Raw genomic sequence first — 144,179 nt, forward strand, 5'->3', positions numbered from 1 at the left:
ACGATTTGTCCATTTTCTGTGTCGATTTCGCTCTGATACCACTTGTTGGGAACTCGACGTTCCTTATGTCCGACGCTTGGCCACAACCGAGATTCTTTTCATACACAGAAAAACAGGTAATGAAAACACAACACAAAAGAGGGGAAATGGTACACAGGAGGTATACGTGGAAAACCCCAAAATAGGGGAAAAACCACGGCAGCCCACAAGCTGCAAACTGTCACTATGCAGAAATATACAACAGTGAGATCACTGAGGCAACGACCTCGTGTTCTCAGATCTTCGCCACAGGCGGCAGTTACAACAGAGGCAACGACCTCGTCTCTCTCTCTCTCTCTCTCTCTCTCTCTCTCTCTCTCTCTCTCTCTGTACAGTTGCGCGCTCTCTATACTTCTTGCACCAACAAGAAAGAATAACAACAAGAATGACAACAACTACTTACACCCTAAAAGTTTGCCCTAAGTCATATTTATACTAATATGAATTTTCGGCTATTTACAAAGGTAGCCTCGATGGGCTCCATCCGGCTCTCCGCAGTCGGGTACTCTTCATCCGGCTCTCCTCATCCGGTTCATACCGGGCCTACACCATCCGACTCTCCGCAGTCGGGTACTCCTCATCCGGTTCATACCGGGCCTACACCATCCGACTCTCCGAAGTCGGGTTCTCCCCATCTGGTTCATACCGTTTCTCCCTCGGCCTGTCGGCCTCGGCCGAGTTTGTTCGTCGGCACTGTTCTTCTCCCTTCCCAGCCGGAGGGACCTGTCTACCAACATACTCTTTGTGGCTCGTCATGTGATTCGACGCACCGGAATGAACGTACCACACTTCCTCCGATTTGGAAGTGGTCTTCTTCATCGAGTTAGCCTCATGTTTAATCACCAAGGCTGGCCCTTTACCGGCTTTTCCGGTTTTGGATCCTTCCGATCCTTCTGCGTAGTGCGAGTATTGTCCGTTCTCTCTGCTGGCCTTACCAGATCCGGATCTGTTTGAATCAACGCGCTTCTTCCAGCACTTGCTTTCTCTGTGGCCCTTTTTACCACAATACCAGCATTCCGTGTCGGCCTTTGCTTGCCGGCCTTCGGCCCCACCTTGACGCAAAGCAGTACATCACTCTATTTGCCGCTTGTTCCCACACTGGGAAGTCCTTGTGTGCCACATCAAGTGCTGTGTCGTTAGCTCCGTCGACATAGCTCCAGTAACCATGCCCAAGCAGGTACTGGTGCATCTTGTATGACCAAGATGCGTAGTTAGATCTGTCGAGCTTCTCCACCGAGACCAAGATGCCAATCCGGCACAGGCTTATTCAGCCGATCCGGATCCAGTTGAGTTTGCCGCTGAACATTACAAGTATATGTTACTGAGATGGGTAGTAAATGATTAAATCAACATGATGTTCAAATGAATTTTGTGAGGATGGTTGAACTCCCTTTGAGAAATAGAGTCTTTGAACTCGCAACAAGTTCTAGTGATTGGGTTGCATTTGTCCAAGCTTTATTAAATGAATACATGCTTGGTGATAAAATCCGAACATCAAGGAGGAGTTTCTTGAATTGGGTGGACAAAGAGGACAAGAAGATTTTGGTGATGGAGTTGTTGAAAGAGTTTGAAGCTCATTATAATCAATTAACGACGACCGAAAGGACTCTTTTGGAACAAGAGAAGGTTATATTATTCTTGAAGGCATCAGATTGATCCTATTGAGAAAAAATAGTTGCATTCGTTGAAGACTGGACTACACCCACTGGACTAATGTCTGATTGGAATCGAGTACATGAAGGTTGCAACAGAATCGGCAAAAGAGCGCAATGGTGTGAGGATCTTTCAATTGTCGGAGGTATGAAAGATGAAGTGGAGACAACCATCAAGGAGGATACTGGGAGTCCGTCAACTATATCCAAGGTACCCGAAATAGTGATGGACGATCTTATCAAAGGTATAAAAGATCTTTCATTACATGTTGCAAAGCTACAAGAAGAAAACTCCTCACAACCCCAAAAAGATTATGAAAGAAGATGCATATGGTGTGATAGCGTCGACCATTCAAGAGGGTGTGATAACTATCAAGAATCGATAGAAAGAGGGGTGATATTCTTCAAAGATGGTAAGATTCATTCTTCTGAAACTCGTTTACCTCTCCGAACTAACTTTAGAAGAGGTGGTATGAGAAGGATCATCCAAGACGCGGGAATAACTAGGACACTAGTTGTCTATCAACCAACAACTATAGTCATCCATGTTGGTGAAGGAGGATCTCAATCTGAATTTTGGCCGTGTATTTTGAAAGCTGCAAGAAAGGGTAAAATCAAGTTTGAAAAGTTGAAGTCTGGAGGTGATGTTGTCCGAAGCAAAACTGGTTGGGAAGACCTAGTGGGTGGCCTCTCAGCTTTCGCGAAGGTTGCAACAACCCAAGCCCATGAAGTGATCATCGAAGAGAAACGGAAATGGGCGGAAAATGAAGATAACAAGAAGAGGGAGCTAAGAAGTGCTAAAAAGAGGGAGACAGAAAGTCCAAAAATGGTAAGCCCTGACATTGAAAAAGGTAAGGATAAGAAGAGTCCCTCGTTCAAATTATTATCTGATATTAAAGCTTCAATTGATTTAAAAAAAGTATTGGAAGAAAGAATTTTAGGTAGCAAAGTGGAACTTTCCTTGAGGGAACTTTTGGGGATAGCTTGAAAAGAATTTCATGATGCAATAATAGATGGAATTAAAAGAGAACGACAAAGTATTGAAGCTGCCGAAAACCCAAGAAGTGAAGTAAAGAAAGCAACGATGGAAGTCCTCAAAGGTGAACCAAGCTCTTCTATTGTTGGTACACAAGTTATTGCGACGACAACTTTTAAAGAGAAGCCGAAAGAGCTAAAAAGCTACTATGCTAAGAAACATTGGGCAAGAGCAACAACAAAGACACCCGTGAAGATTGAAAACCTTGAAGATCTGGTTGTGGCCTTAATTGACCACGGCTCAGAAATTAATCATAGGAAAGACGAATGGCCAATGGAAACGAATCATGGGTGGAGGGTAAAATCGGCTAATTCAACGCCCGAGCAACTTCATGGAGCTTGCCCAAACATCAAAGTCACCATTGGAGATGTGCCAATGGAGCAACATTTCTTTATCCAAAAGAGCTCATCATACCTAGTGATTCTTCGTCAACCATATATCACATCTTCTAGGATGGAGACGAAGGTGCTTGAAGTTGGTTCGGCATATGCGAGAATTCGGAGTACTGATGGTAAAAGGAGTGTTCAATTTCTTACTGTTAGGCAGGAGCATGATAGAAATAAAGAAGAATTACAAATTAACTCATATGAGCATGATATGTTATCTTATGAGTCGGATTTTTAAATAGGATCATTGATGGGCAGGGACACAATGGTCCCAAAGATTTTCTTTCCTTGCAAAAATGTTTTCCAATTAATAAAACAATCAATACTTTGTCTAATACAATGGATGGATTTACCTGTTAATTTGGTGTGGAAAATCAGGGATGATTGAAAGGGATGACATAATTTCTGGTATGTTTCTTGAATATTCAAATGTGGATACAATCAAAATATTAGAAAATTGCTTGAATGAGAAAGAATGCGACAAGAGATTTGTTCATGTAAATTCTATTGATATATACCTTCACATTACTGATTTTATTGAAAAAAATGGTTGTATAGCTAGTAGTGAAATAGTTGGCAATAGCTATCATGAAATGGCTACAAAAGCCCGTGGCCATAACTATCATGCAATAAAAGTTAACACTAAATATAAAACAATAGACAAAAAGGTCAAGCCCGTGGCCATGCATCTACCTATGGATAGTACTGAAATGAAAAGGAATGTCATGTTTGAGCCAACATTGCGGGATTCTAAGGATATTGATCATAAGTTTACAAATGCTACTCTAGATCAACTAACAATTGGTGAGAATGATTTTCTTTTGCCTGTTGAGATACAATGTTTTCGAGATATGATTGCTAGTCATGGGAAAGCTTTTGCATTTGAGCCAAGTGAAATTGGTTTTGTAGATCCAACAGTTGTGGAACCAATGATTATATTTATAGTTCCGCATATTCCTTGGAATTTAAGGCCTATCCTCGGGCCCAAATACCGCAAGTAATAGCTTTGCTTAAGGAAAAAATAGAAATGGGTATCGTGGAGCCATCAGATGCCCCCTACTCGAATAAGTGGTTTACTGTACCTAAAAAGAACGGTTCATTAAGTTTCATTCAAGATTTACAGCCTGTCAATAGAGTTACTATTCGAAATGTCGGTGTTCGACCGATTGTAGATGGCTTTGCAGAAGCTTTCGCAGGAAGAGCTATATATTCTATGTGTGATTTGTATTCAGGATATGATCAATTTCAGCTTGCTATTGATAGTCATGATATAACTACTATAAGAACACCAATTGGATTGATGTGAATGTGTACATTGCCTCAAGGTGCTACAAATTCCGTAGCACATATGGTGAATGCTATGAATAAAATTTTAAGAGATTTTGTGCCAAAAATAACTATCTTTCCTAGATGATGTTCCAATTAAAGGATGCTCGATGAATAAGAAGGATGAAAAAGTCATGCCGAACAGATGTAGAAAGTTTGTTGCTGACCACATTGATGCTTTTGAAAGAATCCTTTCAAGGTTAGAAGAGGTTCATCTTACATTTTCAGGTCAAAAATCTATGTTTGGGGTTCCCGAAGTTCTGATTGTAGGGCACATGTGTGGACCCTATGGAAGAAAGCCATCCCCAATTAAGGTAAATGCAATTCAAAATTTAAAGGATGATTGTAAATCTCTAACAGAAGTGCGTAGGTTTTTGGGTGCTTCTGTGTTTTACCGAATTTGGATTCCACATTTCGCACATGTGGCTGATCCGCTTTATGGGTTGCTTAAGAAGAATTCAAGTTTCCTTTGGACTAATGTACATACAAATTCAATTTGCCAACTAAAGGAAATGTTGTTGAATGCCCCTGTTTTACGGAAGGCTGTTACGGTATGGTAGTGAACACCCCATCATTGTTAATGTGGATACAAGTTCAATCGGGATTGGTTGGGCTGTTACCCAAGAAGAGAAGGATGGGTTGAGATATGCCGTTCGATTTGGTGCAAAAATCTTAACAGAACGCCAAAGGGCTTACCCACAGATTAAAAGAGAGTTATGGGATATGTTAACAACTATTACAACAGATCGTGAATACTTCATTGGTGCTAAAGTTGTGGTTGAAACAGATTGTCGTCCATTGCTAGGAATGATTTCAAGTTGTGAAACATCTGATATAGCTATGCTTAGATGGATAGCTTACATAAAATCACTATGTCTTGAAATCAATCACATTGTAGGAATGGATAACCCAGTTGCCGATATGCTCTCAAGAGTGAGGTTTAAAGGTAAAAATACTATGGTAATGACTGATGAAGAAAATGAGAGTTTTGATTTCTTTTCCATAAATTGTAACTTGAAGGGGTCATGTGATTTGGGTGTTCATGTTATTCTTCGTGAATCTGAGTACGAGGGGGAGATGTTACAAATTGGAAAATACTTGAGTACCCATGAGAAAGATGGAACATGGTCAAGGGAGCTATTTCATAAAATAAGAAAGAAAGCTTATAAATTTTTTCTTCATGAGGGATATCTTTGGAGACATCCAAAAGTTGTGAAAGGGATTCTGCAAAGAGTGGTTGGAAGAAGGGAAGAGCAACAGAAGCTAATATTTGAATTTCATGATACTTTATGGGCAGGTCATCATGGAGTTTGGGCCACCTATTCGAAATTAAAAGAGAAGTTTTGGTGGTCTGGAATGTACAATGATGTTGCAGATTATGTACAATCATGTGAGAACTACCAAATGTATTCGAATATTTGGCATCGTGATGGTTTGCAACCTACTTATTCTTTATCTCTACATTATAAATGGGTTGTGGATATTGTAATGATGCCTATAGGGGTTTGGCAAATGAGATATCTTGTATTGGCAAGAGAAGATTTGACAAATAAAGTGGAAGGCCGAGCCCTACGCAAAAAAACCACTTCAGTTGTTTGTAAGTTCCTTCTTGAAGATGTGATATGTAGGTACGGGTGCATTAGGAAGATTGTTGCTGACAGAGGAGAACTAGATTCTAACAAAGCTAAACAAATTTTTTCAAGAATGGGAATTCGACTGTCCTTAACTACGGCATATAACCCTGAAGCTAATGGGAAGGCTGAGTGTGGACATAGCCCTATAGTAAAAGATTTGGTGAAAGCTTGTGATGGCAAGATAGCTAACTGGGGCTATGGGCTAACCACACTACTCAGAATTTATACTTGGTCTATAACTGGCTTTATGCCATCAGAATTGATACTTGGTCAAAAGCCAATTATGCTAGTAGAACAATCGGTATTTTCCTGGGTTGCCTTGCCATGGGCAAATGAAATGAGTCGAGAAGATTTGCTTGCTCTTAAAATAAGACAACTAGAAAGAAGGGATGAAGATGTTCAAATAGCTATGGAAGGGATGAAATGATGTTGACTACGGAACAAAGAAAGATTTGATAAAACTCATCGCCTTCGACCAAGAAGGCTCCAAGAAGGTGATTGGGTCATAGTTTATGATAGCAACTTGGATAACCAACATAGTGCTTCTCGCAAATTTGCCAAAAGATGGTTCGGGCCATATATCATTAGACAAGTGAATAAAAATGCAACATATTTCCTAACTGAAATGGATGGAGTTGCTTTAAAGTTACCAATTGCAGGAAAGCGAATTAAGCTATTCAAGAGAAGGGAAGATACAAGCACTAACTTCCTCAAAGAAGATGACATCCATGAAGCTGAAGAAGGAGACATTCGTTGGCACATGCCAGAGGATGCACAAGTCTAAAGGGGGGAGGATGTCGTGACGTTTCCATGCCACGATGAGAAAATAACCTCTACCAATTTGTATGAGCTTATTCAAATCTTTGTAAAAGGTTATATAGAGTGCGATGCCTCGATGAGTAGGAGTGTGTGGGGGTTTAGGTGTTGTGAAGAATTTGCTTCATGATAGAAAAATAAACTAAAATATTGTATTGAATAACATTTGAGACACTTGGACCCACAACCTCACATACCAAACACAAGGCACATACTATTAGGCTAGGTCATTTGTTCTTTTAAAGCTATCTTTTAATGTTTGTACTTATGCCATGTATATTTTCATACATGAAAGCTCAAATGCGTGGGATGTCTATCATGCATCACATGTAATGCATGAACGCCAAATGGCAATCATGCATCACATGCATTTCATGCACTACATGCATGTCTTGTGCCCTCACATGCATCATATGCATGGGGGCACCTATTTAAAGAGGAAAAGGGAAAAGAGTGAGATAATAGGAGAAGAGACGAGGAATATTATTCTAATAAGAGGGACAAGCTATATTATTGTACAAGAAATATTTTGTAATCATCTTCAAATATCAATACAAGTTGTTTCCGTTTCTCCTCTTTCTTTGACAAGAAGCCTGGTGCTTACTTCCTGGATTCACGATTTTCTTTTCGTTTGCTCTCGTATGCCGAGATCGACACGACAACGTGGATAAGTATGAGGGTTAAATGAGAGTGTAAAGAAGGGGAGGATTACTTTTAGTCCTCAGGATTGAGACAACCCGTTAGGCCAAGTGTGAACTTGCGTGGAGGCCTTGGGTATCGCACTAAAAATGAGGCCTAGCTACCCTCATTTCATCATATCTTGACTACGTCGAGACTCTGTTCCGTGGTGGGTCAACTCTTGTAGCGAGTGCGCCAGCACCAGGTACGACTCGACGCCATGACGGTGGTATGGGAAGCCGATCGAGGCTCGAGTCTATCTCGATCCCTTCGCTCGGGGGTGGCCGGGTGGATCGACACCCTTCTTTCTCTCTCTCCTTTCTATCTATCTTTTATTCTTATCATATGCTTACTTTAGATCATAATTCTAATAAATGAGGTCTTTGCATGCAATAAAAAATTGCCTTTTCTTTTAGCATGCAATCAACCTTATCCTTCCTTGCTTGATTTGACCAAAATATTCCCTAACATATTTGTATTTACCCCTCATTTAATTGTTATCACTTATGCATTGTCCTTCAATCTATCGCCTCTAGTAAGGTTAGAACCTTACGATTGAAATGCTAAGGTCTTACCATTTGAGCTGGCGAAATTGTCAATGTTGGCCTAAGGAATGTATAACACTCGATGAGCTGGCTTGATGGACGATTTGATGCATCTAGCCAAAAATGTCTCATTGAACATGGGCAAGGAGAAAACGTCTTTCAAGCTATGGAGAAGCTACAATTGATCTACGAGAAGAAGTTGAGTTTGTAAAAAGCGTCCTCATTAGATAGTGGTTCAATATGAAGATGAAGGAATCCGAACCAATAACATCACACTCAACAACTTCAATCGAGTGTTGATGGAGCTCTCCTCACAATGCGTGAACTTTGAAGAAGAAATGAATGCACTTGCTTTCTTGTCGAGCTTTCCACCGAGTTCGGAGGTCTTCTATATGAACATTGACCATGATGAACAACATAAACAACCTAACGCTTGATGAGATTGTCAAACACATCCTATTGGAAGATTTTTGAAGGAAGTCAATGGGACTTATCGTTGATGAAAATGTTGAGGCACACTTCTATCGAGAATCAACATTAAGAATCAATCAAGATTGAGGCAAATCGAAAGGACGAAGAGACCAACAACGATCGATGTCACGAGGTGTGAATCCAAATGCGTTTTGCATATATTCCAAAAATGTCAAGCTCCCAACTTTTAGATTGTTGGTCATGAGCCAAGAAAAACAAAGGGAAGAAGGATAGTAAAAAAGTAAACTCTTTTGAACTAGTGTCGTGTAAAAGTGTGTGTGCCCGTCAAAACATTATGTGTGTGTGTTCTCTCTGTTAGTTGTTACTTTCTCATCTGTCCATTTTTCTTTGCACCCACAAACAATAGCTTGGTCGCTTCTCCCTCTCCCTCCAACAATGGTAACAGACTAATGATCTTGGTGAAAGACCAAAAGGAGCTGACTAAAATGTTTGTTCATCAAAGTGGTGGGAATTGTTTGCTTTTGCCTCTCTTTATGTATGTTGTTGCAAGAATTCGCCAAGAGAGGCAATCTCCACTACATTCTTGTCGTTGCAAAAACTTGTTTTTCTCTTTTTTGAGCCACACTTTCAAGATGTATTTTCCCTCTCTTAATACACAAATCGTAAATACATATCTACTTGTTTTTGGTTTTCAAAAGAGAGGAGTATTTGCCCATCTAGTTGCATTAGGCTATGACATAGAAACTGCATGCTAAATGCTTGCTCACTAGATGTGAGATTGTGAAATGGAAGTTCCATGTTAGTCAAATTCAATTGAATGTTGACTAACATATGAGTGAGGGGTTGTTTTTAGGGGAACATACATCGTTCTCTTTTTTGTCCTACGGTAGTTACGTTGTTGCTAAGTTACGCGTGTATGTGTCGCGAAGGTCACTAGACTTCAAAGGCTTGTTAGAGTTAGATGCTCTTCAGATCCGAAAAATCGTCAGAATCAAAATCTCTTGCGATCCTCATGATGAAGACTTCGTATAACATGACAAGTTTCCCAATGAGACGATTTGGTGACTTTTTTTATGTTGTTTCCACCCAAATCCACGTAACTCTCTTCCAAGCTCGAAATTCCAAGTCACAAAATTCTGATGCGATCCATATAGCAAAGGCTTCATACGAGATATCCAAACAAGGATTTGTACAAAATGATGAAATAAATATTATATTGAGATTTCGTGTGCAATAGCAAGTTTAAGAGGGTGAAACTACAATGAGAAAATTCTCAGCTCCGTTACATGGAGTGACCAAGAGATAAAAGAAGAATAGCAAGAAGAGGGAAGATAAGTTCATGAATAGAGCTTCAAGGGAATATCCTTGTGTTTTAATACGAAGTCTCAATGAATGACGAACATGTCGTCTTTTGTCTTCGTTGATCTCACACGCCCTCTTGATTCACAAACCTAGCTCTTTATGTTAGGAATTTGTCCCTCCTATGGGAAAAGTTGATAGTCGAAGTCAAGGGAAGAAGTCGGCAGTCGAATCGACAAGCCGAATACAAGATGGTCGGTCAGATCGATCAACGAGTCGACAGGGTGGTCGACTGGTTTGAAGGAGATGGAGAGTTGACTACATTGGATGGATGCGACAAGTCGGGCCAACTGGATGGTCGAAGACAAGGCCGACAAGTCGGGCCGATTAATTATTATATACACCCTTTCCTATCTGTCCATTCACACTCGTACTCGTATACATTTCACATACACAACAACAAGATTATAGTCTTTCACCCTCACTCATAACACTCAACTCTCCGTACATCTCGTATGGTAACACATTATGGCACACGCTTTCGTGAAGATTTTCGGCAACGGTATGAAAATTGTGTGCAACGAACGAAATCGAGAAGGTGCAATGTGCACATGTGAAAGGGGTGAAGGCCACACACATATGCTAGCATGTTGTAAATAGGATTGAAATGAGAATCGTAAAAGAAAAGCTAGATCTAAAGTTAAACATGTGCACATGTGATGTGCGCTCAATTGTAACTATAAAAATAAGACTAAAGCCTAGTAACATCTAAGTGCATACATTAGGGGTGGAAGCAAGGCTTGAACCTTGCACCTCCAAGATAGGAGACAAATTAACTTACCACTAAAGCCACTACTAAGTGCTTTAAAATTTGTATATTTTCTTTTTCATATTCAATATTTTGTAGGAGCAAACATATAGAAACCGTGGGCACAAAACCATGGTTTTAGCCCGTGGTTTTAGCCCATGGTTTAAATCCGTGGGTTTAACCCATGGTTTTTGCATGGAGAGACCTATAAAAGCCTATAGTTGGGCTTGTGTAAGGGAGGCAAGTGATGTAAGTAAAAAAAAGAAACTTTTAATCAAAGATTGGAGTTATCTTAATGGTGATGTATCTTGTCTCTTAAAACTAAAGTCAAGGGTTCAATCTCTATCTCAATCTCTCTCTCTTCATCCATCTATCTATCTTCAATACTTTCTCGCTTACGTTGCTTAAAACATCGAATCCTTCTGGTCCAGGACCCCAGTGGTCCCGCTTCATTTCGTGAACATGCGAGGATTTCCTCGACAACACCTGTGGGCAGTGCATTGCATGTCGATCCCACATGCCTTGATCATTATCTTTATTCGACCGGAACTTCATCAGTCTTCTCTACGATCGGAACAATTGACCCACACATCTCTTTCGATCAGCAAATCTTCATCAACACGAACATTCCCATTCTGTCGGCACACGAACTTCATCATGGGTCCAAAATCATGTTGTGGGTATGTGTGTTCTTCCGTTATTTTGTGAGTTGTTGTGAGTCGATCTCGTCCATTTCCTCCACATTGATAACTTTTTTAAAATTTTAGGTATTGTACCCTCAAGTTTTTAAAATTTTGTCTGGTACCTCCCCAAGTTTTGAAATTCCTTCGATGCCCTCGTATTTATGAAATTTTCTCAAATGCCTTATGAAATGTGCTTAAATGCCCTCATGTTTCTGAAATTCTTGAAATGCCCTTCTCGTTTTCGTCTTTGTCTTTTTCATCACCTCTCGATCTCTTTTCACATCATAATCCTTGTCACCGTCTTGATCTCAATCTTTTTCTCTCGTTTTTTCCTTCTCTTTTCCCTCTCTCTTTTTCTTTTGTCCTTCTTGTCCTCTTGTTCGATTATTTTCTACTTCATTTTCTATCTCTCTTTTTCTATTCACCTTCTAGGGTTTATTTCTTCTTTCGTCTTATGCGTCTCCTTCTTCTCCTCCTCCTCGACCTGTCTTAGTTCTTATTTTTTGTGTCTTTATTTTATTCTTCATCTTCCGTTAATCCTCATTGGGCGTTAGAAATGGGCCCGGTTCGGTTTCTTGGCCTTGAAACCAAACCAAACCATTTATTCATAATAAAAACCGAACTAAACTGTTTAAAATTTATGAAGCCATTTATGAACCGTTTAGAGCTGAACCTTTAAACCAAACCATTTACAAAATAAGAGAAACCAAACTGTTTATGGAAAATTTAGAACCAAACCAAACCGGTTTATCATCAATCAAAACCAAACCAAACCAAACCATTTTTTATTGATATTGATCATCATACTTATTATAAATTTGTGTGAGAAAATCATCATAAATTTGTTCATCATACTTATCATAAATTTTGTATCATACTTATTATAAATTTGGACATCATTCTTATCATAAATTTGGTCAATATACTTAATATATTTGATCATCATAAATGAAAAAGGAGACTCTACATATAATGCATATAAAATTTAATAAGTTAAAACTAGGATTTAAAATTAAAAGTTCAAAGTTAGAGCCTATAGGAAAATTTTAGGAGTATTTTTTAACCTATAAACCTTTAAACTGAACCACATAAACCGAAACCGATAAGCCAAAACACCACTAAACCATAAAATCTGAAACCGAACCGAACTCGAATCCGAACCGCTTAGTACCATTTGAAACCAAACCAAACTGTTTATTTATCTTTGAACCTATAAACCGTTAAGTCACGGTTTTACGGTTTGGTTCAGTTTGAGTTGAAACCGGGCCCATTGCTACCGGGCTTGCCAAAATAGTGTTATTAGTTTAGGGTTGATAGATTGATAAGCATTGCGGGGTAATAGCATCCCATCAAGGTAATATCATTCTGGGGTGGGGGGTGGTGCCTAGAATGGCTCCACAGGGGATCCAACGTGAGAGAGAGAGAGAGAGAGAGAGAGAGAGAGAGAGAGGTGTCAAAGAGAGAGAGAACTTATTCCTTCTCCACCCCCTCCCAAGGGTGTTCAACATGAGAGAGAGAGAGAGAGAGAGAGAGGTGTCAAAGAGAGAGGGATTGAGAGAGAACTTATTCCTTTTTCATTCATTACCTATAAGGGGGTTAAATCGTTACAATGAGGTTAGATACATAGAGGTGGAAGCCCCCTTAGCCATTCACACTAATCACTCACTCACATCTCTTCTTATCTGTCCACATGCACACACATGTGTTGGGAAAACCAGTTCCTCGGATGGGAAGAGCATGAGCTGGATTAGTTGACCTTGACTCGATCGAGGCCGAAAATCGAGTAACCAAATAATCGACTAATCGAACAATTGATTTGGCTAATAACCAAATCGGCCGAATCCAACTGGGCAATAATTGTAAATAGTCACAATGTGCCCTTCGTGGGCTATATTTGTAAATGGCTCATATTTTGTATATGAGTATAAATATAGTTAAGGCAAGTAGTTAGCAAATGAGATGAATCATTATTGTGAAAAGTTGTAGTTGGTTGTTGCTACTATAACTAAGTGAGAGAGAGAGAGAGAGAGAGAGGGAGTAAGAGTTGTAACTCTGTCGTCGTCTATTAGACGAAGACGAGCTCGAGGTTGTTGCCTCTAAGTCTCCTTGTATTCCTCTCCATATATGGGCTCGTGTGGTTTTTCCCGATTCTAGTTTTCCACGTAAGCATCTGGTCTTTGTTTTTTTGTACTTTTGTTCTGTGGTTGTCTGGGCACTATCATTCACGATCTTTGCACCTCCATACAAATACGTGATAATCGGTTTTGGCCGGTCGATTCTCAACAAGTGTGCATGTGTTCACATACGTATCTACTCACACTCACAATTACACTTGTGCACATTTACACATATACATCAACACTTTACTCTTTCACCCTCACTTGTCATTCTAAAATCTCCGTACATCTCATACGATAACAATATCCGATTCGACTCTCTGCCCTCTAGAGAACATAGCGGTCCCAACGTCATTTGTTTCGAGGATAAACATCCTCCCTTCTCAGCGCCCTTGCACAATAATCCGGCCTTCTTTCTCTATGAAACACCCGAGGTGAGTAAATCGAACTTGCATGCCCTAGTCGACAATTTGCTCGACCGACACCAAGTTCTTGGTGATTGTCGACACATGCAAGGCATTTCTCATGATTTCCCTCTGACCGACATGGCTTAGAGGGACATCTCTGATATGTTCGATGGGGTGAAGGGTATCATCGTCGGTTTTGACGACCCTTAGTTGTTCTGACTTCTCTAGTGTCAAGAACCACTCCTTGTGATTCGTCATATGGTTTGATGCTCCGGAATCCACGCACCACACCTCATTCGACTTCGAGGTGCTCACCGCCATTGAGTTCGATCTTTAACACTTATCTGCGTCCCCTCGGCTCGATCTGGCTCAATCCGAATCGGCTCGCTTCTTCCAGCACACACTCTCTCTGTGTCCCTTTCGGCCATAGTACCGGCAGTCCGTTGCGGTCTTACTTTGCCAGCTTCTGGCGCCGCCTTGACTCCCCCTACTCGTGGAGGGTCCGGAGCTATGTGGGCATTTCGATTATTCGTCGTGTTCTGCTCCTGTATAATATCCCATGACCATATAATATCCCATGGTGAGAATTTACCGTAGTATTCTATACACGTGGATAAAGTGTGAGGGTTAAACGAGAGTGTAAAGAAGAGGAGGATTACTTTTAAGCCTCGGGATTGACACAACCCATTAGGCCAAGTGTGAACTTGCCTGGGGGCCTTAGGTCTGGCTATAAATATGAGGCTTACCTACCCTGATTTGACACATTATCGACTACATCGAGACTCTGGTGGTGTGGTGGGTCAACTCTTGTAGCAAGCGTGCCAGCCCCAGGTACGACTCGACGCCATGGTGGTGGTATGGGACGTCGATCGAGGCTCCAGTCCGTTGTCGTGATGTGGCGTGCCCAAGTGTGGGAAAAACCGGCGAAAGGGGGTTAAAATGTGTATGTGCAATGTGTGCACACAAAGGCATTTAATTGTGCACATGCAAAAGAAAAAGGGAAAAGGAAGGGTGCAAAGGAGGTATAGAAACTCGTGTAAAAGAGAGAGGAGAGATGAAAAGTAGAGAAGAGACAAGTTGTGGTTTCTAGACATAGGATTATATTACATATAATAGAGAGTTAATGGGCTACTGGATAGACATATTGATTCTTAGCTAAAGGTGCACGGTTCAAATCTAGCTTGATAATGTAACGAGGTTTAAGGAATTTTATTCCTTTTACATTGAAGATGATGTGGCAAACCCCCTTTATTTTTTCCATAAAAGGAGGTCGAGGGGGGGCTCATGGGTAGGCAATTTTTGGGTTCTGGAGGTAGACCTTTAGGGTTTTGAGGTTCTTCTTCTTCTCTTTGATTTCTAGGGTTTTGATTTTAGGGTTTTCTTGTTTTTTTTCTTTTCTTCTACTTTCTATTGGGTTTAGAGCTAATGAGTTCTTTCTCATCTTCTTCTAGCTAGAGTTGAGGGTTTTGATACTTCTTCCTCTTCTTAGTCATTCGGAGGTTCTTATGGGTTTTTGATCTCTCTCACACACTCTCATCTTTGAGGTGTGTCAGTGGCCTTGTGTTGGTGTTGGCGCTCGAGGTGCTCAGGTCGTTTGTGGAGCCCGTGAGCCCGAGTCTCGTTGGTTCGGTGTTGTTGAGCCCCTGTTCGTCGTTGCAAGTCCGTGAGCTCACCGTTCGCATGGTCCAAGGTTTACGGTGTTGGTGTGGTCGGTTCTCGTGGTACATGGTTCTCGGTTCGTGTGGTGTCCGGTGGTGTGCTCGTGCCCCCATTGTATTCAAGGTTATGCTTGGTGTGCTCGTGTTTGGTGGTCATCGTCGTCACGAATTCCCATCTCCGTCCCTCTCTATTGTACCACTTTTGTTTATCTAGCATAGTCAAGACTCGCCTAAGCGCCATCGTTGTAAATCTATTGAGGCTTTGAGCCTTATATAAAGAAATTGTTTTGGTATAGACTATGGTGCCTAGATCTCAACTCCTTTTGTTCTCGTTGTGTCAAATGTCAAGTCATCCATTTTTGTGTTCGGAAGTATTCTCATCGAAGTCCTAGAGTCGCCAAGCCATCAATGTTTTGTGTTTGTATGGGAATTGTCGGTCGTGAACCCACACAGTAAAGGGGTTGAAACCGAACTCGACGGTGTAAGCTCCTTCTTTTTCCCTTCTTTTACTCCCTAGTTCAAGACCCCGGTGGTCCCACCCGGATCCTACACGCACGCGCAGATTTCCGCGACACCGTCTGGATCCCTTCGCTCGGGGGTGGTCGGGTGGATCGGCACCCTTCTTTCTCTCTTTCCTTTCTTATTGTCTATCTTTTATCCTTATCATATGCTTACATTAGTAGATAAGCTCTAACGGTTGGTATCAATTTTTGTGAGAATGGCGTAGTCACCATCCCTTTTTCAGCAATCTCTTTTGTTGACATCCCCATTGGTCACTTCGATTTCATTACGAAACGAAACGATCATAGCCAAAATGATGTTGAAAACGTAGGGCTTGACACACTTTATGTGAGGTCGCTCCTATGACACACATATCCAACATCCCTCCCTTATTACATGGATACGATGCCACCATGAGATCATTCTTACGAAAGGCATTCGTAATGACGTAACCATGTGATGGGCCACGTGGGCCTAGTACGAAACGATGGCTCATTTAGCTTGACTATTAGGTTGCACTTTGGCGTATGCCATTGTAATTATGAGACTTGAGGTTAGGTAACGTACCAACATAGTTTGTGGTAAACGAGGGGGAAATAAGGACTTTTGACATATATAATTCTTTAAAAAAGCATATACGGGCAAATGCCTCGCATATCTCTTATACGTTGTCGTGAAGATTTTCAGCAATAGTGTGAAAATCCCATAAAACGTACGAAATCGAGTATGAATCACGTAGTACAATAATTGTGAAGATAACATTTTAAATAGATTTAATATCTAAGTACAAAATGATGGAGGTTTCGAATGCACTTTATTACACAAGAAACGGACAACTAAATGTCAAGATATGAGGGTATAAATTTTGTAAAAGGAAAGGAGAAAATTGTGAGATATCCCACATAGGCACGACAAATACAGCTCTCATCATATATAAGGTGGAGCAAAAGATATTATCTTTGTGTCTATGTGTGGAGCATAGAGAGTTCAAGGTAACGAATTGAAGAAACGGGGAGCCGAGCATACGAATTGAAGAAACGGTTCGGCCCATGAAGGTTGGTGTCGAAGACCCCGCTCGGAGGACAAGGACCATACCTACCTATAAGCTAAGGTCGGACATAGAGCAGACGACAGACCTAAAGAAGATTCTCGAAGAACGAGTTCTTGATAGCCACGTAACTTTGTCCTTGAGGGAATTGCTTGGCATTACCAAGAAGGAGTTCCATGACACGATCGTGGACCTTGTAAAGAGAAAGAGACAACAATCGGACGAGGAAGAAGAGAAGCCGCAAAAAGCAAAAACGAATGCCATAACGATGGCAAGAGACGAAATCGATGAAGATATGGTGGACCGCCACTACACTCGACCTCATTGGGCACGAGCGACAATGGAGACGCCGGTGAAGATTGGGCAGAAGAAAGAGACCGTCATAGCCTTGATCGACCACGGCTCGGAGATCAACCTCATGTCAACCGACTTCTACAGAAAGGGAAGATGGCCAATCAATACAAACCACGGATGGAAGATTCACGCGGCAACAAAGTCTACGGAGGACTTGTACGGAGCTTGTCCCAATGTCAAAGTCACGATCGGGGATGTGGAGATGGATCAACACTTCTTCGTACAAGAATCGGTGTCGCATCCTGTCATCCTAGGGCAACCTTATATCACATCATCTCGGATGGAGACCAGAGTGTTCGATAATGGAGCAGCCTTCGCACGAATAAAGAGTCTTGACAACCAAAGATCGGTCCAATTCCTAACAGTGCGAGCCAATCATGAAAGGAATCGAGATAGTCTCGGAGGCGAATCCTCGGATTTTTAGAGCGGAATATTGAAACATGGGGCACAAATAGTCCGAGCAATCACAAGACCCCACAAGAAAGAAGAGTGTGTGGATTGCAAGGAGAAGCAACATGTGTCACACCTAGTGGCGCATGTAAACTAGTACTAACCGACAAGAAGCACAAGCACCGGATACAAGAATTCGAGAAGATGCTGAAAGAAGAGAACATAATAGAAGAAGGGGAGTTCGTGACTCATATTATGGAAGAAGCCTCATTTAACGACACCATCGGCGAAATCGAGGACGTCGTGGACTTGAGCTATCTTCACAACCAATGCGTGATTTCGGTTAACTCCGTCAACATGTACGCTATCATCGATGAATACCGTCATGGCATCTCGATGAAGGAAGCTGACATCAACACGAAATATAAAACGGTGGATAAGAAGATCAAGCCAGTTGCGGTTCCGCTACCGGAAGATATGTGGCAAAAGATGAAGGAAGTCGCTAACGATCCAAGCTTAAGAGATCCGAAGAAGATAGGTCATGTCTTCACCAAAGAGACGAAGGGGAAGCTACGAGTTGGAAAGGAGAATTTCCTTCTCCCTGAAGAGGACCAAATGTTTCGCGATATGCTTGAGAGACATGGGAGGCTTTCGCATTCTTCCCACGAGAAATCGGATGCGCCGACCCAAAGGTTATAGAGCCGATGGTGATCTTCACGGTGCCTCATGTGCCTTGGAACTTGAAACCGATACCGGTTCCGAGAGCACACCTTCCGAAGCTGATCGAGCTCTTAAAGGAGAAGGTGAGTATGGGAATTCTAGAACCGTCGAATGCTCCTTATTCCAATAGGTGGTTCACGGTGCCGAAGAAGAATGGATCATTGCGATTCATCCAAGATCTTCAACCCGTCAACAAGGTGACAATTCGAAATGCCGGAATCGGTCCGAGCGTGGACGAATTTGCCGAAGCGTTTGCGAGCCGGTCCATCCACTCCATTGGCGATCTCTACTCCGGATATGACCAATTCCAATTGGCGATCGACAGTCGGGACATTACAACCATGAGGACTCCGATCGGGCTTGTGCGGATGTGTACCTTACCCCAAGGCGCAACAAACTCGGTGGCTCATATGGTGAATGCCATGAATAAAGTCTTGAAGGATTGCATTCCGGACATCACGATGCCATTCTTGGATGATATTCCGATAAAAGGATGTTTGGATGAGGAGAAAGATGAATCGAAAGATAAGGAAGGTTGTAGAAAGTTCGTTGCGGATCATATGAAAAATTGCGAGAAGGTGCTTCAAAGGCTCGAAGATGCGAATTTGACATTTTCGGGAGAAAAATCCGCATTCAGGCAACCGGAGATCTTGGTGGTAGGTCACTTGTGTGGAGCATACGGCCGGAAGCCCTCGCCATCCAAAGTGAACGCAATCCAAGACATGAAAGAAGAATGCAAAAACCAAACGGAGGTTCGAAGGTTCCTTGGAGCGTGCGCGTTTTATCATATATGGATTCCTCACTACGCTCATGTCGCCGAACCGTTATATGGACTACTAAAGAAAAGAATAAAGTTCGAATGGCGAGACGAGCACACAGAGGCGATGCGAACATTAAAGAAACTGCTTCTTGAAGCTCCGGCACTAAGGAAGGCCGACTATGCCGAAGGGAAACCAATTTACGTGACCGTAGATACGAGCCCAACCGGAATCAGGTGGGTCATCAATCAAGAAGGTGAAGATAATGCGCGATATGCCGTCCGGTTCGGAGCAAAGGTTCTCAGCGAACGGCAACAAAGATATGCCCAAGTCAAGCGGGAACTTTGGGGTATTGTGTCAGCAGTGAAGACGGACAAAGATTACCTGATCGGGTCAGAAGTGATAATAGAGACAAATTGTCTCCCAATTCTCGGAATGGTCTCGGGATGTGCGACCCCAGATCTTGCTATGCTAAGGTGGATCGCCTACATCAAGTCTTTAAACCCAGAGATCCGTCACATCGCAGGGAAGAAGAACGCCATGGCTGACATGCTGTCAAGGGCAAGATTTTCAAATGGAAGTAACATGGTTTCGGAAGATGAAGATGTCGCCCTCGACTTCTTCAAGATGGCTCGATTGTCGGCGGAAGACCATGACACGCAAACCCTCCACGCCTTCAACGAGAACGAGTACGAAGGAGAATGGTTACTCATCGGTAGATTCCTAAGAACATTGACGACAGATGCTTCGTTAACAAAGGAGGAGGCCCTACGAATCTGAAAGAAAGCTTACCGATACTTCTTGAAGGGAGGATTCCTTTGGCGACATCCAAAAAGAAGGACAGGAATACCACGTCAAGTGGTGGTAAAGAAAGAAGAGCAAGAGACGCTGATGACCGAATTCCACGAGAGTGCTTGGGCAGGTCATAGAGGAACATGGGCGACATTCGAAAAATTGAAGGAGAAGTACTGGTGGCCAAGCATGTACAAAGATGTACTCCATTTCGTGTCCACATGTGAAACTTGCCAAATATATTCAAATATATGTCATCGTGATGAGTTAAAGCCGACATACCCACTCACCATTCACTTCAAATGGATGGTGGATCTGGTCTCGATGCCAATGGGAGTGGGACAAATGAAGTACTTAGCGCTGGCAAGGGAAGACTTGACAAATCAAGTGGAAGGACGAGCCTTGACAAATAAGACGACTTCAGCCGTTTGTAAATTTTTACTTGAAGATGTTGTTTGCCGATATGGATGTGTATGGAAGATAGTGGCCGACCGAGGGGAGTTGGACACGCACGAAGCGACGGAGCTCTTCGAAAGACTAGGCGTGAAGCTCTCCCTCACGACTGCCTACAATCCGGAAGCAAATGGGAAGATCGAGCAAGGGCGTGGACCTATCGTTAAAGCCATCGTACAGGCATGCAAGGGTCGAGTCGGGAATTTGCCACGACTATTACCCTATGCCTTGTGGGCCGATAGAACAACACATAGCTCGGTGACAGGGTATATGCCAACGGAGCTTATGTATGGACAAAAGCCGATTATGCCCATCGAAAGGACGATCGCCTCATGGGTAGCGATACCGTGGGAGAACGAGATGAGCCGAGAAGAGTTATTAGCGGCGCGGATAAGGCAACTTGAAAGAAGACCTGAAGATTTAGAAAAAGCGCGAAAGATGATGAAGGCAGCCCGAGTAAAGAACAAAGTTCGGTTCGACAACACGCATCGACTTCGTCCCAAGAAGATTGAAGAAGGGGATTGGGTTTTGGTTTACGACAGCACCCTTGACAATCACCATAGTACAACAAGGAAGTTCGCAAGAAGATGGTTCAGGCCGTATGTGGTGACAAGTGCCAATGATAATGCCACATACCACCTTGCGGAACTAGACGGATCAAGGTTGGCCGTACCCATTGCGGGAAAAAGAGTAAAGATTTTCAAGAAAAGACAAGACAAGGATCCTGACCTCGATTACCTCGACGATGAACATAATAGGCCGGATGAAAATGAAGACATGGAGGAATCTAATTCATCATCGTAGCTGAAATCTCACTTCTTCTCTTCTTGGCACGTACCAGAGGACGTGCGGTTTGGTGGGGGTGGATGTGGTGAAGATTTTCGGCAATAGTGTGAAAATCCCATAAAACGTACGAAATCGAGTATGAATCACGTAGTACAATAATTGTGAAGATAACATTTTAAATAGATTTAATATCTAAGTACAAAATGATGGAGGTTTCGAATGCACTTTATTACACGAGAAACGGACAACTAAATGTCAAGATATGAGGGTATAAATTTTGTAAAAGGAAAGGAGAAAATTGTGAGATATCCCACATAGGCACGACAAATACAGCTCTCATCATATATAAGGTGGAGCAAAAGATATTATCTTTGTGTCTATGTGTGGAGCATAGAGAGTTCAAGGTAACTTAAATTAAGAGTGGAGGTGGGCTAGCTACTCGTAAAGGGGTTTTGGCCAACCAAAATCGGACCGGCGATGGAGCCGGTGATCCGGCGGCATCCGGCACCGGTATCCGGCGACATCCAGCACCGATAAAGGGGTTTTGGCCAACCAAAATCGGACCGGCGATGGAGCCGGTGATCCGGCGGCATCCGGCACCGGTATCCGGCGACGGCAACGGTAACCAACGGCATCCGGTGACGGTATCCGGCGACTAAATAAATAAATATATAAATAGATATACATATTTACATATACAAGGAGGGCAAGTAAGGATTCGAACCTTGCACCTCCAAGTTAGGAGTCAATTGGCTTACCATTAAGCCATGCTATTTACTTGAAATTATATTTCTATCATTGTACTTTTACATGTAAATTCTCATACATGAGAGCTAAAATGAGTGACATGGTTATCATGCACCACATGTAATACTTAAGTGCCAAATGGCAAACATGCAATTTATGCATGTCTTGTACCCTCACATGCATCATATGCATGAAAGCATCTATAAAAGAGGGAAGGGGGAGGAGAAAAAACACGGTTTTTTTTTATGAAAATTAAGAGGAAGAAATTCGTTATCAAATTGATCGTGTAACTTGTTTCTTAAATCTAAAGTTAAAAGTTCGATCAATCTCTCTCAATCGTGTAATCTCAACTTCTCTCTTTCCCAATCTATCTTAAGTACTATCTCGCCAAAGCTTGTATCGACTCTAAATCCTTCTGGTCCAGAACCCTGGCGATTCCGCCTCACGATCCGCGCGTAGTGACGGATCTTCACGACAACGCATAAAACATTAAACATTTAACACGGGCAACCTATTTGCTTAGCTCAACTATTTAATGTGTTTGTTCTCGGGGTCTCGAGTTCAAATATGACCAAGACCATACAACGTTGTTGATACATATGACTATAACACATGTTTAGACTTTAGGTCTAAATGCACTTTGAGGTTCTCCTAATAGGACTTAAACAGCCGAAACCACATTCGTGGGCACAGAAACATAGTTTACTGTTAGCATTTTTTCGTGTATAAACTATTCATGACATGAACATACATGGTTGAGCCTCGGGGAGCTGCAATGGAGGAAGAGATACGGGCAATTGATGCCAACGACACATGGGACTTGGTTCACCCTCCCCTACATTGCAAACCGATCGGTTGCAAGTGGGTGTGCAAGGTAAAGTATAATGCTAACAGTTTGGTCAACCGGTATACGGCCCGGTTAGTGGCCAAAGGATACGCGCAGACCCATAGAATCAACTACGACCAGACCTTCGCTCCGGTAGCGAAGATGACGACGGTTCGTGTGGTGCTAGCGGTTGCTGCAGCAAGGGGTTGTCATCTTCACCAAATGGATGTGAAGAATGCGTTTCTTCAAGGTGACCTTGAAGAACAGGTTTACATGAACCAACCCCCCGGATTTCAGTCAGAGATGAAAAGTCAAAAGTGTGCCGACTTTAGAAGTCGCTTTACGGCCTAAAGCAAGCCCCCCATGCTTGGAATTCGACGATCACACACCGGTTGCATAAGATGGGGATTGCGGCCTTGAAGTCGGACCCTTCATTGTTCATCCAAAATGGTCTAGACGGTCCAGTATGTATCTTGTTATATGTAGATGATTTAGTCATCACCGGACCCAGATTTGCTGAAATCGGCTGAGTGAAGTCCCAACTGTTAGACACATTTGAAATGAAGGACCTAGGGGACCTTCATTACTTCCTCAGGATCACTTCACCTGACGGCATATTGTTCTCTCAACGACATTATCTGTTGAATATGTTGTACATGTTCGACATGACGGACTGTCGACCAGTCGACTGGAACCTAAAGCTTCTTCCCAACTCCATATCGGCCTGCAATGAGAAATGGTTCCGACAAATTATCGGACACCTTATTTATTTGACAATCCTCCGACCCGACATTAGCTATCCAGTCGGGATGATAAGTCAAATTATGCAGGCACCAACCGCGGAGCACCTTTAGTGCGCGCACCGAATATTGAGGTATGTTAGCAGCACTAAGGACCAGGGATTGTTATACCAACACGTTATAACCGAAACGCTAGTCGGATATACGGATGTCGATTGGGCTGGTGATGCGTCGGATCGTCGGTCCACTTCAGGTTATATGTTTTCCCTAGGTAGCGTGGTTGTTGCGTGGAGCAAAAAGAAGCAGTCAACAATGTCTCTATCGAGCACTGAGGCTAAATATCGGGGCGCTACCATTGCCACCTGTGAAGCCATCTGGCTTCGCTGGCTATTGCAAGACCTCCAGATAGAAGTACCGACTCTAAACCCGATCTATTGCGACAACATAAGTAGCATGCAACTGACCGAGTCGACTAAAGAAGTCGGCACATCCGAACAAGTCGGAACAAGCGGTGATGGCGGTAGAGTAAAGAAGGACAGTGCCGACCGAAAGGCCAAGACCGTGGTCCAATGTGGTAAAGGGCCTGAAAATTGAGGACGAATTGGAGACAACCAATTCGGACAAGAGCTGTAACAAATTGGAGTCACCCGATTCGGAAGCGGTGCTTGATTCGGAGGAGCCGGATCAATTGAAGGCCAAACCGATAAGGAGGCAGCAGAAGTCAACACCGACACAGAGGAATTGACGGGTCGAGACGTGCCAGAGTCGCAATGGAAAAGGAGCTGAGATAGGCCTTATGAGCAGACAAGCCAACCGCGAAGGTCAAGGTGTGTGGGACTGGACGGGTTGAGACGTTGTCGCGTTGCTACGCGCGTGCGTGGAGAAGGGCGGGACCACGAGGGTCTTGGACTAAGGAGTAGAGGAGAAGGAATCGGACATGGAATGGAAGCTTTGCTCAAGAAGAAGAAGAATGAACAAGAGATTAGATCGAACAAGAGGAAGATGGAGACAAGATTATCAACAAGATATATTAAAACGAAATGAACGATTACAAACGGTGGCCGCGTAGGCCGCACCAAACGACTACTCGAAACCCTAACCGACGAAGATGAAGAAAAGACAAAGAAACCCTAATGCTAACCCTAACGCTCGACCTATGTGGTATACCTCGCACACTCAAAATAGGCAACCCTCACAATGGTGCCTTCCCTCTCCTTTTATAGCACAAGGAGGGAAGACCGTTTACAAAAACGAGACTAAAATATCCCCTTTCATTCAAAGGGGATATTTGCCTTGATTTGGGGGGGAGGGTAAGATTGATGGCCCCTTAACTCCCACCTCCTCACAAACAACTAGGTACCTATGTACCGCATAGTACCTCTCTCTCTCTCGCGCGTGGATGTGCGCACAAGACCACATCGCCTTTATACCTTAGGGATCTTATGGGGCATTTCTAGCACCATACCCTTTACCCCTATTATTATTACAAATACATTATATACGTGTGCAACGTTGCGCATTGCTCTTTTGCTCTCATTGCTCGGGTTTCCGCTTGTGGACGAAAATCTTCACGACATCCGCCCCCACCTAACCGCACATCCACCGGTATGTGCCAAAACATAGGGGAGAGAACACGAGATTCAGTGTCGGAGACCAGCTATTGAGCCATGTCTAAGATACCAAGACCCCAAAAGAAGCTTGGGGAAACCTGAAGCAGGCTTTCGCGGTAAGCACTACGGCCTGGAAGCTGCAACTCCGACAGGACTTGAGCAATGTCTGACAGAAGGACATGTCGGTAGCCGATTACACAACCCAAATCAAAGAGATCTGTGACTCACTAGCCTCTATCAACGTCACTGTAGACAAAGATGAGATGGAGCAGATATATCTTGGGGGCCTAGTGTCTAAGTTTAGAGCGTTCCGAACGGCGGTATGTACAAGCGAGAATACGCCGTCATTTTTTGACTTACAATCGATGCTCCTTGTAGAGGAGAACCACGCTGGTGCGTCAACAAGTGCACCCACCGACAGCCGGATGTTGTACACGGAGGCAGGTCAGCCCACAATGGTAGCGACCGGCCAGAGCAGGACCGAAAGCACAGAGAACGTGCCAACAACAGTTCCAGACCCTCCACAAGCAGGGGGAGTCAAGGTGGTGCCAGAGACCGACAAGCAAAGGCCAACACGAACGTGCCAAAAGCAATTCAGGACCCTCCACGAGCAGGGGAGTCAAGGCGGTGCCGGAGGCCGACAAGCAAAGGCCAACACGGAATGCTGGTATTGTGGTAAAAAGGGCCACAGAGAAAGCGAGTGTTGGAAGAAGCTCACCGATTCGAACAGATCCGGATCCGGCAAGACCGGCAAAGAGAACCGGCAATACTCGCACTACGCAGAAGGATCGGGAGGATCCAAAACCGGAAAAGCCGGTAAAGGGCCAGCCTTGGTGATCAAACACGAGGCTAATTCGATGAAGAAGACCACTTCCAAATCAGAGGAAGTGTGGTACGTTCATTCCGGTGCGTCGAATCACATGACGAGCCACAAAGAGTGGTTCTCTTTCTTCGAGAAACCGGAACAACCGGGAGTCGTCAAAACCGGAGACGACACTCCTCACCCAATCGTGCATGTCGGAGAAGTCCCTTTGAGCCACATCGAACAGAGGGGGAAGATGATGAACATATTACACGTTCCGACTATCACGAACAACCTGGTGTCAGTCGATCAGATCGTTGACCAAGGGATGCAGGTGCGGTTTACGCACCTTGGGTGCTTCATCGAGGAAGAGGGCCAGATTATTGCGCAAGGGCACAGAGATGGGAGGATGTTCATCCTCGACACCAATGACGTCGGCACCACTTTGTTCACCAAAGGATGGAAGATTGAATCGAATATTGATCTCTGGCACAAGCGGATCGGCCACGTCAATTATCGGAGGGTTCAAGACCTACAAACGAAACAAGTTGTTTTCGGTTTGCTCAAGTGCAGTGGCCGGAAGGTCCAAATTTGTGCATGTGCAATGTGTGTGCACACAAAGGCGATTAGTTGTGCATATGCAAAATAAAAGGGAAAAGAAATGGTGGAAAGGATGTATAGAAGCTCGTGCAAAAAGTAAGAGAGAGTAGAGATAAAAGGTAGAGGGGAGACAGGGTAAGAATTTATAGAGATAGAATTATATATTATATAAGAGAAAGTTAATGGGCTAGTGGATAGTCACATTGACTTCTAGCTAGAGGTGCACGGTTCAAATCTAGTCTTACAGTGCAACATGATTTAAGGAATCTGATTCCTTTTCTGCATTAAAGACAAAATTGGCGACCCCCCCCTTTCCTCTGTTTTTTCCTATAAAAGAAAGTCAAGGGGGGCTCATTCGGGGAGGACGTTTTGGGAGGAGGAGACTATCGTCAATTTTCCTTCGGAGCTCTTCATCTTCTTATTCACCACTTCTCTTCATCTCATACCACTTCATCCCCCCACCGCTACGTGCTCGTCTTCTTCACATCGGCAATCGAAGTGCTCGTGAGCCCAAGCTTCGTTGGTTCAACGTTGCTCCGCCCCCCCGTTCGTCGTTGCGAGCCCGTGTGCTCGCTGTTCGGGTGGTCGTGTGTTCATCTTTGCCGTGTTCGGATTTGCTCTTGTCTCTAAGGGCATTTAGTATTTATGTTTTGATTGAGCTTTTGGTTAACTATAAGTTGCCATTGTAATCAAACCCTATTTTATAAAGGGTCCTCTTGCGTTGGAATCAAACACGTATTTATTTCTTTGGCCGATATCATTCGTGTTTCTTTCTTTCCTTCTTTTTTTGTTCGTGTCTCCCATGCACCTCTCTTCCTCATAAAGGCATACGAGCATTTTGTGCGTGTGTTTGTGTCTTCCTTGTATGTTCGATCGTCGTGTGACGAGGGACCGTTTTGGGCTTGCCCATGCACTTCTCTTCCTCATAAAGGCGTACGAGCATTTGTGTGTGTGTTTGTGTCTTCCTTGTACGTTTGGCCATCTTGTGACGAGGGAGCATTTCGGGCGTGCCCATGCACCTCTCCTCCTCATAAAGACGTACGAGCATTTGTGCGTGTGTTTGTGTCTTCCTTGTACATTCGGCCGTCTTGTGACCAGGGACCGTTTCAGGCGTGCCCATGCACCTCTCCTCCTCATAAAGACGTACGAGCATTTGTGCGTGTGTTTGTGTCTTCCTTGTACATTCGGTCGTCTTGTGACCAGGGACCGTTTCAGGCTTGCCCATGCACCTCTCCTCCTCATAAAGGCGTACGAGCATTTCGTGCTTGTGTTTGTGTCTTCCTTGTACATTTGGTTGTCTCATGATGCGGGAGCGTTCAAGCTTGCCCATGCACCTCTCCTCCTCATAAAGGCGTACAAGCATTTTGTGTGTGTGTTTGTGTCTTCCTTGTGCGTTCGGCCGTCTTGTGACGAGGGAGCATTTCGGGCGTGCCCATGCACCCTCCTCCTCATAAAGGCGTACGAGCATTTGTGCGTGTGTTTTGTGTCTTCCTCGTACGTTCAACATCTTGTGACGAGGGAGCATTCTGGCGTGCCCATGCACCTTTCCTCCTCTTAAAGATGTATGGGCATTCGTGTTTGTGTTATCGTCCCCTTGTGCATTCATCTTGCGTGCTCGTCTTGCTTGTACCCGTTTGATCACTTGGCTCGTGCGGTGATCTCGAAAGGTCGACAAGTCATGATCAAAACAAAGGGCAATGAGACCTTCCTCGGGAAGGGGTCGGGAAATAGTATTGTCGTAAAGCAAACCTCGGGTCTTCTCTATCCCTTGAGTACTCCCTAGTCGAGGACACCCGTGGTCTCGCCCAAGTAACACGCGTGCGCAAAACTTCGCGACAACGGTTCACACGCAAGGAATAGGGGAAGAGGAAGATGCCGGAGCACGAGACCAGAAATGGTGAGTCAGATCGGAGCGGATCCGAGTCCGAAAAAGAAGAAGGCGGATCTTCGACAACGAAGACCGAACCGGCCAAGAAGGGCCTCAAACCGGGTAATGATAAGTTACGCCAGTCTTCCCATCAGAAGAACCCAGTGAAACGGTACGGGTACAATGAGTACAGTGCACATCACTATGCATACATGACCAAGGTGGCAGAAGTGCGTGAGCCGGATAGCTACGCAGAAGCGGCAATGGACGCAAATTGGCGTGCCGCTATGGAGGAAGAAATGCAGGCACTTGATGCCAATAACATATGGGACCTAGTTGACCCTCCCTGACACTATAAACCGATCGGATGTAAGTGGGTGTACAAGGTAAAGTGCAATGCCGACGGTTCGGTTAACCAGTACAAGGCATGGTTAGTGGCGAAGGGATACGCGTAGACCCACGGAATCGACTACGACGAGACCTTCTCTCCGGTAGCGAAGATGACAACGGTTCATGCGGTGATGGTGGTTGTTGCGGCAAGGGGGTGGCATCTTCACCAGATGGACGTGAAGAATGCATTTCTTCAAGGCGATCTTGAAGAAGAGGTCTTTATGACCCAACCCCCTGGTTTCCAGTCGGAGATGAACAAGTCGGCGATATGCCGGTTGAAGAAGTCACTTTATGGCCTGAAGCAAGCCCCCCGAGCTTTGAATGCGAAGATCGCGCACTAGTTGCGTAAAATGGGGTTTGCGGCCTCCAAGTCCGACTCTTCGTTGTTCATCCGGCAAGGTCCGGACGGTCCGGTTTGCATCTTGCTATATGTTGATGATCTAGTCATCACCGGACCCAGACTCGATGAAATCAGTCAAGTCAAGTCCCAGCTGTCGGACGCATTTGAGATGAAGGACCCGGGGGACCTTCACTATTTCCTTGGGATCGAGGTGATTTGAACCCCCGACGGCATATTGCTCTCACAAAGACACTATGTGTTGAATATGTTATACAAGTTCGGCATGACGGAATGCAGATCGATCTCCACACCCCTCGACCGGAACCAGAAGCTCCATCTCGACTCCGGACCGGCGTGTGATGAGAAGCGGTTTCGACAAATCGTTGGAAGCCTTATATATCTGACAATCACCCGACCCGACATCAGTTATCCGGTCGGCGTGATCAGCCAATATATGCAGAAGCCAACCGTGGAGCACCTTCTGTGCGCGCATCGAATTTTGCAATATGTGAGCAGCACGAAGGACCGGGGATTGTTATATCGGCATGGTATAACCGAAGAGCTAGTCGGCTACACCGATGCCGACTGGGCCGGCGATGCATCGGATCGCCGATCCACCTCCGACTATATGTTTTCCCTTGGTAGCGCGGTTGTTGCGTGGAGCAGCAAAAATCAGCCAACAGTGGCCCTTTCGAGCACTGAGGCTAAATACCGGGGCACTACCATTGCCACCTGTGAAGCCATTTGGCTTCGGCGACTACTACAAGACCGGTGGATTGAGGTGCCGACTCCAATCCTGATCTATTGCGACAACATAAGTAGCATGCAGCTCGCCAAGAACCCCATATTCCATGCTCGCACAAAGCACATAGAAGTACACTACCACTTCGTGCGTGAGCGTGTCGTGAGCGGTGAAGTCGAACTTCGGTATGTTCATACGGATCGGCAAGTTGTCGATATCTTCACCAAACCGCTCAGATCGGACAAGTTGCAGCACTTCACCAAAATGCTTGGTGTTCAGCATCTCGACGTACCACACTTGAGGGGGAGAATGGGCAAAGACACCGAAACGGGCAAAGGCAAAGAAACTGCCGATTGCGTCTATGAGGGAAGAACCGACAAAGGGAGAACAGGCAAAGACACTGGAATGGGCAAAGGCAAAGAAACTGCCGATTGCGCCGGTGAGGGAAGAATTGACAAAGGGAGAGACAAGAAGAAGAAAGGAGCCCAGTCGACAAAGGAAGTTGACACATCCGGACAAGTCGGAACAAGCGGCAGCGGCGGTAGAGTCAAGAAGGACAGAGCCGACCGGAAGAAGAAGGCCAAGACCTAGACATGGTCTGATGTGGTGAAGGGCTTGGAACCGGAAGATGAATCAGGAGCGATCAATTCGGACAAGAGCTGGAACGAATCGAAGACAGCCGATTCGGTTCAACAGACGGATTCAGAAGAACCAGATCAATTCAAGGCCAAGAGGACGAGAAGGCAGCGAAAGTCGACGCCAACACGAAGGAATCAGCGAATTGGCAAGCGCCAAGTCACAGCAATGAGGGAGTTGAATTGGGCCTGTTGAGCAGACAAGCTAACCGAGGAGGTCGAGGTGCGCAGAATCAGACGGGTCGCGGCAAATAGGACCGGACCAGACGAGGAGCGCGAGCGAGGCGGAGTGACCCCAGAAGTAGCCGGGTGGAAGTTCTGGCTGCCATGGAGACTAACACTACGATCCAACCTCAAGTTGAGCTTGAGGGGGAGTGTTGAGTGGCAAGTTCAACTAGATCCGGATCGGCTGAATAAGCCTGTGCCGGATCGGCATCCGGAAGGATGAGCCGGATCGATGAGCCGGTTAGCCGGATCAAGCAGTAACCGGAAGCTTGGTAACAGCCTAGACTACTAGGTAGTTAATGTCTCGTAGTTAGTGTCAAAGGCTCGTCTAAGCATTGAAGTACACTGTACTTCTGTCATTCCTCTTAGGACTAGTATAAATAGTATTGTTGAGCACGTTCTATGTATAGAGAATTTTACAGAGTTGTTGATAATAGATTTAAATTGTTCTGCTCTTTCTCTGTCTCTCCTGCGTACCTTCTGTCTGTTAATCTCTCTCTCTGTTGCTATCCGGCTAAGCCGGTTGTCTAACACTTCCGCACCTTCGTTTTTATAGGGTTGAATCAAAGACTCAACAAACAGTCGTACTCCAACTTCCCTGCCAACACCGAATCGGCAACAAGTCCTATCGTCAAACTCAAAGACAAAGTCATCAAAGACAGAGCCGAATCGACGAAGGTTGATCAAGGCAAAGTCAACAAGGAACAAGTCAGAAAAGAGTCGACAACAATCACAGGGGAGAACAACCAGTCACCACTGAAATCCCAAACCGGGGGCAGAATACCGAACAAGACTCCTGACTCAACTGGTTCAACAAATACCGATCGACAATCGGAACCAAATATTATGGCACCCAAGAGATCTGGACAAGCTCGAAGGCCAATAGAGTTTTATCAACCGGGCCTCGACTACATCAACTACACGGATGCCGGCAAACCAAACACATATGACGAAGCTATGGCCGCACCGGACACCGAAACATGGTTGCAAACCATGAAATCCGAAATGGACTTGATTCATCAGAATCAGACATGGGAGCTGGTCGAACTACCAGCAGGAAGAAAGCCGCTACCTTACAAATGGGTGTTCTGATACAAGTATGTATCCGACTCAGAGAAACACAAGTACGAAGCTCAGCTTGTCGCGAAAGGATTCAAACAGGACTACAGGGTCGACTACGATGAGATATTCTCACCAGTAGTCAAGATGACCACCCTCTGACTCCTACTAGGAGTCATGGTGACAGAAGATCTAGAGCTCGAGCATATGGACGTAAAGACAGCATTCCTACACGGAAATCTGGAAGAAGACATATACATGTCTCAACCAGCAAGCTTCACGGTGATGGGGGAGGATAGTCACCTCATATGCAGACTAAAGAAAAGTCTATATAGCCTCAAACAAGCGTCAAGAATGTGGTACCAGACGTTCGACTCCCACATAAGGCAACTTGGATACAACAGATCAGACTCCGGCCCATGCATGTATGTTCGGCAACTGGTCGACAAGTTCAAGATCTATCTGATCCTTTATGTCGACGACATGTTGATTGCAGGGAGCAATCAAGCAAAGATCGGAAAGCTCAACCAGATCATTCACACAAAATTCGCGATGAAGGAACTCAAACAAGCCTGACACATACTAGGCATGAGGATAGAGAGAAATCGGACGACCAGAACTCTCTGAGTCTCCCAGTCCGACTACATCCGCAAGGTGCTAAAGCGCTTCAACATGGAGAACGCGAAGCCAACACCAACACCGCTTTTGACGTCGATCAGACTATTGGACAGAGACTCTCCTGCAAACAACAAGGAGAGAGAGCTTAATGGAAAGATACCCTACGCATCGGCAGTAGGAAGAATCATGTACGCAATGGTGGCGACCCGACCTGACCTAGCCTACGTTGTAGGGGTGGTCAGCCAGTACATGTCAAACCCAGGAAATAAGCATTGGGAGGCTGTCAAGCACATCCTGAGGTATCTGAAAGGAACCACGGATGCACAGCTGACATTCGGTTCGATAACATCAACCGAAGTCTAAGGCTACACCGATTCCAACTATGCCGGAAACACGGACAATCGGAAATCGACATCAGGATACATATTCACCTATGGTGGTGGTGCAATATCATGGAGGTCGAAACTTCAGGACTGCACGGCTCTATCTACCATAGAAGCCGAGTACATAGCAGCATCGGAAGCAGCGAAAGAAGCGATCTGGTTGCACCAATTGATTGCCGACTTCGGAACTGCAAACCGAATAGACTGACTAGCGCCGACCATCTATTGCGACTCATAGAGCGCAATACACCTCATCAACAACCCCTTCTACCATGCGAAGATGAAGCACATTGAGGTGCGGTATCATCATATCCGGGAGCTCGTGACTGAGAAGAAACTCGAAGTCCGGAAGATCAACACCGAGGTGAACATCGTCGATTGCCTGACAAAACCACTCCCAGATCAACGCTTTGAAACGCTAAGGACAAAGATGGGGCTATGACAAGCGACCGAGCAAAAGAAAGAAGAATGAGGAGCAGAAGGTAAGAGCTAACCGACACTCACACTATACCTCTGCCGACTCGGCTACTTGCCGACAGACTTGTAACATAAGATCTAGTTAAATTTGTAATCTAGGTTTACGAGGGAGATAACCCCAAGCGCTTGTACATGCAAGAAAGAGTAGTCCTTTTACGGGGGAGTTTGTTGGCATAAAAGGCCGACTCCTTCCAAGTTGTATCCGTCCGAGTGTGAACTCGTTAATAAGTTAGGGCTTAGTATATAAGCGAATACCACATTGTAATGAGTGACGAGCAAAAGATTTTAATCTCTGAGAGAGAGAAACACGTTGTGCAGAAATAAGAAGCTTTCCATCAAAGCTTGCAACTGTGTAAGTCTAAATCTGCCTTCTCTATCTTCTGTGTGTATGTTGTTTGTTGTTGATAGCCATAAGATCCGAACACACACTTCCGCATAATTGTGACATTCTCTCATAGACTCTATCTTCTCTCAGCAGAACTAGCATAGAACAGTTGGTAAGAAGGTATCCTTCGAAGACGATAGAGTTGTCATAGAAGAACTGACCCATCAAGCCGAATCAGAGATTCGACAAACAGTCGAACTCGAACAAGCCGACAACATACCTACTGACTCTGAATCGATAGGAAGTCTACTAGTCGAACTCGAAGACGAAGCCATCAATGACAAAGCCGATTCGACAAGAATCAAAGCTGGCAAAGTCAACAAGATGTGAGTAGGAAACAGAACCTAGTCGACAAAGTCCATAGGGGAGAACAACGTGACACCACCGAAATCCCGACTTGGGGGAGGGTCACCTAACAAGACTCTTGACACAAATGGTTCAACAAATACCGATCACCCAAATGAGTCGATCGAAGAATCCGAACCACTTATCTCGGCACCCAGGAGATCTGGTCGAGCTCGAAGGCTAACAGAGTTTTTTCAACCAGTCCTCGACTATGTCAACTACATCGATGCAGGCGAAGCAAGCACTTATGAAGAAGTTATGGCCGCAATGGACTTCGACACATGTCTGCAAGCCATGAAATCCGAAATGGATTCGATTCACAAGAATCAGACATGGGAGTTGGTGGAACTACCAGTTGGAAGGAAACTGCTACATTGTAGATGGGTTTTCCGATACAAATATGTATCCAACTCAGAAAAACCCAAGTACAAAGCTTGGCTCTTCGCGAAGGGATTCAAACAAGAATATAGGGTCGACTACAACAAGATATTCTCACCAATAGTCAAGATGACCACCCTTCAATTCTTACAAGGAGTTGTAGCGACAGAAGACCTAGAGCTAGAGTAGTTGGATGTAAAGATGGCATTCTTACACGGAGATCTGGAAGAAGACATCTACAAGTCTCAACCGGCAGGCTTCACATCGACAAGGGAGGACAATCACCTCATATGTCGGTTAAAGAAAAGCCTATATGGCTTGAAACAAGCGTCGAGGATGTGGTACCAGAAGTTTGACTCCTACATCAGGAAACTTGGATACCACTGATCCGACTCCGACCCATGCATGTATATTCGGCAACTGGCCGACGAGTCTAGGATTTATCTGATCCTGTATGTTGACGACATGCTGATTGCAGGAAGCAATCAAGCAGAGCTTGGAAAGCTGAAGCGGAGCCTTCACGACAAGTTCGAGATGAAGGAACTCGAACAAGCCCGTCACATACTGGGCATGAGGATAGAGCGAAATCAGACGACAAAGACTCTCCGACTCTCCCAGTCCGACTATATCCGGAAGGTGCTGAAGCGCTTCAATATGGAGAATGTGAAGCCAGCACCAACACCGCTTCTGACGTCGATCAGACTATCAGAAAGAGACTCTCCTGCGATGGACAAGGCCCAGGGGCTTCATTGTCAAAACTTGTATGATAGCACGTGAGTTCATCAAAAGGGGTTTAAATTAATCAATGAGATACAGAATATATATATATAAGGGTATTAATAAAGATTTGAAAATATATTTACATAAGGGTATTATCAATTATGCTAGAATTTTTTTTACATAAGCCCATGAAATATTAGATATTTCAATGAGATAGTAAAGAACATATTATGCAAACAATACTCAAATTTGGAGTAGCATACATACATATACATGCATGCATCCATATATACCTACATTCAAACATTACATCCATAAATATGTATATATATACATTACACCCATTTATACATGCATTTTGATTAAACATAAATATAGTTACAAATATATATTACCATATATAAATATGTAGATACATACATACAATATATACTACATAGATATTAGAATCAGCCATATATATTGGCATACACATATACATAATACATACATAAAATTAATATTACATATTTACATACACATTCTTACAAACATATTTTATATATTACATACATAGATTGACATATTCGCATTCGTGGGGTTTCCCATTCGAATGCAAACGAATACGAATACGAATGGGTAGTCAAGTATTTGTTTAACCCCCCACCTCCCATTTATACATGCAAATTGACTAAATATATGTACAAATATATATTACTATATATAAATATGTACATACACATACATACATGCATTACATACTACATACATATTAGAATCAACCATATATATATTAACATACATATATACATAATACATACAAAAAAATAAATTACATATTATATATATACACATACACATACATATTAATACCTAATATTACATACTATATGTATACAAATCTTCATACTTACAAACAAGTTACATATATGTACTACATATATTTACACGCGCACGCACACATAAATAAATTAGATATTACATAGCATATAATCCATACCAATTACACAATATACAAATTTACACACACATACATACATAAATTACACATATACATATATAGATAAATACATAGATATATTACATATGTACATACATATTCCACATATCACCATATATATAGATGATATAGGACCATACAAACCACAATACTTACATATATACACACACACACACATTAGATATATGTATGCTTACACATACATTGGATATATACATGCATATTACATACATACTACAAACATACATCCATATATGAGCCATATACATACTAAACATGAAAATATCCCAAAAATATACATACATAAATACATTACATATATATACATACATAAATACATTACATATATATACATACATAAATACATTACATGTATATGTACACATACAAACATTCATACATTTGCATACATATCACTGCACCACACACACATATACATACACATACATACATTAGATATATACATACATATTATGCACATATTACAAACACATTCATACTCATTGAATCATGTATATTGATATATACATATATGCATACATATGTACATACATATTCCACATATCCCCATATATATACGTACATATGCCTACAATGTTATAAGTTTTACAAATATACATCCATACACATATATGCATACATTACATATATGCATACACAAATACGTTACATACATACATTACATATATACATACATATCATCACAAACTACATACACATACATAAATATATACATACACATACGTACATATATACATACACATACATAAATATTACGAACAAACATCCACACACTCATGTATGCATATATGCATACACTGTTACACATACAAACATACATACATTACATATATACACATATGTACATTCATACATGTGCATAGATACATTGCATATTCATAGATTATAATCACACATTCATATACATTGAGTCATGTACATTGACATATGCATACATACATACATACGTACGTACGTACGTACATTACATTACATATGCATACACATATGTACATTCATACATGGACATACCTATAGGCTATATTCATTTATACATTGCTACATATAAATACATTATATATATACATAAATTAAATATTACAATCACACATCCATACACTCCGAATCATATGCATTGACATATGGATATATGCATACACATACATGCATACATTACATATGCATGCACATATGTACATTCGTACATGAACATACATATATTCATTCACACATTGCTACACGTATATACGTACATATGCCTACCATGATACACATATAAATTTTACAAACATACATCCATACACATACATACATTTATACATTACATGCATAACATACATACATATATTCATTCATACATTGCTACCCATAATATGTACATATGCCTACAATAATACACATATAAATTTTACAAACATACATCCATACACATCCATACATTTATACAGTACATACACAACATACATACATATATTACATACATACATTACATATGTGCATACATATTCCACATGTCACCATATATATAGGTCATACAGGGTCATACAAACTACAATATGTACATAGATTCACATGCAATTCAATACATACACACATCCCATATATACAATTAATACAATACAATATGTACATACAAATGCATACATAACACATACATATATATGCATGCAATACAATACATATGCACATATATAGAACATACACACGCACATAACACATATACATGTCATACGCACACATGTTGTACATACAATAGCCCACGTATAGAACATATTCACACACACACCCATATAACACATACATACACATGCAATACAATGCACACATATGCATATACATAGAACATATGCATATACATAGAACATACACACAAACACATAACACATACCCTACATACTCACATGCCAGACACACAATACATACAATACAATATATACACACATGCCATATATACAATATAATACAATACAATATGTAGATACATACATATATACACATGCACATATAATACATACACATCACACACACACATAACATATATATACATGTACATACACACATGCCATACATATAATACATACAATACACACATATGCATATATATAGAACATTCCACATACACACACATAATATCACATACTTACATATGCACATGCCATACATACAACACATGGAATACAATACATGCATATATGCACATGTATAGATCACGCGAGAGGGCACACACATACACACAAAGAATATACATATCCACAACCATAAACACACACACGTGTATAGAACATACATACATAAACATGCTACAACACTTTTTTTAAAACACTAATTGGTTTAAAAAATGGGGCAAGAAAAGGGGGGAGATTACATATGTTTGTGTTTTAGGAAACAAGTGGGGGGGAAAAGAAAGGCGGAGTGAGAGAGACAGAGAAAAAGGGGGTATGGGGTAAAAGAGAGTGTGAGAGAGCGCTAAATCTAAAGGAAGGGGATTGCAAGAACAAGAAAACAGAAAGAAACAAAGTAAAGGTATTGGAGCTCGTGGCTATGGCGGCACATCTCTCTCCTTCCCCCTCCTCTTCTGACCAATTGCAAAATCAAAAAGATCCCCTAGCATTACCGCTCATAGAAATTATTTCTCGTCCTCCTCCTTCACGGCTTCGTTGAGACATCACACAACTAGGTCTTCAAGTATTGATAAAAAACTACCATCTTAGGTCAGTCTTCTCCCTCTCTTCCATGGTCTCGTATCAGTAAGAAATGGTTTATGGTTAAAGGACAGAGGAAGGAGAGCATAGATGATCACCAACACAATCAGAGCATTTTCAAGGAATGGAGGTTTGAATGGTGGCCGTACACTTGCCATTGAAGAGTGTTATCAACAATAGGATATTTCCTTCCAATTCTCAATGGGGTGCAATATGACAGTTTCCTCCTCTGTCTCTACTCGAGCATCCCATATGCAAATTTTGTGGTTTTTTTCACAATTTACCTTGCTCTTGTCAAAAATCCCAGCTTTCCAAGGTATGTTAGGTTCAATGCAATGCAAGCATGTGTCTTGGATGTTCTTATTGTTATCCCTCTCATCGTTTAGAGGATCCTCATCCCAAAGAGTGGATTCGGTTTTGATCTTCTCATCTTGTTCTACTATGTTGTCTTTGTTTCGCTTCTTCTGACTATATGGTTTTTAGAATTGTTTATTGCATTCTCGGAAAAATTCTTCGCATTCCTTTTGTGGCCGATGTTGTGGATAACCAACTCTTCTAAAGCTTAAATAGAGTGTCTAATAGATAAAGGAACTAGGTTTTCGAAAGAAAGGGGAGATGTATTAATGTCTCTTAGAGAGAGAGTGAAAGCAAATGGAAGCAACAAAAGTGTATTAATATCTCTTAAAGAGAGAGTCACGGCAATATTTAATGTTACCTTCCTTTTATGTAGCTCATCATCTATGTATTATATCAGTTTTAAACCATTTTCGCATGTGTGCATGTGTGTATGAGTATTTTCATATGCATGGTTGTGTTTGTATACATGTATGAATGCATGCACACATGCATTTGCAACATTTCCTCTCATGTTTTTTTCCATGTTAATCTGTGTATTTGCTATCATCATTTCATAGGCAAGAATAGCTCTTTTCTTCTTGAGAAGCCTCGTGGGGAGCTCATGGTGGTGGTGCGTTCTCTGGGAAGGACCCTACCAAGGTCGATTGGAGTGGAGCTTACATTGTGAAGCAAGCTGCGGAGAGTATTGTCGCAGTAGGACTTGCCCGTCATTGCATTGTCCGGGTATGTATTTGTCTTGTGACCATGGTGGATGTTGTGCCTTGTTCTTCACTCATTATGACATATTTTCTTCTTTTTCATGCAAATAAAGTCATGAGAAAAGAATGACCATTGTTCTTCTTAGGAGCTTAGTAGAAATCATGTTTAGTTGCGCATATTGCTTTAGGAATGTATAATAGTACTATAGCTTTATATATTCATTGTGTTTCCTTTTTATTCTTCAAATTAAATGGAAATGACGAGAAATATATTTTATTTAGGAAACCAATTATTTCTGACCTGGGATGATGGCTATCCACCTCAAACTTTGTAGAGGTGGAAACAAACATTACCAGAAGATTGTGAATCATGCATTTCTTCCTATGTCTGTCTTTTGTTCTATCAGTATGGTTGGTCTTCATTCCTATGAATTGCATAAACTTTGAAACTTCCAAATCCTAACTCTTTGGACTAAATTTGTATGTCCTAGTTTGCTCCTCTTATACATGTTATATTCATCATGTAAGTCATGGTAATTAGATTAAATATTTATCAATGTTTTGGGCACATAATTCATGTTTCACTTTCAATTTACATCAACTGGTATTGCTTCTCAACTGTATACAATGCACATGTTGCTTACCAAAATGTGTTTACTTTTAAACTCTTGTATGCTCAATATAGTAATTAAATATAGAGCAATTTAAAGCCCATAATAGGTAGATTGTTGCTTAGACTAACGAATATGTAACAATCGGAAGGTCACATTTGTAAAGTAGTAGGAAAATGAAGAACACTTCATTCGTATTTTAAATATGGAGAGGATACCTAGTGAGGTGGTCTACTGATTACAAATATTAAACATATTTAAGCTTCTGAGTGGCTGTTATAAAAGGGGGAGATAGTCTAGTTGATTGATAAATGAATAATTGTATGTGTTGTAATATAAAACAATTTCCATTACTTTCATCTAGTCTAATGAATAATTGTTTTTTTGAAACACCATTTGAACCTTAGATGTAATGGTGGTTTGATTTGAAACATGTTTCATTATTATTGGTCAAATTTGGGGAACAAAGATTCAAACTTTAAACCCATTGAATCTAAGGAATGGCTCTAATCACTAAGCCATTTACTTTTAGCATTCTTTCAATTTATCACTTCCTTACTTGTAACTTGCTTGCCTTGAGATAGTCGGGTACTTTATTTGAGTCGAGTGACTTGTTAGGTGACTGCCTTTGAGTCGGGTGACCAAAAACAAGATTTCTTGATGACACTTTTTTATCCAAATCAAACATGCCCTAAGTTGGGCAACTTGTATTGTCCATGGAATGACTCTCTTGTAGGCCTCTTTATGATTTAGGTGCAAATAAACACAAGCCACTACACACATACACATAACATATAGACACATGCCATACATGTAAGATATACAACACATAAATAAATAAACATGGAATACAATGAAATACATACATATGAACACACACACACACACATACACATACGTACACATGTATAAAACATACATGTGTGTTCTATGTAAGGGCATTTAAAATGAGTTGTTGTCAAAATATATATTGGCACGAAGCGGTATTTTTATTAGTTGTTTTTTTATAGAAGGGTATCTAAACTAGTAAAAAATATACGTATAAGGGGTTTATAAAAGATGTCATGAACGCACGTGATACAACCTCTTTATATATAGTGGAGCCCCCGGGGGACAAGGAGAGAGAGCTTAATGGAAAGATGGCCTACGCATCGGCCGTAGGAAGTATCATGTACGCAATGGTGGCGACCCGACCCGACCTAGCCTATGTCGTAGGAGTGGTCAGCCAGTACATGTCAAACCCAGGACGGAAGCATTGGGAGGCCGTCAAGAACATCTTAAGGTACGTGAGAGGGAACGAAGATACACAACTGACTTTCGGACTGACAACCTCAGCCAAAGTCGAAGGCTACACCGATTCCGACTATGCCGGGAATACGGACAATCAGAAATCGACATCAGGTTACATCTTCACCTATGGTGGCAGTGCGATATCACGGAGATCGAAACTTCAAGAGTGCACGGCTCTATCGACCATAGAAGCCAAGTACATAGCAGCATTGGAGGCAGCGAAGGAAGCGATTTGGCTACATCAACTGTCTGTCGACTTCTCAGCTATAAGCCAAACCAACCGACCTGCGCCAACCATCTATCACGCAAAGAAAAAGCATATTGAGGTGCGGTATCATCACATCCGGGAGCTCACAACCAAGAAGAAGCCCGAAGTCCAGAAGATCGACACCGAGGTGAACATCGTTGATTTCCTGACAAAGACACTCCTAGATCAACGCTTCAGAGCACTAAGGACAAAGATGGGACTACGACAAGCAACCGAGCAGAAGAAATTGAACGAGGAGCAGAAGGTAAGAGTTGACCGAATCAATCATGATAATGAGCCATGCTAGGCTCGACACGGACCTCACCTATTCCGACTCGACTATATGCCGACCGACTTGTAACATAAATCTAGATTAGTGTTGTAATCTAAGTTTACGGGGGAGACAACCCCAAACACTTGTACATCTAGGAAAGAGTAGTCCTTTTACGGGGGAGTTTGTTAGCATAAAAGGTCAACTCCCTCCGCTTTGTATCCTAGTGTGAACTCGTCCACATAGTTAGGGCTTAATATATAAGTGATAGCGTGTATAAGACAAAGGATAGTTATACACAATATGGGGGCTTGACCAAACCGATTAGATGGAGTTATGAATCATAATATATTATATAGATCAAGGTATCTACGAATTAGAGAGAATGACTCAAGAAATTAAGAAAAAAGATTGAGAAGATGAGCAAGAAATAAGAATGTTCTCATATTCCACTATCAAGAGAATACAAAGGAGATAAACTCCACTAAAACCAAAGACCTTCCTCTTCTAAGACACTTCCTCTTCCACTAAGACACCTCTTCCTAAGACTCCTCCTCCACTCTTACGATCCTCATCCGCTCTTCCTAAGACTCCTCCACACTTAGGACTCCTCATCCACTCTTAGGATCCCCTCTCTCTTAGTTCCTCCGTCTAAGACTATCACTTTCTCTTTTATAATTTTCTTCTTCTTCCTCGTTCACGCTATTTTTAGAAGCTTTTTATCTCCTAATTTTAGCTAAGACCCAACGACCTTCTAATTGTCATATCGCCCTCCTCAGAGCTCCGAATTAAATTAGTGATTTAAAACGTTATAGATAGCTCTCTTTACAAGCTTTTTAACCCATATTTAAACATAATATTTGGGTGAAAAATGAAGGAGTTATGACCATTCCTTTCTTACTGTTTCTCATGGTCCGTTTTTCTCATTTTACTTTTCTCTTGGTCTCTTACTTTTACTTTTGACTTCTTCCTAAGGTCTTGGTTCGTGTTCTTAGCCTCCAAATGTGAATTATCCATACTTTATATCCATCTAGTGTTCAATGGTTTGAATTCAAAAAACACTTTCAAAAATGATAGGGTGTTTAAGACAAAGGGTAATCTTACACTATATGAGGGCTTGAACAAACTGATAAGATGGAGTTGTGACTCATAATATATTATATAGATCAAGAGAGACTCAAGAAATTAAGAAAAAAAGATAGAGAAGATGAGAAAGAGATAAGATTGTTATGATATTCCAATATCAAGACAATACAAAGGAGATAAACTCCACATTCAACTAAGAAACCAAAGACCTTCTTACTACCAATCACTCAAAAACCACAATTAAGACCCTTCCTCTTTCACTAAGATTTCTCTTCCTAAGACTCCCTCTCCTCTATTAGGATCCTCTCCCTATTAGTTCTTTTGTCTAAGACTATCACTTCCTCTTTTATAATTTTCTTCTTCTTCCTCGTTCACGCTATTTTTAGAAGCTTTTTATCTCCTAATTTTAGCTAAGACCCAACGACCTTCTAATCGTCATATCGCCCTCCTCAGAGCTCCGAATTAAATTAGTGATTTAAAACGTTATAGGTAGCTCTCTTTACAAGCTTTCTAACCCATATTTAAACATGATATTTGGGTAAAAAACGAAGGAGTTGTGACCATTCCTTTTTTACTGTTTTTTATGGTCCGCTTTTTCTCTTTTTACTTTTCTCTTGGTCTCTTACTTTTACTTTTGACTTCTTCCTAAGCTCTTAGTTCGTGTTCTTATCCTCCAAATGTGAATTATCCATACTTTATATCCATCTAGTGTTCAATGGTTTGAATTCAAAAAACACTTTCACAATAAGCAATACCCTAACGTTGTAAAGAATAATCTTCTTATCGTGTCTATGAGAGAGAGAGAGACAAAGAACGTAATAGAGCTTCCATTAAAACTTCAAACTGTGTATATCTTTGCTTCTCTTTCTGTGTTGTTTTCTGACTACGAACTGAGACAGATCCTCATACGTTTCGGCATACATTTACGCTTCACTCAAAGGGTACACCGATGCTGAATGCGTCGGCTATAAAGTCGACAGACAATCAACATCGAGATTCGTTCGGCAATGGAGCCATATCGTTGAGTAGTAAGAATCATCCGACAATCGCATTGTCGAGCACAAAGGCCAAATACACTAGCACAACAATTGCCACATGTGAAGCCATTGGTTGAAACAAATCTTGAATGATCTGGGCATTCCCATCAAGGATCTGATGCTCCTCTACTTCGACAACATGAGCAGTATCTACTTGGCCCGCAACTCAGTCTTTCACGCTCGAACCAAGCACATTGAGGTACACCATCACTTCATCCGAGAGCGTGTCCTGGCCGGAGATGTCAACCTACAACACATCAACACGAATTTGCAAACGGCTGACATTTTCATGAAGGACCTGGGAGTCGATAAGATGTGATAGTTCATGAAGAACCTAGGTCTTTTGACCGCTAACTAGTCGAGCTCGAGCGGGAGTATGGATGAGCAGTCGTTTAACACGAAGTTGAACGGAGCAGAGTAGACACAAGAGTGAGCCTGAGTATCCATCGAACATGAAGTTGAACAGAGCAACGCAGACACGGGAGGGAACCTGAGCATTCTTCCGACACGAAGTCGAACAAAGTAGAGTAGACACATGAGTGAGTCGATCATCCGAACCCGACCCGAAGCCCAGTCTAAACCAATTATTCAGCGATCGGAAGTTACATCTAAAGGGGCGTGTTGAGAATCAAACTCAACTTCCCTAGTGTGGGAACGCACCTTAGGAATACCCAAGTGTGTGAACATCCCACCTCCTTTTATTATAAACTAAGTGTTATAGAAGTTAAGTCCTATGACACAGTTTGTAGGTAGTTATAAAGTATCCGCCTCTTTTCCAAGTGGTGGTTGTAGTGAGAGAACATAGAGAGATTCAGGTGATTACATAAGCACCCTTTGCTTCATTTTGTAATTGTGTGGGTTCATCTTGCTCCTTTAAATTTTTTTCTTGTTTTCTGTATACATTGTGTTCTCTCTCTCTCTCTCTCTCTCTCTCTCTCTCTCTCTCTCTCTCTCTCTCTCTCTCTCTCTCTCTCTCTCTCTCTCTCTCTCTCTCTCTCTCACACACACACACACACACAAACATAGATCACTTCTATTGCACAAAATCACGCCCAATTCTTTATAGGCTCCAACAAGGCATGTTTTCTCATCCACATGGTCATTCCAACCTGCCATTGTTTGAATTCTTCATTCAACTTCATAAGCCTCATCCACACGGAGCTTTCCCTTCCAAATTTGTTTCAAAAAAATCGACCAAATGTCTCCTTCTTGTGGGTCTTGGCCCCTTGTATCATTATCAACTTGAACTCCATCTGACATAGAATAATAAGTATTATTTACGTTCCTTCCCTCCAAATCCTCCATTAGCTTCTTCATTCCTCCACAACCAAAGTTGGTGCCTAGAGGTTGTCATGTCTCTAACAAATGGATGTGGTTGTCAGACAAGTATATGATATCATGCCGAAGAGCATTTTGGAAATCTGCACAATTAATTTGTTGATTGGTCCAAAGAATCACACCAAATACATCTACAAGGCAAATCAAGCCGATGGTTTTGGAAGTCACGAGTTCATTGATTGTTGTTTCACCAACTAGTCTTTCAACCACCTCATTTCTTGGCCTTGGTACTACTTTAGGTACATTTCTTTCATCTTGAATTCTTATCCCAATTGGGGTTATGGTATATGAAGTTTGCTCATTGTCCATTTGTAACGCTTGTCAAAGTGCCCACACGCTCTCTTTACCATGGCCCAATCCATAATAAGACCATCTTCATTTTCCAAGAGTAGTTCAAACTCCCTCCGATCCTTCATATCTATCACTTTAAAAGAACAATAGCACGTTGGTAGAGTCTAATATAGTTTGGTCAAGCATAGATCGACCGCCAAATCTTTCATCAAACTCATGAAATGTTGCACTTGCACTCAACATTTTGTTGGGACTATCTAGCAGATCCATTACATCCTTCCTCTTTATTTGGGATGCATCATCGAAGCCATATTCCTCAAGTAAGTTTCGTGCAAAAGTCATTATTTCTTGTATCTCTAAGATGCGAGAATGGAGATTCAAAGCTACAACCCTAGCAAATCTTTACAACTTCCTTGTCACAGGAATGTCCATCGTTCGCATTTCGGTTTTGTAGGCCTCGAGGTATCGGGTGACATCTTTCCCATCGAAGCGACCATTTGCATCCACAATCTTTTCAATGGCCTTGTCAAGGCTTGTGGTGTTGGCTCTTTCATCAAAGCGTGTGGTCCATCATCATGATCATCACTTGGGCCAAATTGTTATTCAAATCACCAGCATTTGATTCACCAGCCATCCTCCCTTGCCGCCCTTATCCCATCTGGTTCACCAAATTTATGTCGTGAAGTTTCACACATTGGTGTGAAGACTGAGCGCAACCACTAGGGACTAGAGAGGATGGGTGACTCGAAGGCTCGTTAGAGTCAAAAGCTTCTAGGAGTTGAAAGGTCACTAGACAAAATCTCATTAGAGTTGAAGGCTCGACAAATTTGAAGGTCCTTAGAGTCGAGTACTCTTCAAACTCAAAGGCTTGTAAGATTTTATTTCTTGTAAGGGAGGCAGCGGAGTCGTCCTTGGGGGTACACAGGTTCGTATCTTGCTCTATGTAGACGACATAGTTTTGCTCTCTGAGTTCGAACACAACCTACAAAGGCACCTTAATGCCTTAGATGACTTTTGCACACAACGAGGATTGGTAGTGAACCAAGGGAAAACTAAATTCCTTATCTTCCACACATCGGCTCAAGTTAGAACTAAGTGTCACCTAACCATCTCACATAGCCCAGTTGCGGTAGTTGGATCATATGTATATCTCAAAGTCACTTTCAGTGGTTAGGTAAATTTTCTATGACATAGGTAGTGAAGGGTAAACTTACGAGAGGACATGCATCCCTCTCACTCTTAGAGAGACAATGTCACCATGCATACTTTCAAGAGCCACAAACTAAGGGGTGGTTCTTTGACTCATAAGTGACCCCCTCCCTCATGTATGCATCAGTGGTTTGGGCTCTAGGGCTAGCATCTTTCATGTGGACGCAATTAGAGAGACCGTTGGTGATGATGTTATCATGCCAACTCCGAAGCAAATCGACAATACCACATGACATTATTAGAGCTGAGTTCACCTTACCCCCGATGTTAGTAGAAGCACTTTTTCAACTTGTAGTCTTTATTCATAGGATACATAGCCAACCACATGATAGGATATCTCATCAAGCTTTTGTGGCATCTCGATATCTATATGAGTCCAGTTGTACTAGCTCATGGTATGGCATGATGGTGAGTTGGCTTCTTGCAAACAGTCTAAACATTAATAATCTACCTTCCCTTAGGTACAACCATGTGATTGATAACACTTTAATCTCTTATGAGGACCGTAATAAAGTAATACACCAAGAAATATGGAAAATTTACACTCGGAATAAATGGATCACCCCATTAGAGCTACTCCCATCTAAAATGTTGTACTTTAAGGAACAATTCATGCACTTCTCTAAGTTAGGTTTTATTACACGACCAAAATGTCTAGATGCATTCTTACCAAATGCACTAACGGTTGCCATTGGACAACTTCGAATATCATCTCACCAACTTGAGATTGAGAATGGTTATACTAATGGAGTCCCTAGAGAGGAAAGGATATGTAGATTCTGTCACATAGAGATAGAGGATGAGTACCACTTTATGTGCAAGTGTCCAACTTACGCCGAGATAAGGGCAAAATACCGAGACATAATCGGTACATCTCCCACCCTCCCCAAACTATTAGAAACTCTAGATATAAAGAACTTAGGCAGATATATCTTAGAGCAAAAACAACATAGAGAGAATATACAACAAAATGTTGACAATAACGTTTCTAATATTTACCAACATATAACAAATGAAGTTTTTCAGGGATAGGGGGAGACAACGAATGTGGACACACCTGCACCGCTCGACCTCTTCCTTGAAACAAAAAACCAAAGAAGAACCAAATGCCCTCAGATGTTGTGGTTTCAAAGAAACTCGACGTGGTGTAAAAGCAATTAAGAAAATAAGGGAAGGTTAGCTACACCGCTTGGAAGCCAGGGTTGGGGGGTGCCTTCTACATTGGGACCATGGGTCACACCCACACCGAAACCCTTTGACCTCCCACTTCTTTTCGAGAGGCTTGGATGGAAATGAAACTAGGCCTAGTACAAAGTAATTTCCTTTATCAAATATGTTAGTACACCATAACACGTTTTGTACAAATACTAGAACTCTTTTAGCTTAACTTCTATTTTTATTTTTATTTGTATTTCGATGATTGGGTAGACACCCGATTTTATTGTACACCAATTGTCTCATGGGCCAAATTCTGGCCTTAGAAGACGTTAATATATCTTTCTTTCTATCTTTCTAGAGTCGAAAGGTCTCTAGACTCGAAGGCTCCTTAGAGTTGAAGGCTCTTAAGAGTCAAATTCTCCTCAGAATTGAAGATTACTCAAAGTCGAAGGTTCGCCAAACTCAAGGGCTCTTCAGACTTGAAGGCTCGTTAGAGTTGAACACTCTCTAGAGTCGAAGATAAGGCGGAGTCAAAAGTAAGGTAGGCCAATTACAAAAATGTGCCCTATTGTAATTGGGAATACAAGATTTTATTTACCTAAGTTACAATATTCATTAGTAAGGATGACACCTTATATGTGTCATGAACTTTGGCTCGATTCCCTTGAACTTTGATCTTGAGAGTTGAAAAAACATTTCCAAATTAGCTATAGTTTCATTGATTGATTGTTATATGAATGTATTTCTCCTCGTATTTGGATGCTTAGATTTCTCCTCAAATAGGTGTTCGAATAAGAGTGTATATTTGATGTGTGAGTGCATGCATATGTGTTTGTATGCAATGTGCAACCGTCACTTGGTACACGTGTTAACATGTGTAAGTCATATATACAAAATTTATAAAACAGTGTTGTAATCTCTAATGGAAATATTTATCCTAATTGTTCACACTTGGTGGTTAATATGTGAGGTTATGGGTTCAAGCCTCATACTTGAAGATAACTTGCGATATATTTGAAATTGCTTCATAACGTTCATGCGAGATAAAAAAAATGATGTGGGATTCATTGGTAGCAATATATGATATATGTAGATTACGGGCGTAGATGCATTGATTTTTACATTTAGATGTACTTCTCAATAAGACAAAAAATATGATATGGGATTGATTCATGGTAAGATATGTAGATTACAAAGGTAGATGCATAGATTATTACCTTTAGATGTGCTTCTCGATGACATGTTTGTGAGCTTCTCAAAAGATTAAAACACATAACATTCATAATAGAGATCTGCTTCTCAAAAGACAACCACAAAGTTCATGTGCATTATTTGCAATTTTATAATGGCTAACTATTAGCAACAGTTTGGGGGTCCCAAAGTAAAACCTTTTAAAGAATTTGAAAACTTAAACCAAATTGGCAACCTACTTCAACTGAAACGACGTAAAACAAACCATTTGAGGGATTTCCAAGCTCAAACCAAACACTTCAAGAGATTTACATACCATGAAGTTGTTAAGCCATTGAATTGTTGTTTTGTGGTTCGGTTTCACAATTAGGTTTCGTGGTTTTACAATTCAGTCAAAACCAATCTTTTGTGTTAACTTTGCAAAGAATAAAATGATTTCTCAAATATTGTAACTTATTATGATAAGAGGCGATAACTCTTAGCCTTTTTATAAAGTTAATGCATATCTCAAAAACGTCCTAACCCTAAACTAGTAAACCATTTCAATTGTAGTTTGAAGCCACAAACCATTAAGCCATTTAAGTTGTGGTTTGATGTCATTTAAATTGCAAATTGTTAAGCCGATAAAAGCTGAAACCAAACTACACATAACTAAATTGAACCCTTGAACCCCTAAGCCAAATCAAACCCGAATCAAATAGAATTTAAACCGTTAAGCTAGTAAACCAAAGCTTTTGTCAGTTCAATTCGGCTCAAATTGAACTATTGTTGATTGCTATTCATTGTTAATGTTCCATCCCAATGTGTCGATATCAAGGCTTATTTTGTCCTTGTAAGTTATATCTAGAGTTCAAGCTAGTGTGAAAGTTTTGGGCTACCTAATCAATCATTTAAATGTGTGAAAGTTATAATTGACACATAGCATTGGAGAGAATTTGAAAGGACATTAAAGAGACACTTCAAGTATATGAAAACAAATAGAGAAAAACAATGGATTCCTTTGTAAATGAATTCTAGTAACTTTTTGCTATTATGTAATCCCTTTAGGCTATTTGCGCCTCTTACCCATTTTTTCAATTATGTTATTATTTTTCTTGACTATTTATTGTCTTTTCCAAATCTTATCAATAAAAATGATTCCAAAACAAAATAAAACCAATAAACAAAAGTTAAAACATCTCAATTTCTTGGTGGTAGTTTAAAATTAGTAGATTGTTGTTTTGAGAGAAGCAAAATTGAAAAAGTTATTGTAAAGTCAATATTGTCAGGTGAGGTGAAAGAGCTCTTTTACCTTACCTTAACATGCGTACGAGTATTCTCAAACCACAACACACCTTAATGACAAGGCTTCTTGTTACATTAGACGCAAATGGGCAACTATTGTGGCATATGAACTAGCCTGCAAGGGTCCACATCCATTTTGTATGAAAGACCCAAGATAACGTGAATGCAAGCAACAAGGGTTGGTTAAAATCCACAAAGCCATCTCTCTTCATTTTGTGGGTATCCTTTCCACTTGACAAAATTTGGGCAATGTTAAATTATAGTAGAATTAAATGTTAGTAATATTCATAAGACAAGTGTATGGGTGTTTGGTAAGCCCTCCTCAGTTCTCCATCCTAGTCTCTACAAGCAATGGTTGAAGGAATTTATACATGTGTAGAGACATAATGAAACATGAGATGTCACTTGAACAATATATAATACATTTTTTTCATGACCAAGGTAATGAAAAACCCCAAGGAGATAAGCGTGCAATTACACATGGTCCCATGGTCCCAAGGCATAAATGTAAAAATCCACTTACCAATCGGATAGGCTAGTGTCATGAAAAAGTCCAACCTTTTTAAAGGTGTAGGATTAATCTAGAGTTTAACTATAAAATAGTTACAAGAATAGGCAAGTCAAATCATTCAAGGGGTGGCTAGCGTTATTAAGAACATAACAATTCCAATCTTAAAGCTTGTGTGTAAAATGTTCTCTAAATTAATACTATTCCTTTCCATCAAAGGTGGGGTATTGTCCAAATATATGTCAAAAAGAACTTGTAAAACAAGAGGAAAAAACTGATGAGAAAAGGTTGTACAAAAGAAGACAACATTTATGGCTGTACCCCATTCTAATGTAGGGTGGAGGGGCCAATAGGGTCATTGAGAAGAAGAAATCTAAGTGGATTGGTGGAAGTTTCCTTGGAAGTGGAAATGTCATTTTGGGCTCGCATTTCCAATACATTGGGGAGCAACGTAAGGGTGGAATCTTTTTTGGAAAGAAAATAATAATCAATAGAATATTTGTACCCATTCCTATATGTGCTAGAAGTTGGATGGTGTCATATTCACTAAGCCAATCACCTTTTTCAATATTGAAATATACAACACGCATGCAGTTTAGTAATATAGATGATATGATTGTGTTTATTATACGCAAATTGCTAGAATATCTAGCGCAATCTCAGCGTCTAGTCGAACATCCAACCAAAGATTGAAATCAACAAGAAGCATGCATCATTCCATGATGAAATTACTTCATATTATGCACATTGCTAGGATCAAGGGATAGTCAATCAAACATGCATGCATCTTAGATCGTTTAATTACACACTATTACGATGGAAAAATTCACTAGTATGCTAGTCAAGACTCTAATACAATAAAGATAAGGACAAACCTGAGTTTTTAAGTGGGCAGGCAAAGATGGGCAAAGGGTAAAGATAAACACTAAGTTTCAGATATAGCACCACTTGCAATGAGATGGAAGAAAATCACACAAGAATAAGGTGTTGTCATGCGGTGGCAAATCCAACGACGAAATGAGCTCAACGCAAGTATAGACACAAGTGGATAAGTGGATAAGTGAAGGGCAACAAGAGGAAGAGGATATGGATAAGCGACGAATAGGATTTGGGCGTAGCTCGATTTTCTTATGGAATAGTTTAAGGGTGAAAAGGAAGTAAAAGAGAGTTATTTATGTAGATTTCTACGAACGGGTTAAGGAATAGATGTGTAAACCAACTTGAAAGGAGATGGGAAAAGCAAATGGGCCTTGGGGTTGTGTCCTGAAAGAGAAACAACTATATACAATTAAGGCTTTCAATTTAACAATGTTGAACTATATTGAAATTTGGAATGATCTTCAGTCTAAATTTAACGAGTGGCTTACGATTCCAGATTGCGAGAGGCTGATTTCCCGAATAATGCAAGCGTAAATTAATGACAAACTCGAGAATCTTCTTCTTCTTCTTCTTTTGCAAATATCATCTTTAATGGGGGGGGGGGGGGGGGGGGGGACCATGATAAGGGAGGGGAAAGTGTGAACAAAAAAGGAAAAACAATACAAATTGAGAAGAAGGAAGTGATGGAAGAGATGGTTACCGTCCACACGAGATTGAAAATGATGGATGGGACCAAGGGGGTATGGGGACCAATACCACAAACATAGCTAGGATACAGGTTTCCATGGACTGATGTTTCCAGGAAGGGGAGAAAGTGATGAACAGTTTCCCCAACATATAAAATATATATATGTATGTATGTGGTGGAGAGGGACCACAACACGGCGCGGAAAAGGAGCACAAGACCCTACAAATTGCTTGAGATGCAAGGCCTCGAAGATTTGCGAATGCAGCATTTAAGTAAACTGCTTTCCTTCGTCTCATATATATAGCATACCATCCATACCATACACATACACATCCACATACCATACCATACCATACCATACCAGACTACACACAAACCATAGCTCTTCTTCTCCAAACCATCCCAGTCTCGACAAAAGCATCAGTTTTACTTCTTATGTTTCATGTCTCATAAACAATTTTATGCTCTCGATCCTGCTGTATACATGCTATATTAGAGCATTGTCTCCCCCTCCCAATTCACAAAACATGGGCATGGGTGGTTCTTCTGCTTGTGTTCTCATATAGTTTTTCTGTTCTTGTGTTTCATCTCTCTTAAACATAATCCATGCTCTCAATCCTGCTGTATACATGCTATATTAGAGCATTGTCTCCCCCCCCCCCCAATTCACAAAACATGGGATATGGGTGGTTCTTCTATAGTTTTTCTGTTCTTGTGTCTCATTCCTCTTCAACATAATCCATGCTCTTAATCCTCTATGTGCATACATACCTTCTCAATTCATCCCCTTCTTGCAAAGCTCACTTATTTCCTTCCCAGTACTCAAATTCATATTACACAGATCTATTGAAATCAACCCGTGATAGTCTCGCCTTTCTAGATGTAAGAGCACTAATCTCTCTCTCAAAGATCAAGCTCTAAAGTCTAAATCTTTCTTCTTTGCAAAGAGAACAGATTTCATCTTTTCACAGCATATCTGTGGTAAGTTCATCGAAAAAAGCCATACCACTATTTTACACTGCGAAGAAAGCATTCCCCTATTCTGCTCTCCCCATATCCAGGAAAGATTGAGCTGGAAGTACCTGTCTTATTTTTCTCTGTTAAAAGATAAGGCATCCCCATCTCTTTTCCACCTAAACTTTGAAGGAAAGATCAAGCTAATTCTAGTATCTTCCATAAAACCTGCACCACCAAATTTGATGAAGAATCTCACACTTTTCTAAAAAACCAGTAAAAATCTGATCCTAGGTCATCAGATCACAATATAATTTTCTCTGTGAAAAAGAGATCAAGACAGTGGTAATATCTTCCTTCCTGTCTTTCTCTGATACCATCACATATACCACCATGTTTCGTCGCAGAAGCTGTCGTATAGCTAGTAGTCACAGATCTCCCTCCAAAACCTCCTCCTCCCCCTCTCTCCCTTCTCTTTATTTTCATTCTCCTTCTAAATCTACTTCTTCTTCCACTGCTTCCGCTCTGCTCGATTCTTCTACTGCTGGCCTCTATGAATATGGTTCTTCTTCTCCCTGCACTCCATACAAATCCGTTCCTTCCTCTCCTTGTAATATGTTCGACCCATCACCATCTCCATCTTCTTCTGCTTCTTCACAGTCCGCTGGCATGCCTCCTCCTCCTCCTCCTCCTCCTCAGAGGAAGAAAAAGAGGAAGATCCGTTTCTTGATGCGCAGGAAGCTCCAATATCCATCATTTCTCCTCTACCCCCGCCGTCCATCTCCTTCCTCCACCTCCCTCCTCCTTATCCTGTACAGCATCCTGAAGAAGATCCGAGCTATGGCGAATTCCATCGCCATACCATACAAGGAAGAGAATCAAGGGAGCTGGGCGAAGGAAGGCAGGATCGGAAGAGAGGGGATGTACAGGCGGGCAGAAACAGGGATGATGGGGGTGGGCAGGGCGGCGAGTAACAGGGAAGCCATTGCAGATTGCATCGAGTTCATCAAGAGGTCCGCATCATCATGCTCAGAATCGGAATCTGCATCAGATTCTGCATCTGCATCTGCATCTCCATCGGATTCTGCATCAGATTCTCCATCAGATTCTGTGTAGGAATATATGCTGATGCTGCCTCCGTGATAGAGAGAGAGAGAGAGAGAGAGAGAGAGAGAGAGGCAGGGGATCTCCCCTGCTTGGTTTCACACCTGTCCGGACACAATTGCCCGGACACATTTTGCCCCGACAACCCGAGCGCGTCGGCCCATAGACCACCTGCATCTGCATATGCATCTTCTGAGACACTATGTAGGAATATGTTGTTGCCGCTGCCTCCATGAAAGAGAAGGCATTGGATCCCCTGCTTCGTTTCACACTTAACCAAACACAATTATCCCGCCAAGCCAAGCGAGTCGGCCCTTGTACCGGCATTCCTGCCTAGCCTGTCGAATGACAAAAGAAGGAGAAGAGACCCCGGATCGTCAAGAGCCACACATGCATGTCAGCGGACCGAGACGGAATGGCACGGGCACGAGACGGCTTGCATCCTCGCCCTTCTTCGTTCCTTACTTATCCTTCTCCAGTTGCCCTACATTGTCCTCACGACTTTTTGTTAATGGATCTGCATGTCTGGGAAAACATCTCGATCCACAATCATTGGCCTTCCACATAGGTGGGACAGATATGCGCTAGAAGTCGGGAGAGAAATCCATGTCGGGGGGCATTGCACCTGATCAATCATTAGACGCAAGAGAATTTTGGCTTGTGACCTTAGTCCTAATCCACGTTGTAAAAGATGTGCAATTAATGAAAACGAACTATAACATTCACATGAAATAATACATGTATAAAGATTTAACTATTTGCGTTAGGAGTTCAAATCCCACTTGGTTGCTTGCATTTCATGACATGTGTTGTCCTATCATTGGAAACCCTTCGTTGTGGCCATTATTTTTCATTTACCATGTTAATTAACATCATATGACTTTCTTACCACGCTATGTTAGCATGCCCACTCATGCAAATCCATAGTCATGTGGTGATCCCAAGAAAGTTCAATTGTAATAGCATCCAAAATTATATCAAATGCCTCATTGACGTAGAAATCCATTTTGGAGCACAACAAAATCAACTCGTTAGAAGTATAGGTCGACTTTGGCCTCATTGAAAAAGGATATCATTATTGATGCAACATTGATTTCTATGGTCCACATAGGCATCATTTAGGACAATGTAAACCCATATAATGATCATTTTTCCCTTGAAATATGGGATGTTGTTGATGTGGCACAAAATCATTGTTTGAAGAAAAGGAAGCCAACTTGAGGTCTCATTTTGAATTAAATTGACGTTGATGTATAGTGATGTATTAGGAGTTTATCTTCTATTAGCAACATGACAACCAAACATTTCGTAAGTGTTTGAATCATGTTCGTCTAACCGCCATTTTATATAGATTGAAAAGTCATCAACTCTAAATTGTTCACATGCAAGAGCCAACAAAATCATGTAGATTAGCCAAATAATTGGACAGATGTTTCCTAGATTCGGTTTTATCCTTTAATGTCCCTTTAAGAACATTAATAGATTCTTTCTAATTGGGTTGAACTCTTCCCCAATCAAGCATGAGAGTGCCAACTTCTCTCATGAGTATTTTTATGACTTTAGTCTTCAATCAATAGGGATGTTTTTTACACCATAAGAAGCAAAGGCTTTTATTCTGGGCATGCCCCTTTACATTTACATCAACAAAAAACCAAAACAAAACTTGCATCATATACTGAGTGAGTCAAAACATATGTGACAGATTGTGTAAGCACACACTGACATATATATTTAGCTCGTGTGCATGTGAAGAATGAGCAATACAATAAATTTTTATACCACCATTGTCTACCCTAAAGGACAAGATGTCGATCATACACACATATAGAGTTCCATGGACCATACCTTCAAGATCTCTATACACCAATGTATGGGCAAGATCACATCTATACTCGCACATCCAAACTACAATGTGAACTAGAGAGGCTATATATAAAAAATACTATGAAAACACATTGATTTGGTATAGGTAGCATGTTATACACACACAACAACAACACATATATACAACATATAGTGTCCATATATATAGTGGCCCATGCATTGGGGTAACAAATCTCACCAATTCCACTCATCAACTAGGTGAAACTATGGAATGTAAGGGGGCTTGGGGCACAAGACCATCAAGTGATCGAGAATATTGTAATTCATTACAAAATGAATAGCTTGTTTCTTCTCAAGTGTTGTTTTGGCATGGGAAAGAGAAGTTGCGATCTCAATTCAATTGTTTATTTTGATTGGGGATTGTACATTCGGAAGATGTGTTTGATAATGAATCTCAAAGGTTGTCAGATTTTGAAAATGCCAAGAAATGGTTATGTATTTCCCCAAATTATGGATTTATTTGGGAGAAATTACAAGATATACCATTGTTGCAAGGATCTTTGCCATTGAAAACAAATTTTGCACCTTGGGTGGATTGGTGGTTACTAGATGGTACATGCTTGTTACAAGTCACTACAAATATATTCTATCATCATGTGATGGCATCATTATCTTGGCTATCTCCTAAAGCAGCAAAGTTGTGGAATGTATGTAAGTCAGATGCAAGGTGGTGGAAAATATTACAACATGGTTGGCATTCCCATCTACCATTTCGTGCCAAGGAATTCATATGGAGAGTCATGATTGGTGGGCTCCCATTAGGTTCGGCCTTAAAGAGACGAGGACTAGGGTCTGGCACTTGTTTCTTTTGCATCATTCCATTGGAGGATAGTACACATAGGTTCATAATAATGTCCTATAGCGTGTACCATTTGGAAATACTTATCAGACATTTGGCAAGTTGTAACCCGTTGTTGTTTGAGACCTCAACAATGGGTTTTTTCTCAATATGTTTAAAATGGTTCAAATGATGAGAAGGAGATATGGTTCCAATTTTTACATTATTGGGGTCGACAACACAATTGGAATATGCGTAATGCTTTTCATGTTTGATAATAGACATGGGTGAAAGCCTATATAAAAAAGCTGAAAGGTATTCTCATGTGAAATTTTTGGATGTGAGAGCATGTGGGGATCATTTCCTCAAATGCAAATTCAGGTTTTTTGAATAGCATTATAGGACGTCCCTCTCCCTACATAGCATATATGATAGGTAGGGAGACTAAGAAGTGTTGTAACTAAGTGGATTTTACATACAATTAATATAATTGTGTGCTTTTATTGAGAGAGAGAGAGAGAGAGAGTTACCCAAATGGATGTAGCTCAATTAGTAAGGTTGCCCAATGGAGACCAGGTGTTCATGGGTTCAACCCCTACATTCCACAGTGGCATCTAGTGAAATAAGAGATATCTATGGAGTATGTATCTTGGTTTCACACCCAAGATGTATTGTTAGTAGTGTATAATGACTTACCACTAGGGTAAGCTAATCAAGATAAAGTAAAGAGAGAGAGAGAGAGATCCAACCAGAATCAAGAATGTTGAAACATCAAAGTTAAGGGCCCCTTTAAAATGTTCGAATATCGCTTAAAAACTTCATTTGTCAAGCCATCCCAACCAGGGCTCTTATCACTATGAAGATTTGGAGTTACATTTCTCAAATTTGGCAAGTTTTATCACGGTGTTATTTGACACCTAGACAATGGGTGTTTGCACAATTTACACAGGTTGACCCAAAATCAGAGATGGAGATCGTTTTTCTATTTCTAAGATATTGGGGATTGCATCATAATTGGAACATGCACAACACTTTTGTATTCGATGGTAGACATGGAGAGAAAGCATATCTACGAAAGTTGAAGGGAGTACTAATGTGGCAATTTTCTTTATTGGAGCAAGTGGAAAATCTTTCCTCGGTGGAGTGTTCATCTTGCCTATTGGCAATTCAACATGTTCCACTACCCGTGTAGTGTAGTGTAGTTAGTGGGTGACCATACTCCATTGTCACACCCATTGTAAGTAGTGTTTTTTACACACATTTATTAATATAATTGTGTGTTTTCACCCAAAAGAGAGAGAGAGAGAGAGAGAGAGAGAGAGAGAGAGATTTAATGTTCATGGATGATGGGAGACCAACTCCAATCCATGAGATGGAGACTAGCCCATGGGCGAGGAACTAACTTGCAAATGATGCAATGCACATGCACACATTATCCACGCAGTTCTAATCCCATCGTGTGCACCACCACCATACATACGTACATATTCACTCACACACAGTTTATACACAAAACGCAATGCATGCATGCCCAAACTACAGACATACATGAATGCATGCCTACATACATACAATACATACGTACATACATACATACATACATACATACAACTTACAATCATACAATACATACGTACATACATGCATACAATTATACGTACATACAATCATACAATACATACATACAATTACAATCATACAATACATACAATACTATCATACAATCATACAATACAATCATACATACATACATACAATACAATACATACATACATACATACATACATACATACATACATACATACATACATACAATACATACGTACATACATACATACATACAAATTACAATCATACAATACATACGTACGTACATACATGCAAATTACAATCATACAATACATACGTACATACATACATACAATTACAATCATACAATTATACGTACATACAATCATACAATAAATACATACAATCATACAATACATACATACATACATACATACATTGCATGCATTCACACGCATGCACAGATATATGAATGTGTATGTCTGTTGGCCACTCTTTATTTAAGCTTCATTTTTTCGCAGATTTATGGCCAGCAGATGATACTGCCTTCCTGCATGATCCTTCTGAATTATAGGAATTCGAAATCTGCTCTAGAGAGAGAGAGACGAGCGACTGGTCTGCCTCAGGTATTCTCCTTCCCCTTCTTCCCCTTCATGCAATGTCTCGAGGTAGAGAAAGAGAGAGCTTTGTTCGTCTTCACCAGAAAAAATAAAGAAAGAATTCCATGGAATTCTGTTTAGCTTGCACACACACACACACACACAGAATTTTAAAGAAAAAAGATTTGCAATACGATGTTATAAAGGAAAAATGGTCAGAAAGATTGACCTAGATTGGAATCTTTGTGCATCGTTAATCCTGTTTCTGTTTTGCTCTAAAACTTCCTTTTTTCTCTGCAATTGGAGAGCTTGCAATTTATTATCAGGTCAGATCGATTTCTGTTGTTTACATCATCTTGTAGTAGACATGTGAGTTAAATTTTGGATCAATTTTGATTAGATCATGTTACTATGACTCAGGTTCTAGGGTTTATGTTTTAGATAATTACCAATGTAGCACAATAGATATCCAAATGCCTCAACGTGGCCTTCGAAATTTGAGAATGACTCAATTACTATGCCATCTGTACCGCTAATTAATACTAAATAACATTAATGGCATATGTGAACATAATTAATAAGCAAGCAACATAACTTTATGTAGCCAATTTATGTTCTAATTATGCTTGTTTGCTATAACTATAGCTATACTAAGTGCTTTTTAAGCTATTCTTTGCATGTAGCATGTTGATTGTTGATCAAATGTGCTAATATGGTATTGATTAGCTTCGCAAGAAATAAATTGTAAGTTGGTAACTTTCAGAATTGGGATGTCTTTCCGGTCAATTTTGGTAATTATAATGTTATTTTGGTAAGTTACATTTTAAAGGGTTTCAGGGTTTAGGGTTCAGCATTTATGACATATATTTACATAGAAAAGAGTTTCAGTATTTGTTCTTACAATTTTTGTTTTTTCTTGAAAGTATATCGTCCATTGGTATTAGAATTACAATGGCTGGAGGCCTTACTACAAAATAGTCCAATATTACATATGACCATAGTCAATCTTTGTAGGTAAAGATAAGTAAGAAAGACACATAGCCAATCTTTAGAGACAAAGAAAATACAATGAAGCCATATCCTTCTCCTTTTAATGCATGTTTCATTCGTGTATTTGAAGACATGTTTGCAAAAAAATAGTTTTACTGTGATTTGCATTTGCATTATTTCAGAATCACCTTCAAATTTTGATATTGCATTATTGAAATAGCTTGGAATTTAATTGCACTTTATATTGTACTTATTTTAATAAACGTATATTTATGAGCAGATATTTATACTGAGTGCAATTAATTCAAGCTTTTGATGGCCGTTCTCTTATTACATTTACTTTTAACAACTGAACGTTCATTCTTGGCTCCCATTTGGCTACCTAGAGACATAACAAAGTCCTTATATATTGTTCCACGCGCGCGCGCACACGCACACACACACGTTAATAGTGCTACAATACAAACATCTTCCACAAAAGTTATCATACATGGACACACATCTGTTAATAGGCCAGCAGTACAAACAACATCCGCAAAAGGTATCTATGATACATGGAACCAATCCCAAGTATTGTGATTCCTTGATGATCCGTAACAGAGCTTGCGGGAATTCTTTCCATAGAACCTCTCTCCGTTGAAGAATATAGTTACACATTGGAAGTCAAATCTCAAGTTTATGTGCCGGTGTCTAGGGGAGCGACAAGGTCACTACATATACACAACCAGGAATGCTCTTTTATAATACAACAGATGTTAGGAGCAAGGGTCCAAGTGTGATGATCACTCAATGCGACGTTGTGTTTGATTAGTCCGCGTCCTAGTACTTGCCTCCGACTCCGGACCTCACCTCCAATCCGAGTCGGCTAATGATGGGTTTTATTCCTTTAGGGCCACCATCCAACGAAGTGTGTATTCACACTTTGAGAGTTCAATGGCTAATGATGGGTTTCATTCCTTTAGGCTGAACTTTATAGATCCCAATCCGGATGTCTTAAGGATGTGACAGAGTTCCACCTCCTCTTCCCTTTCTGTATAAGCATACCCTCTGATGGAACAAAAATGTTACTCATTGTCTTACTACAATTCAAATCAAACTACACCCTAATTGCTTATCTATCCCTCTCTTTGCCATCATCTTCCTGATTCTTTCCATGTCATTCTCCTTCCCATCTAAAGCATACATGTTAAAGAGCAAAACATAAGCAGATGCATTGTTTCCCTCTAAGTAGACCACGTTTTCTGCAGCTCTTTTTGCTCGTTCCATGTCACCGTGCATCCGACAAGCACCAAGTAAAGATGTCCAAACACAAGCATCAGCTTCCATTGGCATTTTGTTAATGAAATCCGCAGCTTCAGTCAAAAGACCTGCTCTCCCAAGAAGATCAACCATGCTCCCATAATGCTCAAACGTTGGCTCTACACCATGTTCATCCCTCATTGAAGAAAAATAGAACAAGCCCTCCTCTACCAGCCCTGCGTGACTACATGCGGAAATAAGGCTTAAAAAAGTGGTCGCATTCGGCATCACCTTCTCTTCTTGCATTTTCTTGTACAAATTCAAAGCTTCGCTACCATGTCCTTGTTGAGCGTACGCTGTGATCAGTGCTGTCCATGTGACCACATTCCATTTGTGCATATTATCAAATACCGACTGAGCCTTCTGTAAAGCGTCACATTTACCATACATGTTGACAATGGCATTGGTAATGACGAAATCAGATTCGAGCCCAAGATTTGCAATATGGTTATGAATTGCTATGCCTTCATCTAAAACCCCAATGCAAGCACACGCAGTAAGAATACCGATAAATGTGACCTTATCAGGTTCCATGTCTTCTTCTTGCTGCATTTTCCTAAACAGCTCGAGAGCTTCATGGCCTAATCCTTGTTGGGCATAAACTGTGATGATTGCATTCCATGATATCACCGTTTGTTGAGTGATGTTATTGAAGGCAGCTAGGGCATCATCGAGAAGTTTGCATTTGCCATACATATTGACAAGAGCTGTCCCAGTGATAACATCGAGCTCAAACCCTTTGTATGTAACCAATGCATGGATCTCCTTGCCCTCGGCCATAGATTCGAGGTTTGCACATGCGGATAGAGCACTTATGAAAGTGACCTTATCTGGTTCCATGCCTTGTTCTTGCATTTGGTGGAAGTAATCCAAAGCTTCTCTATTGCACCCTTGCCTAGTACACTTGGTAATCATGGATGTCCATGATACCACGGTGCGCTTCTCGACTTTACCGAACATAATCCGAACGTTGGTAGGGTCTCCACACTTCCCATACATAGTCATAAGGGCATTTCTCAATACCACATTTGATTAAAGCAATTCATCAGAGATACAAGTGTGGATAAATTTCCCATCGCTAAGGTTGTCAGGGGCAACACATGCACTCAATGCATTGATGAATGTGATCGCGTTTGGTTTCACATCTCGTGCCCGCATCTCTGATAAGAGCCTCAGAGCCTCATGGTGGCGTCCTTTCCTAACAAAAGCTCCCATGAGGGAGTTATAAGCTGCCACATCAAGAGCAACACTAACCTTGCTAAATACAATCTTAGCTTGATCAACATCTCGACATCGGCCATACATGTCGATAAGTCCAGTGGCAACCATAATGTCAGTGTGCAATCCAGCCCCCACAGCCAAGGTGTGAACGTGCTCGCCCTCTACGAGGGAGGCAGCATGGGAACATGCCTTGAGACATATGATGAATGTGACCCTGTCTGGACTAACATCCTCTGTTACCATTTGTGTGAGCATTTCAAGGGCCTTTCATATGTGCTGTGTCTCTTCTTGAGCAGGAGGCGGCACTCTTTGGGCTTGACTGGACACTTCCTGGGTGGAAAGATGTGGCACTTTTTTGGCATGATGTGGTACAACTTGAGTATCACCTTGAATTTCCTGCACATGATGTGACACTTCTTGGGCATGACGTAGTGATTCTTGGGCATAAGTAAGCAATTCTCCAGCATGAACTGACACCTTTTGGGCATAATGTGGCACCTCTTTGGGGTGAGGTTGAACTTTCTGAACATGGCAAGGCACTGCTTGGGATGATGTCTCTCATCTTGGGCATTGGCATATGCACCCATCATGGTGTTCCAAGAGACCACATCTCTCTTATGAACTTGTTAAACAAAACACTAGTATTTGAGATTTCCATGGATTTTGCATACCTGTGCAGGAGGACATTAGCCAGATGGGTTTTCTGATCCAGCCCAAAACAGACCATTCGAGCATGAAGAAGCAGGCATTGTTGAGGAGAAGGAAGAAGAAGAGAGTGCGATTGAAGAAGAAAAGCTATGGTTTCTTCTTCGGCCATCACGTCACTTCCCTCTAAAAGAAGGAAGGATTGCTGCTAACTCCACCATTTCCTATAGATTTCTCGGGTGGGTCCTTCAAAAGGAAATAGCTCCATGGACAGCAGGAAGCTTTGCCATATGTATGTATAGACATTTCTCACTCTGCCAAGCCTCAAGAACAGTATGTACTCTACTCTACCTGAGTTCATGAGAGAGAGTGAGGTGAAGATACGGTTCATAAGTGAGTGAGATAAGTGAATGAATATAACTTATATAAGTTATGACCATAGATAGCTAGCTAGTTCATAAGTCATGCCAAATTTAGAGAACCCAAGTTGGACCAAACATCCTGGGGCTTGGAAGTCGGGCCCATGCTTCGTTTTCAGTGGCAGTTCCACATTGGGAGTGTGGCAATGCTACGCGAAAAACGTTTCAAATTTAGCCCAATTATATTGATGAAATTTGAATGTCCCATCCAATTTGATGAGAGTAATATTTATGCCTTTGATATTCTCTCCCTCTCGTTTCGAGTTTCTCTTTTTTGAGTTAAAGGTGCGAACTTCGTATGTGCTCCTCTTCCTTGAAACCGGATCAGTCGATCCAAAAAAATCCTTAATAGATTGAAGATATCATATGTTCACAACTTGGACAACAACTCTGTGGTGTACCTATTCAGTCCCAAATGGGACACAATTCCAAAACTTATTGGGACTCACCAAGGGGCCTTGTCCTAGTCCCAAAAGGTGCACCACCGTTGTCTCCCCCAAACCTGTCCCAATGGGCACTCCCAATGACCATCTTTGGTCTTATTTGAGGAAAGAAGTCTCAAATAATACCAATGAACTAATTCTATATATGTCTATGTCATCCCTAGGCCATAGTCTCCAACATAACACCCTCGATTATAATGTGAGGTCTGGCGTACGCCGCAGACACGAGGGAGTTACTTGTAAGAGGTAAAGAGGCAACAAACAGAGAGATTGGAATCTATGCGTTGAGATATGTTAAGTATTATCGGTCACAGGACAACGTAGGCATGGTGGGAGAGCAGACCATGCACGCTTTGCGTCGTTTCGTGCCCATCAACATTCCACCGGGCCACAGAGAGGGAGGAAAGGTCGTGGTTACGTATTATATGTGAGTTTTGCGGACATGTGTCGACCATGTTGCGTCGGCCTACGGTGCCCAAACCAGAACGTGTAGATTGTTGCGCACATGGTAATAGCCCATCCATGAGCCTTGCTCAAGAATCGAATATACACGGGTAGGGGGTGCAATGATTGCGCTCTGACTAGGTACGTGTGAATGAACGCACGTTACCGATAAATTATTGTAATGTCCGAGACTATGGACTATGGACTAGGGATGACATACATACATACATGTACATAATGTAGATATATGTGTTACGTTGGAGACTAGGGACAACATGCATACATATGTACATGACGTAGATATATTGTGTTATGTTGGAGACTATGGACTAGGGATGACACACATACATATGTACATAATGTAGATATATGTGTTACGTTGGAGACTAGGGACAACATGCATACATATGTACATGACGTAGATATATTGTGTTATGTTGGAGACTATGGACTAGGGATGACACACATACATATGTACATAACGTAGATATATGTGTTATGTTGGAGATTGTGGCCTAGGGATGACATAGACATATATAGAATTAGTTCCTTGGTCTTTGACCATCTTTGGTCTTATTTTAGACTTCTCTCCTCAAATAAGACCAAACTTTGGTATTATAAAAGAGCATTCCTGGTGTTGTGTATATGTAGTGACCTTGTCGCTCCCCTAGACATCGGCACATAAACGTGAGATTTGACTTCCAATGTGTAACTATATTCTTCAGCGGAGAGGGGTTCTATGGAGAGAATTCCCGCAAGCGCTGTTACAGATCATCAAGGAATCACAATACTTGGGATTGGTTCCATGTATCATAGATACCTTTTGCGGATGTTCTTTGTACAGTTGGCCTATTAACATATGTGTGTCCATGTATGATGCCTTTTGGGATGTCGTTTGTACTGTGAGACCATTAACCGATGTGTGTCCATGTATGATAACTTTTGTGGAAGATGTTTGTATTGTAGCACTGTTAACGTGTGTGTGCGTGGAACAATATGTATATGTGTAAGGACTTTGTTATGTCTCTAGGTAGCCAAATGGGAGCCAAGAATGAACGTTCAGTTGTTAAAACTTAAAAAGTAAATGTAATAAGAGAAATGTTCAGGTTCCATATTACAGTGTAAATCAAGTTGGAGATATGGATGAAGATTTGTGCAACCCTGCAGCTCTGCTAAAGCGCATATCAGAACTTGAACGGGGTGCTCACAGAACAAAATAATTATGTCAATCTGAAGTTTTGAATTTTGATTTAATAATTTGATGCGTGAAGCTTTTGAGAAACGTTCTACAATTTGCAACTCTCAGGCTGCTAGTGCTGTGTCAACCGTATGAAGCTACATACTTTATAGTGCAACCGTGGGATTTTGATGTTTTCATTACTGTAATGCATATATATTTTCTTCTTAAAAGATAAGAGTCCTGGGAATAAACTATATGAGAATTCTTTTGACAAATCTGGATCTTGAAAATATTATCTTCTCCATATAGCCTTCTTGATTTATAAGGGTTATGCTCAAGTAACTTATCAGACCTTCTGTGCCTCAAATGATGGCATTTGTTAAAAGGCATAGCAGACTATTCAGAATTTGGTGGAATGGCTGTATGACCATGAAGCTACAGATAAATGCCCATCTGTCTATGTTCTTCTCAACAAATTGGACAGAAATAGGTTTGCAACCTCAGGAAATAAAGCAAAGTGTTAAGAATCAATTGAGTAATAGGAAAGTTTTTAGAGGTGCCTTATTTGTCGAGGGTCTCCTTCAAAAGCTGTTGCAACTGTCACATAGAAAGGATTGTGGCTTCGTAATTCGCACTATAAGAAAGAAAAGATATCCTAACAAATCTCTGGAGACCAAAATTGACCTATGATTCAAAAGTGACACATCTAGTGGCCATTATATTCGACTTCACAGTGCCAAATGACACAAAAAGGAACTAAAAGGTCAATAAAAACTGTCGCTGAAAAGGGATAGAGAACAATCAAATTCATGGGGAAACATGTGATGCTCCCTTCAGTTTCTGGATTACGTCAGAGTAGTTACTGAGAAATCCATTTTTTTATGGGAGACAATCTCCTAGAAGTATCCATAGCAAGATTTCTAATTCGATGTGGAATGATCGTTTACAAAATAGGTATTCCATATATGGACGAAAGATATCAAGCTGCTGAATCGTTACTTTTCCAAAACACTTGCAATGCGTGGATTATTGCTATTCCTCTGTAAAGGGCTTAATTTCTCTTTTTCAACTTTGTCTAGTTCTTTCTTTACTAAACCCTGAAGGCACGTTTACAATTTGTTTGTGAAAGAAACTTTACTAAACCCTGAAACTGAGTTGATTTTTCCATCTTGTTAGTTGATTGAAAGATGACCATCAGTGTTTCTAAATTTATTATCTCACATTTATAAAATGCAGAGCGTGATGATCTTCAACTTGATATTGAGCAATTGTGCATGCAACAATCTGGGATGTCAAGCAAAGCTGATGCTCTCTCTAAGATACAGACACGGAGGTTAGACATGACTATTATCTTGTTTTGTTTCTGTAAGATTTTCTATTTGAAGAAAAGTAAACATATTCGCCGCATGATTACTGCAATGGTGTAATAAGTCAATACAATTAGAGATTTTCCCTGTCTTTAAGCTTCAGGCATTTTTTTTGTTTTTTAGGCTTTCGACATTACATACTTGCAACATCCCCTAGCTACATTATTCTACTTGCAAATGCATAGGATGGCCTCTTATTTTTCGCATCTCGAGACACTCAAAAAGATCTGGATTTGAATTAATCTGAAATTCTGAAAAAACAGATTGAGATGGTAAAACTATCTCTAAAGAGATTTGCAAAAAGACAAAAAGCTAGATAAGCTTGAACCAACTACTTCCTATGCAGTCTTTTTTTCGATCAATAAAACCTTCCTTTTCAATGCACCATGGCCACCTATATATGTAGAGGGTTTTTTCTAAAAGTCTTATCTTTTTTCATGCCTTTCTTAAGGAACCTAAGATAAGCTCAAGCCTTGCTTTCCTTAAAAAAGCCCTTGCTTACCGTAGAACTAAAAGCCAGAGATCCTGCATCAATATTGTGATCTCTATTTTGGGGAAATTGGCATTTTCTTGGTATTTGTAAATCCCATTTTCTTGGAAACTCTGGGTTTGTGCATAAGTATTTAATCAAATTAGTTAGTTATCAGACCATGTATTGTCTTCAGAGTTCACTTTCTTTTCCAGTCATTGTTTGCCATGATTAAAAGAAAAATTTGTACAATTATATAAAGGTGCACTATGCAGTACATTTTTTTGAACATTTGTAAATTTCCACTTCACAGGATTACCACTCTGAAGCAGGAACTTGAAGTTAGTAAGCAGAAGTTGGAAGAGTGCACAAAAACCAATTGCAAGCTACGCGATGAATTGACGGAGATTTACAATATAAAGGTACAATTTTTTTAACACAATTGCATCTTCAATCACCTTATGCCGTGGACATTTAAATGTGTGAGTTATATCTTTGATTATAATATGATGGCTCCAATGTGAATGCTACATGTTTATACAGACACAGTTTGCTGATCTTCTGAAATCAGAAACTGATAAAGTAAGGTTCTGGCAGTTTTATGTTTAGATGAACTCGAAATAACTTTTCTAAGATATGCCAAGAAATATATTTAAACTAATGGCATAGCTTTTATTTTAGAACATTGAGCTTGAAAAAAATATCAAGTTTTTTCAGACTACAATTGCAAGTGCTCTAAACGAGAGAGACAAAGCAGTTTTACAGGTTAGAAATGAAACTCTACACTCACAAGTTTACAAACTTGATATGCTGTAATGTGAACTTTGCCTTGTATTGATTTTTTCAGGTTGAAAACAGGCAAAAGAGAGAGAAAGAGTTGACTGGAAAAGTAAAACAATTAGGAGACAGGTAGCTCAAATAAACCTAGATTCATGTGTTTGAATACAGAGTCATATTGCATATACACTTATTTTGCGAAATAATATATCTGGATATATGTACACTTATATCTATACATATGCTTTCATGCATGTGGCTCTGCATTGTTCAATATATACGTGTGCAATGATTATCTCCATATATATTCGGTGTGATGTCTGCATTTATTTTCAGGTTGGAACTACTAACATCTGAGCTTCAGGAACACAGAAAGGTATGTTCAAATTTTGTTGAATAAATAGGATCATATAAGAATTTTCTGTTGAATAATATGTATGACCTATTAAATATTATGTAGGTTGTAGACTTTTTTTGGGATATTCGGATGAATGGGAGTGAAACAAAATGTCAAGGAGAGTATCATGAAAAAGCAATGGCTTTATTGGGAGATCCGCAAAATTTCTGGACATATGGAGACAGGGAAAAGGAATTAGAGAGTTTATATGATCAAGTTAAAGATGGGAAAATAGCTATGGTAAGAAAGGCAGTTAATCTTACATTTACTAGTTTTCTGTTGTTGGAAGGACTTTGTATGATTTTGTCCATTGTTTCTTTCTGTACAGGCTCTATTGCAGGAAAAGTATCATGTATCTATTGATTTGGTATCTAGTTTGACAAGAGATCTTAAAGAAGTAAGATTTTGATGCAGATACATATTTTGACTTGTATATCTCAAGAAATACATTGGTAGTGATTGTCTTTTTCACTTAGGTAGCCACATCTAAAAAGCTTGTGGAAGATCAATATCTGGACCATAAAGAAAAAATGGTAAATTGATTTGTTTGAGGTGTTAATTTCCTGTTGAGAAACAATGAATGTGTTTGCTGATTTTAGCTATTGCAGGTGCATTTGATGGTAGTTCTAACTGGAGAATTAAGAAATTTCCAGTCAGATTTTTTTGATTTTAAGAGAGACATGATGAAAACACTGAAAGAAATGGCAGAATTGTCTAGGATGTACTATGAAGATTTCCGAATGAAGCAACTAAAAATACACATGGTTCACAATGAATTGAGCGAGAAAAGAAATTCAGTTGATAAAGAGAAGGCTGGCGAATTTTTTAAGGCAAGCGTTTTTGGAATATTCTGTTGTGACAGTTCAATTGTCAATGCTTTTTGAGCATCCTATCTGTATGTGATAATCCACATGAGGAGATTAGTCATGAGTTATAACTTCATCTAGCACCAATTAATCCCTAGTTTTCTTAACAGTTCCAAATGAAGTTTGGAACAGGAAGTGAAAGTCTCATTAAAGACAATTCGCATGCCTGAATAAAAAGTTAATCCCAATTGCTGAGTAAAGATGTTGTAGGAAACTCGTTCCCAAATAAATGTCTGTTAACTTCCTATATGAACTTTTGACGTTTTCTCATGATTTACTCTTATGGAAATTCAGACGATCAGTAAAGAAAAAAATTCCAGAACACCATGTCACTTGCTTATTTGAAAATCATTATCGGGCTTTCTTGATGTAGAATTGTGCATATGTATACAAATCATCCTCATGATTCTGAATGATGAATCCCAAAGTGGAAGGTGTTTTATGTTTGATTTGTTTCCAGCCTCGCGTCTTAAATACATGCCTCTTGCGTATCTCAAATTTATTATCAGACTTTCGGTGATGTAGAATTTTGCATAGCTTTCCAAATGAACTTCATGATTCTGAATGATGTGTCCCAAAGTGTAAAGTGTTTTTCAGAGATTTTGATGTGTTTGCAGCCTTGCGTGATCACAGTTCTCTGTACCAAGTGAAGATTGACAATATTGCTTTCTCAGGAGAACCACAAAGACAGCAGGAATGCACAGGCACAAATATCTGACTCTCAGATTCTGGGCATTAAGGAAGCACTGGCTCTCGCCTTGCAACAAAAGGTATGGTTTGCCTCAAGATAATATAATTATTATGGTTTAGGAACAATCTAGTCGCATATCAGCACTTCTTGGAGCTATTGTCTGCAGTAATTACTGATCTTGGACAATTTGATAATACAAACGAAAAAACACAGCTATGCTGAATCCATCAAAATATGTGAACCATTTAAAAATATCAGCTAATAAATATGTGAACTAAATAAAAATTTCAGCTAATTATTCATACATATAATTTGGTTACAGCAGCAGTCTTATGATAATTTATTTTGGAAGTCTGTAATGCAAAAGATCTTTCTTTGATCTGGAGACGACATGAAGTGAACCTTCGACTGTAAAATGCTTTGATCTAACTTGACGTGAACCTCAGAATGATTTGTTTAAATTTTTTCAGTATTCTAGATATTTAACTATATGAGATCAAAATACCAGTTGCGAGACGATTAAATGATATTGCTTATACTTTTTAATTGACATTGATTGCAGTAGGCTGAGACCTTTTTAGTGACTGGAACAAGATCCTCTTGATGTGGAAGCTTTGTTTGGAGTTACATTCCAGCTCTCACATTGATGGCCTCTTTTAATTAAAATAATTATCGTAAAGAGATATAAGGCAACGCTTATAGGGACCAGTAATGAATGCTATATATTATATCATTTTCGAGAAAGAATGATATATAAACAACTCTCAGGAGGCCAGAATGGCATATTAGACTGTATGAGTTTATTTCTGAAATGTTCACATTTTGAGTGATTGCAAAGGAGCCATATAAATTGGCTAGCTCTCATTAATGGAAGCTTGAGCATGGATGTGAAAACTTAAGCAGTACAGATTTTCTGGATATTGGTTATACTTTTATCCAGTAGTTAAAATTGCCTCTCCATTTGCACTTATTTATCAGGTATCCACACTTCTACTTCTGTCCCAGCAAGAGGAGAGACGCATTTTAGAGGAAAACACAATCGCTGTCCAAGAATATCGAATCATTCAACTGCAAAAGCAGCTCTTCCAGGTTAGAAATCCAGAGTATGTTTTGTAGGAATTTATATTTTGTTCATGTTTTCTCTATCCTGCATCAGGTTACGGCTGATAAAGCAAACGTGCATATGGAACTGGCAAACCTTTGGGAAGAATTTCAGAGAATACAGGAATTAAACTGGTGAGTATTACTGTTGAAATTAAAGTCAGAGTTACATGAAACTAGCCATGAAAAAGTGCTGATCAAAAGTTGGATGTAAGTTTTTACCTTTCGAATATTACTCTGTAGCAAGACTCAAGTACAGATGATATGAAAACTGTCAAAGAAATAATGCTTATTGAGAATAAGATGCTTAACTATACATCATAAATCGATCATGAAACCATTCAAGGAGTGTTGCAAAACGATAATTCTAATGTTTTCAAGTTTAAATATTTTTTAGTACAAATGACAACTCAAACTGTTCAAGAAACAGTACTGGCTGACAATAAATAATTTTATGTTTATTTACCTTAGAGAAATTACAGATAATGTTTACCATTAAGTTTTTACCATACATATAAGTACAGTTCCCAGGAAAAGTGGGAACTAACAGTAAGATATAATGTCTACATCCAGGGTTCTACCTTACAGCAATTACAGTCGCATCGTCGATCATCATAAAGCTCAACTACGTTGGAGTAAGGTTGAAGGAACTGGATCATCAAAAGTATTAGGAAATACGCAAACCCAGAGTAAAAATGGAGGAAATGTTTCTCCAAGGTGGGTTTGGAGTAAGGCATTGATTCCAGACTCTTTGAAACATTTTGAAGCACAAGACCATGATACAAGGAAGGTCTCTACTCATTGGATCCAAAGATATTGGTTAAAAGATGCAGGACATAATAAATCAATCAATAACACTAGAGTGCAGGGGGATTGTGGTGTGGCAAGGTATGATCAGAGGAAATATATGATGATTTCTCAAATAAAGGACTGTGACTTAATACAATTTTGGTCTTTTGAAGGTTGCAAGCAGAAAATGCTGCGCTGCGGGATATTTTTTCGATTTTGCAAGAGCTTTCTGGTTCTGTAATGCGGCTACATCAAAGAATAGCTAAGGTATATGCAAACTCTTACATCTTTCTTAAGAAAGTAATACATTGCCATTCTCTGAATCTTTGCTTTTCACTAAAGTTGGATATTTTTGGCATTCTCTTCATGAGCTTATCAGCCTTTAAATTTCAGATTTGATGTAGTTCATGTCTTAATACATGAAATTACCATTTCTAAGGCTGTAATCTTTGCTTGTGATTTTAAAAATTTGTCAAATGTTACACATCCTGGTTGAGCATACCTAGATCTAAAAGCACAATCTCTGCTGTTACTTTTTTTCTCCTAAAAATGGTAATGATTTGATTGCAGATTGCACAAGAACCATGGGATTGGCATCTTGATTCTTTCAGCCATAATATATCGCTACTTGATTCTGTTATAGAGGAGGGAAAGCATCTTAGACTATCTTTTGTCTCAGGATTGTGTCGAAATGAGACAAATTTAGCAACTCCTTTTGGAGGTGCACTATTAGATTCTATTCTTCTTGCAGCAGAAATTTGTAAAACCTATTTAAATTCACGTGAAGACATTTGATCCATTTAATCTGTCAAATAAAAGATCATGTAATCCACACCTGATGAACAACCCTCAATTGTTTTTTATGCACATGCATGATGGTCAGAATTGTTTTTAAGCAATTGTGAGGGGATCAATTTCACATCATGATTATATTAGGGAATCATTTGAAAACTATCATTACGTCCAATGAAAAGCTCATCAATACACATTTGGTTTGATGGTGATGAGGAAGACCAAGTGTCGCTATTTTCCTGCAGCCAACCTTACTTTTGTTGTCTATATATTGGTTTTTTGTAACTTTTAAAGAGTTCCATTATGTGTGAGTGAGGATCCTTTTGAAGAGCCCTCATGGTATCATAAAAAATTATCAAACAGTCGAGAGACAAGTGGCAAAGTCAAGTTATAGCCATGTCAAATGTGGCATGTATCCTCCACGACGAATCCTCTACTCAACTTGGTCCAAACCTCAATATCTTTTTCCATTTCTACGTCATCTTTCGAAGGCTGTGCCTGTGCTTCTTGCACTTTAGTTTATGGTCACAAGTCCGACTCACAACTAGTAATTCGTACCCTGAGACCTCTTGATCGTTCCTTGTGTTTAATCACAACTAGAGATAACCATTCTAACCTTTGGGTGAATGTACCATTTGCTGCCACTGCCTCAGTAAGTGGCTTAAGTTAGGAAACCCATTACACCTGTCAACCATCCCATCCAATGATCTACATTCAGCTTAAGACTTTCCATCAACGTCACCTAGAAGTGTTCACAAATGATTTTTTCCAAGCTGCATCAGATTTAAGGGAAGCAAAACAAGCAATGCCCACAATTTAGGGTAACCTCCATGGCCCACTTATTATTTAGAGCACATAATAACATTTTTAAGAAGATTACTAACAAAACAATGATAACTAAATATGAATATATGAAAAAGTATGGGCAATTCTAAAGTTACAACTCTGAAGGTTTGCCATACCGTGTATGATGAAGTAATGTGTTGTGGTACATAACCAACTGGCTAATGGACTAGAAGGGATCGTAATCAAATTATCTTATGAAGTACTGACCAAAACCTTCGAATGTGTTTCAAAATGCTTTCCAGAGGATCTGCTTTTAACCACATTACCAGATACATGAATGAGGCAACTTTCAATCTCCAGAGAATCATTCACTCCAGTCTAGACCATTCGTAAATCAAGTTTTTTGGGTGCGTACACAACAATGAAATAACCCCAGAAGAATGAAAACTGCATCTCACAAAGAAGTCTGCAAAGAAAAATGTATTCAACTTTGATGTAGTATGTTCAGCACACAAGTGAAAACAAGTTTCAAATTGCACAACTTGTTAAGATTGGGAGAGCCACAATGTAATTAATTACAAACAAATTTCCAGTAAGATAAAAGTCAAGCTATTGGAGAGTTCCGTAGATGTTAAGATACACCAGAGTATAAGTTTTAAAAACTGCAACATTTTTCCATCCTCATCATCATTACAATCAAATATCGATTAATCTACAGCATAACCATTTTATGAGTCCTAAAGACAACCATGTTCGAATCGTTAAAAAAAATCTACTGGTGACTAGCAATAAAAAAAAAGTGCTTACAGATACATCTCGACAAAATTCACGCACAACTGTTATTATACAACGTATGAATAGAGAGAGAGAGAGAGAGAGAGAGAGAGAGAGAGAGAGATTGCATAGACATATGAGGACAATCACACCCTTTTATCACGCATCGGAGAGAACCATACTAATGAAAAACCCATCTATTTCAAACGATCGTTACATATACAATTCCAGAGTCACAAGACTAAAGGTGGATCCATGAAACAGAACTGGGAACACCAATCAGCAAGGGAAGAAATCAAGTCAAGCGAAACGCTATGGTGATAAAAGAAAGATCATCCACCAAACCCGTAGAGAGTACGTCCTTGACGCTTCAAGGCATACACAACATCCATGGCAGTGACGGTCTTGCGTCGAGCGTGCTCTGTGTAGGTCACGGCGTCTCTGATGACATTCTCGAGAAAGATCTTGAGGACGCCTCGCGTCTCCTCGTAGATTAATCCACTGATACGCTTCACTCCACCACGACGGGCGAGACGGCGGATTGCAGGCTTGGTAATGCCTTGGATGTTATCTCTGAGAACCTTGCGATGGCGCTTCGCTCCTCCCTTTCCGAGACCTTTGCCTCCTTTACCTCTTCCGGACATGGCGATGGATGGATGGATGGATTTGGCGAGTTAGGGTTTCCTTCTGTGTCTGTCTGTACGCGGGAGAAGGCGAAACGCTGCAGAGAAACGGAAGAAACGGGTACTGATCCTTTCTGCTTTATTCTTCATCTGGTTTGATCTGCACCGTCCATTTCGCCCCTCCAGATCTAACGGCTCCCCCATATTCAATGTCGCGGATCGATCCTGCTCCACATCGTTCGATGGGCGCCGCACGATGAGGCTGGCTTTGCCCACCATCTAACGGTGGAGAGCCACGGCCTCGAGAAAACACAATTATCTCATCGGAGAGGCAAACCTCCCCGATGGCTGGGCTGGGACACACGTTGGCTTCTCGGGACACACCCATGATGGGCAAGACCCGCGTTGGCTTCCTGGGACACACCTTTCCCGATGTGTGGGTCCCGTGTTGGCTTACCGGGGACACACCACTGATGAATGGGACCCACGTTGGCTTCCGTGGACACACCTTTCATGGATGGGTCCCATGTTGGCCTCCCAGGACACACCTCCCAATGGGTGGGTCCCATGTTGGCTTATTGGGGACACACCTCTAATGAATGGGACCCACGTTGGCTTCCATGGACACAACTCTCATTGGGCAGTACCCGTATTGGCTTCCCTGGACACACCTCTCAATGGGTGGTACTTGTGTTCGCTTCCCTGGACGCACCTCCCAATGGGTGGGACCCATGTTGGCTTATCGGGACACACCTCTCGATGGGTAGGACCTGCATTAGCTTCCTTGGAACATGCCCCCAATGGGTAGGGCTTGTAGTTTCAAGTACAACTAACACACTATTGTGTGACTAGAGGACGATGCTTGCTACCCATGGATAGACATATTGTCTTTTGTTTGTCTCCCTCGCTTACTACCCTCTTTACCTTTGTTCTCAGCTATTGGACCACCTACCTTGCCCTGCCCATCAACCCCAATTTTATTCCTTTCAACATTGTTGATTTCATATATGTATGTTCTACATATATCCAATGGCATGTCATAGATTTGCATTTTCGAAAAGGGGTGGCACAAAAAGATGGGAATAGTGTGGGTCAGATGTTAATACAAACTCCGTGGCATCTTTATATCCACGATGAGTATAATTAAGGAAGAAGAGTAAAACTATGTACTTACATCTACCTTGTACAAAACAAGGTCACGAATAAATGCTTAGACTTTGCAATAGGCATTCTCGGTCATGCGTAAGACTTGCAATCGTGTCACCATGTGCCATCTACGGGCATTCCATCTGCTCGCCAGGGTTACCGATGCTACTATGAAGAAGAAGAAGAAGAAGAAGAAGAAGAAGAAGACGACGAAGAAGACTCGTTAGTAAGGGTAATAGAATCGTATACGGTACTATGTACATACATAGATATGTATTGTACATCAAGTCGATACTACGACAACCTGACTTGACGGGATTGAGAGATGGAGTGTGTTTGTTTCTTGTGGACATGGAGAGATGGCCGGACAAATATAAAGCCAAGCAGCTGCCCAAGTGTGAAACCGTCCATCTCCCTCCCCTTCCAGTTCTGCACGCCAAACCCTAACCCTAATCTCAACGCCTCCTCCTCTCTGAAGCTTCTCCATTGCTCTTCCTCCCTCTTAATCTACATACTTCTCTTCTGCATTCCCTGCAGATCCGCCCCCCCTCTGCCCTCTCTCCCGACGACGGCTGCAACGTCGGAGAAGAAGAAGAAGAATCAGCAGCTTCAGGTACTTGCACGCCTTTTCCCTGCGCCTTTGTCTCTCCTCCATTGCCATTCGCTACGTATCTTCACCTGTTCTTCTTTTGGTGTCTAATGTTTCTGACGATGTATTAAATCTCTCCATCTTCTCCTTTTTCCAACCTCATATTTGTCGTGTTTCTCATCCCCGGTTGTGTTTTCTCCATCGTTTTCGCTTTTCGGCATCTGTTTTCACCTGCTTGTATGTACGATACGTGTGTATGGAATCACCTTTGTGTTTCTATTGTCTATTCTCTGATATGGTCCAATCACTAGCAGAAATGGCCGCCGTCTCCTCAGATTTGCTGTGGCAACTCGTGAAGAAGAACAACAGGTTCCTTGTGAAGAGGAATGGAAACGGCAGCAACTCCATGCAGTTCAGCAGCGAGCTCAATAACCTCTACAACCTTAATACCTTCAAGTATTCAGGTAAAGTTCTGATTTCAAATTCATATTCAATATGGTATAGATGTTCAGTGTATAATGCATTGAAGTACTCAGGTGAAACTTTGTATTTGTATGGAAGCAAAGTTGTGTTTCATGCTAGGGCTTGATTATCTGAATTCAGGGCCCAATGTAGATATCCACTTATTTTACTCAAAGTGTAATCAATCTTGTACTTTCTCCTTTGGAAGAGAAATGCATTTTATATTTTCTGCATTTTTCTTCATCGACTTAGTCTTCAATGTGAATGCTAATTCATCTGATATGGCAATGCATCTTTCATGTTATTCATTTTTATTCAGGCATGAATGTGAAAAATCTTGTATCTTCTGGTTGTATTCTTAACTCAGTGTATGAGTGTAATGCATCTTACTTAAATCTGTATATATAATGATCTGATGTATGGAAAATTTACCTTACCTCACATGAATTTGAAAAATCTTGTGTATTACTTACACAGGCTTGGCAAACAAGAAAACTGTATCCATTACTCCTGGTAGTGATCTTACCGTTTTCCTTGCTACAACAAAGACAAAGAAAAGTACCAAACCTAGAGATTCTGTGAATAGGTGTCTGTTGAAGAGAGATGTAAGGCGTATGGCCGCAGTTATTGAGAACCAGGTATGGTCAGGATTCTGAGCTATAAAATATCGTCTTATAGTTACAATTAGATGAATGCAGATGAGTAAAATCACTGAAAGTTGGAATTCATAAGTATTGACCTTTGACTCTCAATGCTTAAAGATGAGTATTTGGGTAAAAATATGTGTCTAATTGCTGAGCTTTGTTAATATGCATGAATTGTAGGTAAGAAAGAGAAGATAATCACTTGGCTTTTCCCATTGCAAGATGTTTAACTATCAAGTTACAACAAATTGATCCCAACTTTTTTGAATGATAAATCTTTTCCCTTGCAATCAATGCAGATGGCTAATTTACAGGAAAATCTATTATTATCGGGTACTAGTGGTGCTTAAATATCAGATAAATTATAATATTCTGATATTACAGTGTGAAAAGATCAGATGTTTCTTCCTTGTAAGTTGATGCATGTATTAGTTCTATGGCTTGCATCAGACTTGCACAATACTTGCTGTTGTTTTGATGTGTTGTCTAACTAGAATCATGCAAAGGTTTTTTAGTGCTAGCCTCTAGGTACTGTTGATGAAATATATGTTTAAAGTATTTGTAGAAAGTTTTGATATTTTGCCATGTGGAAAAATACAATTTTTTTCTCATGGTGCTGGATAGTGTTAAACCTAGTAGTGTAGGCTTTTCTCTCGAATATGTATTCACGCTAACTTCTATAGAGGCTCTCTTTGAAAGAAACTGAACACTTTGACTTCATGAATGAATCATAAATTGGATTCCCTGATATTAGAAAATTAGAAAGTAATGCTCCTTGAAAATGCACTTTTTGTTTTTCTGTATTTTGCTGAAGTGTATGCAAAACAATGTTTTGTAGGTGGTTGCAAATGGCTATCGTCCAGACTTGAAGAAAGCAGCACTAGCAAAGTTAAGTTCTATTCACAAAAGTCTTCGTGTGGCAAAATCAGGAGTTATTAAAAAGGCTGGTAAATCATTGAGAAAGTCCACATAAACTTTGTGTGTAAACTATACCCTAGTTTCATTTCGAACTAGCATAGAATTGAAGTGGAAACCACTGCTTTGGCATAATACAATTTTGTTGTTTACCTCCAAACATGGCATCCTTGAGTGATTAACTATGACATCTGCTAGTATTTTTGAGGCTTGGCTTGATATAGTGTTTATGAGCGTGATTATTTGGTTACTAGACTTGCTAACAAATAAATTGTGTGTGGATGATATTTGTCGTGAGTCATATTTCACATTTTGTTATTTCTGCATTTCTCTGATGGATGCTGAGTAATAGGAGTGGGATCCTTTTGAATTGATTAGTTACTACTTTGGATGCATAATCGCTTTCAGAGTAACATTTAGGTTTAGATGTTTTATATTGCGTCATTCACGTAAATAATGTGATCATGATCTCTTCTAAACAGAAACATTGGATGGATATAAGTTTGCAGACAACAAATGGAAAATCGCATTTGGATCTGTATATATATATATATATATATATATAATTCACTTGAGACTTTGTTTACAATAAAAATTTACTATATATAGAGTATTGTAATTCACCTTCATGATACTCACAGAATTTTTTAAGTTTTAAATTGTTCATCTGTTTGTTCTTATAGAAATAAGTTGACATATTTCTTATAGGGGGGTTACCTTGTAACATTACCTTCACCACTGCTGTATTTTGGGTTCATAGAATAGTAATAGTTAATTTTAAAGAAAACAACAATAAACTTGAGTTCTCTTGCTGATGAAAGCAACATGGAAAGTAGCAATGTTGAAGCATCAGGAATATGAGTTACATGACGGAAGGTGAAATCAATTTTTTCTGAAGTGTATGTATTACTATGTTGACTGATGGAACATGTTTGAAGAAATCAATCCAACATTTCTCACAGTTGTTTTAGAACCAAACAGTTGAGGTGCAAGGTACTTCATAATTTACTGAGAACTAGCACAATGATATGTTGACATTTGTTTCCATGTTCCACGAGTGGAACCTGTGATTTCTACTTGATGGAGGTCTCAAGCTTTCAGCTATTTCATGTATATATGAAAAAATATCTCCTCATCATCTAGTCTGCATGGTTTTGTCGCAACAAGTGGTATTTGGAATGAATCTTGCATGCCAAATCCATTATCCACATAACAAGTGACAGAACAGTTGATGGCTGCAATGATACCATTCTAGTTACATCCGTGTGGATGTGTAGTAGGATAAACTATATCCATAATTAGATTACTTACCTTTTTAGAGACTACGAGATTACCCAAGAGAGTTCACCTATTTGCAATACTAATTGTACCATGTTTCAAAGTTAGTAGAATGACAATCGGCACAAAACAATACAATTTAAGAAATAAACCTTACAAGCAAAACACCAAACTTATTTATTGAAATGTCCTACAAACCAAACTCAAATATGAAAGTGCCATTGCATACCAATTTTGACTTGATTTAAACCAGATGTAATCTCATTACCTCCACCAACTCAATGAGGAGATTACAAAAGGGAAAATCATTGCATCTTCTTGTGTGTGTGTGTGTGTGTGTTTGGTTTTTGGACATCCAAAATGTTTGCATGTGATGATATTATCATGAGTTAATACACTGTTTCACAAACAATATTGCGTCCTTGCAAGTGTTGCTAAATGTTTGTAATGAATATGCATTGTGGATAAGATTGCGCATACTCTTTACAAAATAGCAATTGATGCATGTGCACAAGGTAAGCCCAAATCATGACACCTTTCATTGGCTACGTGTTAATGTGTGTCAGAGTTGTATCTCACAAGCAACATTACTTCCAATCTCACAAGATTCTTTGATGACTTCCTTTGCATATCTAACCAATGCATTAAGTGATGCAACCCCAACAAAATGCCTTGATTTTTTATTATTAACCCTTCTATCTTTCATAAAACCATGACATTACCTTCTAGCATATCAATTCCATTATACATTAGAATAAGTGTGCATATGTCTACCCTTTCACAACCACCCAATTTATGACCAAGCAAAGTTGAATGTCAAATGTGTAATACTTTCCCAGGCATGTATGCATGAGTAATTAGCTAAAATTCACAAAAGCTTCACATATTAAGATAGATTCAACATAAATGTGATTTTGCATGATCCCTCACACTCCTCAAAGCTCTTTTAAGGATTCGAACTACCTTTCCCACACCAAAGCCATGACATCTCACTACAAGGTAGATTTAGGATAACCAAGGTTGTGATTGATGGTCAAAAATCAAATAATAGAGTAGAATTAGAGATACAAAGGATGGAGTTGACATTAAAACATCAAATAGTAAAGTGAATTGAGAAAATCAAAAGGTAAATGTAGTGGGCTTTGTACATTGGTGATCTTTTAGTGTTGGATAGGCCAATTTCTTAGGCCCTATGCGTACATCTTCAATCATAAAGAAGGACGATGTATGTGAAAGAGAACCATGATTCATCCTTTTTTACAACATCTGAGTGCTCATATAAGTTCTTATAATGCATGGATGAGTACATAAGTGTAGAGAGAGCAACCATTATTAATCAAATGCTAATCACTCAATATAATAAACTATGATTAACATTTATATGAGATGAGAGGCTTAGACTCATTACTTACGATGATTGGAAGGGGGTAGTAGGATACATGGACTAAGGTATGAAGACGATCTCAATGTATAACGCAACACATGTTGCTTTAGCAAATCATGGAATACATGTGTGTGCTCCAGGAAGAACACTTGAATGTAATTGCGTCGTTGATGTAGCACATATTGTTATGTCTTCTCCTAACATACCCTACCATCACATCATCATCATCATCATCATCATCATCATCATCATCATTAATGCATTGACATGATCATCATGACAATTAAGTGTATCATGTCAATGCATAATACAATTGATCCATGCTGCTTCAACTGATCATGCAATACATGGGTGTGCTCCGAGAAGAACTCTTGAATGTAGTCGGGTCGTTGGACATAGCACACATTGTTCTTTCTTGTCTTCTGCCAACCATCACATCATGATCATGATCATGAGCATCATCAATCATCATCATAGGAGGATCCATCTCTTTGCTCTCTTCTGTTTCTCTTTGCTAAACTTGCCTCTTTGAGACACTGAGCCCTCCTCTCCTCTTCTTCTTCTTCTTCAATGTAGATTTCTCTCCCCAAAACTTGCCCTTTTAATAGAGAGAGAGAGAGAGAGAGAGAGAGAGAGAGAGAGATCTCATCTCTTCATGTTTTCTTCAACAAAACTCTTCTTTATGCTTTTAATTTGTTCAATCAGACATTTCTTCTTCTTCTTCTCCTCCTCCTCCTCCTCCAATGGACCTCCCCACAGCTTTCTCTGAGGAGCCCAACTCCTACTATAACCATGGTTGGCAAAAGGTCACAAATCCAAAGAAAACAAAGAGACAAGAAACTACCTCCTCTGCTAAATCCAAGACTAAACCTATTGGATCCATTCTTCTCTCTGATACCCATATCTTCCAAGCTCTGGAAAAAGAAACAGAGCAGAAAAGAGCAAACAGAGATGCTCTTCTCAATTCTCTACTTCAACCACACCAACAAGGGCACGGCGAAGTTTCTATCTCCTCTTCTCTTGTGGGTCGTTCATCAGACAGTGATGAAGAAGGAGAAGAAGAATTTAGAGACGGCAACAGCTCTGTTCTTCTTGTTGATGGTGAAGTTCAAAAAAAACCAAAGAGTAAAAAACCCAAAAAACCTAAAGTTACTGTTGCTGAGGCAGCATCTTCCATTGATTCTTCAGAATTTTCGTCCTTCTTGACTCAGATAACTGTGAGTACTTGCTTCATTCATTGCTCCCTCGTTTAGTTGTACATTTCTGCTTATTATTATTACTATTATTATTATTGAATTTCGATGAGTTTCCATTGTTCTGATGTATTATATGTGTATTCGTCACTTACCTCTATTATCAAATGTCAAGTGTTGGACTCCATTTTGAATTTTGATTTCCTTCATACATGTAATCATTGTTGATGTGGGTTATCAAATACCGAGTTTGGGTTCAGTTTTTCATTGGTATGATCATCGGCTATGAATATTTTCTCATTTCTTGATTTTGGAGTTTTCCTATACACCTGCATTGAGTAGATCATAATTATGTATTCATCCTTTTCCTTATGTTTTAAATTTTACATTTGGATGTATCATAATTTTGCATTGAAATGGATCATAAACATGTTTTCACTGTTTATTAATTTGAGGTTCAGTCGGAATTAGCATTGAAATTGAGGATCATACATGTATTAAGCATCTAGATTGGAGAATCCTGTTCAGAATTTGCATTTGAATGATCATTCATGTATTTTTTTCTTTGCTTATAGATTATGAAGTTTGGCCTGAATTTTTATTGAAATAATTTAATTTTAATAATTAAATTGATAACTGAAATGAATCATATAAATAATTATTGTCTATATTGATTTTTATTGATCATTAGTTTTTTACATGAATTACCATCAGAATAGTTTACACACAAATTTTGTCACTTATGGTTATTTTGGTTATTACAATTGCATCGAAATGAATTGTATTTTGTTTTTATTCTATTTTCTATTGTTATATTTTGGTCTGATTAGTATTGAAATGGGTCACACACGTTCAATGTTTATGTAAATTGGTAGTTTTGGGAATTAGAGTTGAAATGGGTCACACATGTATTTGTTGTTTCCTAAATGGTATCAAATAGATTGCGAATGCACTCATTGTTTAAATTGAGTAGTAAGTTTGCCCTGAACTTACATTAGCAGTTTGTTTATAATTAAGTTTTTGATCTGAGCTAGCATTGAAATGGATAGATGTTTTAATCTTGATAAGTGTAGGTTGTAGTTCATGCATATATTCTTTTCCAGAGTGTTTAGGGTTTATACGATGTTCAGAAAAACTCATTTCTGAGGCCTTATGATGTGTTAATATAATTTATGCACGCATATCATTTGGGGATAGATTTGACTTTATCATTCATCGTGTGGATATGTATATGTGGCTTATAAAGTTGATTGAATTATCAGGAATCATTTGGAGAGTTACCAGATGTGCAGTTGATGCGTTTTGCGGATTATTTTGGGAGGGCTTTCAATCAAGTGACACCTACCCAATTTGGATGGAACAAGATTCTGAAAGAGTCATCCCTTGTCAAGGCTATAGATGTAAGTTCCAGGAATTTGTTTCTTCAAATACTGGAGTTGCAGAAGTGAATTAATTCAATGACTTGTTTGCATACTTAAATTATTTATTTAGGTACCCTTATGCTATATTAACGAGTCTATAATCAAGATTGCAAATGATTGGTTAGCAGCCAGGCCTGTGAATGCTCTTGCTGAATTTGTCCTTTGGGGATTGAATGATATTGTTAATGATATGCAACCTCATCAGAGTCCTCAGAAGGGATCAAAAGGTGCAGTGGCCCCTTCATCAAAGACGAAGGCAAGTAATGTCTTTTGCCTGACATTTGATGATTTCTTTAGGACTTTCAACATTATAAATAGCTATTTGATTGTAAGAATTTATTGCTTGAAAACTGTTTGATAATCTGTTTAATTTGATTGGAAGAGATCATTGCTTGGATACTATTTGATAATCTATTTATGACTTTCAACTTTACAAATTGTTAGCAATTTGGTCGTAAGAAATTAATGCTTGTATGTATGCAGATTGGTATTCTGGTAGTTCTTGCATTGACTCTGCGAAAGAGGCCCGAGTCATTACTGCATAAAGCTGATGTTTTGAGGACTAGTCCTCAGTTCCAAGGTCAAGACAAGCTTATGATGCTGGCTTGGGCTTATGGGCAGGTGAGGAATATTGTGACGGGCTAACACACTGGAACATATAAAATCTTTTGTTTCAGTTATTGGGAGCTTCTTTTTTGAATTTTAAAGATTCAGAGTATAGCCATTCCCTAGATAATGTAGTTTTGATTAAAATATTGGCACAGGTTGCTCTAGGAGATTTGGTAGTTGGTATGCAAGTTTGGGTGCAAAATCTTTTGCCACTTGCTTGTAGCAAAGCTAGTACACCGGGGTCAAGAGACATCGCTCTGCAGTTTGCTGAAAGGTATGCATGTGAAAATAGAAATAGTATAGTTTTTTTCATTCTTTATGATTGAGTGTTCCTTTCACAATGGTCACTGTGCATTCTTCTGTGCTGCTCATCTTGCCTTGTTTTTCTTTTTAAATCTTGATTGACCATGTTTTGTCTTATGTTCCGAGTAATTTGGAGGAATTTAATTTCAAGATATTAATTGTGAATTCACTCGAATTTTGTTCTCTACTATGCAGTATTATTTTTAGCAACTTGAAGAAGGCTCGACCCATCCTTCAGAATGGGGCATCAAGAAAGGGAGAGAGGCTTGTACCCCCTGTTGCATTATACTCTCTGATGCAATCTACTTTTCCATCTGACACTGCTCGCACAAAAGTATGCCTCAGCTATCTAGGATTTGAAGTCTGGCTCATTGATTTGTTTTGTTTTGTACTTGTGTTGTGTTTTTAGTCTACTTGTTGCTTCATATGTTCAGAGTTTGTAGTCTCCCTTGTTAATTTGTTTTGTAACTATCTTGTGGTTTTAATTTTACTTGCAAATATTTTTTATTTCCTTCATACTGGCTTATTTTCATTATCCGTTTGATCAAAATGGGCTATATACACATCAATATTGCCAAAACCTGTGATATCCATCTTCATTGCCATATGTTTTGCAGGCAACAGAACGGTTTGGGGTTATATATCCCTTAGTTAAGGAACTTGCACTAGCTGGTCCAAATAGAAGCAAGGCAACAAGGCCTGTAGCACAACAATTGCTGCCATTATGTCTTGATTCAGCATGTGAAGGTATATTCTAGACCAAGTTATAATTATTGTTTTAATGTAAGAGTATTATTATTAAAAGGATCCCAAAGCTGTTTGAATTTGTGTGAGCCTATGCTGTGGCACTGACGAGATTAGTATCCAGCTATTGGGATACAAAATTCATTTACATTTAGTCTCTTCTCTAGCAAAACGTGTACCATCATCAAGCTTACTAGCTCGGGAAATAAATAATTATTCTGAAAACTAAAGATTCTCACAATTCTGACTTTCGAAAGATGTGAAACTGCAAGCATAATGGGTTGTTTCTGAAATGAGCAAAACAACAGGGTTGAACCATGCACATGATAATCGGGCAATCCATCACTTTGATTCATTTGTGATTCAGCGTATCAGGCTTTCTTTCCCACTGTGTGATACATCTCTCATTTTTTGGAAAATTCTAGGACTTTTAGATAAGTTAAAAGTTTTTTTGCCTTGCTGTGACATTCTGCCTGTGTGAGTTAGTATGGAATTTCTATACAAAGTATTTCATGGTGAGTTCAGCGAAAAGCTATTTTCAAGAGCAAATAGCATAAATGATCATCGTATGGTGGTCCATATCCAGTGATTGCAGCCCAACTTCTGCCATTGATACTTATTAAACATTTTACAAGTCCTAGATCCAAATGGCCTTGGGCATAGAAACCGAATGTTCTAGTGTATGTGAGTAGAATATTAATGTAGTACGTTTTGTACTCCATGCCCTTTCAACAGATTTAGATCATCCACCCACAAATCATGTCTTTCAATTGAGAGATAAAACATGTCTTAACAGATTTAGCCAATTTTTGGAGAGATGGTTTAATTGAGTATTTCTTCAAAAAGATACTGCAATTTGATAGAAGAACTCTCTTTTTGCAGAGGTGCCTGCTCTGGTTCATGAAGCATGTGATTTGTTCATCTGGTGCTTATCTCAGAACAATGATTGTTTCAAGCAGTGGGTGAGGATCTTTACCTTTAAAAATGTTAATTTTATGTACCAATGTTGAATGTAGTATATATGGGTGAGGATTTACTACACATTATATATATAAGATAAGTATTCATTTTATGATGTACATAACGTGTATGTAGTATATATATTGCATTTAAAAGGTGTATATATATGCCTACTATAACCAAGTTTCCCCCCTATACATGTATTGTCTTAAACTACATTTTATTCCCTTAGGAAAAGCTTCACTTGGAGAAGTTAGATGGGAGCATCAAAGTACTGAGTTATATATGTGAGGAATGGAAAGTACTGGTTGGGAGACTCCATCCACTAGATGAATTGAAGAGGGAAATTGAAATCTTAAGTGCCAAGGTATGTAAAATGTGTTTTATTCTGAGCATGTAGAACATAGGAAATTATACAAAGTTTAAACAAATTTTACTGAATTTAGATTCACTCAGAATCACATAAAAATGTGTGAAGACTTGTAATTCCACTAATTTTAATATGCTAAGATAAGCCAATTAATCGTCAAATTCAAGTGGATTTATTTGAAACCCTTAAATAGATTGGGTGGTTTAATCACTCTTAATTCTAGCCTTGAAATTTATTTCACCGAATCCTGAAGGACTGAAGCTATAAACAAACCAATCAAATTTCTGATTGTTGTTTTGTAAATATAGTCATGTAAAAAGAGACTTGGAATTTTGTAGACATTAAAAGAAACAGAAATTCAAAATTCGCAGGACAGCTTAGAACTAAAAATGTAGTGTTACTATTTACCCTTTTAGAAAAAATGGAAGTCCAAAAATTTAACATGTAGTTTAGCAAAAATCTGCCAGATGTTAATAAAAACAAAAACCTTCTGTATATTTGGCTGTGAATGCTCAAAAATAATAATAGTGGCAAGTGGCTGCATCCATGGCTTTCTTTTAGATTTTTATTAAGTGCAGGTAATTTTATACTTACAAATTATTAATATTTATGTTTGATAAGAATCACAAAGCATTAGAAAGAGCAAAGTTGGATCGGAATCTGAAGTCAGAAAGAATGCTGAAGGTTGGTGAGAAGCATATGAAAGTGTTAAAGAGGAGGCTAGGGGGAACTGGCCCTTGCTTCAAAGCAATGGCGACATTGGTTGCTGGTGTTGGCATAGCATATGGTTGTTATCTTCTAAAATTTGATCTCTCTCACTTACGGTGAGGCTGTTACCACCACAGTATGGCATTTGACCCCCCCTCCAAAAAAAGCCATGTATATATACAGAGAGGACTATATGAACGAATACATGCGTAGAAATCCCTATGAATATCCTTATCCTTAATGTGAAGTCTGATACATATTGCCATATATGTACATACATACATACATACATACATACATACATAGACATATATGTACATGCATATATGTGTGTCTATATGCATGGGTATATATGTATATGTATGTATGCCTTGTCACTACCAAATTGAGCCAAGAGTTAAAAATTATAAGTCAGCTTGGTGCTTGTCTAGAGAAACCAGAAAAAGAAGTGTATATAGTTCTGAGTTTTTTTATCAGTGAGCTTTTTATCTTTTTTCTTTGTTTTTTCTCTTGATGAAAATTTTAGGAGTGTTTTTGTTTTTGTCATGTATATAAATCTTGATCAGAACTTGTTTGTCTTTTTTTTTAATCAAAGATATTGAAAGTCATTCCAAAGATGGATGTTTCTATCAAGTGTTTGTATAATAGTAACCAAACATATTATAGAAAGCTTTGATTCTGTACCGTGATAAACTTCTCAAATTTAGTCCAAATATAATGCTTAAATCTTTGATCTGCTGTTAAAATCTGTGTTGGCATTGTGTTTTGGTCTTTTATTTGTGTTATATGTATTGATGCAATTATATGAAGTGCTTGGGACCATAGACTTCTAATCCACAGGAGGACTATAGTAACAGATTTATCCATGTTTCAATGAGATGATATCCTATGTGACCATCTATTTGAACCTTCTCGTGTAGCTTCTTTTCTTTGTTGAGAATGAGTCTTCTAACATACTCTTGAGGCTATTATACATAAACCCATTTCACGAAGACTAATAAATACTTCCGTGAGGTGAAAAGATGCAAAATTAAAACAATTGTGACAAGAATTTTGTTTTTTGGTGTTCAAACAATGAAATGTGAACATGAATTTATGAGGTTGAAACTCAAGATTCCTTTTTTATTGGAGGATGTGATGAGACCGAAATCATGGAAGCTGAAGAAGGGATGCCTTGAACTAGGAGATGAATGAGATGAGACAAAATTCAAGAAGAAGAAAAGATTAATCGGAAAAGAAAAGTTCTCGAGCGAAGCTTTAGGGGAAAATCCTTGAGTTTCAGTGCAATGTTCCAATGGTCGGTGATTGTGTCATCTCATGAGACAAAATTCATGAAGAAGAAAAGATTAATTGGAAAAGAGAAGTTCTCGAGTGAAGCTTTAGGGGAAAATCCTTGAGTTCAAGTGCAACGTCCCAACGGTTGGCGACCATGTCACCTCTTCTTGATGTTGGTCTTGTGTGCCCTCTTGATTCACCACCCTAACTTACTGTCGGTGACCACATCACCCCTTGAGACAAAATTCAAGAAGAAAAGAATAATCGGAATAGTAAAGTTCTCGAGTGACGCTTTAGGGGAAAATCCTCGAGTTTTAGTGCAACGTCCCAATGGTTAGCGACCATGTCACCTCTTGTCGATGTTGGTCTTGCACGCCCTCTTGATTCACAACCTTAACTCTTTCTTTTGAAATCTTGCTTCTCAATTTGGCAGAGCTTCCACATCTCTCTCTTCTTCATGACTGGAGTGTTGCATGCCAAATGCTTAACATAGACTGATCTAGAACCTAAACCGATGGTTCCTCATCTCTCTTCTTCCAACAACACGACCACCATTCTTTCCACCATAGCCATGAAGACCATCCAATCTACCAAACTTTGTACCTATATTGCCTCTTTTTTGGAGTCTTTTTTGTTATCTTTGGCACTTCCTTTTTTTGAGCATAAACCATCATATAGGATAATTGTGTCATCCTTATCTCTACTCCTCGAATCATCGTATGAACTCTTCCCATCTCTTCTCATTCTCCATGAGTTGATGGTGCACACTAACTTGAATTCATTGACTACGATATGAGGACTTAAATCGAGAGTTGGCATAAAATTGATTATGGGCTCAATCCTACAACCTTCTTTGACTTCTTCCACTTCATGGGCTCGTGTATCACATTTTTCCTCTTTTGGTTCTACTCAACTTGTTCCACTTGACAAAAATTTGAGATTCAAATGATATGCCAACCTTCCATTCCTTGAAATATTCCAATTCAATAATCGTTTCATCAAACTTTATATGTATGCCTCCTTCGCCATCCTTTTTTGCTAGGGCTGGTAATATAATGCATTGGCCTTCCATCACTATCATATGGTTGCCATTGTCGCATTTGAGGTATGCATATGTTAGTGTTGAGAATCAAACTCAACTTCCCTAGTGTGTGAACGTACCTTAGGAATAGCCAAGTGTGTGAACATCCTACCACTTTGTATCATAACTAATGTGTCATAGAAGTGAAGTCCTATGACACATAGTTACTAGGTAGTTAAGTCTCCACCTCCTTCCTAAGAGGTGATTCTAGTGAGAGAACATAGAGAGAAGGTGACTACACAAGCACTTTCTCCTCTTCTTTGTAAGTGTTGTTGGTTGTTTATTCTCTTGTTATTAAATACAATTATAGTGTTTTCTGTATACCTTGTTCTCTCTCTCTCTCTCTCTCTCTCTCTATTACACACACACACACACACACACACACACACACACACACACACATCTTCTACTGCATAGAATCACACCCAATTCTTTACATAGTATCAGAGCGATTGGTAGCTTGATCCAAGCCCATCCACGTTTGTGTGCTTACATTGACGTTCACGAAGAACCGGCCAATCGATGTAGGAAAAACCTTGCATAGTTCATATCATAGAGAAGAAGAAATCACAAGTCGACCATCATGAACACTTAGATGGGCAACTCTCTCCCCAACGAAAAGCTGGACAGAAACAACTTCGCATCTTGGGAGTACAAGATGCACCAACACCTTGTCAACCAAGGCTATTGCAATTACATTGAGGGAATACAAGAAACACAACCCAACCCAACACACGCTGACTACCCAGCATGGGAGCAAGTGGCAAGTCGTGTGTTGTACTGCCTTCATGCGTTCGTGATCACATGTTATGATATATTTGAGAGGCCAAAATGCCAAAGGAGGCATGGGGAAACCTCAAAAAGATATTCGTGGCCAACACAACTGCACAAAAACTTCAACTCTGTCAAGAGTTGAACAATATCCAACAGAGGCATATGTCAATCGGTAGTTACACCTTGAAGATCAAGGAGCTGTGCAACTTCCTCAGGTCGATCAATGTCAACATTGATGGTGAGAGACAAGCTCAAAATTCGGTGCGTAACCCAGTGCGTAAAACCGTGCGCACAATAGGCCATACCGGTGCGTAAACCACGAGGCCGTTGGAAAGATATTCCGAGTAGGAATATATTTTGGGAGTTAGTGTAGAGCTCACTTATGAGCATTGAAGTACGTGTCAGTACTTCTGTCAGTCCGTATGGACTTGTATAAAAGTGCTCACTGAGCACATCCTATGTACAGATTAAGTATTATTTTTGAATAGAGTTTTGTGTGCTCTCTCTCTGTCTATCTATCTCTCCCGCGTATTATGTACACTCAAGCTCTCCATTAAACCCGCGTTCCTGTGTTTGGTTTTCTATTGCTTCCGCACACTATTCTTTTTACATGGTATCAGAGCGTGAGGGTTGAGAACCTCTACAACCGACCTTAGCTCAAAGAAGAAAACCTAACCTTTGTAAAGAACAAGAAAAACAAATGGATAGAGGCATGGCTAGCTCGCTTCCTACCGAGAAGCTCGACAGAAACAAATACGCATCTTGGTCCAACAAGATGCACCAGTACCTGCTCGGGCACGAGTACTGGAGCTATGTCGAAGGAGCAAATGACACAACACCCAATTTGACACACAAAGACTTCCCGGCGTGGGAACAGTCGGCGAGTAGAGTCCTCTACTGCTTCGCGTCTTGTGTGGGCGAACAACTCCTAAGCTACATTCGGGATGCAAAAACGCCGAAGGATGCTTGGGGAAATCTGAAGAAGATTTTCTCAGCAAGCACCACAACCAGGAAGCTTCAACTCCGACAGAAGCTGAGCAACTTACGACAACGCGACTTGTTGGTGGCTGATTACACCCCGAAGATCAAAGAGATATGCGACTCCTTAGCCTCTATCAATGTGAATGTCGAGGAAGGCGAGATGGTGCAGATCTGTCTCGGGGGACTAGCGTCGAAGTTCGGAGCGTTCCGAACTGCTGTGTGTACACTGGAGAATACACCGTCGTTTTTCGACTTACAGTCGATGCTCCTTATAGAGGAGAACCACGCGGGTGCATCGGCCAACAACAAGATGTTATACACGGAGGGAGATAGGCCCTGTGGTCGTGGCGGACGAGGAGAGTCGGTACGCAATGGAAGCGACCGACGGGACCAAGGAAGAAGGCACCGAAGTGATGCCGCTAGCAAATTCGGACCCTCCGGAAACAGGGGGAGTCGAGGTGATGAGAACTGGCAAGGGAAATCCGCCGCGGAATACTGGTACTGTGGCAAGAAAAAGCGCGCCGATTCGGAGAGAACCGGGTCCGGATCAGGTTCTGGACAGACCGACAAAGGAAATCGGCAATGATCGCACTACGTCGAAGAATCCGGAAAAGCCGCAAAAGGGTCAACCTTCATGACGAGACACAAAGCAAACTTGATGAAGGTGTCCACCCCGAAATCGGACGAGGTGTGGTATGTTGACTCTAGCGCGTCAAACCACATGACATGCCACAAGGAGTGGTTCTCGTACCTGGAAAAACCAACGCAATCGGGAGTAGTCGCAACCGGAGACGACACTCCACAACCGATCGCGAATGTCAGTGAACGCGAATGTCAGTGAAGTTCCCTTGAGCTATGTCGGGCAGAAAGGGAAACTCATGAACGTGTTACACGTCCCAACGATCACGAAGAATTTGGTGTTGGTCGGGCAGATCGTCGACCAGGGGATGCAAATCCGGTTCACGCATCTCGGGTGCTTCATCGAGGAAGAAGGCCGAGTTATTGCGTAAGGGCACAGAGACGGGAGGATGTTTATCCTTGACTCTAGTGACGGTGGCACCACAATGTTCGCGAAAGGACAAAAAGTCGAGTCTGATATCGACTTATGGCACAAGCGGATAGGCCATGTCAACTATCAATGGCTTCAGGACCTGCAATTGAAACAAGTTGTGTTCGGATTGCCCAAATTTAGTGGCCGGAAGGCACAAATTTGTGAAGCCTGCCAGCTAGGGAAGCAACACCGACTTCCATTCCCTAACAAGCGTAACCGGAGCCGGAACAAGCTCGACTTGATACATTCCGATGTATGGGGGCCGTCAAAATGTTAATCTTGGCGGGAGTCGATATTTTGTCTCTTTCATCGACGACTATATGCGGCACACGTGGATCTACCTCATCGAGAAGAAGAGTGAAGTCTTTGAGTGTTTCCGTGACCTCAAGAGTTTCGTCAAAAGGGAAACAGGAAGAAAGGTGAAGTCCCTGGGGTTGGATGGCGGAAAAGAGTACTTTTTTGGTCAATTCAACGAGTATCTACAATAGATGGGAATTCGACGCGAATTCAGTTACAGATATACGTCGGAGCAAAACGACGTTGCCGAAAGAAAAAATCGGTCGATTGTGGAAGCGGCGTGGGCAATGCGGGAAGAAAAGAGCTTGCCCAAGTTCTATTGGGCCGAGACGGTACGAACCACGGTGTACATCCAAAATCGGATTGGAGACAATGTGTCGACACATGAGCTGTATTTTGGAAGGAAGCCAAATCTACGACACTTGAGATTTTTTGGTAGCATTGCGTATGTGCATGTGCCGAAGGAGAAACAGAGGAAGTTGGACGTGAAAGCCGAGAAGTGTATCTTGGTCGGCTATTCGGACGAGCAGAAGGGTTATACGCGTTATAACCCTCGCACCAAACAAGGGCGCGTGAGCCGCGACGTTGTGTTTGACGAGTCCGCATCCTGGTACTTGCCTCTGACTCTGGACCTCAACTCCAATCCGAGCTTTGATGATGAGGTCAAAGAGGCTGAAGTGCCTCTGGATGAGGATGAAATCGGGACCCTCGAAGAGAGTCCGATCTCGTTTCGGTTAAGTGGACCGAATGAGCGACTGGGTTGGTTTGACTAGTCCGAATAAGGGCCGGCGAGTAGTGGAGACTCGACTGTGCATTCTCTGCACGGAAGGCCGAGGAGACGTCTCACGCACAAGGAAAAAGGGAAGAAGAAGGTGTCGGATTACGACACGGATAGGAAAGAGTCAGATCGACGCGAGTCCGACTCCGAGGAAAGTCGTGACGGGTCTTCAAGAGTGAAGTGCGCGTCGGCCAAAAAAGCCTTGACATCGGCTAATGAGCAATTACACCGATCTATCCGCCAGAAGAACCCTGTTGTGTGGTTCGGATACAACGAGTACATGGTGCATCACTATGCATACATGACGTGGGTGGTGGAAGTGCGTGAGCCGGAGAGCTACGTAGAAGCAGCGAAGGATGCGAATTGGCGCGCCGCAATGGAGGAAGAGATGCGGGCATTGGCGGAAAATGAAACCTGGGACACGATTGACGCATTGAAAGGTGTGAAGCCGATCGGATGTAGGTGGGTGTACAAGGTCAAGTACAACACTGACGGCTCGGTCAACCGATACAAGGCCCGGTTAGTAGCCAAAGGCTACGCGCAGCAACACAACATCGACTACGATGAGACGTTTGCACCGGTCGCGAAGATGATGACTGTCCGCGTTTTGCTCGTAGTAGTTGCGGCGAAGGGGTGGCACTTACATCAGATGGATGTAAAGAATGTGTTCATGCAAGGTGAGCTTGAGGAACAAGTGTACATGGTACAACCCCCCGGATTTCACTCCGGAACAAACACCTCGGCGGTGTGCCAGTTGAAGAAGTCCCTTTATGGACTAAAGCAAGCCCCGCGTGCCTGGAACACGAAGATCACGCAACGATTGCGTCAGATTGTTAAGGATCTATGTATCGATGGAGTAAGCTCCTCGATGTCGTGGCGGGATTCGGACCGGCGTATACCCTCTTGATGGCGAATCGGGCGGAGATGGTTGTCGGATACCTCCGAGCCTCACACTCACTTAACGATTAGTAAATGATTGAGCACAATATCTCTCTCACTCTCTCAAGCTCTCTCTCATAGACAATAGGTTAATAGATATAGACAATAAGAAGGAAGAGTATGTTTATTAACCCTCTTTGCTAAGAGGTCTAGCACCAACAAGGAGAGAGATTAGTGTTCTCTAACTAAACACCTCACTAATGTCTCTTAAGCTCAAAGGTTACGAGGAGGAGAGGAAGCTCTAGCTCTAATCAATAGGAGATCTTTACAAATGGGAGAACCCTTCTAAAGCCACCACCATGTGGTTTATATAGTATTTACATTTAGGGTATGGACCTTTCACACTTTGATGTCTTTTAGCCCTCTTTCCTCTTGTCATTCCCTCTTTGTAGGTCCTTTAGCCATATTGTGCCCTTGTTGATGCGCTCTTCTTCACGACTGGTCGTGGTGCTATCCAAGGGCTTAACATCCCCCCCAACCTAATGAGTGCACACTCCCGGGTGCACTGTGGGAGGGGAGCTTTGAGAGGTAGTTCTATGGGGCATTCAGGCTCTTAGTTGCCAAGTCCGGTCGGGGCCTATGGCCTTAACCTGGGCGGGGTATTTGGTCGATGTGCGCAGTTGTCGGGTGTCCCATGCAGTCGTGGTATAGTTGTGGGTGGGAAGCCGGCTTCGTTTCGGGACCCAGAAGCTAGTGGCACCTTTGTGCCAACCTTGGGCGTTTGTGAGTGCTTTTCTGACTCGCCAAATAACACGTTCTCTGCGGCGTGGTCCTTCAGTGAAAGTTGCGTGGATGTTCACCCATTTGTGTGGCGGAGATGTCTTTGTTCCGATGTTAGCGTTTCTCTGGTCGTGGGTGGCCGATGGTTGTGCGTGTTCTTTTTGGTTGGCTGGGTTCGCGCTCTCGAGTTCGTCGACATTGGTGGGGCGTGATTCGAGAGTTGTTGTAACAAGTTTCTCAGACCTCACACCATTTGCAGTTTGGAAGGAGACGATGTTCTTGCTTGGCGACAGGAGGCATTCGCTTATGTAACACCAATCCAAACCGAGGAGGCACGGGGTGTACAACACTTTTGGTGGGAGGACCCAAACGCAAATTGAGTGGTCACTATATTTTGTCTTGATGTTACACACGAAGGTTCCGAGGCAGGGCGATGTAGAACCATTGAAGCCAAAGAATTTGTCGTTGTATACTTCGAGGTTTGGGGAACCTAGATGTTCCCACGTTTCGAAGGAGAAAAGGGTTAGTGATGGTCCAATGTCGATCACCACTGTTAGAGGTACATTGTTGGCGAAGCATGGTAGGTGTGTCATCACGTCAGTAGAGGTGCTTTGTGGTCTCTTACAAGCCACCACCCTACTCCCTTGTTCATAGAGTCTGAATTGTTCCAGGAAGTCCACCTCTGTCGAGGTCTGCCGAGTGGCCACATCCTCTTCCTGGCGCGTGATTCGTTGCGCTAGGCCTACGTCTCTTACGTCTACCTGTTTTCGTCGGGTTACAAGAGTGGTGACATTAAAACATGAGATCGTGTCTCCATCCTCATGGTGACACTTTGTACCAATAGGGTACATTGCATCGGTCATGGCGAGGGTGTGCACCCAATTCATCTCTGACGCATCGGAGGCTACGGATTGGTCTTCTCTTTCTCTTGCGTTCTCCGCCTTAGGATTAGTAGATTTTTGAGGAAACGGCTGACCGCTAGCCAAGATTTGGACTGTCTTTGTAGGGTTACACGTTAGGAGGTTAGTCTTGAACTCGGTGGTTTCTGACCAGTCGTCCACGAGAGGGTTGCCTTCTTGTTCGTGCACCTTTTGTGTGTATGCTTTGATGCGGAAGGTTTTGTTGTTTTTGCGCATGTAGATTGTATCATTCCAAAAATCCATGAAGAGCCGGCTTACACGTAGGAATGGTCTCCCTAGTAAACACTCGTAAGCCACATGATTGGATGATCTTGTGATGATGAAGGTGAGATTGAACTCGACCCCGTGGATGGTGAAGTGGTGTGCAGGGATCATGCCTTCTGGCCGTTGGATAGACCCATCTGCCATTCGAAGTTTAACGTCCGAAGGAAACATTTTTGGGCTCCCCCACTTACACCAACCTTCATAGCTGACTATGCTTACCCCCGCTCCAGTGTCGATGATTGCGTCACATGTCGTGCCGTTGACGCAGACGGGGAGAGTGAAACTAGTGTCGTCACTCTCGAAGTGAGCTTCACATATATCGACCAACGTTCCTTGGGGTTGTTTGGAGACTGTGATCGTATGAGGGATGAGTGTGTGTATCTTTTCTCCATAACCCGCTGATAGGCCTCCATTGAGGCGCCGAAGGACGTCGTGCCATGGTTGGATGTCGAGTTGGAGCAGCTCTTCAAGTGTGAACTCTATTTCCTTGGCGAGTATAGGTTGTAGTTGGGGGTTGTCAGTCACGAAGGTGCCGGTGTAGCTCTGTACTTCGCGTAATATGAGTCGTAATTTCAAATTTAATATTTGTTGGAGCAAGACTGTGTTGACTTCTTTGATTGGGGTAGATTGGGAGATGGGAGTGTTGGTTGGTGTTACAATGAGGGGGGGTGTACCCGTGTGTTGGGGTGGAGGATTTACCCATTCTTCGAGTTGGTCGAAGTTTAGGCTCGGAAGACTAAGCGATCTTTCGCACTATTCGTGTCGGATGAGTTTGATGTACTCTTCGACCTTTTGTTTTTCAGCTACTGGGTTTGGGTATGCTGCTAGGTGTGCCGACAGCTCTTGGTTAGGGTTGACGGGTATTGTTTCTACGTCTCCCTCCGGTTCTTGTTCTTGCTTTGAGGCCTGCGTGGATGCATTTTTTTGGGATTTTCGTCTCTTACGCGTAGTCGTGGGGAGGCCTTGGTCATGATACTTTAAGTTATGAGCTATTCTTTGAGCTCATGTGATGACGTTGGCGCCAACCATTGATGGTACAATAGATAACAGGTTTGCACCAATCCTTTTCTTTTTTTTCTGGGCAATCGGGTACTAAGTGATCTTTACCACACCTTGGGCATGATGCTTCTCTTTGGAACCACTCGATAACGTCCTGTGATTGTTGAGTGAGACTTTGCACCGGTGGTTGTGGGGTTGTTTCGAGTGAGGGGTGTCGTGGTCGTTGTGCCATCGGGTTGTAGTATTGATGTTTGGTTGGGCACTCGCTAACCATGTGTGGACCTTGGCAATTGAAACATTTTAATTCTGGCCTCCTTAGACCACTATTGCTGCGATATCCCGTCGACGGCTCCTGTTGTTCTCATCTCAAGACCTACACTGGTATTTGGTCGCCTTCGAAGTAGACAAAGTGGGAAAGCACCTCTTCTTCAACACCATACCCCCGGTATGCTTCATATTCAGGGGTGCCCCCCCCCCCCCCCCCCCGCCCCCCAAGCTGAGTTTGGTTATCTGTGGTATATTCTAGTTCGGCGAGGCGAGTGCCAATACGCGGTAGTGGGGGTTGTTGGGGAAGTATTGCTGGTAGTTGTGGGCGGCTAAATGGTGGAGGTGAGTGTGGGTGCTCTACCATTGGTGTTTGGCTATACCTTCCGTTTGGGGCTTGCCAGCAGTTCTCTTGAGAATGCATCACAAAAGCTTTGCACCACTTACAATATTGTGGCCGTTGTTGGTGGAGGAGGGGGCACTCATGCCCCGTGTGATGGCCATGGCATACTGTACACCTTACATTTTCTCTTTGGGTGTATGCTTGGGGTCTTTCTATACGGGGTGGTATCGGTGGCATGGGTAGAGTGGGGTCCGAGGGCTGCTCACGGTTTTTCGTAGGCTCTTGAGTGGGTATCCGTAACCCACTCATTGAATCCTCGAAAGTCATCACTACCGTGCAAGCTTCAACGAACGACCGACACATCCTGGCAATCAAGAAGTTTTGGAGCGTCAGATCGGACAACCCATTGATGAAGCGGCTCATCAATTTGTCATCTAACATCTTGTCGCTCGGGCTACAACGATGGTGCATGCTTTTCGTGCAGCGTATGTAGTCCCTGACCGTCTCGTTCGCTTCTTGCTTGAGGGCGAAAAGTTGGTCGATCGGGTTCCATTTATTCCCTCGACGAGCGAAGTTTATCAAGAAATCTTCAATGATGTACCTGAAGTCCGCGACGATGTCTTCATTCAAGGTTCTAAACCAAATTCCGGCTTGGTCATCAAGTGTAAGCCCAAATGTGGCTACTTTGGTGGTCTCTGTGAGGGGTTCATAAGCGTGACATATCTGTTTGAACCTCTCGACGTGATCATAGGCATCACTGAAACCGAGAAAACGGGGTACTAGTTTAGAAATGGAAGCACTCTTCCCGCTGTCGTTTGTAGGGTTTCACGAATGGTCCGTAGGTGCTCACTCATTTTCCATCAATGCCACGAGGGTTTGGATGGATTGTAACGCTAGTGCGAGTTCGGCGTTTGGGGATGTCGAGGCAGTTTGGTCGGGTGTAGGGGTCGTGTCCATACGTGGTGGTGTTGGGTGTCGTTGTGTGTGGGCTTCATTTGGACTGTCGCTCGTTGTGCTCGAATGCGGCGCGGGGTTGCGCTCATGGCCTCGACAGTGCGTATGTGACAATGCTTCTAGGAGGTGAAGTTTCTGTTGCACTCATGCGAATCTGTCTTTCCTTTCTGCCAAAGCGGCTTCGATATCTTGGGTGATGCTTTCCGGTTGTCCTCCTTCCGTGAGTTGTACCGCCCATATATTGATTTCTTGTTCTATCACCCGTAACTCTTGTGCGGCATCCCGTATGTGTGCGGCATCCCATTGGGCTCTCCTGTAGTGGGGGCGTGGTGAGAGGTGCTTTAGTTCCCGGGCTCGATGGCAGGTTCATGTTTGGTAGCTTCCCCGGAGTTAGCCACCGTCCGTGGTACCGAGCCGGGTTAGGTGGGTCAACATCGTGTGTTTGGTTGGTTTGGGTGGACCCTTCCTGGCGTGTGGGTCGGGTTTTGAACATCTCTGTCCATGAGGATCCGACCATGTTTTCTTGTCAAGCTTTTGCGGGTTCGTTGAACCTTGATCTTCGTCGGGAGACGTGGGTTCGTAGAACTTTGATCTTTTGCCGAAGGATGTGGGTTCGTCGAACTTTGGTCTTTCGTCGGGAGACGTGGGTTCGTAGAACTTTGATCTTTTGCCGAAGGATGTGGGTTCGTCGAACTTTGCTCTTTCGTCGAATGATGAACCTTCGCCGAATGATGAACCTTCATCGAATGATGAATGAGCCTTCGTCGAATGATGAACATTCGCCGAATGATGAAACTTCGTCGAATCATGAATGAGCCTTTGTTGAATGATGAGCCTTCGCCAAATGATGAAGGTTCGTGGAACTTTGCATGGGAAATTCAAACTTTTTGGCGCCAACGGTCGTTTTGTGTCCCGTGGGATGATCGTAAGCCGCGAGACTCGCAGTGGTTATGCTTGCCCTGTAACAGCTCAATCTCCACAATGTTTGGTGTTAACCGAACGAATCGCGTGTTGATGTCTGAGCGATTTAAGGGGGGTAGTTCAAAACTTCTTTTAAAAAAACAAAAAATTCAACTTAATTAAACTATGAAATAGTGAGAGAAAAACAAAAAATTCAACTTAATTAAACTATGAAATAGTGAAAAAAAAACAGAAAATCAACTTAATTAAACTATGAATTAGTGGGGAAAAACAAAAAATTCAACTTAATTAAACTATGAAATAGTGTCGAAAGAAGAAAAGTGAGTCGGCTTTCACAAGCCGACAACTTACCAACTTTGCATCAAATTCCGACTATGACGATTGTGGCGGAATGTTCGTGAAGCGGCATAGATCAAATTCTATGAAAGCCTCCAACCCGACCAATACGTCCAACACAGAAGATGTATGGTTTGTCAACTTGGGCACCTCAAACCATATGACATCTCATCAAGAATGGTTTCGAGACCTGAGAGAGCTTGAATGATCAGGCTATGTGGAAACATGGGATGACACAACTCACCCCATTCAGTATTTCGACAATGTCCCATTCGGCGAAGAGGGAAATTAGACCTACATCAAGAATGTTTTGCATGTTCCCACAATAACGAAGAATCTGGTCTTGGTCGGCCATATGGGCGTCATTTTCGAAGAGTCGGCAGCTTGGTATGAACCAAAGAAGACTCCAACCCCAAGCCCAGTTGACCCGAATTCAGCTGACCATGAAATAGAAGATGATGGTCGACCATGGCATACAACAAAAAATAGCTCGACTACGACTAGGCTCAATGGGCCACAAGAGCCTCCGAGTGGACCAAAGCACATCTCGACCGAGTCCGAAAATGGATAAAGGGAAGGCCAAAATGCCGAAGAACGAAGATCTGGACGACAACGAATGGACTCACTCACTCGATAGTGAGTTCGATGGCCTTGATAATCCTATCATGAGGACATGTGAAGCCAAGAAAGCACTCACAACAGTAGTAATCGCTTTTGAATTGGATTATCAATTCATTGTTGAGTTATTATGTTTTTATGGGTTACCAATGGATATTGTGAGTGATTGAGATTCAAAGTTTACTGACAACTTTTGGATGCAAGTCTTTAAGGAGTTAGAAACTACCTTGAGCATGGGCTCCATGGATCATCCTCTATAAGATGGACAAACAGAACTTGTAAATCATGCCTTGAGGACATGTTTCAATCATGCCTTGCAGCGAAACCAACAAAATGGGAACATTATCTCCCAAATGTATCTAAGTTTGCTTATAATAGCTCTAAGAATACATTGATAGGATATAATCCTTTTATGTTGATGTATGGATTTTAGCCATGAGCCTCGATTGACATTAATATACATCATGATGAGTTGAGAAGTACACAAAACTTTCTAAGGGATATGCAATATATGTTGCATATTGCACGAGGTAATATAAAAACAACTCAAGATAGAGCGCGTTTTTAATAAGCAACCTCGTGTATCAACCTTGGATAGAAGGTATTTCTACCCATGCCTCGAGATTCTAAGACATTGTCTATGAGTAAGTGCGCTAAATTAGCCCCACAGTTTTGTGGACCTTTCATAGTCCTCAAATGCATTGGTTCATCAACCTATCTTCTTACTCTCCCTGATGGTATTGGGATCCATCCAATTTTTCATGTAAGTCATGTAAAAGAACTTATTGGTTCTAATGATAATGCATTTACAATTGAAACTCTAGTTACTTTTGAAGATTTAGGTTCTAAACCACATGTACCATAGAATTTTTTTATGTCAAAATAAAAAATTTACATTCTAAAACAATATGAGAGTTTAAAATTAAATTGATGGATAAGTTTATAAAAAATTCTACATGGGAACGAGAAAACGCCGTTAAAACTAACTTCCTTAACTTTTCATTGCAATAGTGCAATGTTTTAAAGAGGGGGAACATGTTATGGGCATAACATTAATTTATCCCATGGTAGTTTATACCTTAGTATTTTACACACAAGGATAAAAGTGTGATTGTTAATCGAGAGTGTAATTAAAGGAGGATTACTTTTAATCCTAGGGATTGAGACAACCTATAAGGGCCATGTGTGAATTTACTTAGGGGCCTTAGGTTTGGCTATCTATATAAGGGTTAGCTATCCTCATTAGACACATAATCTGAATATGTCGATACTATGATCTTGTGCTGAACAAACTCTTGTGGTGAGCACGCATTAGTACCAAGTACGACTCAATGCCATGGCAGTGGTATGGGATGTCTTCAAGGCTCGGGTCTATGTTGATCCCTTTGCTTAGGGGTTGCTTGGGTGGATTGACACCCTTCTCTCTCTCTCTCTCTCTCTCTCTCTCTCTCTCTCTCTCTCTCTCTCTCCCCTTTACTATCTGTCATCTATTTTCTTTTTATAGGCTTACATTAGAAATAATCTCCCGTTGGAGAGTCAAGCATGTCACATTTACACTTGACAACTAGCTAAATTCACAATCTACTTCTTCTTTGAAACTAGATAGTTCGCACGAATTACAATAAAGTGTGTTCAGACATCATGATTTTCTCCATAAGCATGTGTTCACACAAGTTGATCTTGATTCTCAACCATAAGTATTCGGCTATAATATTAATCTTAAACAAATCCTAATCGAGGTTAAGAATTGTAACTAACCTTAATGAAGTATGAGTACTTAACACTATTAAGGAAAATTATTGGGGAAATCAAGACACCACAATAGACATTACATTTAAGGAATGGTTCATGAAAACAACCAAGCTACATTTGTTGAGAACGAAAAAAGGAGTTCAATGTGGGTGGAAGTGACAAAGAGCTATTCACAATCTCAACATAGAAGTTGGGAAGTCTTACAAGACTTAGCCTCAAAATACTCCAAATTACCAAATGCAATGAAATAAGAAAAATGTGATTCAGTAACTTTGAGGATTCATGCGCAAGCATGTAAGATTGATTATCTGCTTTAGACTTGTTGGACATCCATTAGGATAATGATGTTGGTACATTGAAACCCACGAAGAGGACTCATGCACAAGCATGTAAGATTGATTATTTGCTATGGATTCTTTGGATGTCAATTAGGATACTGATGTTGGTACATTGAAACCCACGAAGAGTTCGGAGAGTATGGCAAACGACAATTGTTACACTTAATGTGTATCCTATGAAAGCTTTGGTGTGAACATAGTTATACTATTGTGAACCTAGTTACGTAACTTGTAAATAAACAAGAGTGATTATGTGCAGTAGAAGTGATATGTGTGTGTGTGAGGAGAGAAATAGAGGGAGCTCGACGTATATAGAAAACTCAAGTAAAAACTATATTAATAAGGAGCAGAATACAAGAATAGCCAACAACAGTTACAAGGGAGGTGAGAGAGCACTTATATAGTCGCCATCCCACTATTCTCTTTCTACAACCACCACTTAACTAAAGAGAGGTGGAGTCTTAACTACACTAAAAATGTGTCATAGAACTATAAGATTCTATGACACACTAGTTACTATAGTAGGTGGTGGGGTGGTCACACACTAGGGTGTGTTCCCACACTAGGGAAGTTGAGTTTGATTCTCAACATAACTGTTAGGTGTGAATATAATTAGAATAGTGCGAACCTAATGACGAGACCTTGGATTTGTACCTAAATGTAGATATTGGTTATGTAAACCATTCTACATCTTTGTAATCAGTACTTGTTTTTTCTAATTTACTGATATTTCCTTAACTCTTCTAAGCGATCTTGTTGTGTGAGAGTTAGTCTAAGATCTCTCCATTTTCTACAGCAATCAACTATATTGAGAATATTGTAAACAACAATTAGCACTTTGAGGATTCCAAGGAACAATTTGTTCTCGTCAATAAATGAGGCATGGAAGTCTCGAGAAGAGCCCATTCCATTAAGGAGGGAAATAAATCACAATAGAAGTATGAAGAATGTGATCGGACAAGAGGGAATCGGTCCATGAGAGACCTTCAACATAAGAAGTAGTGTGCATTGTCTTCCCACTACCTAAGCTCAAGCTCAAGATGAAGATAAGAATGAATCTATAGTTCACCTTTCGAACCATGACTTGTTGACCACCCAATGGTGATAAAGATAATAGACAAAGTCACCTTATCCAATTCCTTCACATTAATCTCTATTTTGTATCTAGATAATGTTGTTATATCTCCTTTTTTCCTTGGAAAAATATCCTTTCATTAGTTACGAACAATTATTACAATAAAAACTGACCTACCATCAAGCTACCATTGATCTGGTGCATTCTTCCTTAGGTCCCATCCCTCAAGGATAAATAATATGAACACTCCACCACTCCTTAACCGAGTTATGTGACTGGTGGTGCTAAGCACCATTTAGGTCTTGAATTTTGTACTGTGAGAAAAGGAGCCTTCTTCCAACAGGCAATAAATTCGAGATGTTGAAACACTGCAGCATCTGTCTCACCTTTAATATCCTCATACCGCCCTTTCAAGGTATGTACCATCTCCATCCAGACATTTCGTACACTTTCCACTGGATGAGCAATAGTATTACCAAACACCTTAGAACACCTAGCAGTCCAAATAAACCACATTGTGGTGGTCCATAGTAGCTCCCATACTTCTTGCATTGTCTTTAACATGTAAGGAGCCTCCATTTGACTTCGTTGCACCACCATTATCATCCCTCTTTGAATTCTAATAATCGTGTCATTTGGGCATGCCTCATATGCCCACATCACTTGTGCCACTGTAGCCCATACTACCATACCCCACGAAAAACTACAATCCCTAAACATACAGGCAAGAACTCGGAACACTCGTCTCCAAACTTGCTGTGCAACATGACATTCCCACAAGCAATGTTTCAATGTCTCCATTTGACAACTACAATAGATGCATGCAGTCGATGCAACTGATTGTTGCAACCATTGGTCAACTGGTAATGCTCTATGTATTACTAGCCATTGGAAGACATTTATTTTCATATCTTGCTTCCTTTTCCATAATGTTCTCCAAAACTTTGTTAGGAATTCGGATGTGATCCCTTGGTGGGTCCAAAATTGACTAGCTTGTGATGTAGTCCTACATTGAGTTGCCAAAATGTGTCGTCCAATCTTAACTGAGTACTGAAAAAAACCACACCTTTTTTCCGCACGATCAAACGGATCTTTCCACCAAAATTCTCCTGGATCCCATTGCAACCTTATCAAAGGTTTCTTTTCAAAAACTCTCAGTTTCCAATGCTCCTTGACTGCCTCAACTTGTGGGTCGATGATCCACTTAGATCCGTCATAAGCAAGGACCCTTATTTTAGAAAATGTAGCATATTGCAAGATCTTTGTTTGTATTGTTGCTCTGCATATACTGCCATCTTCCTCCACATCATAGTCTTGACATTGTCGAGACAAATGCTTGAAGCCTCGTAAATGCTCCTTCCCACTTGGGAGGATTAAAGGACCATACCGTAGTGGATGAGTGCCCCAAAACCTTATGCTTAATATAATGTTGTTATATCTTATGCTTAATATAATGTTGATGATTAGTCGATGGTTTCATAATGTCTTGTGGTTTACTCAATTAAGGTTGTTTGGATTATCAATTTGATGAAATGTAGCATACCAATGGTAGCTTGACAGTAGGTTAACATGCTTGTAATAACTGTTTATAACTAATGGAAGGATATTTTCTAGGAAGATTATCAATCCGATGATGAGAACTATCATAAACATCGATGCATTTGGAGGGGTTTGAGAATGGACATACAGGCATGCATGCATATATACATACATACATACATATAATACTTACATGCATACATACATGCATACATACACACACACACACACACACACACACACACACACACATATAATACTTACATGCATACATACACACACACACACACACATACGTACATACATACATACATACATTACATACATACATACATACATACATACATACATACATACATACATACATACATACATACATACATACATACATACATACATACATACATACATACATATAATACTTACATGCATACATACATACATACACACACACACACACACACATACATACATACATACATACATACATACATACATATAATACTTACATACATATAATACTTACATACACACACACACACACACACACACACACACACACACACATACATACATACACACACATACACACATACACACATACACACACACATACAATGATACATACATACATACATTCATTCACTCAATACATGCATAGATTGCATACATGTGTTGTTGGTTCTCCACCATTCGAGTTCCAAGGCCCAAAGGAAATCAGGAAACAGTAGAAGAACAGCATTGCATACGCAGGTAATCCTTGCTTATACTATTCTTTTCTATGTTTTCTTCGTAAGACTTTGAGAGTTCATGAAAGGGTATTGTTTTAGGCTGCAACAACATTCTGTTGTCTTAGCAAGTCCTTTAAAGCATGGTTCTGCCTAAGCCTTCTCATTGTGCAAACACAGTCAACTGTGTAAAGCCATAGACCCCATCCACACTATGTATGCACATGGAATTCAGCCAAATATAGCAAATTTCTCGTATGTTTTGCGAAGATGCATCATCACAAAGTCACTACTTGATGGGCAAAACACCCATTTCCTTATCATTTTAGCCGGTCTTGAGCATAACGATGAGCTATTTGGAAATCTCCTCATTACCATGTATGCTAAATGTGGCTTACTTTATGATGCTTGTAAAATGCTTGATTTGATGCCGAAAAAGGACTCAAAATCATGGAATTTGATCATTTCCGCATATGGTTTTGTTGGTAATAGTAAGAAGGCATGTTCAGTTTTGAACCATATGTCTTCACATGGAATAATGCCCGATATTGGAACGGTCGTAAATGCTCTCAATGCATGCTCAAGTGAATCTTGCCTAGAAGATGGGAAAGTTTTGCATTTCTATGTAGTTAGTAATCATCTGGACAATGAGATTATCATAAGAAATGCTCTCATTACAATGTATGGAAGGTGTGGAAGCTTGGATTTTGCATGCAAAGTTTTTGAGGGTTCTGGAGAGAAAGATGTTGTCACATGGACAGCGATTATTACCGGGCTTGTGAAACAAGGTCATGCCAAAGAAGCCCTTTATTACTTTGATGAAATGATTATAGAAGGTAAATTGAAACCAGATAGAGTTACTTTCATTAGCATGATTGATGGTTGTGCAAGTTTAGCAAACTTAGAGTTGGGTCAAATTATACATGCTCAAGTTATCGAAGCTGGAATAGTTGGGGATATCTTCATAGAAACTTCTCTCTTAAACATGTATGGAAAATCTGGATGTTTGTACTCTTCAGAATTTGTCTTTAACAAAATGCGGGAGCGAAATATAGTTGCTTGGAATGCGATGCTCACAATCTATGCTAAGTACAAACTTTCTGATGAGGCCCTAAACATTTTCTGCCTATTACATAAGATTGGCATGAAGCTTAACAAAGTGACCTTTGTTAATGTTCTCAATGCTTGCACAAGCCCAGCCAATCTAGTTGAAGGTAAGAAGATCCATCATCTCATGGTTGAAGATGGTATCAAAATCAAGTCAGATGTTATAGTTGGCACTGTATTGCTGACCATGTATAGTGAATGTGGGAGCTTAGATGATGCACAACGAATATTTGATCGTTTAATTCAGAAAAATGTGGTCTCTTGGACTTCCTTGCTTTCGGCATATGTCATGCATGGCTATATAAGTGAAGCCTTTTCACTCTTTTTCCAAATGCAAGAGGAGGGTTTGGGTCCCAACCAGGTAACTTTTTCTGTGCTATTTGATGCATGCGCAGATCAGAAAGTTGTTATCATAGGAGAAGTTTTATGCGCAATGGTACTCGAGAGCAAAATTAAGTTGGATGATTTTTTGAGTACGTCTCTTCTTATAATGTATGGAAAATGTGGGAAGTTGGAAGATGCAAGAAGGGTATTTGATTCAATACAGTCAAAAAATGTTGTGTCATATACTGCCATGGTTACCGCATATACACAGTTCAATCATCCAAAAGAAGCTCTTAGAGTTTTTGTTAAAATGTATGAAGATGGTGTGAATTCTGACGATTTTACCTTTACTACCATTCTTGATGCACTAACAAGCCTATCAGCCCTAATGGATGGAAAATTGATTCACAATTTGATCATTCAGGGGTGCTTGGATTCAAAATCTTCCTCAGATATAGCTATCGTTAACATGTATGGAAAATGTGGGGCATTGGATGATGCACACAATATTTTTAATAAAATATTCACTCAGTCCACTATTTCTTTCAATGCACTAATAACAGCCTATGCTCAACATGAGCAGGGTGAAGAAGCTTTTGCATTATACCAAAGATTGCAGTATGAAGGATTTAATCCTGATCACATCACTTTCATAAGCACTGTGGATGCCTGTGCTGGATTAGTAGAACTTGTCCAAGTTAAGGCTCTTCACATACACCTTCTAGAAAGTGGAATTGTGCAAGATATAGTCCTAGAGACTGCATTACTAAACCTGTATAGCAAATGTGGAGATTTTAATGGCGCCAATAAGATTTTTGAAGGTATGCCTGTCAGGGATGTGGCATCATGGAATGCAGTGATTGCATCTTATTCTCAACATGGTCATGGTAAAGAAGTTGCAAAACTTTTCAAAAGAATGGAGGATGATGGTTTAAAACCTGATGAGATTACTTTTGTTAATGTCCTCTCGGCATGTAGTCATGCAGGTATGATCAATGAAGCACGTGAATACTTTGATTCCATGTCGCAAACCTATGGAATTGTACCAACTGTGGAGCATTATGCTTGTATGGCCGATGTCTTTGGCCGGGCAGGGTTACTAATTGAGGCAGAAAACTTCTTGAGAAAAATGCCTAAACATCCTAGTCCTGTTGCATGGTTGGCCTTGTTAAGTTCTTGTAAATCTCGTGGTGATGTGGAGAGGGCAAGATATTCAGCTGGACGGATTTTTGAAATAGATCCCAAGCATACCGGTGCTCGAATGATGTTATCCAACATCTTTAGTTTAGCTGGGATGTGGGATGAGGCAGCCAATGTCATTGAAGAAATTGTATGATGGAGAAATTCCAGTGCCTTCGTGCTACAAATTTGTTGGGGACAACTTGAAGAAATGACCGTTGGAAACATAGTTGTTGGGACATGCTTGTAACGCAAGGAAGTTTCAAGTTTGTTGAGAAAAGCCAATGCTCGTAAAGGTGTCAATACAAGTAATATAGAAATGGGAGACTCTCAAATGAAGCAAGTTGCACCGTGAAATTGAATGAATAGGTGCAGAGTTATGCTTAGTGCATGTAAAAGGGTGAGAATTAACAAGAGAACAGATGTAGAGATATACCACATAACCACAATCTCAGGAGCTATATGTCCAATTGCATCAGCTATGAACGAGTACCAATTATAACATTCAAGTTCAACAGGAAGATACAAACATGCTGGCCCACCTTCGAACCATCATTTTACTGCTTGGTCATGCATTAAAGTCTTGTATATAATTTGGTGAGAGAGATTTGTGTAGTTAGATGTTGAAAGTGGGAGTACATATTTCATTATTTTCTATTCATGTAAACATAGAAAGGGGATGGTTTTTTGTTGTGTGATTTGGGTTCTGTATTTTACATGGATGATTTCTAACAAACATATTTTTTTATTTCCTTGTTCAAGCTTACAAGACAATTGCATCTGCCACCGACACACGCTTGTTGTCACCTGAAGTCAGTCACAGTCCCCTGTTGTTGCTGCAAAGGTATGTTATCTGCCCCTGAATGAGGGAATGCAGAGAAATGAAATCATTTAATAGTGTTCCAAAAAAGGCCAAAGTGACAACGAGACCAAAAGATACATCCACGCAAATCTTATAGAATGTCTGATAAAATGAAGCAAAATTAAATCTTATAGCTGCCCTAAGTAAGCTGGATGCAATCAAAGTACAATGATATATAGACCATTGGTTATAAATTTAATTGGGATTATTATGGGTAAGAGATTGTTTGCAGGAAGGGAAGCACAGCCTAATGGATCCCAGCCAACTTGCAGTTCCCGTGGCTGCAATCATTGCGGCTGCGGCTGTCACTTTCTATACAGTCAGCTTCCTTCAGATGAGTGAGGTGAGTCATATTAAAGCTCTTTTTGTTTTTGTAAATATATTGATGGTATATTTTTCTTTATTGGTAAATCAATTGGTTTCGGATGTTCAACACTGAACATGGGATGTTATTTATGTTGTTGTTTTTTGTATGTTTATAGAAATCGTTTGAGAATCTTGCAAACAAAGATTTCGATAAGCCAACGTTGCGGTCGTCTCTGTCTGCGAAAGACAAACGCAGACTAAAGAAAGCGAGGAAGGAGCAGAAGAAGAGTCCAACAAAAGACTAATGTGCCGAAAGCTCTCCAACTCTCTACAAGCTTTTCATGGAGTGTAGGCGTGTTTGAATACCTTTGGGGGTGAGAAGTGAACAAAACCAGCAAATAAGTGGTCGTGAACAACGTTAGGATTTGACAAGCAACCTACAATTTCATGGGATGTGTATCTGTAAAACATGCCAATCTTTAATGTAATGACAAATTTCTAGCTTGGCAGTCCTTTGACATCCTTATTATTTTTACTAATTGTCACAAGCACAAATATAAGACATTTTTCATAATCCAGTTAATATTATATAACATGCAATCCAATATTTTTCATAGCTTGCTATAATAAAAACAAAATACAACATTTTCATAGAAACTCACCTAATAGTGTTAATTACATAAACTCATACAATATTATGGAACAATGTATGTCTACACAAATCTCATGACACATTCATTGATAAACATTACAATGTTGTTGGTAATACAAAATTTCATCCATGTTTGAGATTAAAACCATTCTTTCCATATTAACTTGTTCAAATTTGGTCTCATTTAGTGTATTGATGGCTGTGAACATCAATAAACTTAAAATATTAAGAGAGACAGTTTTGATCTCTTTTTCATTTTAGAAAACCCTCTTTTGGATGCAAGTAATGTAAGTGGCAAAACAAAGACCACCCTCCAAATTTTCAATATCCAAAGAGACAATTGTGACCATCCCTCATGAACTCGATTATCTTTCCATGACTCACACATGTTTTTATCTCTAGAATAATTTCTCATCCCCATAATAAAATATTGTTTTTCTCCTTTCCATTCTTCGTGATTAATCAATGCACATGGATCCTTCCTAAAATGATTGCATAACACTTATAATCACTCTCATGTACATGCAAATGATTTGTTCAGATGTTTGTCATAATACTTTGGACAAAGAGCTATGATGCAAATGGATCATGTAAGCATTTTCCATGATACACATTTTATAAATATTAACTTCATCACCTTTATACATTGAACCCAAATGTAGATCATGATGTTTGCGTAAGATGCCTCCAATATTAATAGAACTCATGAACCCATTCTTAGTAAGTACATTTCCCATGAAAGATTCAATATGACATGCATTATCAATGTAATGCTATGGAATGACACATGGATAGTTTCATTAGTTGTTTTTGAGATGTTCTCTAGCGCTAATTATGTTTGAACATGCCTTAAATTTTCTATTAGCAAAAAACAACAATACTTCAATTGCTTATAGGATAAATTATTCAATTTTCCAATATTAATTAAAAATTTAATTTCATCGTACACTTGTAGGGTTGAGGAGAGCTTATGACTTATGAAAGAATAAAATGTTTGGTATATATCCCATATATTTTTTATGTTGCTATATGATTTTCAATCATGAGAATTATCCATGTTAGTAGATACTAGCGAAAAACCTACATTGTTGATTATAATCATTATGCATATACCATATTGTTTATGCCATACGTTATGTTTTGGATGGGCACTTTACAAAGTGGCTTGTCTTTAGACAAACAACTTTCTATGCTATATATTTTTCAATAAAGCATCCATGTGAATTGATATTAAATACAAACCTATATTGTAGATTCTGATCATTGTATAATTATGCATATATGTTATGTTATGTTTTGGATGAGTACTTTAGAAAGTGGCTTGTCTATGGATAGGAGACATTTTCTCCTATCCATGTTGATGGGTAAATGTCATGTGACATCATGTGAAAGGCCTTGGAAAAAGGCAACGGCCATGAAAACCTACCATTGGTTGTGAATAAATTGTAATTGTGAAATGTTGTATGACTTATCAAACACAAACATGCAACTTTGAATTTTAATTTAATTGTTCTTAGTGATGCCCCCAACTTGTCTATCAACAATGACAAATCCAATGCGACTTAGCACCCTTCCTCCACACAAAGCAATGCGATAGTAGGCCCATACATGGGTGGAGGCTAACATGAAAACCACCTCCTGTATAGCCATTGACAAACCTCCATTGTAGAAAATGAGCAAGCAAAACCATATCCTAGAGCTCTGCAAGGTCCCCATCATGTTGGACTTGCCAACTACCAGCTAACACTTGATGTTGTGTTCATGCACAACTTAAGTGATTCACATAGGTGCTACAACTTACCCCAAATAGTTGTGCCTGTGAATGTCATTTTCACAAACTCCACCATCAATCACCAAATCTAGACAAACACTTTTTTATACCAAACCTCTAGATCAATGGATTTGATATCCCCAAGTTCAAGATGGACGATTGATCAAGCATCAACATAATTGGGGAACACACATGTCAACGATTACATTTGACATCGTGTATAGATAATACCACAAAAACATAGATCCAAGCCTTGGTATATATGCATGTTAACTATGGATGCAAGTATAAATACATGTAGAAACGATCAAGCACATCTAGAAGTTGCAAGTATAAACACGTGCTAGATCATTTGTTAATAAAGATTGTCCATTTGTATGTTGAGATCTTAAATTATATGCAAAATTTGAACACGCATACAAATATTTTGCGGTTGACGCATGTGCACACAAACTCATATTTTGAAAGATAATAACAAATGAGCCATGAAACATAGAGCTGTCACAAAGGGACTGGATTCTTAAGTCTATATGCGAGGTAAGTCGATGCATAAATCCATCACTTCAAGGGTTATTATAATCTCATGGTACATTGCAATAGTTACAAAATCCCTTAAACTCATGAAGTAGAGCATATTATATTGCTTTAAATCTCATTGTAAGTTGTGATAGATGGAATAGTTGATGAGGCATAACAAGTCGAACTAAATCTTATTTTGCAATGAATCGTAGAATTATAAATGTCATAAACCAATTTCAACCATTACCAAAAAGAAAAAAAATTACTGTAGTCATGGAACAATTTAAATGGAAAAGTTAGGGTGTGTGAGATTATTAAACTGGTTTGAAGGAATGCTTCAACAAACACATATGTGCATTCATATTAATCAAAAGACATAAAATGTGGGAGAAGAAGATATACTTATTTGCAAATTCCCATGACAGACTCTTTCTTGTAGAGGTCATGAATTTCACTTTAGAAAAAGACACGATCACAATCTACGCATTTCCACACCATTTTTCGCATTCTTGTTGGCAAAAAAAAGAGCTTCTTTCTTGGTTAGCAAAACAAGATCAAATCTGACATTGTCCAAAATTTACTGCAAATCTATGTGACTATTACATGTACAAAGATGATGGCATACAAAAATATAAACACATCGGATAAATGAGGGTGAATGTTTTTCTACCAACTGTGGTTCATAAAATTACGCCATGATGATCTTTTGTGTACAAGAAGATTCACAGGAAAAATTCTCTATTGTTTACTAACCAATGCTTTTTGCTGATAGCATCCACTCGGCTTGAGATGCCTGGCTGAGAGCTTTGCCATCTCTGAAGAACCATTTCTCTCCTTCTCGGACAAAATAGCTTCTCTCTGCCAACACCTTCCTCTCACCCCGTCCACCTTTACTCGGCCCATACACAGCATGGAAAGAAACGGTGGCCTACAAAGCAAATGAGAAATCATCATATCATTCTTCTCGACCAATCAATCAAAATCAATCATAATAAACCATTTCAGTTTCAACTAGCAAACAAATGGAAGCAAAAAGGCATTCATTGTTCTGACTTACTTCGTTCTCATTAATGATTTGATAGTCCATTATATCAAGGTTATAGAATTTCAGCTGATTACAAGTTGCTCGTGCATTTTCCTCCAGATCATCTGCCACACAAATGAGCACACCCCACTTCAATGCAGATAAAATATACTCTCATCGTCTTCCTATGGACTCCATTTACAAACATATGGAAGTTCTGGTATTAATGTGCTGGACTTAACTTATATTGCAATTGCCAAGTAACCAAGATTCTTTTAAAAGCATATGTACCTCTAAAGTCTGGATTGTCTGGATGAGTAGATTCCACGATATAACTAACAACCCCTCGTGCATAGGCACTGAAGCGAGTTTCTGCCAAAAGCATAGCAACAGATCATAGAATATTAATAAATAAAACCATAATAAGAAAGCAAAAATATAATCTAGGGAGAATGTATTGAAAATCTAGGTCAGATATGTGAAAGAATCCAAAATCATCTAATAGACACAAAGCTAAAATCCTTAATAGGTGGGTGGAAACTAAAATGATAATCTACCCCATTTGGGTTGAAAAGTCACCTTCATTCAGTACCTAGAATCGGTTCATACATTATCTAGTTTTTTGCAACATTTTGGATTTCACATTGTAGATTGGTCGATTGACATTTACAAGGAGAGGGATTTCATTAGTCCTTGGTGGTCAAATATGATCTATCGGACCAAAAGTGAAACATTTTTACTTAGTATAGGTGGAATTGAGTAGTGACCCTTCATATTCAGGAAGTTTACTAATAAACTTTACAATCTAGACTGCACGTTGTGATTGTGAGAGGAATGTGTGTAGGGGGTGGACAATGTGTGCACAACAAACTTGAATGTATTCGACTGCAGCACATAGTATCAAAGCGTGATACTCTGACTCCCAAACTTGTTCAAGGCAAAATATGCATAGACGAGCCCCTCGCCACTGCCCCAAATACCATATCTCACAATCAAAGAAAATGTGAACTACGTTGTATTGAAGCAATAGTACACATGGCAGACGATGCCATGGATCTAGCATGTATCGGTGACTTTAGTTTCCCCATTCAGAAAAGAAGATGGTTTTGTAGTTTGGTAAATCAAGTGATGATACATTGGCATTGCAAAAGAGTCTCATTCACAAAGGAGCCTATAGACACATCATGAAGCAAATGTGATGCATCCCATTTTCCAAACCATTTCTTTGACATATTGTATGAATGCTTTTACTTGCTTCTTGAGTGATTTAAGAAGTCAACGTGAGGGTTCTTTTAGAACCTTAAGCATGTACTCAATAACCCTTTCTAGGGCCATGGTCTCAATGGGAAGTGATTCAGTCTCAAAAAGTAAGAACATGTAAGATGTATTTAGCTTGACTTGAAGAAACTTCATAAGAAAGCGTTTTTGGATAGTTTGAAACTCTTTCTAAGTGGATTTAGGGATGTTACCACCCCATACTTCAACCCCATAGAGAAGCACTGACTCTACCAAAATGTCAAAGTGGTTATTTCCTGAGAACCCACCATTTAATTTCTCCAGCATTGCATATTTTCTCCAATGTATGGTAAGCCCTCTTTCCCGGTTTTAAGGGCTGGGGTACCACATTCATTTATTTTTTATGATTGACAAGAACATCAAGCCCAATATATTAATAGTGACAGTGGGCATCCTTGCTTAATATCAATAGTGAGAGAGACTTTTGCAATTTCTATCCTTATTGAAAGCACGGTTTCTATTTGTATTCTGTTGTATTTTGTTGTGTTTTATTCTTTGTCATAATAGTTTCTGTGTGCATTGCGTTTTATTTTTGCTGTGCGCTCAATATCTACTCTTGCCAATGTGGATTCTTCTCCCTCATCCATGGTTAACATTATGCTAGTAGCATATAATATTCGAGTGTTTGTAAGGTCAATATGCAAGTTGCAAATGGGATTTATAGGTTTCCAAGATATATATGGTCCTCTTTCATAGTCTCAAAAGTCATCCCAAACATGATAATCAATCTCTCTTTCTTTCATTTTTGATAAAGGTGTTGTACACTCACATTGCAGCTATACTCAAGTGGTACCCTATGTTTATTCACCTGAATAACTGGGTTCAATTTTCTCTAGTTTACTAGATAACCTTGCAGAATGTAAGAGTTGCATACATGAGCTTATTGGCTCCACTTTACAACCTCACCATTTGAGCCACATCAGCCACATGATCGGTCTTCCTCTTTCTCTAAGAGTTTTTTTACTTGTTTGTATTTTCCATGAGATGGATTCTTTATTCCATGAATAGATCCTCTCTCTGTGTGTCTCTAAAAGATATTGGAATACCACATAATTGAAGGCTTACCACATAGAAAAATCACAAAAAGCTAATTTCTTTCAGTTTGGTCCAAGAAAATGGTTTGCAAAATGGCATGCTGAAAACAATATTTGGATGTGCATGGAGAGGAAAGGAAAGGAACATGGGAATGTGAGTTCATGGTTTACTCAGCCATTGGAAGCTCACCACACAAAATGAAGAGCTGCGCTGCATAGATCTACGCTTGAAATACTATTGCAACCATATTAATACTCAGTATTGGGAAAATTATCAAGGGAGTCTAGGTGATGCTCAATCTCACATCCAAATATACATGCACAAAGTGAGTGTGATGTGCCATCACACTGATGCAGATATGCTCACACATTAAAAAATAGAAGCTAGGGTTCGCTGAGATTTGGGCAAAAAAAGAGAATTTGTCACATCTTTTTCCTCAACACACCATAAACAGAAGAACGTGTCAATTTGGAATGTCTCACATAAGAGGAAATCAGACATGATTGTCAAGAGTTTTGCAAGGTCATAGTAGCTTTGAAGAACTCCTAATGAGAATTGAACCATAACCACAGATACTCGGCATGCTTTTTGCTTGTTTATTCAACCACAAAACCAAAATCTTGGAAGATCAAAACAGTGAAATTCGGCAACTAACTTTTTCTTTGTGTCTTAGAATTTTGAGATCCCCCATCTACACGACTGGGAATCTAATTTGTAATGAATGTTGGTTCCATGGATCATGGTACTTTGAGTTGTGCAGAATGTATGGGCTGAATGCAGGACCTTTTGGTTTCCACAGGACAACCTTGCCAAATGTAGCTTTACAAACAAATCATATCATCCATCTACTCTCTCAATTATAACATTCTTTAGTAAAATTCTTGAACGCTGAGAGTCGTTGATCATGGGAAAAACACTACTTCAAAATGTTTCATTTTGGTTCCACATGTGGAAGCTAATAAAATCTATCTATCTCTTTGTGTGTGTGTGTGTGTGTGTGTGTGTGTGTGTGTGTGTGTCTCTCTCTCTCTCTCTTTCACTTAAAATCAATGAGAATAAGAATAAATTTATACTTACTCATAAGTGTGAGGGCATCTGGTGCAATTTCCATTCCTTTGTGGTAAGGCAAGCAGCATTCGCCATAGCTGAGCATACGCTCACCTCCACCACAAGGGCATATAGAAGCTTCTTCATCAACACTTTCACTTTCACCTCCGCTTTCTTTAGATACATCCTTCCCAATCTTCTTCTTCGTCTTCTTCTGCATAACTGGAGCTCCAAACCCTTTGGTTTTGAGAACCAAAGGTGAGGGTCCATTATTGTTGCTGTTATTTGATTTCTCTTTACCTTTTACCTGTGGTTTGTTGCTGAGAGCCTCTCCAAATCCTTTTCCTGAGGCTACACAGGTAGGAGGAGGAGAAACAGAGCATCGAGCTACTGAAGACGAAGGTGAGCAGGGCAAAGGTATGGTGAGCATCATCACCATAGCTTCCAAATATGTATGTATGTATGTTATGTTATGTTATGCATGCATGCATGCATGCATTATATCAGTATGTATGTATGTATGTATGTATGTATGTATGTATGTATGTATTGTAAATTTGTAGGGAAAAGTACCAGGGGTAGTTTGGTAAATTTGGAACTTCCAGGGGGCATTCTGGTAAATAGACGAGCTTCCAAGGGTATCCTGGTACTTTTCCCAAATTTGTATGTATGTATGTATGCATCATGCATGCATGTATTGTATGTATGTATGTATGTATTGTATGTGTGTATGTATGCATGTATGCATGTATTGTATGTATGTATGAATACAGTCTTTTCATGTCATCTCTATGACATCTCTGTATATTAGTATGTAAATATCTTTGCTTCACAAGTGGTTATCCCTGGTAGGGCCCAATTTATTATAGTCCAAGAATGAGGGATTACATGGGGACTCTTTGGTGTATATGCTCTTAATATACTGGCTTTGTTTGCAAACAATTTTTGGCAAGATTTACTAAATAATTTACCTCCGTTTGACCACTTGTGTATCGTTTGAAGATTTCAACATGCTTGAGGATCCCATGATTGAATGGGAGGTGGCTCAACTACGATACATGGACATGAACTGGCAATCTGGGAACAACAATTAGTGTTTTCCTTACAAATGTTAGATGCTTGGCATGGTCCTTCGTTGGTTCATACAGAATCTTCACTCCTTTTTCCACTATCAGATAGGCATTTAAATGGCACCAATTTATTTCGCTTTGATAAATTCTATGTATCCAGCAAGATTCTTTCTTCATCTACTAGCACAATACATATAATGTCGGGAACTACCTTTTCAGAGATCATGCTTCGGTTATATCCTTTCCATATCGAATCAATGTTTTCAAGACTTTTCTATTCTAAAGATTCCGGAAATTTTGTTGTTAGACAATAGCTTTTCATTGCAAGTGGCTAGATTATGGTCTCAAAAAAATGTTTTACAAGACTCAATGGCCATGAGGGTAGCTAATGGCTTACAAGAAAACTCATAATTTTTCTGACGTAAATCTAAGGAAAGGTTTTGTATGCTTCAGCAACAGGAGAAATGGTGTCATACTTTTCTAATTTCTTTAGAGTGGTTACAAAAACGTTATCCACTTTGTGTTTGGATCGTTGAGCAACTTGGAACAGCAAGTCAAAACAAGAACTTGCTATACTTCTAGAAAAGCGAGCAGAATTTCATTATTGTCAAATGGCATCTAAGGGGACCCAAATGGGAGATAAAAACACATCTGAATTTTTTCATGCAATCATGCCCCATCATAATGTGGTTTGAATCAAACATTTACAACATGAGAATGGGTCCATCTCATTACACCCACATGCGATGAGAAAGAAAGAAAGAAAAGAAAGATATATTAACGTCTTCTAAGACCAAAATTGGCCCATGAGACAATTGCTTTACAACGAAAATGGCGTATTTACCCATTCATCGAAAGTAAAAATAAAAAATAAAATAAAGGGAAAAGTACCAGGATACCCCTGGAAGTTCGTCTATTTACCAGAATGCCCCTGGAAGTTCTAATTTTACCAAACTACCCCTATGTCCAGAAAATTACACTTTATAAAGTAATTATACACTCAAATCTTTGGTAAATAGGGCTTGTAGATTTGAGTGTATAATTACTTTATAAAGTGTAATTTTCTGGACATAGAGGTAGTTTGGTAAATTTGGAACTTCTCGGGGCATTCTAGTAAATAGACGAACTTCTAGGGGTATCCTGGTACTTTTCCCTAAAATAAAATACAATAAAACTTAAGCTAAAGATTTCTAGTAAAAAAACATGTGTTATAAGGAAATGTCTTTATATTAGGCCGAGTTTCATTTTCATCCAAGTCTCTCGAAAAGAAGCGGGAGGTCAAAGGGTTCCAATGTGGATGCAGCTTGTGGTCCCAATGTAAAAGGTACCCCAACCATAGCTTCTAGGCAGTGTAGCTCACGTTCCCTTATCTTCTTAATCGTTTCTACTCCACGTTGAGGAACTTTGAAGCCTAACATCCAAGGACGTTTGGTTGTTCTTTGCATTTCTGCTTCATCAAGAGAGAGGCCGAGTGGTGTAGGTGTGTCCACATTCATTGTCTCCCCTTGCTCCTAAAAAATTGCATGAGTTACATGTTGGTGCATACTAAAAGGGTTATGGTTAAGACTTTGTAATTTATTCTCCCTATGTTGTTTTAGATCTAAGATATACCTACCTAGTCTCTTTATATTTGGCGTATCTAATAGTTTGGAGAGGGTGGGAGAGGGTCCTAGTATGTCTTGGTATTTCACCCTTATCTCAGTATAAGTTGGACACTTGCATGTAAAGTGATACTCATCCTCTATCTCTATGTGACATAACCTACATAGCCTTTCCTCTCTAGGAACTCTATTAGCACGACCATTCTCAATCTCAAGTTGGTGAGATGATATCCTAAGTTGTCCTATGGCCTCCCTTAGTGCATTTGATAAGAATGTATCTAGATATTTTGGTCGTGTAATAAAACCTAACTTAGAGAAGTGTAAGAAGTGTTCCTTATAGTACAACATTTTGGATGGGAGTGGCTCTCGCGGAGTGATCAATTTAAATCGGGTGTAAATTTGCCATATTTCTTGGCGTATTACTTTATTATAGTCTTCATGAGAGATTAAAGTTTGATGAGTCCCATGGTTGTACTTAAGGGGAGGTAGGTTATTAATGTATATACCATTTGCAAGTAACCAACTCACTACATTGCTATACCAAGAGCTAGTGTCTCTGGACTCATATACAGATCGGGATGCCTCAAATGCTCGACAAGATATCCTATCTTGTGGTTGGTTATGTATCCGATGAATAAAAACTACCACTTGGAAAAGTGCTTCTACTAACATCAAGGGCAAACTGAACTCTACTCTAATAATGTTATGAGGTACTATCGATTTGCTTCGGAGTTGACGTGATAACATCATCACCAAAGTTCTCTTTAATTGCATCCACATGACAGATGGTAAACCTGGAGCCCATAATACTAATGCATACATGAGAGAAGGGGTCACTAATGAGTCGAAGGGTCATCCCTTAGTATGTAGTTCTTGAAAGTATGTATGGTGGCATTGTCTCTCTAAGAGTGAGAGGGATGCATACCCTCTCGTTAGCCTATCTTTGGTTGCCTGGGTCATCGAGAATTTACCTAAACAAGTACTAAAAGTGACTCCCAAATATACATATGATCCAACTACGTCAACTGGGTTATGAGAGAGGATTAAGTGACATTTACTCCTCACTCAAGACAATGTATGAAAGATAAGGACTTTCGTTTTCGCTAGATTCACTACCAGTCCTCGTTGTGTGCAAAAGTCATCTAGGGCATTGAGATGCTTTTGTAGGTTGTGTTCAGACTCTGAGAGCAAGACAATGTCGTCTGCGTAGAGTAAGAGACTAACTTGCGTACCCCCAATGGCTACTCTGTTGCCTCCCTTACGAGCAATGAAATCAGTGATTTCATCAATGTAGATCCCAAAAAGAGTCGGTGATAGGGGCCAACCCTGTTTTACACCAGTGGTGCTGGTGAAGCAATCAGATAGGCCACCTAGGCATCTTATGCACCCAGAGACTTGCTCATATAGAGGATAGATGGCCTAGATCATGTCATTTGGTATCCCCAAGCTTTTAAGCCTATCAAACAACCTCTCCCTAAGAATTGTGTCAAAGGCTTTACGGAAGTCCACAAAGCAACAATATAGTTTCTTCTTGCAAGCCTTCGTCTGGTCAATTAAGCATCTAAGTGTGAAGATATGGTCAATAGTGGAGAAGGCTTGTCTAAAGCCAACATGCTCAGGTGCTCAAAGACTTAAGGTTTCCATATAATCGTTGAGCTCTACTTCCATTGTTGCACCATATAGTTTAGTGAGCGTATGACCTATCATAATGGTCCTATATGTATTTGGGTCCATTGGGTTCCCTCCTTTATGTATAGGGGCCATTGTGGTGGAAAACCCTCAGTGAGGGCATGGTTGAAGATTAGAGTGAGAAAAGGGGCTAGGCACTCTCGAGCATATATGATGTGTTCGGCTCGCAATCCTGTGTGGTCCATGGATTTCCTATGTTGTAATCTTTTTATGACCTTTGTGACCCTAGAGGTCATAAAAAGTGTCCCCATGGTAGGTCAAGGTATGGAAGACATTGGAATGGATGATTGGTTCGGGACATGGTAGAGTCTCTCGATATATGTGTGCCAAATATTGGGATCCTCGATGGGTGTTTGTGGTCACAGCTTGCGCAATTCCTACTCATGAGCATATGGTAGAGTTCTCAATATTGGGATGCTTCCCAAGCTCATCTTTTACGACATGTCATCTTGCGCATCTCTTTTCGAGCCTGTACTGAGGAAATAGTACCACTAAGTCACGACACTTTAAGTTGTCTATACAACTCTCTACAATCCTCGCCATGCCACTTGTTCTGTGGCATAGACCCTATTCTACTATGATTGGAGTGTTGCATGTATGGGAAGCTACTAATTGCTACTGAGTGAAGGATGTGTGCGAGTTTTGTAGTGAGGTTCTCTAAAGGCAAGGAAGAATCAAAAGAGGAGAGATGGGCTTGAACATGTCGGGAGTAGATGTCAGCGGGCTCATGCGTGAAATGTATTATGGTGTGATGGGCTGGTTGACTAGAGTTGGTGGCATGGGAGGTGTCGCATTTTAGCTCAAAGTATAGGAAGCTATGGTCTACACCAATGGGGCATGGGGACACCCAGTAGGAGTTAACCATGTGGGTAGCTTCAAGGCGTCCTATTAGGTAATCAATTGTGCTTTCCCCTCCTCCATGTGGGAAACATGTGAGCTCTTCCGAGCTCGGCCATTTGGCTAAACCATTATATATGATCATCTAGTGTCGGCTTCCAAGTTCAAGCAGATGACGGCCAAAGCTTGTGCGTCTACACCTTGATCTTTTTATCTACGTGTGATGCATATGGCTAAAGGGTCGACATTCACCATTTCTAGGTTTTTATCCATTTGAAATATTGTGCATTTTTAGGATTGGGTTCTCGCATTGAAATCTCCTACGAGGAAGACTTCCCCTTGAGAAGAATATTGGATTATGTCATCCGATAAAGGTTCATATGGAGAAGGCCCATGTGGTGCTCCTTCATCAACTATACTCGCCTCTCCAACCATTTTATATTGGGATCCTTTCAGGGGAAGTAACAAACAACGATAAATTTTGCCCGCTAGTGAGGACTTTCACCCACATAAAACAGGCTTCTGGGTCTATCTTTAGTATTTCTATCCTCTTATGTATCTTTCTCCGAAATAGTATTGCAACCCCTCTAGAACCTCTAGTGGTGTGTCGATGTGAGGTTTTTCTAAAGACAGATTCCCAACAAAAACCTTCAACTCGTGTTAGTCCTCTATTTGGGCTTTGATGTGTTTCTACTAAGAAAAGTATATTAGATACCTTCAAAATCTCCTCTAGATGGCCAGGGTGTGTCCAAAGTGCACCATTACAATTCCATAAAGTCATCCTAATTTTGTTGTCTGTCACATGGGCCACATGTTGTCAGTGGGCAGCACGATCATTTATTATCACTCATCCGTCTCGGTAAAAGGCGTGATGCCCTTCTTTATGAGCTTGTATGACTCACGACATACAATTTTTATGGTGCTCAATTTGCATCTTGGTGAGGTCTTCATCTAGGTAGATAGGGTCCCTGCCTAATCCTCGAAGAATTGGTCTCTTCTTAAAAAATAAGTCTTTAAACTAAAGGACTAAAGCTCTCTTCCTCGTAGTGTCACGTCCAACCCTCCAAGTTTTGGTGATTGGTAGGGCCTCTATATACCCTAACATTTTCCCGAGTGTTTGTGCATCTTCGTCAAGAGATACGCTTTCCTTGAGCCTACTGACACATACATTTAGGCGTCGAGCTTGATGCATTTTCTCTTCCTCAAGGGTAGTTTTTACAATATTTTCATCCTTTAGTTCCTTTTTAATGTTGCATTTTACTACATCGACCCAACCGGTTTTCACTAATTCCATGTCACTTCTTACCTCTTCCTTAACCTTTTTAATCTCGTCCTTAATATCCTCTAGGGAGGATATTTCACCATCTTCCCTAGGGGTCTCGAGGTCGTTAACTTGTTTTTGAAGGTTCATGTTTTCTATTTTGAGTTTCGCTATTTCAACTATAAGCATCTCTTTTTCTTCCTTATCTTTTTGCTTCTGAGATTCGATCTATTTTGCCCATTTTTCTATTTTAACTAAATGGTTAAAGACATCTAAGAATTATTCCTTACTTATAGTTTCTTCGTGTGTTTCCTTATTGTCTTTAATTCGTTTAGAGGTCATGTTGTAATTCAAAAGATAGAAGAATATGAAAAAGACGAAAAGGATAGAAAACTTAGTCGAGCATTGGTGGATGTCTCCGTCATTCACTTCTTGGGCTCGCAATCAACCTGCCATGAAAAAAAACCTCGTGTGCCATGTACAAGCGCACTGCATGACAACTTTATCAAGAAGATGCACTCTCTTCTTTACTCGGTCGAGGCGTAGGCGACAATGGAAGTGACGCAAACGACGGCTATGGCAGTGGCGGTAGACAATGATGACGATGACATCAACGACAACAGACGACGGCAACGGCAACAAAAGAGCCGTTAGCAGCCATTAGAGAGAGAGAGATGGCCACACGCTACTATTCTAAACCACTATCATCGGAAACTCTTTCCACTAAGGATTTAACACGGTAGTCCTGTGTTTGGAATAAGTTGGAACCTAGAATAACATTGTGCATGAATGACCAACTTCAAGAAGCCTTTACTTATGACAAAATGAGTGAAGCACTTCAAGCTTTGCGTATACATAGTTGCCCATGTATGGATGGTTTACCCCAACGTTCTTCATTAAATATTGGATTTGTTCAAGGCATATTTATGTACAACTTTCCAACAAAATTTTCGTGATGGAGAAGGACTAATTCACCTTATTCCTAAGTCTGAGGGCCATTCACTAAACATCAAGAAATGACGCCCTATAACAATACTCAAGATGGTTTATAAAATATTGGCTAAAGCATTTAGTATACGCCTTCGTACTATATTATATGCAGTTATTCACCCAACCCAAATAGGGTTCGTTTGAGAAAGAAGTATCTTGGATAATGTTTATACATTTTGTGAATCTATTGCACTGGCAACCAAATCCAAACAAAAGTTGGCAATTGTGATGCTTGATTTTGAGAAAGCTTATGACCGTGTTGATTGAGATGCTTTGCAATGTGCATTGGTTAGATTTGGTTTCTCTCAGGAATGGATAACAAGTATTTCCTCATTATATAGTTTAGCTCAAATTTGAGCCTTATTGGCTGGAAATTATGGCCCTCTTTTTTCTATTACATGGTCAGTTAGACAAGGCTACCCTTTGGCTCCTTTCTTATTTCTATTTTTTGTTGAGGTAATAATTTTCTCTTTGAATTGCTAATAACATTGGTTTACGTGGACTATGTATCCCATTCTCAAATGTAGAATTACGAGAAGCTAAATTTGCGGATGACATTGCCCTATATTTACAAGGTAATTTGGATAACTTCCATAAAACTAAAATGAACCTAACTACATTTTGTAAGGCTTTAGGTGAACTTGTCAATTGGAACAAATCCATGGCATTTTGGGTTGGGAATGAAGACCCTATGGAGTCCACGCCCGCAATTTCGATGGATTCCGCAAGGTACCCCAATTCAGTACCTAGGTTTTACAATAGGTATTGATTTATCAACAGAAAATCAAGTGTGAACAATAGCCCAAACGCGCACAAAACTTGACACCATGCCCGACTATAATGGAAAGACCACAAGAAAACATTTGATGTTGAACTTGTCATGGCTATCATACAGGACATGAATGCCCACTCATGCATCAATGACGCCCCCAATACTACAAGTGGTGCAAAGCATTTGCCCATGCACGCACAAGAAAATTGTTGGAAGGCACCAAGTGGGAGGTTCAGACAAGGGCCATTCATTGAATAACCTAGATCCCAACTAGAGCAAATCGTCCAACCCCACCTACCATTCTACCACAACCACCACCACTACCTCAAATTAGAACCCAATTGGCCGAGTTAGAGCACGACAAAGATGAAAGGACTCAGGTTAGGGAGGGTGTACACCCATATGAATACGAGGGCCAATATCAATACAATGATTACGATGTTGAAGATGGATTCCTCTCCCACTTCATCAATTATGAGAGCGACCAAATACTGGTCTACGTCTTGAAAGTGAACAAAGAGGTTCACCAATTAGGCACAAAGGTGGACCAAGATGACCGAAAACTCAAATGCTTCAATTGTTAACTCCCCCACATGGTTAGTGAGTGCCCAACAAAGCATGAATACTACAATCACATGACACACCATCCCCAATACAATCAATATGGAGCATCATACCCACACATCCTTTGACTTCTTCAAACCAACGACACAAGAGCTCATTGCTTGGTTCAGCGTGAAGCCTCTGTCTTGGATGTGGGAGAGAGCATTTAGTGTCAAACTTCCCCAAAAAGAAAAAGTGACAAGCCTATTCTCAATCATACATCTCAACAATAGGGACAAATGTGATTGCATGTGCACAAAGAATAGCCACAACCTCAAACACCAAATGCAAGGGACACAAATTGCGATACCAAAGAAAGGGAAGCCACGAAAGTCACAAATAAATCATTCCAACCGGCTTATACAAACCCCGTTAGAGGGAGAGGAAGCAGTTGAGACTCCTGCTAAAAACCTGGCCTAGGGATTACCAACATACCTCACCACTCACCCAAATCATATGGAGGAAAAACAATGTGTTGAGGAGTACATCAAACTTTTTAAACAAGAAGAAGTTGAACATGTAACACCTAGTTTACCAAGCTTGAACTTTAGTCAACTTTAAAATGAACCATTATCCCACCTCAACACAACATCACACCCCATGAGGAGAAAGCCCTCGTCACTAAAGCATACATGAATGCACCCTTGAAAAGAAGTAAACATGGAATTACTCCAACAAATCATTGCACTCAAAATTAAATTATCCCTAAGAGAAGTGATTGAGCAATGTGGATCTTAGCTAACTGCCAATCATATCTTTAACCACATACTTTCCAAAGACTTCAAGGTCACACTCGAAGAATTGTTAAACCTAAACACACAACCCTAGCATGACGTACTAAGACAACTCAATTGTGAACTCTCAGTTGGGTATGGGGAACCAGTTCTCTCAAATTCCCTTATTGTCATATTAACACGCTGTCGTGAAGAAAATCGGCCTTAGGCGGAATTGGTGAAAAAGGTGTATGAACCGGCCCTTATGCGCGGGCACAAGTATTGATAAGGTGTACATAATTAGGAATAGGTTGGCTGATGTAAATATACTAAGTAGTACAGATTTGTTAGCTAGGAAATCGATGCATATCTCTGTCCGAAGGGACAGAAAATAAAGGTGATATGACCAGGATGTAATGGTCCCTCCCCGGCGGCCTATAAAGGGAAGGGGAGAAGACTGAAAGGGTATTGCATTTTTTGTGAGGACGAGGTGTTGTCGAACTGGGAACCGAGCTCTCCTCTATCGTTGTTTTCTACAGGTTCTCTGAGTCGGTTGCCTCTGCTTCAAGGAAAACCGTGTGCTTCCGACAAAGGCTCTACTGCGTGTGTGCATGGGTGTGTGATTGTCTGGGTTGGTTCTATTGCCAGCTATCCGGCTGTAATCTTGCAAACACTCTACCCTTTACTGTTATTGGAATTGAATCTCTTGTTTCCCTCTCTATATATTTTTGTGAGTCTCTCTTTTACACGAGTGTGTATCTTGTTCAGATATGCATTGGTGGTTCATTCAGTCTTCATCATCTAGTTGATCGGCTGATATCATATTTAATCTAACTTCCGAAACATGTCAAACATCTCTCAACACAAGTTTGCACCCGGTTGAGGTTACCAAACACACATCTCCTATGCCAGCAATTCGACATGCCCCTTCATTTCCCATCTTTATAGATCTAAGATCTCTGGCTCTATAAGATGAAAAGCATTTCCGGTCAGGGGTTAGGTGGGATGACGCACCCGAATCGACCACCCATGTCAATTCATTGCCGACAAGGTTCACTTTGTTTTGTTCACTGATGAGCAACAACTCCTCCTCACTTGTCACGATCGTTGAGGTGTTCTTGTTGTCTAGTATCTTCATCGGCTGAACACCGTTAGCTCCCCCTTTCTCTTTTCGGAAGTGCCCCGGCTTCCTGCAGTAGACGCACGTGGGCCATCCCCTCGACTTTGACCTCATCCTTGATTTCTCCCGATTTTGGGGACTTCGATTTTTGTCTCTTCCTCCATTCATGTCACTTTCCGTGACCAAGGCCTTTGGGTCGGCAATGGACTCCTTGTCCTTCCGGCGAGCTTCCTCGTTTAATAAGCTTGACTTCACCTGCTCTAGGGATAAATGGTTCCCTTCCGGTCAGGCGTTGCCCAATTGACAACGAGTGTCTCTGAGCTGTTCGGAAGGGAACCCGGCAACAATAATGTTAATACCTCATCAACAATAGGTATTTCTAGAGAGATGGTTTGATTTATGATTCCTTTGAAGGCTTTCAGGTGCTCCGCCATGTTGGAGCCATCCTAATACCTCAGTCTCACTATCTTCCTGAAGACTAAGACTCTATTTATGGCGTTCTTGTTCTCGACATGAACCCAATCTTCTTCCACAGAACTTCTGCATTTGTCTCCTCGTTGAAGTTTGAAAAAGAATACATGCGGAAGCTTAACAGACACAACCAGGTAACAAAAGACAAAAGACAAAGAAGGTTTAATGGAAAGCTTAACCAACACAATGTACGCGGAAGAGACAGAGAAAGCAGAACACAAAAAACTCTATTCCAAAACAATACTCTAAAACTCTGTACATAGGATGTGCTCAGAGAGCACTTTTATACAGCTCCATACGGACTGACAGAAGTACTGACATGTACTTCAATGCTCATGAATGAGCACTTACACTAACTCCCAAAATATATTTCTCCGCGGAATATCTATCCAACAACCTCCCGGTTTACGCACCGCTACGGCCTCACGTTGCGCACCCGGTTTATGCACCCGGTCTACGCACTTGTTTATGCAACCAATGTTGAGCTTGTATCTCAACACTCCCCCTCAAGCTAAATTTGAGGTTCCGCCTGCTCTTTGAGTTCTTCGCTCCGGCTTCTCCTGGCTTCACACCTCAGTCGTGCTCCTCGACACATTTGATTCCGCGCACCTCGACCCTTTCAGTCGGCTTGTTTGCTCATGTGGTCTTTCCCAAGTCCCTTGTTGTCACAGTGTTGGCTCCACTCTCGCTGCCCTTTCTTCTACTTGGCCTTTAGTTGATTCGGCGTCCCCGAATCAAACTTTCGAACCGAATCGATTGTCTCTAATTCGTTTTCAATCTTCAGGCCCTTGACCACATCTGATCATGTCTTGGTCTTGGCCTTCTTGCCCTCCTTGGCTTCATCTCCCCCTGGTTCGGCTGACTCCGGCTCCTCCCTTCGGTTGCTACCCCTGTTTCCGCCTTCGACTTCTTTAGCCGACTCGAAATCGAATTCTTCGTCTGACTCGGCTTTGTTGTCACTTTAGCTCCTTTCCTGCTCCCTTTCCTAGTCTTTTCTCCCCCTCAAGTTCGGCACGTCGAGGTGCCGCAAACCAAGCACACCCGAGAATTGCCACAACTTGTCGAGACCAAGGGGCTATTGGGAAATCGGTCTCTCTAGATGGGATCCGATGATGAATAAAGAGGACCCGATGAGAACCGGAAGAGATCTGGAAACCGGAGGAAACCCGGTGAGAACCGGAAGAGAAGACATATCTGTAAATATGTTTTTTGAGTAAGCCTATTGAAGCTATATTTGTAAATAGCCCTAAGCTCATATAAGTATAAATATGACCTAGGGCAATCACTTTGTAATGCAATTGTCATATTGTTGTATGTGCATAATTATTATTCAGAGAGCGACAGAGAGAGAGAGAGAGTAGCTACGAGCACTCTCTGTTGTAACTATTGTCTGGCGAAGATCACGAGCACGAGGTCGTTGCCTTTGTTCCTCCACTTTGTATTTCCTCTCATATAGTGATAGTTGGAGTCCGTGGGCTCCCGTGGTTTTTCCCTATTAGGGTTTTCCACACAAACGTCCTGTGTCATTTCTGTGTACTCGTTCATTCCCATTTCTGTGATTCAAGACTCGGTTGTGGCTGAGCGATATTCCGCACTATTCTCATCAAATTGGTATCAGAGCAAATAAGACAAGAAATGGAAGAGACGTTCGGCGACATGTTGAAGCTCACCGGCTCCAAGTACTTAGTGTGGAAGTCGAAGATGAGGGGCATGCTGGTGGTTAAATATCTTTGGTTGCCTGTTCAGTTCGGGGACAAGAGACCGGATAAGATCGGCGCCACAGTGTGGGAGGTGATGCACATGAAGACGATTACATACATCCGGTGTTTCATCGACATGAGCCCGTACAACAACTTCAATGAAGAGGGCAAGGCTCATGAACTTTGGGAGAAGATTGACATCATGTTCCAGAACAAGAATGTTGTCAATCGGGTTTCGGTATTCTGGAAGCTAGTGAGGCTCCGATACCAAGATGGCTCCAGTATGGCGGAGCACATGAATGCCTTCTAGGGACTGATCCATCAAGCAACCTCGTTGGAAGTACCTCTCGCCGATGAGGTACTCGCATTGCTCCTGCTCGGTTCCCTCCCGAATAGCTGGGAGACGTTAGTTGTCACGTTGGGCAACGCCGGGCCGGAAGGAAAGCAATTGTCCCTAGCAAGGGTAAAATCAAGCTTGCTAGATGAAGAAGCTCGCCGGAAGGACCGGGAGACCGAGACCGATCTGAAGGCCTTGGTCACGAAAGATGACCACAACCGGGGAAGAGGCCGGTATCGGAGTCCCCAAAACCGGGACAAGTCAAGGAGGAGGTCGAAGTCGAGGGGGGAGGCCCACGTGCTTCTATTGCAGGAAGCCAGGACACTTCCAAAAGAATTGTTGGCACTTTCAAAAAGAGAAAGAAACCGGCACCACCAATTCGAAGAAGAGTTCAGACCGAAACAGTTCGGACCGGAGAGGCCTGGATAGGAAAGGAACGTCGGCAATCGCGACAAGTGAAGAAGAACTGATGCTCATTACCAAGGAGAATGAGTTAAACCTTGTCGGCAACGAGACAACATGGGTTGTCGATTCTGGAGCGTCGTTCCACCTTACTCTTGACTGGAGATGCTTCTCATCCTACACAGCTGATGATCATGGTTGTGTCCGGATGGGAAATGAAGTTACATGCCGAATTTTCGGCATAGGAGATGTGTTGTTGACGACACCAACCAGATGCAAGTTGCTGCTGAAGGATGTCTAACACATTCCGGAGTTATGAAGTTCAGCAAAGGGAACCTAATAGTGGCTCGAGCCCGGAAGGTCAACACATTGTACTTGATGAATGCCCGGATATGTCGGGAAGAAGTGAACGTAGCATCTGACACTACCGGTGAGCTGTGGCACAAAAGATTGTGTCACATGAGTGAGAAGGGGATGAAGAGACTTGCTGAAGACAATCTCATTCCGGTGAAGGACGTGCAACTTGAGAAGTGCACCGATTGTTTTGCCGGCAAGCAAAACCGAACCTGCTTCCAGTCAAGACCGCCGATGAGACGGAATGCACCACTTGAGTTGGTGCATACAGATGTGTGTCAAGTGGACATGAAATCACATGTTGGATCGCAATACTTCGTGACATTCATAGACGACCACAACTGGAAGCTATGGGTCTCACCGTTGAAGACGAAGGATCATGTGTTATCCGTCTTCAAGGAGCTCCACGTGAGAGCGGAAAGAGAAACCTTCCAGAAGCTGAAGGCGGTTCGAGCAGATAACGGAGGAGAATACCGAGGGCAATTCGAGGAGTATTGCCGATCGAAGGGAATCCAGCTTGAATTCACTGTGCTGAAGACGCCAGAATTGAACGAGCTGGCCGAAAGGATGAACCGGACCATAATGGAGAGAGTCTGGATCATGCTCACACATGCCAAGTTACCCAAGACGTTTTGGGCTGAGGCGCTGACGACGACGACCTACGTGATAAATAGATCACCCTCAGTACCCTTGGGAGGAGACTCACCTCAGAAAGTATGGACCAGTAAAGATGTATCTTACCGGCATTTGAAGGTGTTCGGGTGTCTCGCATACATGCATGTGGCGAATGACAAGAGAGCAAAGTTGGATCTGAAGTCTCGGCCATGCATATTCCTTAGATACGGTGACGATGAGTTCGGTTACTAGGTGTGGGATCTGGTCAACAAGAAGGTGTTCCAGAGTTGGGACATAGTCTTCATGGAAGACAAGACCATTGCCGACTGGGAGTCAGAGAAGAAGATGATCAACTCCGGATCATCCAATGAAAACCGGCCTGTGGACACAGAGACCTACCTGGTTGAAAACAAGATGTTAGCTGGTAACCGGATGACACTTGACGAACCAGCCGAATTTGGACAAGAAGCTGAACCGACCGAAGAAGAAGAAGACAATGGAACCAAGGTACAATGTCGGAAATCCACCAAGGTACAAGGCCTGAATCGTGGTGAAGGGCTTCCAACAAAAGAAAGGAGTGGACTTCGATGAGATCTTTGCCTCAGTAGTAAAGATGACATCCATCCGGATGGTATTGGGCATAGTGGCAAGCATGGACATCGAGGTAGAGCAACTGGACGTGAAGATGGCATTCCTCCATGGTGACCTCAAAGAGGAGATCTACATGCATCAACCAGAAGGATTGTAGGAGAAAGGGAAGGAACACCTGGTGCGCCGGCTAAAGAAGAGCTTATACGGACTGAAGCACGCTCCCCGGCAATGGTACCGAAAATTCGACTCCTTTATGACCGACCAAGGGTACCACAAGACGTAGACCAATCATTGTGTGTTTGTGAAGAAATTTGACGAAGGAGACTTCCTGATACTCCTCCTATATGTGGATGATATGTTGATCGTCGGATGAGACCAAGGCAAGATTCGGATGCTGAAGAAGGCTCTGAACAAGACCTTCTCAATGAAAGACTTGGGTCCGGCAAGACAGATATTGGGAATGCACATCATCAAGGACCGGTCGAAGAAGGTGTTGTGTTTGTCATAGGAAAAGTACGTGACAAAGGTACTCCAAAGGTTCAACATGTTGGAGGTGAAACCTGTCGTATCGACACTTCTGGTAAACTACAAGTTGTCCGGAAAACAAAGCATGAGAAACAAAGGCGGAGAAGAAGGATATGATGAAGATACCATATGCATCTGCCGTTGGAAGCTTGATGTACGCGATGGTAAGTACCCGACCGGACATTGGATATGTAGTCGAAGTGGTGAGCCGGTCCATGAGCAATCTCGGAAGAGAGCACTAGAACGCAGTCAAGTGGATACTCCAATATCTGAAAGGCACCTCGAGTATGTGCCTCCGGTTCGGCTCCGGTAATCCCCAACTTGACAGATTCACAAATTCAGATATGTTGGCTGATGCGGATACTAGTCGGTCTCCATCCGGATATGTCATGACCTATGTTGAGACTAGAGAAGACGGTTGCATTGTCAACCACGGAGGCAGAGTACATGGCAGTCGTAGAAGCCGGCAAGGAGATAATCTGGATGAAGGACTTCATCGGAGAGCTAGGAATCCAACAGGAGGAATACTGGCTCTACTGCGATAGTCAAAGTGTCAATCACCTTGCAAAGAACGCGGTCTACTATTCCTGGACGAAACATATCCAACGGAGGTACCACTGGATCCGGGAGAGAGTAGAAGATCAAGAGTTTCCACTGACGAAGATCCACACGGAAGAGCATGGGTCGGACATGTTGACCAAGGTCCTGACAACCGACAAGTTGGACGCATGCCGAAAGCGGATCGGGCTGACAAGATATCCCATGTCGGAGTGAAGGGGGAGATTGTTGGGAAATCGGTCTCTCCGGATGGGATTCGGTGAGAACTGGAAGAGATACGGAAACTGGAGGAGACCCGGTGAGACCCGGAAGAGAAGACATATCTGTAAATATGTTTTTTTAGTAAGCCTATTGAGGCTATATTTGTAAATAGCCCTAATTTCATATAAGTATAAATATGACCTAAGGAAATCACTTTGTAATGCAATTGTCATATTGTTGTATGTGCATAACTACTATACAGAGAGCGACAAAGAGAGAGAGAGAGAGAGAGAGAGAGAGAGAGAGAGAGAGAGAGAGAGAGAGAGTAGTTATGAGCACTCTCTATTGTAACCGTCGTTTGGCGAAGATCGCGAGCATGAGGTCATTGCCTTTGTGCCTCCACTTTGTATTTCCTCTCATATAGTGATAGTTGGAGTCCGTGGGCTCCCGTGGTTTTTCCCTATTAGGGTTTTCCACACAAACATCCTATGTCATTTCTGTGTACTCTCTCGTTCATTCCCATTTCTGTGATTCAAGACTTGGTTGTGGTCGAGCGATATTCCGCGCTATTCTCATAAGGGGCTTGGTGAAGATGTCGGCAGTCTGTCGATCCGTCGAAACATATACTAGTTCAACTTCACCAGAGAGGACACGCTCACAGACAAAATGGTAGTGCACCTCAATGTGCTTGGTCCGAGTGTGGAAGACGGGGTCGTTCCCAAGTTGGATGCTACTGAGGTTGTCGCAATCGCAGTAGATTGTCGTCGGATTAGGCACCTCAACCTGCAGATCCTTGAGTAACCCCTTGAGCCAAATGGCTTCGCATGTCGCGATAGCCGCTCCTCAATACTCAGCGTCCATGCTCGATAGTGCAACTCTCGGCTGCTTCTTGCTGCTCTAGGCGATTGCGGCGCTCCCAAGCGAGAAAGAGAACCCAGATGTGGATCTATGATCACCGGCGTTTCTAGCCCAATCGGAATCCGAGTAGCCGACAAGTTGTTCGGCAATGCTAGACTGATATAGCAACGCCCTATCCTTAGTGCCACGGACATAACGCAATATCCTTTCCACGCACTGAAGGTGTTCGGCCATCGGCTGCGACATTAATTGACTGATCAAGCTAACCGGGTAACTGAGATCCGGCCAAGTGATCGTCAAATAAATTAGGCTTCCGACAATCTGTTGGAATCGTGTCGGGTTGCACACTAGCAGCTTGACGTTTCTGTCTAGAGGAGTTCAGATGGACTTACAGTCTGCCATCCTAAACTTGAAGAGCATACTCAACACGTAATGTCGTTGGTTGATCAGTATGCCTTCGGGGGTGCGGATCACTTCGATCCCTAGGAAGTAATGAAGCTCTCCTAGGTCCTTCATGTCGAATGATGTCGCAAGCTAGGACTTTACGCGGCCGATTTCATCTAGGTCGGCGTTGGCGAAGACTAAATCATCAACATAAAGTAAAATATTAACCAGTCCATGTCAACATTGCCGGACGAACAATGAAGAGTCTGATTTGGATGTCGCAAACCCCATCCGACGAAGGCGCTGTGTGATCTTTGCGTTCCACGCACGTAGGGCTTGTTTTAGTTCGTATAGGGACTTCTTCAGTCGGCATAATGCCAAGGTGTTATTTTTGGATTGAAATCTGGGGGCTTGTACCATGTACACCTGTTCCTCAAGTTCTCCTTGTAGGAGCACATTCTTTACATCCATCTGATGTCAATGCCACCCCTTTACCGCGGCTAGCACAAGCAGGACACAGATGGTCGTCATCTTCACGACCGGCTCAAAGGTCTCATCGTAGTTGATGTCGTGTTCTTGTACGTATCCCTTTGCCACTAACCAGGCCTTGTAGCGGTTGACAGAGTCGTCGGTGTTGTACTTGACCTTGTACACCCACCTACATCCAATCGACATTACACCCTTCGGGGCGTCAACAAGGTCCCAAGTTTCATTTTCCGCTAATGCATGCATCTCTTCCTCCATTGGGGCATGCCAATTTGCGTCCTTCGCCATTTATGCGTAGCTCCCTAGTTCACGCACTTCCACCACTTGCGTCATGTACGCGTAATGATGCGCAATGTGCTCGTTGTATCCGAACTGCACCACGGGGTTCTTCTAGTAGCTAGATCGGCGTAATTGCTCATTAGCCGATTTTGAGACCCTCTTGGCCGACGCGGACTTCGTTTCCGAAGGTCCGTCTTCGTTCTTCTCGGAGTTGGATTCTCTTCGATCCAACTCATCTTTATCAATGTCGTACTCCGGAATCTTCTTCTTTCCCTTCTCTTTGCGCGTAAACCGTCTCCTCGGCTTCTTGCGCAGGGAATGCACGACTGAGTCTCCACTACTTGTCAGCTCTACATCTGACTGGTCATGCCGACCGAGTTGCTCATTCGGCCCACTTAGCCTGAATGAGATCGGACTCTCTTCAAGAGCTCCGATGCCTCCTTCATCCTGAGGCATTTCAGCCTCGCTGACCTCTTCGTCAAAGATCGGAATGGAGTCATCAGGGGTTGAAGGAGAAGGCAAGTACCACGACACGGACTCGTCGAACACAACATCACGACTTATGTGAGCTTGTTTGGTTTGGGGGTTATAACACTTATAACCCTTCTGTTTATCCAAGTAGCCAACCAAGATACACGTCTCGTCTTTGGCGTCCAGCTTCCTATGTTTCTCCTTCGGCACATGCACATACACGATGCTACCGAAAACTCTCAAGTGTGCCAAGTTCGGCTTCTTGTTGAAGTACAACTCATGTGGCGACACTCCTCCATTGGCAGATGCCCAATTCTGGAGGTAGACGGTTGTTTTGATCCTTCGGCCCAATAGAACGTCGACAGATGCTTCTCTTCAAGCATTGCCTTTGTTGCCTCCTCTATCGTCCGATTCTTCCTCTCGGTGTGTATCTACACGAGAATTCGCGTCGAATTCCCTCCTTCTGTAGATAACTCGAGAACTGGTTGGAGAAATACTCTTTCCTGCCATCGGACCTTAGGCACTTGATCTTTCGCCCGGTTCCCCTTTCCGCAAGGCTCTTCACCTTTAGGAAACATGCAAAGACTTCTTCTTTTTCGCGATCAAGCACACCCAAGTGTGCCGAGTGAAGTTGTTATAGGTTTTTAGGGTTAGGGTAGAAGTCATCGATGAAGGTTACGAAGTAATGGCTTCCTCCGAAGCTCAAGTTCTGTGGATCACATCGAGCGGATTTCGACTCCAATTACACTCGTTGGGGAATGGAAGTTAGTGTTGCTTCCCGAGCTGGCAGGCTTCGCAAACTTGGCCGTTCTTGTCATGAACACACCAACCATGGACAATGACAAAGCACGGATGACATGATGCTACGATTGATAAGGCTACAAATGTGGAACTCGAAATGACGAGGCTAGTAACTCTAGAAGTTGTGAGTAACTAGAGAGCATGAAGCCACATATGAAGATCATCATCATCCCTATCTGTCTTCATGCTCTTGTGTCGTTCCCAACTTCTTATGTTCCACGCTCTTAGCCCCATCATCCGTTGCTCCGTCCGAGTCCAGGGTTGGTGTGTCCATCACAGTTCCGGCCACTAAATTTTGGCAATCCAAAAACAATGTTCTTCGCCTACATTTCACGAAGCCGCAGGAAGTTAACATGTCTGAACCTCTTGTGCCATAGGTCGATGTCCGACTCGACCTTCTATCCTTTCGCAAACAACGTGGTTCCAACTTCATTGGTGTTGAGGATGAACATCCTCCCTTCTCAGTGCCCTTACGCAATGACTTTCCCCTCTTCTTCGATGTAGCAACCGAGATGGGTGAATCGAACTTGCATCCCCTGGTTGACGATTTGTCTGACCGACACCAAGTTCTTCGTTATTGTCGGTACGTGTAGCACATTCATGAGTTTCCCTTTCTACTTGACATGGTTGAGGGGAACTTCATTGACATGTTCGATGGTATGCGGAGTGTCGTCTCCAGTTTCAACCACTCCTTGTTTTTCCGGTTTCTCCAAGTACGAGAACCATTCCTCGTGACTCGTCATATGATTTGACGCTCTGGAGTCAAAATACCACACCTCGTTTGGTTTCGAGGTGTTCACCACCATCAAATTGGCCTTGTGCTTCATTACGAAGGCTAGGCCCAATCGATTTTCGGCTTGTTCGGAGCCCTCAGCGTAGTACAATCGCTACCGATTTCCTTTTTCAGTTCGCCCAAATCCGAATGCAGTTTTCTCTGAATCGGTGTGTTTCTTCCCGCACTCGCTCTCCCTATGGCCTTTCTTGCCACAATACCAACATTCCGCGATAGGCTTTCCTTGCCAGTTTCCAGTGTCGCCTCGACTCCCCTAGCTTTCGGAGGGTCCGGAACTACTGTTGGCATTACGACCATGCACCTTTCATCTTGCTCCTATCAGCCGCCTCCATTGCGTGCCGACTCGCCTTGTCCGCCACGACCACGTGGCCTAGCTTCCTCCATGTACAACATCTTGTTGTCGGTGTGCGTACTCATTGATGCACCCGCGTGGTTCTCCTCTACTAGGAGCATCAACTGTAAGTCGAAAAACGACGGCGTATTCTCCCACGTACAAACAGCATTCAGAATGCTCAAAACTTTAATGCTAGCCCTTTCATCCTACTCGACGTTTACATCGACGGAGGCGACAGAGTCGTAGATGTCCTTGATCTTGGAGGTGTAATCAGCCCCCGACATATCTCGTTGTCGAACAATGCTCAACTCTTGCCTGAGTTGGAGCTTTCTGGCTGTGGTGCTCGCGACGAAAATCTTTTTCAAATTTCCCCAAGAATCCTTTGGCATCCTCACATCCCGAATGTAGCTCAGAAGCTGATCGCTCACAAAGGATGCGAAACAGTAGAGAACTCTACTTGCCGCCTATTCCTAGGCCGGGAAATCTCTGTGTGTCGATTCGGGTGTTGCGTCATTAGCTCCATTGACATAACTCCATTACCCATGCCCGAGTAGGTACTTGTGCATCTCGTACGACCAAGATGCGTAGTTGCTTCTGTCAAGCTTCTCCGTCGGAAGTGAACTAACCATTCCTCTGTCCATTCTTTCCTTCTTCTATTCTTCACCGTGATTAGGGTTTGTCTGTTTGTCGACAGTAGAGGATCTCAACCGTCGCGCTCTGATACCATGAAAAAGAATACGTGCGGAAGCTTAACAGACACAACCAAGTAACAACAGACAAAAGACAAAGAAGGTTTAATGGAAAGCTTATCCAACACAGCATACGCGGGAGAGATAGAGAGAGCAGAACACAGAAAATTCTATTCCAAAACAATACTCTAAAACTCTGTACATAGGATGTGCTCAGAGAGCACTTTTATACAGGTCCATACGGACTGACAGAAGTACTGACTCGTACTTCAATGCTCATGAATTAGTTGTAGGGAATGAACAAGGCCGTCAGTGCGGAAGAGATCACACAGTATGAATCTGTGAGGAAGAAAATACCTGCGTGTGAGAGAAGCAAGAACAAAATACGCACACACACAGAGAGAGACACACACACAAAGAATATATCTATATTCATAAAAGGGCAACAGTTACAACAATGAACAACCAACCTTTACAAAAGGTTACAAAGTCACTTTATATAGTGACTCACTTAGGGCAATTGCCCTTTATGTTATTTACAGAAATAACCCGAACTTGGGCTCTCTAATAGGATAGTGTGAATACGTCCATTATACATTTGTATTCGACACTCCCCCGTAATGGGCATATAAATGGGTTATCTAAAAAATACGGGTATAGGCATAGGTTCTCGGACAAGTCGGTTTTGTTCGAATCGGCATGATCCGTAGACAGAAGACCGAATTGGTCGGGTCGGAAAAGCTGAAGCCGATCGTCAGTGAACCCATGTCTGTTGTCCGAAACCTTCCTGCACTATGTCCAGCTTCAACCGGATCGATATGTTGTTATGCCCATCTGTTGCCGAAGAGACCAAAACCGGTCTGCCGAAAGACACTTGGTCATTCCATCTGCGACATTATCGGTTGTGGATATCTTCTCTAAACTGATTTTCCCAGAAATGACGCAGTCCCGAACAAAGTGATATCGAACTTCGATATGCTTAGAGGCGTTGTGATGAACCGGATTTTTCGACAAAGCAACAGCACTCTGACTGTCGTTGTAGACAACTGGAGCCAAGTCGGGGTCGACTTGCCGAAACGTGTGCGCCAGCCGACCGAGCCATAAAGCTTCTTTCGCTGTGTCGGAGGCAGCTACATATTCTGCTTCGGTCGTTGAGGTGGTTGTGCACTCCTGAAGTTTCAACTTCCACGAGATTGCTCCATTGCCAAATTTAAAGCAATATCCAGTTGTTGACTTGCGATTGTCCACACAGTCGGCGAAGTCCGAGTCGGTGTAACCGACTACGCCTTAAGTTGAGTTCGGACCGAAAAGGATGTCGTGGTCTTTTGTGCCACCTAAATATCTGAACACATGCTTGACTGCGTTCCAGTGCAATCGGCCGGGATTGTGCATAAATCTACTGATGACTCCTACGGCGTGAGAAATATCAGGGCGTGTCGCGACCATCGCGTACATCAGAGAGCCTACTATCGGTGCATACGGTACCGACTTAATATCTTCCCCCTCTGGACCAGATGTCGAGCAGTCTCGCTGAGAAAGCCGAAGATGAATGGGGAGCGGGGTCGAAGCAGACTTGGCTGATTGCATGTTGAAGCATTCCAAGACACGTTCGATGTAGTCGGTTTGAGAAAGAAAAAGCTGTCTTTTGGCGCGATTCCGACTAATCTTCATTCCGAATATGTGTCTTGCCGGACCGAGGTCCTTCATGGCAAACTTCAATCGCAGTTTCTGAACGAGTTCGGTGAGCTCTCCAGTATGCCGACTGGAGAGTAGCATGTCGTCCACATAGATGATGAGGAAGACAGGAGAACCGTCTTGAGTTGTTTTGGTGAAGAGGCAGTGGTCCTCATCGCTCTTGGAGAAGCCGACCGACTGGATGAAATCGTCGAACTTCTTGTACCACTATCGGGGTGCCTGTTTCAGGCAGTAAAGACTCTTCCTGAGTCGGCAGACTAGATGTTCCTGACCGGTGGCCACAAAGCCTTTCGGCTGCTCCATGTAGATTTCCTCCTTTAGATCACCGTGAAGGAATGTTGTTTTCACATCTAGCTGAATCAGCTCCAAATTGTCGGCAGCCACAACACCGAGCATGAAACGAAGGGTTGTCATTTTCACCATTGGTGAAAAGATTTCGTCGAAATCGACGCCATATTCCTGTCGAAATCCCTTCACAACTAATCTGGCCTTGTACTTTGGGGTGGTCAAGTCGGACGTCTCCTTTAGTCTATAGACCCACTTGCAAGGAAGAGCACGTCGATTCTTTGGTAAGTCAACCAGATCCCAAGTCTTGTTGGCGCGGATGGAGTGCATTTCCGACTCCATTGCCAGATGCCAGGTGGTTGAATCGGCAACTGCCGATGCTTCTTCGTAGGACGCCGGTTCGCCAGCGTCGGTGAAGAAAATTCCGGGAGAGTACCTCTCCGAAGGTTGCGACAGTCTCTCGGATCTTCGAGGTATGACTGGACTGGTCGCACCGGGTGTCGATGTCGGATGGTCGGAAGCCGAGCCATTCGGCTGTGCCGAATCTGTGGATTCGGTGCGAGAGAAGTCGGTTACCCGTGAAACCGATCTCATGTCGTGTGTTGGGCCGTCATGAAGGGTTGGCACTTCGGAAAATATTACCCTTCAGACTTCAATAGGCCTTTCGGCCGTTTTGTGCATAGTCGACTCGTTGAACACGACGTCCGAACTTCAGACGATTTGCCTGTGCTCGGGGTCCCAGAGTCGGTATCCGATCTCGGTTCGAGTTTTTGGCGGTCGTCTTTCGGTATGAGGGCGTATGCCTCGCAACCGAAAATCCTCAGCTTGTCATAATTCGGCTTTCTGCCGGTCCATATTTCCTAAGGTCTCTTAAGTCCTAAAGGTCCACTTGGCGACATATTGATTATGTGTACTGCCGTGAGTAGAGCCTCTGCCCAGAAACCATCCGACAGTCTGGAGTGTTGGAGCATGGATACAACGCGTTCTTGAATCGTCTGATTCATGCGTTCTGCGATTCCGTTCTGCTCTGGACTATATGGTGTCGTATATTCACGTCTAATGTCGCATTCTCGGCAAAATTTGACAAATTCATCAGATTTGAACTCACCTCCATTGTCGGTTCGGAGACACTTCAGTTTCCGACCGGTATGGTTTTCGACCATTGCGAGCCAATCTGAGAAGATCGAGAACACCCGATCTTTGGTTTTGATGGGGTAAGCCCACACCTTCCGAGTTGAGTCGTCAATGAAACTGACGAAGTACGAGGCACCACCGAGTGATTGATGTGGCATCGGGCCACAGACGTCCAAGTGGACCAAATCGAGCGGGCTCGACTCTCTTGGTGCTGATGTCGGGTGTGATGCGGCGACCTGTTTGTCGTACTGGCAATGCTTGCAAAACCGATGGTCCAAGAAGGAGAGTTTCGGGATGTATCCGGCTCTGGATAGGTGCGTGATGCCGGCCTTGCTGAGGTGTCCAAGTCGTCCATGCCATAAGGATGACACAGGGATATCTACCAGAAATAAGTCACCCTCTCTAAGTGTGACATACAAAGGGTACAATGAGTGTACCTTTGGTCCTCTAGCAAGCAGGAGGTTCCCTCTGTGGAGCGTCCACCCTCCTGATGAGAAACCAGCACGGATGCCAGCTTCATCAAGTTGTCCGACTGAGATCAAGGGTCGTGAGAGCTCAGGAACGTGTCGGACGTTGTGTAGTACGAGTGTAGAGCCAACCAGAAGGTTGAGCTCTACGGTGCCGATTCCGATGATAGCACAGTGCTGCGAATTTCTGACTCGAACTGAGTCGGAGTGCCGGTCCGAATATTGCCGAAACTGTGATCGGTGAGGTGTTGTCACATGATACAATGCGCCCGAGTCTAGAAGCCATGTGTTTGATTCCTCAGTCGT

General features: G+C 41.1%; 7 protein-coding genes and 2 pseudogenes across 8 annotated transcripts; 5 read left to right on the forward strand and 4 right to left on the reverse strand.

Moving 5' to 3' along the window:
• Positions 1 to 59,855: 59,855 nt before the first annotated feature.
• MEE13 (myosin heavy chain-like protein) lies at positions 59,856 to 74,046 on the forward strand. The gene is made up of 19 exons (XM_087323850.1): positions 59,856 to 59,946; positions 66,501 to 66,580; positions 67,797 to 67,893; positions 68,710 to 68,818; positions 68,940 to 68,978; positions 69,078 to 69,161; positions 69,244 to 69,305; positions 69,510 to 69,549; positions 69,634 to 69,810; positions 69,899 to 69,967; positions 70,047 to 70,103; positions 70,179 to 70,450; positions 70,731 to 70,805; positions 71,089 to 71,206; positions 72,106 to 72,216; positions 72,284 to 72,363; positions 72,802 to 73,116; positions 73,191 to 73,284; positions 73,588 to 74,046. The coding sequence occupies exons 2-19, from the start codon at positions 66,520 to 66,522 to the stop codon at positions 73,810 to 73,812; spliced, it is 2,085 nt and encodes a 694-aa protein (XP_087179976.1). The 5' UTR covers positions 59,856 to 59,946; positions 66,501 to 66,519; the 3' UTR covers positions 73,813 to 74,046.
• LOC147860903 (pentatricopeptide repeat-containing protein At1g11290, chloroplastic pseudogene) lies at positions 61,958 to 64,264 on the reverse strand (annotated as a pseudogene).
• Positions 74,047 to 75,504: 1,458 nt separating the features above from the next.
• On the reverse strand, positions 75,505 to 76,106 carry LOC147860904 (histone H4). The gene has a single exon (XM_087323152.1). The coding sequence runs from the start codon at positions 76,011 to 76,013 to the stop codon at positions 75,702 to 75,704; it is 312 nt and encodes a 103-aa protein (XP_087179278.1). The 5' UTR covers positions 76,014 to 76,106; the 3' UTR covers positions 75,505 to 75,701.
• Positions 76,107 to 77,578: 1,472 nt separating this feature from the next.
• Positions 77,579 to 80,066, forward strand: LOC147860905 (large ribosomal subunit protein eL28y-like). Of its 2 annotated transcripts, XM_087323533.1 has the most exons (4): positions 77,579 to 77,751; positions 78,042 to 78,191; positions 78,667 to 78,827; positions 79,672 to 80,066. In XM_087323533.1, the coding sequence occupies exons 2-4, from the start codon at positions 78,044 to 78,046 to the stop codon at positions 79,804 to 79,806; spliced, it is 444 nt and encodes a 147-aa protein (XP_087179659.1). In that variant the 5' UTR covers positions 77,579 to 77,751; positions 78,042 to 78,043; the 3' UTR covers positions 79,807 to 80,066. The 2 variants fall into 2 exon arrangements, with proteins under 2 accessions (XP_087179659.1, XP_087179660.1); XM_087323534.1 differs by lacking the exon at positions 77,579 to 77,751 and having other exon boundaries at positions 78,036 to 78,191.
• Positions 80,067 to 83,051: 2,985 nt separating this feature from the next.
• On the forward strand, positions 83,052 to 89,222 carry LOC147860906 (transmembrane protein (Protein of unknown function DUF2359, transmembrane)). The gene is made up of 10 exons (XM_087323734.1): positions 83,052 to 83,627; positions 84,866 to 85,003; positions 85,095 to 85,280; positions 85,508 to 85,645; positions 85,789 to 85,907; positions 86,132 to 86,270; positions 86,554 to 86,683; positions 87,563 to 87,642; positions 87,873 to 88,007; positions 88,632 to 89,222. Exons 1-10 carry the CDS (start codon positions 83,154 to 83,156, stop codon positions 88,836 to 88,838), a joined length of 1,746 nt encoding a protein of 581 aa, XP_087179860.1. The 5' UTR covers positions 83,052 to 83,153; the 3' UTR covers positions 88,839 to 89,222.
• Positions 89,223 to 107,697: 18,475 nt separating this feature from the next.
• LOC147860907 (pentatricopeptide repeat-containing protein At4g13650-like) lies at positions 107,698 to 111,119 on the forward strand. Its single transcript, XM_087323750.1, has 2 exons — positions 107,698 to 110,872; positions 111,038 to 111,119. The coding sequence occupies exon 1, from the start codon at positions 107,880 to 107,882 to the stop codon at positions 110,430 to 110,432; it is 2,553 nt and encodes an 850-aa protein (XP_087179876.1). The 5' UTR covers positions 107,698 to 107,879; the 3' UTR covers positions 110,433 to 110,872; positions 111,038 to 111,119.
• Positions 110,891 to 112,055, forward strand: LOC147860908 (uncharacterized). The gene is made up of 3 exons (XM_087323751.1): positions 110,891 to 111,119; positions 111,370 to 111,480; positions 111,620 to 112,055. Exons 2-3 carry the CDS (start codon positions 111,388 to 111,390, stop codon positions 111,746 to 111,748), a joined length of 222 nt encoding a protein of 73 aa, XP_087179877.1. The 5' UTR covers positions 110,891 to 111,119; positions 111,370 to 111,387; the 3' UTR covers positions 111,749 to 112,055.
• A 2,848-nt stretch (positions 112,056 to 114,903) lies between these two features.
• LOC147860909 (uncharacterized) lies at positions 114,904 to 119,245 on the reverse strand. Its single transcript, XM_087323252.1, has 4 exons — positions 118,818 to 119,245; positions 115,701 to 115,781; positions 115,443 to 115,534; positions 114,904 to 115,313 (listed from the first exon to the last, which is right to left on the reverse strand). Exons 1-4 carry the CDS (start codon positions 119,224 to 119,226, stop codon positions 115,134 to 115,136), a joined length of 762 nt encoding a protein of 253 aa, XP_087179378.1. The 5' UTR covers positions 119,227 to 119,245; the 3' UTR covers positions 114,904 to 115,133.
• Positions 119,246 to 120,284: 1,039 nt separating this feature from the next.
• Positions 120,285 to 129,877, reverse strand: LOC147860910 (uncharacterized; annotated as a pseudogene).
• Between the last annotated feature and the right edge of the window lie 14,302 nt (positions 129,878 to 144,179).

This window comes from Azolla caroliniana, unplaced genomic scaffold (genome assembly GCF_043228905.1).
Source record: "Azolla caroliniana isolate FFs.n. ecotype wild unplaced genomic scaffold, voAzoCaro1.0.p SCAF_8, whole genome shotgun sequence".
Lineage (NCBI taxonomy): Eukaryota > Viridiplantae > Streptophyta > Polypodiopsida > Salviniales > Salviniaceae > Azolla > Azolla caroliniana.

Coding starts and splice junctions, on each gene's coding strand:
- LOC147860909 (XM_087323252.1), bottom strand. CDS start 119,226: ATGGTGATGATGCTCACCATACCTTTGCCCTGCTCACCTTCGTCTTCA. Junction 115,782..118,817: donor AGATGCCCTCACACTTATGA/GTAAGTATAAAT, acceptor TGCTTTTGGCAG/AAACTCGCTTCAGTGCCTAT. Junction 115,314..115,442: donor AAATCATTAATGAGAACGAA/GTAAGTCAGAAC, acceptor TTTGCTTTGTAG/GCCACCGTTTCTTTCCATGC.
- LOC147860908 (XM_087323751.1), top strand. CDS start 111,388: ATGGATCCCAGCCAACTTGCAGTTCCCGTGGCTGCAATCATTGCGGCT. Junction 111,481..111,619: donor GCTTCCTTCAGATGAGTGAG/GTGAGTCATATT, acceptor GTATGTTTATAG/AAATCGTTTGAGAATCTTGC.
- LOC147860905 (XM_087323533.1), top strand. CDS start 78,044: ATGGCCGCCGTCTCCTCAGATTTGCTGTGGCAACTCGTGAAGAAGAAC. Junction 78,192..78,666: donor TAATACCTTCAAGTATTCAG/GTAAAGTTCTGA, acceptor TTACTTACACAG/GCTTGGCAAACAAGAAAACT. Junction 78,828..79,671: donor CCGCAGTTATTGAGAACCAG/GTATGGTCAGGA, acceptor AATGTTTTGTAG/GTGGTTGCAAATGGCTATCG.
- LOC147860904 (XM_087323152.1), bottom strand. CDS start 76,013: ATGTCCGGAAGAGGTAAAGGAGGCAAAGGTCTCGGAAAGGGAGGAGCG.
- LOC147860907 (XM_087323750.1), top strand. CDS start 107,880: ATGTATGCACATGGAATTCAGCCAAATATAGCAAATTTCTCGTATGTT.
- MEE13 (XM_087323850.1), top strand. CDS start 66,520: ATGGATGAAGATTTGTGCAACCCTGCAGCTCTGCTAAAGCGCATATCA. Junction 70,451..70,730: donor AGTTCAATTGTCAATGCTTT/TTGAGCATCCTA, acceptor ATGGAAATTCAG/ACGATCAGTAAAGAAAAAAA. Junction 73,285..73,587: donor TACATCAAAGAATAGCTAAG/GTATATGCAAAC, acceptor ATTTGATTGCAG/ATTGCACAAGAACCATGGGA.
- LOC147860906 (XM_087323734.1), top strand. CDS start 83,154: ATGGACCTCCCCACAGCTTTCTCTGAGGAGCCCAACTCCTACTATAAC. Junction 85,281..85,507: donor CCCCTTCATCAAAGACGAAG/GCAAGTAATGTC, acceptor GTATGTATGCAG/ATTGGTATTCTGGTAGTTCT. Junction 85,908..86,131: donor GCTCTGCAGTTTGCTGAAAG/GTATGCATGTGA, acceptor TCTACTATGCAG/TATTATTTTTAGCAACTTGA.